Raw genomic sequence first — 144179 nt, forward strand, 5'->3', positions numbered from 1 at the left:
TTGCATGTTCTCCCCATGTTCGCGTGGGTTTCCTCCGGGTGCTCCGGTTTCCCCCACAGTCCAAAGACATGCACTAAAGGTGAATTGGGTTAGCTAAATTGTCCATAGTGTATGTGTGTAAATGAGAGTGTCTGTGTTTCCCAGTGATAGTTTGCAGCTGAAATTGCATCCGCTGCTAAAAATATGCTGGATAAGTTAGCGGTTCATTCCTCTGTGGCGACCCCTGATTAATAAAGGGACTAAGCCGAAAACAAAAATGAATGAATGAATAAAACACAATTCTTGAGGATTTTTGGGGACTACTTAATTGTTTTACGTTAAATCCATTTCGATTTGTAAAAACTAATAAGTTTATGTAATTTCTTCATGGTGTCTGAGCACAAATCGATTGTGTGGAACCCAGCATAAAATAACATTTAAAAAACGTGTTATCATGACTTTATTGATCATATTTTTGTTTACAGAGTACCAGATCATAAATAAAAGGATTAGGGCATTTTAGTATTTTAATATCATGCAAATATTCATAAATTACACTGTAAAATGTTCCACACAATCCCTTCATCTTGTTTCAACGCAAATTGATTAATTTAGTTTAATGGTTTTTACAGTTTTAAGTTGATTGAACATAAAAAATTAAGTTGCCCCACATAAACTCAGGAACTCTTAAGTTAACAGGGTATCTGTGGGGTCTTAAAATGTCTCGAAAGCTAATTTTTAGGCCTCAAAAAGTCTTAAATCTACTGAAATATGGTGTTGTAGATCTTAAATCTTAAAACAGGTCTTAATTTTCCTTTGTTCATGTACTGTATAGCTCCAATCTGGCTATTATCACCAATACAATCACCAACAATCCATATCAATAAAACATTTCATTTTAACATTATAATTACTTTCCTCACAGTAACTTTTGCTTAAAAGATATTTACAGCTGAGGAGACTGACCTGACCTATTTATTTTTCATTAATAAATTATTATTATTATTGTAAACTGAAGAAATTGACAACTATGTTTGGTTCTATATTTGGTAAGGGTTATATGGTTTGTGAATGGATTAAATTAATAAAACAATATTCAAACTAAATTATTATTATTTTATTATTAAATGTATTAAATTTTGATAATTTTTTGATAGGGTAAGGCAAGGCAAGGCAAGGCAAGGCAAGGCAAGTTTATTTATATAGCACATTTCATACACAGTGGCAATTCAAAGTGCTTTACATAAACAGGAATAAAAGAAACAATTATAAGAGAAATAAAAACAAACATAAAAATGGTAAGAATAAAAATAAAATAAAAGCTGATAAAATGTGTTATAAAAGAATTAAAAAGAAGAGAAAAACATAGTAGTCGGACGTAGCACAGTGCTCATTCAGTAAAGGCACAGCTAAACAGATGTGTTTTCAGTCTTGATTTGAATGTGCCTAATGTTGGAGCACATCTGATCATTTCTGGAAGCTGATTCCAGCAACGAGGGGCGTAGTAGCTGAAAGCCGATTCACCCTGCTTTGACTGAACTCTTGGGATTTCTAATCTATTTGATCCTAAAGATCTGAGTGATCTGTTAGGTTTGTATTCAGTGAGCATATCTGTAATGTATTGAGGTCCTAGGCCATTTAGTGATTTATAGACCAGTAATAATACTTTAAAATCTATTCTAAATGTGACTGGGAGCCAGTGTAAAGACCTGAGGACAGGTGTGATGTGCTCTGATTTCCTGGTTCTGGTCAGAATTCTGGCCGCAGCGTTCTGGATGAGCTGCAACTGTCTGACTGTCTTTTTGGGAAGGCCAGTGAGGAGGCCATTACAGTAATCCACCCTGCTGCTGATAAAAGCATGAACAAGTTTCTCTAAGTCTTCACTGGAAACAAAGCATCTAATTCTTGCAATGTTTTTGAGATGATAGTATGCTGATTTACTAACTGCTTTGATATGACTATTGAAACTCAGATCTGACTCCAGAGTCACACCAAGATTCTTGACCTTATGTTTTGTTGTTTGACCCTTAGAGCCAAGGTACGCATTCACCTTGAGAACCTCATCTCTGTTCCCAAACGCAATGACTTCAGTTTTCTCTTTGTTTAACTGAAGAAAGTTTTGGCACATCCAATTGTTAATTTCATCAATGCATTGGCAGAGGGTGTCAATGGGGCTGTAGTCATTAGGCAGTAAGGCTAGGTAGATCTGAGTGTCATCAGCATAGCTGTGGTAGGAGATTTGGTTCTTTCTCATTATTTGGCTCAGAGGGAGCATATAAAGGTTGAACAGGAGTGGTGCCAGAATCGAGCCTTGTGGGACTCCACATGTCATGGGTGTCCACCCTGACCTATGGTCACCTATACTGACATAGTAACCTCTTCCTTCAAGGTAAGATCTGAACCATTTGAGGACCGTCCCAGACAGCCCAACCCAGTTTTCCAGCCTATCCAGAAGTATGCTGTGATCGACAGTGTCAAATGCAGCACTGAGATCGAGCAGTACCAGCACTGTTAGTTTGCCTGAATCTGTATTTAGGCGGATGTCATTGATTATCTTTATAAGGGCGCTCTCTGTACTGTGATGTGGTCTGAAACCAGATTGATAATTGTCTAAACACCCCTTGAAGTTTAAGAACTTGTTAACCTGGTTAAAAACAACTTTTTCAATGATTTTGCCAATGAAAGGGAGATTTGAGATGGGCCTGTAATTGCTCAATATGGTGTTATCCAGGTTGCTCTTCTTCAAGAGGGGTTTAACAACTGCAGTTTTAAGTGAGTTAGGAAAAATCCCTGAGAGAAGTGAAGCATTTACCACTTTTAGAAGATCCATTTCTAAGCAGGTCAACACCGTTTTAAAGAATGATGTGGGGAGCGTGTCAAGACTGCAGGTTGATGTTTTCATAATTTGCACGATCTCTTCTAAGATTTTGCCATTAATTGCCATGAAATCGGACATAATGTCTGATTTCTTAAGTTGTGGTTGAGCTAGTCTGACGTCGACACAACTTGGCTGATTGGATGAGCTGATTGCCTTTCTGATATTATTGATCTTGTCAGTAAAGAAGTGAGCAAACTCATTACATTTGCTTTCAGAGAGTAGCTCACTGGGAATCCGACTGGGGGGGGTTGTGAGTTTCTCTATCGTTGCAAAGAGTTTACGAGCATTGTTTACGTTGCTGTTTATAAGGCTTGAAAAGAAAGTCTGCCTAGCAGTTTTTAGTTCCATATTAAAAGCACGAAGACTGTCTTTATAGATATTATAATGGACTACTAGTTTCGTCTTTCTCCACATACGCTCAGCTTTTCTGCACTGTCTTTTCGTCATTTTTAATTTTGGGGACTTAGTCCAAGATCCCCTTTGGCTGCTAGTTATATTCTTGGCTTTAACAGGAGCAATGTCATCTATGACATTCTTAACTTTAGAATTAAACAAATCAAGGGTAAGTGAAAATCTTTTTCTAACTGGGATATTCGAAAAAAAAAAAAATCCTTAGCATTCATAATGGTCTTAAAAATGTCTTAAAAAGTCTTAAATTTAACTTGATGAAACCTGCAGAAACCCTGAATAAGTAGTTTTAACAAGCAGAATTTTTGAGTGTGTAAACCTAACATACAATACAGTTTAAAAAGTCTGTGGTTATTTAAATAAGAAATGAATGCTTTTATTCAGCAAGTGTGTTAGCATTAAACTGATCTAAAGTGAAACTGAATCCATTTATACTTCTTTTTTAACACATCAAATAATCAAAAAAAAAAAAGTTCAATAAATATATTGAATTTCAACATGAAAATGCTGGGTTCCACACAATCCATTTGTGTTGAGACAACATGAAAGAATTAAGTTAACTTATACAAATTTAAGTGGATTGAACATAAAACAAACACAAAAAAAAATAACCACAAGAATTGTGTTGATTCTGCTCAAAAATAACTAGTTTGAACAAGGAGCAAAAGTCATTTTTGAGTGCATTTGATTATTGTTAACCATGTTTCCATTTAATTTTTAGCTTTTAATTTTAAGTCACTTTGATGTAATGCAAGTTAAAAGTCTTTGCATGGTTAATTTGATTCAACTTAACATTTTAAGAAATATACATTAATCTATTTATAAATTTTTGCTCAGTGTAGACTTTATCTGCCACTGTAAAAATGCTCCACACAATTTCTTCATGCTGTCGCAATGCAAATCGATTAAATTTACTTAAATATTTTACAAATTTGAGTGGATTGAACATAAAAAATTAAGTTGTCCCAAAAAAATCTCAAGAATTGTGTTGATTCATTTAAAAAAAAAAAACTAAGTTGAACAAGCAGCAAAAGTAATTTTTGAGTGCATTTGATTATTGTTAACCACGTTTCCACTTAATTTTTAAGTTGAAATTTTAAGCCAGATGTATTCCAAGTTAAATTGACTTGTAAGGTTAATTTGATTCAACTTAACAGTTAAAGAAATATACATTTATCTATTTATTAGATTTTGGTCAGTGTGGAAAAAAACCCCTCAAGAATTGTGTTGACCCAGCTCATTTTGAACAAGCAGCAACATTTTTTGAGGATGTAAACCTATAAATTACTGTTTAAAGGTTTGTAGCTATTAAATTAGGAAATTAATGCTTTTATTCAGCAAGTGTGTTAGCATTAAATTGATCTAAAGTGAAACTGAATGCATTTATACTTCCTTTCTAACACATCAAATAATCCTGAGGGAAAAAAAAATGTTTAATAAAAATATTGAATTTCAAAGTAAAAAATGCTGAGTTTCACACAATCCATTTGTGTTGGGACAACATGAAGGAATTAAGTTAACTTATACAAATTTAAGTGGATTGAACATAAAACAATTAAGTTGTCTTCAAAAAACTCAAGAATTGTGTTGTTTCAACTCATTTTAAATAAGGGTTAGGTTTTTTTGAGTGCATGTTTCCACTTAATTCAAAGTCAGTTGAATGTAATGCAAATTAAATGGACTTGTAAGATTAATTTGATTCAACTTAAAAATGTAAGAATGTTTAATTTTATTTATTTATTTATTTATTTATTTATTTATTTATTTATTTATTTATTTCAGTGTAACAAGACTTCATCTGCATAAATGTGCCTGTAAGTGAAGCATTGAACTGCTCTCCTGACTGCCGTCTGCTCCAGGTTTGTGTTTTGGGAGTTTGATGAGATCAGATCAGGACAGAGACGGTAAGGGACTTTCTGTTCTTCCGAATGACAGAAATCAAGTTTTCCAGACAGAAATCACACATAATCAGCTAAAGACACCTTGGGGTTTACAGTATGTGTTGAGGGGAATGTAGTCTGCCGTCTATCACAGGAAATGTGCAATTCTCTATTGATCATACAGTATATCTGAAGCTGAGAGAATCTTTACTATAGTCATCTGGACTGATGCTTTACTGGCAGATCATCTAAACTACATTTATCTGCCGTCAATTGAAGTGTTTCCAGGGGTCTCTAGCAGGGGGTCCGCTATCGTATCGCAGGGGTTCGCCAATTATTGTTTCATTTCAGAAGTCTTTTTGGGAACATTTTAAATATGCATTAAATGAAAATGCTGTATCACTGTAACGTTTAGAAGCTGAAGTTCTGCTAATTGCTTCGTTGTTTCATTCCACATAAACATATATATATATACAGTGCTCAGCATAACTGAGTACACCCCATTTTGATAATTAATATTTTTCTCAATTTCTCAGTGAATATAGGCAATGTATTTTGGTGCATTTAAACAAAACTGATTTAATAAAGAGATATATTTATTAAAATAATATTTTAGTCACCAAATATATTTAGAAATTGAGCGATAATACAATTAAATTCAAGCAAAATATTAAAAATAAATTACTGAAACTACAAAATTTCCACTAAATTTTTAAATGTTGTTGCTTTTCTTGATTTTTCCTCTTTTTTAAATTTGTATTTAATATTTTTCTATCACATAAATTTGGGTGTACTAGTTTCTGGACAGTTATCGTAAGTAATTTTGTTAAATAAGCTCCAGATTTGGCTTCAGTCCTGACTATTCCAATGTATATGCACAAGGTGTGAGGGGTGCACTTATGTATGCTGAGCACTGTATTTGCTAAATTTGTAAGCCTAAACAATGTCTGCAGAGCTATTTAACTTCACCAAAATGTTCATGTTTTTGTTTAAAGATTCATTTTGTTGTCGTAATTTTCATAAATTTTGAAGTATGTACTTATTTACTTTTAGTACATCCTGTTTTGTTTGATTGTTTGTTTGTTTTTGAGCAAAAAATGACAATTATTATACATTTTGACCATGATTCACTGAAGACACAGTAATAATAATAATAATAATAATAATACATTTATTTTAAATAGCGTATTTTCTGTGTTCAAAGGCGCTTTACGAGACGATAACAAAGTAAAAAAACACAATAGAACAGATAGCAAAAAGGAAATAATAACATCTACAGAACATAATGATTGTAACATTCACAAAATAAGTCAGTTATTATTATTAACATTACAATAATAATGTTTTTATCAGGCATATTTAAAGCAAAAATAAGTTGTTGACATATTTAAAGACTATAAATGTCAAAATACTCATCAATTGTCCTTTTAAATCTTTATATTTTGTCAAACTATATGCTTCAAACCACTATTCTTAACACATTAAACATTGAAAAATAAATTACAACCTACAAAATCTCACGTAAATCTTTCATTTATTTGCTTCACTTGATTTTTCCTCTTTTTAAAATTTGTATTTAAAATTTTCCCAACATATAAATTTGGGTGTACTAGTTTTTGGACCCTTATCATAAGTTATTTTGTTAGATAAGCTCAAGATTTGCTATTTAACTTCACCAAAATGTTCATGTTTTTGTTTAAAGATTCATTTTGTTGTAATTTTCATTAGTTTTGAAGTATGAACTTTTTTACTTTTAGTACATCCTGTTTTGTTTGATTGTTTGTTTGTTTTTGAGCAAAAAATGACAATTATTATACATTTTGACCATGATTCACTGAAGACACAGTAATAATAATAATAATAATAATAATAATAATAATACAATTATATTATATAGCATCTTTTCAGTGTTCTAAGACGCTTTACGAGATGATAACAAAGTAAAAAAACACAATAGAACAGATAGCAAAAAGGAAATAAAAACATCTCAAGAACATAATGATTGTAACATTCTCAAAATAAGTCAGTTATTATTATTAAGATTACAATAATAATGTTTTTATCAGGCCTATTTATTTATTTTGTTGTCGTAATTTTCATTAATTTTGAAGTATGTACTTATTTACTTGTGGTACATCCTGTTTTGTTTGATTGTTTGTTTTTGAGCAAAAATGACAATTATTATACATTTTGTCCATGATTCACTGTAGACACTCTCTAAAAATATATTTCAGTGTAACCATGTGCAAAAATTAAAGATAATAATAATAATACGTTTATTTTACGTAGCGCCTTTTCAGTGCTCAAAGACGCTTTACAAGTAACAAAGTAAAAAACAAAAACACATAGCAAAAAGGAAATAAAAACAACATCTCCAGAAATTAATGACTGTAACATTCACAAAATAAGTCAGTTATTATGATTAAAATTATAATAATAATGTTTTTATCAGGCATATTTAAAGCAAAACAAGTTGTTGACATATTCAAAGAATACAAATGTCAAAATACTCATTAATTGTCCTTTTAAATCTTCACTTTGGCACACTATATGCCTCAAACCTCTATTCTTCATTCATTTATAACCTGTTTAACAAATTATAATCTGTTTGAATCATTTTTAAATCTCTTGTTCACTTTTATCTTCTTGTTTCTTTTATTCTTGTTTATGTAAAGCACTTTGCATTACCATTGTGTATGGAATGTGCTATATAAATAACCTTGCCTTGCCTTAATTGCCACTATGGGCTTTATTCTTTTGTCAGGAAGATGTTTTTATTGATTTCAAATTTATTATAGCCTATTAATAAAATTACATTTGGTTCAATACCTAAACAATACCCGGCTGCTCGTCTTATACACAGCTGAAGTGAATGGAAACCTTATTTAAGTATAGGATTATTAAGAATAACTAAATATTATAGTCAGATTTTCAGGCAATCCTCAAATAAACAGGCATTTTAGTTTTGTTTTTATGTTGGTTTTGTGCTATTGTTTTAAAATAATGTAATTCTGATTAACATCTGAAAATAAGGAGATAGTTCCTTTCCAGAACGCTGACATAATATAAGGATGTTACTGGTAAATCTCATATTCTTAGTGCCTGACTTGTTGAACACCATTGCCACCTATTGGATACTAACAGAATTAACCTTCCTGAACCTGCTGCTTTACTTGGACACTCTTCTTTCCTTTTTTCTTTTTACTTCATGGCGGAAAATTCCCGTATACCACACAACATGCCGTCACATAAGTTTTCCTTCTGCTTTTTAGTTTCTGTTCCTAGTTCTTACATCCTCTGTGACACATTACAATACATTGGGGTAGATAAAAACTTCTACAAAGATCCAAAACCCAATACACAATGTATTCAAAATAATCATAATAACAATAATTGTTTTCGTTTTCAAATATCTAAAGGTATTTAAACAAAAGTGATTTTTTTTTCATAAGTTTGGCATTATGTTTTAGAATGATTTATAACAACAACCAACATTCAGAAAGCCATAAAACTTCATATGCGTGTATTAACAGACAAACTAACAAACAAACTATAAAACATGAATCACAGAGGAGTTCTGACTCATGGATTTGTCAGTGTTAAAACAGCCTAAATATATATACATTGATCTTTATATAACATTTAAGATACATTCAGACTGATTAATCTAAAGCAAAGTAACCCCCCAAAACTATAACTAATTCACATACAATAACATTTCTATTCAAATTTTCCCTCCATTCTCGTAATTTCTCATTTTTTTAATTGTAGTTCTATTACATTCGTTGTGGTTTACTCGTCTGGTTTTCTGTCTGTGAGCTCCCTCTGTTGCTTGGATAAAAGAATAACGGTATTACAAGACAGAAGAGTTCTCAATTCTGTGGAAAAAATAATTGGCAAAGCTCCTTCTTCCTATAGAATGGCGACATAAAGGATTTATCTGTATTTTTCTAATTGTGTTCAAATATTAACGTAAATTGTACATTAAAATACATTAGTCATATCAATATTGCAGTTTTGAGTCCTTTAATAAAGACTGAAAACAACAAAATGTTCACTTTTGTCATTTAACTTTTCTGTAGTAAGTTATTGTGTGATGTTATTCTGTGATAGCAAACAGTAGAAACTAAGCTTATATGCTAACTGAAATGCTCAAGTTTAATCAAATTAACTTCAATAAAACGGATTTAAAGAAATAATTCTTCTTAAAATAAAAATGACCACATTATGTACTCATCCTCCAGACATCCTCAGTGTGTACGACTTTCTTTTTTCAGACAAACACAAGTGGTAAAACGAAACCATATGTCGCCATGTCAACAAAAGGGGGAAAGCCACGGCCATTAGTGACGATCTCTCCCTCATTAGCATAGGACGTTAGTCTATGCTGACACACAGGCACGTGTAGCTCCGCCCTCTTTTGAAAAGCGCGTGATCTTATTTAGATTTAAAGTGACAGTCATCGAAATGGCGTAATTACCAAGACACACAACATCATAGGACGTTAATATTAGGTTAGATTTTGGTCAATGTAATTTTGATGTCCAATAACGACGTGAAATGACGTTGATATTTTGTTGATTTTAGGTTTTGTTGGAAAGTGACCAAAATCCAACATCGAGCCCATTGGAATTGGCATGTATTGAGGGGATGTGTCCCCATCAATATCCACCAATTACTGAAATGTCCCTACCAATAATTTAATCGACTTTAAAATAAAATAATGCTCCGTCTACACTTAGTAAACTACAAGTGCACAAAGTCAAGTTTTCTACGAGTTAATTCTATTAACCAAGATTAAATCGAAATTTGGTTTTGTTTTTGGCCTCAATAATTATGAAAAACAGTAATCGGGATAAATTTCTCTACATGCATACCTCCTCAAAGCCCGATTGCAGTAAAATCATGTAAACTGACCTTTGCGGCATGGGACCTGATTGTTATTTGTATTGTGTTATGTGTTTATTTTATATTATTAAGTATTTTATTCATGTTTTTTAAAAGTGCGAAACAGAATTTGTGCTGTTCAATGCACGGCTTTAGGGATAGTGTCCCCACCAATGTCAAGTGCTAATCTGCTCATTTGGTCAAGCCAACATCTTTAAGCAACATCATATTGGTGTCAAATACTGACATTTATTGGTCAGGTATGGCAAGCAAAATCCAACGACATATTGGTAACGCCCACACAACGTCAAGCTGTGACATTATTAGATGTTAATATTTAGTTATTTTTAAGTTGCATCGGAAAGTAACCAATATGGAACATCTGTCCAATGGATACTGACGTCAGTCTGACGTTGGATTCTTCTGACGTTAACCTGATTTTTAAAAATTTCCAAACAAAATGCAACATTCTACACTCTCAGAAATAAAGGTACAGGAGCTGTCACTGGGGCAGTACCTTTTCAAAAGATACATATTTGTACCCAAAGGGTCCACAGTGGTACCTTGAAGGTGCATATCAGTGTCCAAATGTACCTAAAAAGTACCTTTGAGGTACCATTGTGGACCCTTCAGGTACAAATATGTACCTTTTAAAAAGGTACTGCCCCAGTGACAGCTCCTGTGCCTTTATTTCTGAGAGTGTATGACGTTTGGGTACAAGGTCATTCTGATGTAGTATTGATGTCCTGTACCTGCTGGGTAGGATCAAAGCCTAAAAAGGGCAGTTTCACAGAGTTATAAGCATTATGTGTGTGGTGTTTTGTGCGGAAACTTCATCAACACCTTATGGGGACGGACACCAGAGACTTTTTTTTTACATTTTGCAAAAAGATATAAAAGAATGAAAATTTCACAGGAGGGCTAATAATTTTGTCTTCAACTGTATGTTGGCATGACTTTTCAATCATTTAATTTTTACAAGTGTGCTTGGCCCTTTGATAGGCCCAACTTGCGTCAACCCAACAGTAGTAAGTGTTTACAAATTTTCTTGTGACGTGATCAGAGACGAAATTGTCCCGAAAAGCTGCTCCGGCTGCTAAACATTTCATTGCTGAACCTCTGCGGGGGCCACCGGACACGTGTGGACCAGGGCAGGAAATTCCTGAACTTCTTCCCTCCAAAGATGTGTACGAGTGGATTCAGACAGCAATGGAAATACGCCAAAATATGAGTGACGCAATAGACAGTCTCTGATAGTGTCTGCCTCAATTCAACTACACCTAAAAACTCCAAGGAGTGAATGAAGAGGAAGATGTTATATGGCGCCCAGCAGATGAAGAATCCAATGACGATGCTCAGGATGAGGCATACGGCATGATGTCGGTTTCTGCTTCGGATGCGACGATGATGGATGGTAAAACCCATGCGAGCGTAGCAGAGCGCTATTACCAGGAATGGTAGCAAAAAAAAGAGGATTATCTGACTGAAATACCCAAACAAAATCCAAAACTCTGACCTAAAATAGGAAATACAATGAACTCCATCATATCTGTCCAGAGTTTCACTAAAGATCATTTCTGGCAGACTGAAACCCAAGGAGATCATCCAGACCACAGCAGATGAGACGTGTGCATAGCGTCTCCCGCGATTCCCCACGGATGAAGCAAACACCGGATGCTGGACTGCAATGTATCGATGAACAGTCATGACTGTGAGGAACAGCATGTAGCTGTAAAGGCCCAAAAAGATGAACCAACTGAACAGCCTACAGGCCGCAAACCCAAAAATCCAGCCCTGGATGTGATAGACCGTCCAGGGGATCAGTGTGAGAGTGAAAACAAGATCAGAGATGGTCAGATGAAGCAGCAAACAATCCGCAGAGCTGCTCAATCCCACTTTCTTCAAGACCAGCCAAAGCAAAAAGAGATTTCCTGGTAAACCTATGCAGACGATGAGACTGTAGCAAATGGCGTTGATCTTTCCAAACAGAGAGTTCTCCTCCTCTAACACTATCAAATGGTCATCGGAGGTCATATGATAATAATCATAACTGAAATTGAAGACCTCATATGATAAATCTTCATGCATCATGTCATCTGTACACTGTAAAAAAATGTTTTATTCAAAGTTGAGTAACACGTTGGATTATGTTTCATAAAATTAAAAAACTATTAAAAATGTCAAAATTCAAACTATTCAAATACAAAAATATCACATTTAAATCAACTTGTAAATATAAACAACGAAATCCAGTATCCAAGGCACTTGAAAAGTGAAAATAGATAGATGGATAGATAGATGGATGGATGGACGGATGGATGGATGAATATAAAACAATAGATAGATAGATAAGAGATGGATGGATGGATAAAAAAGATAGATAGATAGATAGATAGATAGATAGATAGATAGATAGATAGATAGATAGATAGATAGATAGATAGATAGATAGATAGATAGATAGATAGATAGATAGACGGATGGATGACCATAAAACGATGGATGGATGGATGGATGGATGGATGGATGGATGGATGGATGGATGGATGGACGGATTGATGACTAAAACGATAGATAGATAGATAGATAGATAGATAGATAGATAGATAGATAGATAGATAGATAGATAGATAGATAGATAGACGGATGGATGACCATAAAACGATGGATGGATGGATGGATGGATGGATGGATGGATGGATGGATGGATGGACAGATTGATGACTAAAACGATAGATAGATAGATAGATAGATAGATAGATAGATAGATAGATAGATAGATGGATGGATGGATGGATGGATGGATGGATGGATGGATGGATGGATGGATGGATGGATGGATGGATGGATGGATGGATGGAAGGATGGATGGATGAATGGAAAAAGATGGATGAATGGACGGACAGACGGATGGATGAATATAAAACGATAGATAGATAAGAGATGGATGGATGGATAAAAAACACAGACAGATAGATAGATAGATAGATAGATAGATAGATAGATAGATAGATAGATAGATAGATAGATAGATAGATAGATAGATAGATAGATAGATAGATAGATAGACAGATAGACAGATGGACAAACGGATGGCTAGATGAATATAAAGCAATAGATAAAAAGATGGATAGATGGATGGACAGATTGATGACTATAATGATAGATGGATGGATGGATGGATAGATAGATAGATAGATGGATAGATGGATGGATGGATGGATGGATGGATAAAAACACATAGATAGATGGATGGATCGATGGATGGATGGATGGACGGACAGACGGATGGATGGATGGACGGACGGACGGATGGATGAATATAAAACGATAGATAGATAAGAGATGGATGGATGGATAAGATGGATAAGCCAAGTCAGTGTCTGGAAATATTCTCAGTTTCTTTGGATTTACTGAATTTATGAAGTTTGGGTTCGAGTAAACTTTAAGGTTTGATTTGTTCAATGAAGTACTGATAACATTATTATCAAATTAAAAAAAAAAAAATGTCATTTTGAGTTTATATATTCCACGGATGTGTAATTATTTATTTATCAGAAATCAGTATCAGATTCAATACACAATTCTTCAATACAATGAATAATATTAATAAAACGATGACTGATAACAATACAATGAATAATCTTAATAAAACGATGACTGATAACAATACAATGAATAACCTTAATAAAAAACGATGACTGATAACAATACAATGAATAATCTTAATAAAACGATGACTGATAACAATACAATGAATAATCTTAATAAAACGATGACTGATAACAATACAATGAATAACCTTAATAAAAAACGATGACTGATAACAATACAATGAATAATCTTAATAAAACGATGACTGATAACAATACAATGAATAATCTTAATAAAACGATGACTGATAACAATACAATGAATAATCTTAATAAAACGATGACTGATAACAATACAATGAATAATCTTAAAACCAAAAAGTAACCAACCAGAGTAAAAGAAATGTTTATCATTACACAATTGTTAAATTATGAATATAATGCATGAATCATAGGAAACTTCATAAGAGTCAAAAGTGTTGTCTTTGATAGAAGAATAGAATAGAGCCTTTTATTGTCACTTATCTACAATGTACATTATATACATGTGCGATGAGATTAAGTAAAGATGAAATAATGTCATAAGTATTGTTGAACGAACTGATCATTAAAAGCCAAAGACAAGCAAGAAAGAATGATACCTCGGTTGTTGTGGTGAATTGTTCCTTCAAAAAGCGACGTCTGACAGAGAGGAATGAAGAAATCACACAGTACATGTTCTGCATGTTTCATACTTCACTTGACCTAAGCATGTCCAGCCCACTTATGACCACCAGCCTCATTAACACACTCATCTTCTCTAACAAACAATTCATCTATCATATTAATGCTAAATGTGTAGAAACAAACACATCTGGAGTCACATCTGCCCTTCGTGTATTTTAAAATCGGATTATTTACAGATAGATACATGTATACCAATATGGGAAAAAGTCAGAGAAACATTAAGTGAATTTCTCTCTTTATTAGCTATGAGTTTAAGTAAAAGGAGTATTTTTTTTAGTTTATAATAGTCTGATAACCACACTAAAACACAAAAATTTAAGGTAACTCAAACAATTTGCAGAAACCGATTGCAGCAAACCATTTAAGTTCAAAAACTACTCCTAATGAGTACTGTGAACTTACTCCATTTGAGTAAACGAAGCAATTTGAGCACAGTTAAACCCAGAGAGAACTCAAACCAACTGAGTACTGTAAAACCCAATGAGTTAAGGCAACTCAAACGGTTTGAGGAAACCGATTGCTACAAACCATTTGAGTTTAAAAAATGTATCTATTTGAGTACTGTGAACTTACTCCATTTAAGTTGAAGGTATTTAATTAACTTATTACCTTTAACACTAAGTTCAAATCTCAAATGAGTAGAATTAACCTTCAGTCAATTTTGAGTTAACTACACTCAGTTCATTTGATAAAGTTGACTGTTGGGTTTTACAGTGTACTGAATACTGTCATTTAGATGATTTCTTTTTAGAGCAAGACCCATCAAAACAAAGGCAGAGTACAGTACAGTACTGCACATTTCATTAATATTGAGTTAAATTCTAAAATCTGCTTCATGACTGTTCTATCAAAAGTCCCTTGGTTTAATTGTGTTCCATTTCAGAGAAACAAGAGTGTCACAATTGCTTTCACTACAAAATCCAAGCTGGTGTAAGAACGTTAAAGACATTTCTATTTTCATTTTCAGTGTCTGCACTCAAAAAACATTACATTTACTGTTTGTTGAAACTACTCATTTAAAATGAGCTGAAAAAACACAATTCTTGAGTTTTTTTCGGGACAACTTGAAAATAAAGCTGGAAAATAAACATTAAAAGAAAATATCTTGATATTAAAAAGGATCCTATCAATCCTACTGATGTCATAACAAATCCGCTTAAATAATGATGCCTAGTTGTCAGCAAGCATCAGTGTTTATTGAGATTGAAATAAGATAAAAAAGAATAAGAGATATTGTTATAGCAATACTTGTGACTGCTTTGGGAAATAACACTCGTCGTAGACGTCACTGGATGACTGATCGTGAAGAAACGTGTAGTCTGGCACATTTGTTACCTTCGACAAGTCAAGATTTATCAAGATTAAATTGCATAATCTGACATGGTGACTTTCATAACCGATAATAAAAATCTTGTGATCTTAATTGTTTTACCTTCAATCCACCTAAATTTGTAAACACTAATAAGGTAACTTAATTTCTTTATGTTGCCCCAATACAAATCGATTGTGTGGATCATTTTTTGTGAAAAACAGTGAAAAACAGTTTGGCGGTATTGGGATTACTGCTCTAAAATATGTTATTTTTAAATGTCAAGGTAAAAAACAAGAAGTTTTTCCCTTTTGAACACAATATATTTTATTATAGGAAAGATTTAAAATATTTTGGAGCAGGAAACATATCAGGCTAAATAATGAAAATAAATCATTGACTTCTGCTGTCTTCAATAGTTATAAAAACACTGATTTCTTTACTATTTAAAACAGCATCTTTGGATATCTTTACTGCAGAAGATACTGTTGTCCTAAAAAACAAACAAAAAATAAATGTAAAAAATCCTACACATACATCAGGAACGATAGAGCAGAAAATTTTTGTGGTTTTTAAAACCTCGACTTTTCCAAACCATGGTATACCTTGAAAACGCTTATCGTCCCATGCCTAGAGCCAATAAATACATTAATATATGTGTTTACAGTACTCAAACCATTTGTGTCAAAACTTTAAAAGTTTGCCGCAATCAGTTTCCTTAAAAAAGTTTGAGTTACCTTAACAGGATTTACAGTGTATAGATGCACTTTGCCTATGTATGAATTTGTCAAAATAACAAATGTTTTCATTTGTTGAGATTTAAATATCAAGGTTGTTATGTGACACTTTATTTTGATGGTCCATTTGTTGAATTTAAGTTGCTTTACATCTACATGCCAACTGATTCTCATTAGATTATAGGTAAGTAGTTAATAAGTAGGGCCAGACAGAATCTGTGGATATTTTTTGCTATTTCTGCTGAGAATTTTGTAAAAAATCTGCGGAATATGCGCAATTATTTTGGGAGTATCGTAACGGAAAACTTAATAGATGAAATAAACAAAATAATACATTTTTAACTTTTATTTAATATTTACAATGCAAATCCATCTAGATCCACTTATTTGCTAAACAAAGCAAGTCTCTTATATAACATATCTTTAGTTTACGATATATATATATATATATAATATGTCTTATATTACGAAATTAAAATTTAATTTAAAAACTGAATAAATATAAATGTACACACACATTTACACAAGTAAACAAATAAACTCAATGATGGGCTAAAATCTGTGGAAATCTGTGAATTTCAGCCTGCTTAGATTCCGTTTGGGCCTAGTTATAAGTAGGTTGGGGTTAGAGTTAATGTAAGTTGACATGTACTTTCATGTACTGTAAGTTTCTTATAGTCAGTTAAATGTCTGTTAAAGGAGCAGTATTAGCAGACATTAAGCAGACAGTCTACTAATACTCAAATGGACATCAAAATAAAGTGTTACCGGTTGTTATTTCACCAAATGTCAATTTCTTTACTTTTATGAAGTTAAACAATTTGTATTGTGTCTTAGAAAATGAAAATAAACACGTTATTTGTACGTTGTTATTTTACGCTCTTAATGACTACATTTTAATTAATTTTGTGAATTTACCATTTAGCAGAACAAAGCAAACACTGTTTTACTTAAACACAAAACTAAAAACTCTGTATGTGTATATAAAACATTTTCAATATACTGAATATATATACATATATACACACTTTTTCCACCTCTAAAGTGATTTTTTAAAATAAAACCTTATTACAACGTTATTGCTACATTATACAAACCATATTATTTTTCTCTAAGTAAAAAAAATATCATACACTACTCATTTAGCTGCTTATTTAAAATGAGCTGAAACAACACATTTCCTGAGGTTTTTTTTGAGAGGAGGGGGGGGGGGCAACTTAATTATGTTTATGTTGTAAAATCTAATAGCTAACTTAATTCCTTCATGTTGCCCCAACACAAATCAATTGTGTGCATACCAGCAGTCTAAATCTCTGTGGCATTAGTTTGTATCGCTCCACAGTTTCCTGTTTCATTCACACAGGAATGCTCCCTAAAGTCGCTGGGATCCGTCGGTCCTCTGTAAGACCTGGAGTGTCTGAGATCTGGAGAGCAAAACAACAAGCTGCACAACAGCTTTCTGTACTTCCCTCGGACGATATACAGTGCCGGGTTAATGCAGCAGTGAGAAAATGCCAGAATCCTGCAGACGATAAATGCAATATGCAGCTCATAATGCTTGCAGGCATCGAAATCATAGATGGACATCAAGACCACGATGATATGATAGGGACCCCAGCATATGAAGAAAGCTACAACAATACACAGCACCAATATCACAGTCCTGGATTTTTGCTTGGTCGACGTTGACATGAAGGTCAGGAGGATTTTAGCGTAACAAAAAACGATGACAGCGAATGGCACGAAGAACAGCAGAATGAGCTGCGCGTAATATCCAAACTTTTCATCAGTTGTGCTGATGCTTTGACAAGAATAGTTCTCTATGTGTATGTCTTGCACTTTTGCCGAGACCGAATCTCTCAGACAAGCAATCAAGCTGATGATCCAGGCGCCGATGCAGGCGCCTTTTGCGCATTTAAGCCTTCGACTCCTTGTTAGCCAATAGCTTCTCACCACCACCACAACAAATCGATCAAGGGTCATGGTGGTCAGAAGGATGAGACTTCCGTAGATGCCTACAAAATATGCCCCGGTCATGATTTTACACACAACGTCACCGAAAACCCAATGATGAAGGAACTCCGCGGACCAGAAAGGCAAGGTCAGGGTGAACAGAAGATCGAAAAGCGCCAGGCAGAACATGAAGAGATTGGTGGCCCGCTTCACATCTTCGTAGCAGGTCAATGCACCAATGAGGAAACCATTTCCAAGGATGCTAATGAAGAAGATGATGGCGTAGCAGACTCCGGTGGTCGTTTTATAGTCGTCAGCTTTACACATTGGGATTAATGGCTCTGTATCATAGTAGCTGTACTCTGTTGTATTAATGTTCCCAACATAGCTGGTGGTGACAGGTTCCATCTGCCATGAGCATAAATCCATTACAACATTCTGATTTCAAAATTGCTCATTTATTAAAAAAAGCCAAGTGGTGTGATGCATATACAGTATGTTTTGAAAGAAAAGCATGAATTGCTTACCTCTGTGTTGTCTGGGTTGACTTGTTGTTTGACTGCACTGTAGTGACAATAGATTTCTCACTTTAGTAATTCTGGTCATTTCCTTTTGCTAATGTGGCAGTTTCACAATGAATAAGTGAAGTGTTGCAGCATTTGTTTTCTGGGAAATCGCAGACCTTCTTATTTTCGTCTGCAGACCTTTTGTATTTAATTAAAAGTTAGTTTAGCAGATTTAAAATTTTGCACCTTTTCTTTAAACATTTTAAGAGCTAAGTCAAATTTATACCTTTTCATAATTTTTCTTTTGTGTGTGCTTTTGTGTGTGTGTGCAAATTAACACTTCAATGCACACAAAAAAAACATGGTTTATGAAAAGTAACACAAATATTAAACCTTAGCGTTTTTGCAAATTATTTTTTTTTTTTCATATATTTGGGGAAGGATGCAATTGCAGTATAATGCATGTTCAATTTATGTCCATGTCAATCGAAATACTGAAGACAAAAACATACAAAATATCAGAATATACGTGCAGTGGTATAAAAAGTGTCTGCCCCATACTGATTACTAGGGCCAGACAGAATCTGCGGACATCTTTTGCTATTTCTGCGGAGAATTTAGTAAAAATCTGCAGATTTATGTGGAATTATTTTGGGAGTATGGAAACAAAAAATTTTATATATGAAATAAAAAATTATATCTTTTTAACTTTTATTTAATGTTAACAATGCAAATACAATTAGATCCATGTATTTAGTATACAAAGCAAGTCTCTCATATAATATATTAAAAAACAGAAAATATACAAACTATATTGTAAATAAATCAAATGAACACTTTTATATTAGTCAAAAATACTACTGAAATTAATAAAAAACTGAGTAAATGTAAATTTACACACATTTACGCCCGCTTTTTATGCCCGCTTTGAAAGAGACAATACAGAACCCTACACCAGGAACACTTCCTCAACCGACCACTCACCTATCACACTCACCTCATCAGAAGTCTACACCGCACTGAGTCGGATCAATGTGCGTAAGGCTGCTGGACCAGACGGTATTCCTAGGCGCATCCTCAAGGCATGTGCAGAACAGCTCACTGGGGTATTCACAGACATTTTTTTAACCTGTCGCTTAACCTAGCAACTGTGCCAACATGCTTTAAAACCACCTCTATTGTGCCAGTGCCCAAACACTCCAGCCCAACATGCCTGAGTGACTACCGCCCTGTAGCACTCACACCTCATCATGAAGTGCTTCGAGCGGTTGGTCCTGGCACATCTGAAAGACTCTCTGCCATCCACACTGGACCCACATCAGTTTGCCTACCGTGGCAACAGGAGCACAGAAGATGCCGTCTCCATAGCACTGCACTCTGTCCTCACACACCTGGACAATAAAAACACTTATGCACGAATGCTGTTTGTTGACTTCAGCTCAGCATTCAACACTGTCATACCCTCTAAGTTACTGATCAAACTCATTAGTTAGATCAGGCCACATCTGCTCAACCACCGTCACACTTAACACTGGTGTACCACAGGGCTGCGTGCTGAGCCCCTTCCTCTACTCACTTTTTACCATCGACTGTAGGCCTGTGAACAGATCCAACACCATCATCAAATTTGCAGATGACACCACAGTGATTGGTCTAATCAGCAATAATGATGAGACTGCCTACAGGGAGGAGATACAGCATCTGGCCACTTGGTGCACCGACAATAATCTGCTCCTTAACACCAGCAAGACCAAGGAGCTCATTGTGGACTTCAGGAATGGACGAACAGGCTCGCATGATCCCATCCACATTAATGGGATGGCCGCTGAGCCTGTCTCATCCTTCAAGTTCCTGGGGACCCACATCTCAAAGGACCCTTCCTGGACCACCAACACCTCCAGCCTGGTCAAGAAGGCTCTCCAGCGCCTATTCTTCTTGAGGCAACTTAAGAAGAACCAGCTTTCATCAGCTGTCTTGGTGAACTTTTACCGCTGCACAATAGAAAGCATCCTGACCAACTGCGTCACAGTCTGGTATGGAAGCTGCTCTGTTGCTGAGCGTAAGGCACTGCAGCGGCTGGTGAAAACTGCCCAACACATCACAGGGACTACACTGCCAGACATTGAGGACATCCAGAAGAAACACTGTAGTAACAATGCAGTATTCTTAAGGACACCTCTCACCCTGCTCACAGACTGTTCTCTCTCCTGCCTTCCGGCAGGCGCTTCAGAGTCCCCCGGACAAAAACCAGCAGACTGAGGAACAGCTTTTTCCCCAGAGCTGTATCCCTTTTGAACTCTGCCCCTCACTGACTATTTTGCCCCCTCAATACACCCCCCACACTCCTCTTACTCATACTCCTCACAATCACTGCACTATTTAACATTTGCACATTTAAAGTTTGCACATATTCATTGCACTGATTCATTTATTTGAACTGGACATACCCACTGCACATGGACATTTGTAATTGTTTATCTATCTGCCACTCCTGATTATTAATAGCATCCTGTACATATATTCATTTATTGTAAATCTGTTCATAGCTAATACAGCGTGTATATAATGTTCATAGTACATCCATCTGTAAATATTACCATAGTTTTTCTATAACTGCACTTTATAACTTATACCTGTATCCTGCACTTGCTGCTATTGCACTGCTGGTTAGACCAAAACTGCATTTCATTGCCTTGTACTTGTACATGTGTAATGACAATAAAGTTGAATCTAATCTAATCTAATTTACACAAGTAAATAAGTAGACTCAATTATGGGCTAAATATCTGCAGAAATCTGTGCGTGGAGATTCCGTGTGGACCAACTGATTACTTTTTTTTGCATGTTTTTTCACACTTGATTTTCACACAATGATTTAGATCATCAAACAAATGGAAATATTAGTCAAAGATAACACAAGTAAACACATCATGCAGTTTTTAAATTGAGGTCTTTATCATTAGGAAAAACAAAATCCAAAACTACATACAGTTGCTCCTTGTGAAGAAATATTTGCCCCCTAAACTTAATAAATGGTTGAACCATCCTTAGCAGCAGCAACTACAATCAATTAAAGTCTGTTACAGCGCTGTGGGGGAATTTTCGACAACTCATCTTTGCAGAATTATTGTAATTTAGCAACACTTTCCAGGAGTAACCATCTTTTTAAGGTCACAATTGGATTCAATTCAGGGCTTTGACTAGGCCACTCCAAAGTCATCATTTTGTTTATCGTCATCCATTCAGATGTGGACTTGCTGGTTTTCTTTGGATCTTAGTCCTACTGCAAACCCAAGTTTGCTTCAGCTTGAGGTCACTAACGCCCCATTCACACAGGGCCTCAGCGTGGAACACTTCCCATTCACTTTGAATGGGTGACGTCAAGCATTGCCGAACTGATTTGTGGCTCCATTGGTGCTGTGTCAGTGGCATTGCTAGCTGCAGAGGTTGGGAATATGTCAACTTTACAAACATCAACAGAACATCAGCCAATCTGATCGCTTTATGCAAATACCCCAGCTCAGACAGTAACCAATTGCGTACTTATTTCATTGGTTGATTCTGCTTTGACGATCACGTCAGCCCCAACTTCAGACACGTCCACCGTCAAGTGTTGGCGCTGAAGCTCCATGTGAATGAGGCGTAACATATGGCTCTAAGTTGTTTTTCAGGATATTTCCATTTATCACTGCAATTCTTCCAGGTCCTGAAGCAGCAAAACAGCCACAGACCATCCTACTACCACAACCACATTTTACTGTCGTGTACTGTTGTTTTTCCAAAGTCTTCATTTTGTTTTCCTTCAGCCATTCAGAAGTAGACTTGTTGGTGTGCTTTGGATCTGAGTCCTACTGCAGAACCCAAGCTTGCTTCAGCTTGAGGTCATTACCAGATGACTGGATGTGGTTTTTCAGGATATTTCCATCACAGCATAATTCATGGTTCCGTTTATCACCACAATTCTTTCAGGTCCTGAAGCAACAAAATAGCCACAGAGCATCCCACTACCATAACCACATTTTACTGTTGTGTAATTATTTTTTTCTGAAATGCAGTGTTATAGTGTTACCACACATAATGGGTCACAAACCTTCCAAAAAGTTGGTCGGTCCACAGAGTATTTTTGTGGCAATGAAATTAAAAGAGTTCACCCAAAAATAAAAATTACCCTACTCACCCTCAAGGCATCCTCTTTTTCTATCAAGCAAACATAATCAGAGTAGCTGTAAATTTCGTCCTGGTTCTTCCATGTATAAGAGTGTTGACTAGTGATGATTTTTTGAAGCTTTCAAAAGTGTATAAATAGGGGATTAACTCATGTTTTATGAATCGAATTAAAGATTTTGTAACAAAAATACACACGGCATGCCGTGAGGGTGCATTAATAAATTAGGTGTTAATTTTCATTTTTGGGGGTCTATTCCTTTAAGAATGAAAATTAGTAATTAATTACACTTTTCTTAGCATCCAAAACTACATACAGTAAAAGTACATACAGTACTGTGTGAAAAAGTGTTTGCCCCTAAACTGGTTGGACCACCCTTAGCAGCAACAACTGCAATCAAACAAAGTCTGATAAAGCGCTGTGGAGGAATTTTTGTCTACTCATCTTTGCAGAATTATTGTAATTCAGCAAAACTTTCCAGGATGAACCATCTTTTTAAGGTCACACTCTCAATTAGATTCAGGTCAGGGCTTTGACTAGGCCATCTTCCTTTTGTTTTCGTTCAGCCAATCAGAAGTGGACTTGCTGGTGTGCTTTAGATCTTAGTCCTACTGCAGAACCCAAGTTTGCTTCAGCTTGAGGTCACCAACAGATGGCTGGATGTTGTTTTTTCAAGATATTTTCGTCACAGCAGAATTCATGATTCTGTTTATCACCGCAATTCTTCCAGGTCCTGAAACAGCAAAACAGCCACAGACCATCCCATTACTACAGCCACATTTTATGCCACACATAATGGGACACAAACCTTCCAAAAAGGTAAACTGTCTCAATCATCTCTGCAGAATTATTGTAATTCAGCAACACTGGAGGGTTTTTCAAGCATGGATCGCCTTTTAAAGGTCACACCACTGCATCTTAATTGGATTCAGATCAGGGCTTTGGTTAGGCCACTCCAAAGTCAAATTACACTTTCTACACTTTCTTTTCTCCAAAGATCAAATACACTTTTAACTGTGGTCTTACAAAACTAATTAATTCCCTTATTTTGAGAGAAGGGAGTGAAGTACATCATTGCATTGATTTAGTAAAATGAGTGAATGTGTGTAAATATTTACTAAGAGAAGAATCATTAATAAAATGTGCTGATGCATCACCAAGCCATGGAAAGTTCATTCAATTCAATTCACCTTTATTTGTATAGCGCTTTTACAATGTAGATTGTGTCAAAGCAGCTTCACACAAAAGGTCATAGTAAATTGGAACAGTGTAGTTCAGTTTTTAGTGTTTAAGTTCAGTTCAGTTTAGCTCAGTTCAGTGTGGTTTAAAAATCACTACTGAGAGTCCAAACACTGAAGAGCAAATCCAACGATGCGTAGCTCTACCGATCCCAAACCATATAAGCTAGAGGCGACAGCGAAGAGGGAAAAAAACTTCACTAATTGGCAAAGTGAAGAAAAAAAACCTTGTGAGAAACCAGACTCAGTTGGGCACGACCATTTTAATTTCTCCGCTGGCCAAACGTCTTGTGCAGAGCTGCAGTCTCAGCGGCGGAGGCTGGAAGCTGGCCTCAGCGAAGACTCATCTGTCCCTGGAGCGTCACAATAATCAGTCATGTTCTCCACTCCTCCATGACCACCACAGTAGCTGCTTAGGATACGGCCCAGTCCAGGATATGGAAACCTTTGGATCATCTTGTTGCTGGTCTTGGATCGAATCAGTGACTTTGCATAGTCTGAGGGCCTCAAGAAGAGTATCCCCAGGTGGAAATGGAGAATAAAGAGAATAATTAGCGTAGCTGCTGTTCATAGTATACATAAACAAGATGCAGAAACCTGTGTGGAAACCCGCTAAATGGTGCACTGACTGTATGCTTTACTAAACAGATAGGTCTTTAATCTAGTTTTGAATTGGGAGAGTGTGTCTGAGCCTCGGACGTTATCAGGAAGGCTATTCCAGAGTTTAGGAGCCATAAATGAGAAGGCTCGACCTTCTTTACTCGACTTTGCTATTCTAGGTACTACCAGAAGCCCTGAGTTTTGAGATCTTAAAGAGCGAGTTGGATTGTAGCAAGACAGAAGGTTGGTTAGATAAACAGGAGCTCGATTATTTAAAGCTTTATATGTAAGAAGCAATATTTTAAATTTAATACAAAACTTAACAGGCAGCCAGTGTAGGGAGGATAAAATTGGGGTGATGTGATCATATTTTCTAGACCTGGTAAGAACTCTGGCAGCTGCATTTTGTACTAATTGAAATTTGTTAATAGAGGATGCTGGGCAGCCAGCAAACAGTGCATTACAGTAGTCCACCCTAGAAGTCATAAAATCATGGGCTAGCTGAGACGGATAGCATACTTCGTAACTTAGCGATATTTCTCAGACGAAAGAAGGCAGTTTTTGTGACATGGGATATATGATTTTCAAAAAAAAAAAGTTACTGCATAGCCACCAGAATACAGTACAAATAACCCCATCCTCCCTCATGTCAAGGCTATAAATATTTAGGGCAAACCAGTGCTTAATTTGTGAATTGCGAGGTTCCGGAACAGATCAGGATAACTGATCTAGCATGTTACCTGAGGATGGAGAGGGCGTTGGATGGTGGAGGGGTGTCGTGGACGAAAGACAAAAGTGAAGAGCAGCGGGGTTGTCATGGACAAAAGTGAAGAGAGTTGTGGAGTCGCGGAAGAAAGTGAAAGTGAACAGTGGACGGCGGAGGAGGGCGGTTGAGGAGGAGGATTGGTAAAATCAGGTGCCGGATCAGATTTCAGAGGTGCCAGGTCCAGATCCGGCGTGTTCCGGCACAAATTAAGCCCTGGGGCAAACTCACACTATGTACAGTTGCCTTCAACTCTGTCAAAGCACACTTGTCCTCCCTCCCCCCTCCCCTGATGGCCTTTACTCACATTGCATCCAAGCCAGAGCACGCTTACATCATCAATAATGTTGGGGAGGTTACTTTGGAAATGTAATTGATAACAGATTACATATTACCCTATTTAAAATGCAATGCGTAGTGTACCTTTTCAATTACTTTTTAAAAGTAAAGTAACTGTAGCATCTGATTACTTTTTGATTACTTTTAAGTTTCTAATGGATATTTTCAACTAAAGCATTTTCAAGCATTTATACCAAGCAGGTGTGACCTTACAGTAGATCTTTGGATGTTGTTATGGGGTCTTTTGTGACCTCTTGGATGAGTTGTCATTGCTCACTTGGGGTAATTTTGGTCAGCAGGTCCACTCCTGTGAAGGTTCTCCACTGTTCCATATTGTAGATCAGGGTTTCCCAAACTTTTCAGCCCGTGACCCCCAAAATACTAATGCCAGTGACTCACGACCTCCAATATTCTCTGAGGTGGTTTTAGTAATATAATCATTGCACATAACGGCACACACACACTAATAGGCCCAAGTCTACTCATCATTTAATTTTGGAGAACGCCACTCTGAGACCATCTTTCATGCTACACTGTGGCCTGTATTTATTTTTAATGTACGTGAGAGACGTAAAGTCAAAGTTTAACCTTGTGCCATAAATTCAATGTGCTGCATCTGACACTATACTGTGTCTTTAATATACCGTAATCACTAAAGAGATTGCAAAGATAAAAATGAAAATGAAAATAATTAAAAGGCTGATGGCTTTTTATTTGCATGTTGTTTTTTAAAAATAATTATTATTAACATTAACAATGTTACTATTAACTACTATTTTGTCCTAGGTTATGGATAAAAATAGTCATTTTAATAGTTTAATAAAATAAATTATATTTTTAGAAATCACCAAGCGACCCCTCCTCATTGTTCCGACCCTCACTTTAGGAACCACTGTTGTAGATAATGGCTGTCCCTGTAGTTCGTTGCAGTCCCAAATCTTTAGAAATAGTTTTATAGATCAAATAGGTCTGGTAGATCAAAAAAAAAAATTCTCATTTGTTTTTTTCAATTTCTTTGGATCTTAGCATGACCTCTTGCTTTTGAGGATCTTTTGGTCTACTTTGTCAGGCAGGTTTTTATTAAGGTGACTAAATATATTTTATAGCTGTTTTTTCTCTATAACATTTTTCAAAATGTCTTATTTTGTTTTCAACAGAAGAAAGAATTTCATAAAAGTTTATGTAATGTAATATGTATTTCTATAGCGTATTTATTGTGAATGGCCATACACTCAGAGCGCTTCATAATCATGAGGGTGGTCTCTCCACGCCACCACCAGTGTTCTGCATCCACTTGGATGATGCGACTGCAGCCACAGGACAACGACACCAGTGCACGCACCACGCACCAGCTATTGGTGGAGTGAAGAGATAGTGATTCTGCCAATTCGGTGGATGGTGATGATTGGGAGGCCATGATCGTAGGGGCCGATTGAGGGACTTTGGCCAGGACACCGGGGTTACACCATTACTCTTTACGTGAAGTGCCATCAGATTTTTAAATGACCACAGAGAGTCACTACCTCAGTTTAACGTCTCATCCAAAAGACAGTGCTCACTGACAGTATAGTGTCCCCTTCACTTTTTACTGGGCATTAGGACTCACACAGACCGCAGGTTGAGTGCCCCCTGCTGGCCTCTCTAACACCACTTCCAACAGCAACCTAGTTTTTCCCATGTGGTCTCCCATCCAGGTACTGGCCAGGCTCAGCCCTGCTTAGCTTCAGTGAGTAACCAGTCTTGGGCTGCAGGGTGATATGACTGTGAGTTCAGATCCACATGAAAGCGAGTAAATGGTGAGGTTATTTTATATATTTTTGGATGAACAACACTTGAACAGTCGGCACACAAAGACAATTTATTTGCAATGCTGTTTCTAAAGTTAGAATAAGTTTCCTGAGCAAAGTTTCCAGCCATCTTTAGCTCTAACCCAGACACATTTGATCTTGTGCAATTAAAAAAAGTGAGACAGGAAATAACTAAAACTTATATCAGGCGACCACACTTCACAAGTTGAGCGTGTATGATTGAAAAGGTGTGAAAACTGTGGTGAACACATAAGATCTGTAAGAAGAAAAAGAAAGTACAAGTAATGCTGTTCACTCTCTGAAATAAAGGTACAGGAGCTGTCACTGGGGCAGTACCTTTTCAAAAGATACATATTTGTACCCAAATGTACCACCGTGGTACCTCAAAGGTGCATATCAGTGCCTAAACGTACCTAAAAAGAACCTTTACGGTACCATTATGAACCCTTCAGGTACAAATATGTACCTTTTGAAAAGGTACTGCCCCAGTGACAGCTCCTGTACCGTCATTTCTGAGAGTGTTAGGTAAAATGTCTTCTCCCTGACCCATCACTTCATTAACAGAAACCCCAGAAACATTCTTTAATGACTTAAGTAATGTATGTTTACAAAATAGTTTATGATAAGAATACTGAACAGTGTAAAATTATGATGAATAAGTTTGTAGCATAGCCCAAATGGATTTTACAGGATACTTTTCATTATTTATTATTTCATTTTAAGATAAATGTAGTATATTTTTCATTATTATAATAAAAGTAAAGGCATAATATGTAAGATGTGCTCATTAAAATATCCAAAAACCAACATTATTATATTTCTGTCTCATCCAAAATGTTTTAAATAATGTTCAAATCACGAGACATAAGCAATTTTACTAGTGTACGGAGCATGTGCTGTGTTTTAAAATAACATACTGGGAAATGGGACATTTATTTATGCAGACCATAAAGTGATGTTGAGTTGATGGTGTGTTGATAAAAGTAGTTAATGGAAAATGACAAAAACCAGAATGAGGCCAGCAAACAAGCTGATATTTTACATTGGATTTTGTTTTGCACCCACAGGCGCACAGGCACACACGCACACACATTATATTTGCATAGTTTTAAGACCACAGTAGGGTTAGCTGGTTAGTCTTTACAAAATGTGTTTGCCATGGTTGTAAGTGTTCTCACAGGATTTCTAAAAATATCTCAACAAGTTTTTCTTCATTTCTTTGTCTTCAGTTTACTGTTCATTATATATATATATATATATATATATATATATATATATATATATATATATATATATATATATATATATATATATATATATATATATATATTATTAAGGTAAATGTAGGTTTTTTTATTATAAATTATTAATTTATAATATGTAAGGTTGGTTAATGAAGATATCCAAAACCAATACTACTGTAAAACCCATAAAGTTAAGGTAACTCAAACCATTTGTGGAAACCGATTACAAAAATCCATTGAGGTTAAAAAAACGAACCGTAATGAGTACTGTGAACTTAATACATTTGAGTAAATGAAGCAATTAGAGCACAGTAAAACCCAATAAATAAATAAAAACTCAAACCAACTGAGAACTGTAAAACCCAAAAAGTCAAGGCAACTCAAACAATTTGAGTAAAAAAAACCAATCTATATGAGTACAGTGAACTTACTCCTTTTAAGTTGAAGTAATGAGGTATTTAGTTAAACTTTTTTTTCAAATGAGTAGAATTAACTTTCAGTAAATTTTGAGTTAACTAAACTCATTTTGTTTGATAAAGTTGACTGTTGGGTTTTACAGTGTACTGTATGTGTAAGAAACAATTTTTACTAGTGTACACGTGTGCTGTGTTTAAAAATTACATACTGTGCCTTTAATGACCAAAACCAGAATGAGGCCACAGCAAACATGCTAATATTTTACATTGGATTTAATTGGATCTCTTTCTTTGGATCTCTGCATTGTGTCTAGCTTTTGAGGACCTTTTGGTCTACCTCACTTTGTCAGGCAGGTCCTATTTAATTGATTTCTTGATTGTGAAACCTGTCAAGATCAATTAAATCAATCAAATTAATTAAAATTTTCTTCACAAAATGTGTCTCCCATGGCTGGAGGTGTTAGAAACTCACAGGATTTTATAAAATATCTCAACGGGTTTTTCTTCATGCTCATTTCTTAAGCCGCCTTTCCACTGAACACAACATTTGGACACGACTGTCGGAATACGCCCCCTTTTTGGCATTCGCACAGGATTTTCAGTTTTGTTGTGCAATGAAGTAGTACAAAAGCAAGAGCCTTTATTCTCTGTGCATTCACCATGGTTGAATGAATGAGTACTAGAAACTCATAGACCGCAAAAAAAATTGGGAGGGAATGTGGAGACAGCATAAAAAATAATATATTTTTTATTACTCATTTATGAATAGAAATGTTATTTTTAATATAGACCAGAGATCTGCCCGGGACTGTAATTTTAATCCTGCTTCAGCCAGGTTTTACCGAACCGACCGAATAAAAATAGTTTTAAAAATAATGAATAGAGCTACTTTTTCTCATCTCGCGTGCATGGACACTTGGACAGCACTGGAATACATTACACCCGGTCGGCTGGTCGCACACAATCTAGTCACAGGAGTTAGAAATGTTTTGCTCAAATCAGATCAGAATTTTCCTCATACGGAAATGATCAGAACTACCCGCAGCTCCCGGACTACTCTCCATTGGAAATGAATGACTTCTGGTCTGTTACTTGTCGTTTATCGTTTGCAGTGGAAAGGAGGCTTTTGTGTTCAGTTTACAGTTTATTATTTATTATTTCATTTTAAGCGATATATATATATATATATATATATATATATATATATATATATATATATATATATATATATATATAAAATGCATTTCTTTGGATCTCTGCATTATTTCTAGCTTTTGAGGATCTTTTGATCAACTTCACTTTGTCAGGAAGGTCCTATTTAATAGATATTTTGAATGCGAAACCTGATGTGGCAATAAAATTAAAAGAATAGTTTGCCCAAAATTTCAATTACCCAACACAGCTTCATTATGGATACGTAGCCAGAGGTACGTCTGGCTGCATTTCCTCTTTAAAGAGCCCCTATTATGGGTTTTTGAGAATGACCTCCCATGTAGTGTGTAACACAGCTATAAGTGAAGTAAAATATCCAGCTAAGGCTTAAATCTGAAAGTGGACAGTGTTTAAAACTATTGATTCATTTATAAATGAGTCGACTCATAGTGCTTTAAATGAATTGTCTTGATAATGAGTCTTTAGCCGTTTCGGCGTATCGTAGATACGAAACTTAAACTCAGCCCAATTGTTGCACGTGTAAACCTGGGAAAATTGAAACCTGCGGCCCCATCCTCAAACAGTAGCAAAGAAAAAGAGGAAGACAAACACTGTAGCAGATCCCGGTGGAATTAAGTCATGAAATCGGTGTGCTCAGCTGTATATTATTGGAAGTGTGAGGGGAAAGTTAGTGTTATTTTATCTCCCCAAAGATGAGGCTGTGAAGAGTCAGTGGTTGAGGTTTATTTTGGCAAAAATACCGCAGCATAATAGTCCTTGTGCTGTGTTCCCGTAATTTTTCTGATGAGTGCTTTAGCAATCTACAAGCTTACAACGGGGGATTCGTCAGCCATTTGTTAAAGGAAGGATCAGAAAAGACTATTGATGTATGGGACTTTGTCAGAGCTTGACATGAACTTTACAATGGACCTGTTTCTTCCTCAATTTCACAAGTTTAAGTAAGTGTGATTAAAATGGTTGCCTCTTCGTTTTCTCTAGCTTGGGTCTCAGCCTGTTGTTTGAGACCCTTAAAACCAAAATATGACCCTTTTAATGTATAATAGGGGCTCTTTAAAACAAATGCTACGGGGTGGTATGACGCCACCAACGGCTGGTTCCTTTTCATGGTACCGCTGGCCATTTACCTCCGTATGGAGGGCTTTTCTAGTGTTATCAGTTTGCTCAGTAGCTCACCACGTTTGTTTGTGGCCTTTGGACACAGAGTTGTGTTGAATGTGGAGATGGAGTTCGAGTCTGGCGAAGAACAGTTCCAGAAACCAGGTGCAACATAAAACAACAGGCTGAAAATGTGATGAAATCTCACACCCTTGATGGCTTTTCTTTTTCTAGATTGCTTTCAAAAATGCTATCAGTTGGGTTTAGAGAAGGGGGTAGGTGGGTCGTTGGCTGAAGTGTATATCGTGTCCTCTGCTGGACAAGAAGAGGATGTGTGAGAGAAATTTGAGATCTTCAAAAAGCTTAGCGGCCTTTGATGGATTTGCAAAAACAAAAACTGCGAGCTGACGTACCTCCAGTTACGTATTTCGCTGTCCCCAGAAATGTAGACCTATCTACAATGAGCCTGGGTTGAAAAAAACCCCATAAACTCAGCCTCAAGACATTCATGTATATGATTTTTCCAACACAGGCTCATTGTGAAAACGTAGCCCTGCGGACGTTTCTGGAGACAGCGAATTATGTAGGTGGAAGTACGTATGGCTGCATTTCATTTCTTTAAACGAACGCTACGGGGCGGTGTGACGCTGCTCCTTTTCGCGCTTACCTACGTTTGGACGGCATTCCGGCTGCAACCAGTTTGTCCCGTTGGTTGGTTGGATAAAATTGGTTGGGTTTAGGAAAGGGGGAGGGTGGGTCAGCCGATCATTTGCTCAGTCAGTCAGAAAGTCTGTCCAAAAGTGAGTCGACAGCGGCCTCTGGTGGGTTTACGTGAGAACAGCAGGCGCGAATAGCACTCGCGAGGGAAATTTGAGATCTCGAAAAGCGTACACGGCGACCTCTGGCGGATTCACGAAAATAAAAACTGCAGAAAAACATGCCGCCGGGACATATTTCGCGGTCTCCAGAAACGTGAGTGGAGGTACATTTTCAGAATGAGCCTGGGTTGTTATAGACGAACATGATCAGAGTAGCTGTAAATTTGATCCTGGCTCTTCCATGTAAAACAGTAATGAGTAGTGACCCTTTTTTTAAAGCTTCCAAATAAAGGAAGCTTCCATATAAATAAGGTATTAACGCATGTTTTATGAAGCAAATTAATGATTTTATAACAAAAATACACAGAGGATGCCTTGAGGGTGAATAAATTAGGGAGTCATTTTTGGGTGAGCTATACCTTTAAGAATGAAAAGTTTAGAGAAAAAACTTTTCTAAACTGTGTTCTCACCAAACTAATTAGTTCCCTTATTTTGAGCGAAGGGAGCAAAGTACAACATTGCATTGATTTAGTCAAATGAGCGAATGTGTGCAACAATTTTAAAAGTGAAATATAATTAATAAAATGTGCTGATACATCACCAAGCCATGGAAAGTTAGCACATAGCCACCAAAATACAGGCAATGTCAAGACTATGAACATGTTTATATGAAAAAATGTACTAAAGAGCTTAAAAATATGGAATTGCAACCCTAACATCAAAACATTTTTATTGTGGAGCACCTTTCCCCCCTTACAAAAAAAAAATAATAATGTAGACTATGCGTCCACCTGTAGACTATGCATCCACCTTTTGTATGCTTTCATAACGTTATCTGGATGGGGGAAACATATAGTAATTTATAATAAACATGTTTTTGAACCACATAGCTAAGTGTATAATGTGTACAACTCCTTGTTATTGAATGCAGAATACTGTAGCATAGTAAACTGATAAACTGTAATAAATACTGTAGCGTTAGTGTAAACTCGGCTGCATTGGGATGGTGTATAGTGTGGAAAACTGAAGCCTATTGGATAATTTGTTTAATTATTGTTTATTACTGTACCACAGCAACAATATAATTACTACAATTACTTAACTAATTATTTATAGTTTGAGGCGTCATGGTGGCGCAGTGAGTAGCATGATTGCCTCACAGTAAAAAGGTTGCTGGTTTGAGCCTCGGCTGGGTCAGTTGGCATTTCTTTGTGGAGTTTGCATGTTCTCCCCGTGTTGGCGTGGGTTTCCTCCAGGTGGTCCAAGTCCAAAGACATGCGGTACAGGTGTACTGGGAAGGCCAAATTGTACGTATGTGTATTTGTGTGAATGGGAGTGTATGGATGTTTCCCAGCGATGGGTTGCAGCTGGAAGGGCATCCGCTGTGTAAAACATGTGCTGGAGAAGTTGGTGGTTATTCCGCTGCTAAAATGAATGCATGAATGAATGATCTATAGTATGCTTCCAGTATTTACTATAGTATTTTTTCATTGCATAATAGCTTGCACAGTGTCTACCACCTCGATGACAGACAAGCATATTTTAGTTCAGTAGAAAACTCAGCCCTCTTCATGATATAAGGATCATGCCCAACATATGTGGTTATTTTCTATTTATATCTTCTTTGAAATTGTAACGTGGAGGCTGAGGCGGGGTTAGAATCCATGTGCAGAAGTTTATTTAAGGGGTTAGGCAGAGACATCAACGAGTAAACAAGCAGAGAGTCGGCAACATATAAGCAGTCCAATCCAATCAACAAACATAGGGGAAAATCCAGACGACGAAGTATAAGAGCAGGCAGAAGTTCAGTAACACAGCAATCAGTCCAAAAATGACCAAAAGGGCAAAGACAGAGAACGTACGTGAACGAGGCAGGCAGGGCCATACACAGAATAGCAGTCATGAAAGTCACTTGGAACAACGCTTGGTAAGGCAGGTAAACTGGCAATACTTCGCAAAGAAGCATGGCCTGACCACTCACTTAAATACAGCACAAACAGCAAGTGGGAGCAGAGCTGAGTCAGTATTCGGGCGAGGGCTCCTTCTGTTGGCGTGGTGTTACAGAAATGAGGTATACATCACAAAAATCTAGACTTTCCTCTATGTCTCCCATTTAGTTTTTTACTTCCTGCCCTCAATCTGAATTTTTCGCGTCACCAGAACCACGTGATTGCAAACAACCTATTATTTATGGCTTAAATGATATTACGGTGACAGAAGTAATGGCTTGTTTTTGCAGTGAGACGTTCATATGCATATTTCTAAAAACACAGAACCACATTGAAACAATAATGATAATAATCCACACAGTTTGTGTTTGAGGGAGGATTTATTTTGTTTTATTTTTGTAGCAAAATATAGAATTTTATACAAGTTTCTTTGTAATGACAAAAGTTATTTGAAACATTAGACAATCACACTGAATATACTTTCTATATTTTCATTTAATAAGATTCATATATTCATGCATTTATTTGTTCTTTATTTATAGCATGATGAATTAATGTATTTTATGTATTAAAGGGGTGGTCCAGAGTGTAATTTAAGGCTTGGTCGTGTTTATAAGATGCAAAACAATGTTTGCTCATGCTTCACTTGTAGAAAATCATGTCATTTTTTCATATATCTTACTTTGAATATTACCATGGTGGAGGTTGGTGAAGAAAAAAATTGGTGGAAGAAAAAAAACTGCAATAGGAAAATATATGTTTTTTTAAGTTTTTGCGTACATTCGCAAATGTTTTGCGGTCCCTCGCAAAACTGTTGTTTTGTCGGTAAAGGTGTCCGCAACTCTTTTGAAGCATCAAATCAACGGCATATTAGCAGTCACAACACGTGCAATTTTTCACGTCACAATAATTTATTATCCTTTATTAAAAAAAAGGCGAATATTGTGCATGTACGCGTTTGTATCTAAAAAAGTACATATCAATAAATTTTCTTTATCAGGTGGCAGTCTTTTACTTTTATTTCAAAGTGCAGATTGCATACATTTTATTAATATATATTTTTTAACTTTATATATATATATATATATATATATATATATATATATATATATATATATATATATATATATATATATATATATATATATATATATATATATATATATATATATATATATAGTTAAGAAATATATTTACTATTTTCCCAAGTGTATATCTACTGTAAGAAAATATCAGAATTCGGTATATACTTTCAGTATTATCTTTGCGATAATCTAATCCTGTTTATATGACATGAGCCTGCTCCCTAGCAGGTTTGATCTACCAGAACTGTTGCTATGACAACAAGTCTCAGATGAGTTTTGAAGAACTAAATGATCCTGGATCATGTCAAATCGTCAATATTCAAATCCAGCTAATTAAGTAATCCACGTACGAAGAACGGACCCCTGAAGCGTTTGTGATCTCAACAGCCTGGATGTTTGTTTTTTTGTAGTCCCCAAAGTTTGCTCTCTGTAACTTAGCTTTGCTAAGCTAACTATGTAAAAGCCAATGTCTCTCTTTGCATTGAACTTTGAGCGTCTTACATTCAGAGATGTTGTTTTGTTCACACAGCTACATAACACGTCAACTAAAGTTTAAAATATGATATCGTAGTGGACCACCCCTTTAATCTATCGTTTAACTCATTTTCTTGATATTAAATTTTGACAAAAGTTAAACAATTACATTTTAAATTATTATTTTTTATTATTCTATACACACACATTTCATAATTTGCAGCCTCAGTCATTGTTGAATTGAAGAAATGAAAAAGAAATGTAATATTAATGCAAATTAACTTATCAGAATTGTATACATCTTAAAATTTTTTGAATGGATTTTTACATGCATAATGCAATTAGTACGATTTAATGTAAAGCATATAATTAGTTCAGTTACAGAACAGATACTGTGCATTCACTGTGTTACACAAAATCGACATGCAATATTCAATCTTATATAACACCAAAAAAAATACTGCTTGACGTACATTTTAGACTCAATCAATAAACTGATTTAAAACAGCGTGCGTAACTTACAAAATTAAGTTAGAACATGATTAACTTAATTAAGAACAAGTTGAGAACTAAAAACATATGTTGATCGTGTGTTGACTAATTGATCATGTAATATTTACAGTGTGCTATTAGCTCACCCTGAAGTGGTTCCAATCCTTCACAAGTTTCTTTATTTTGTTGCACACAGATGAATGTTGAATAAGTCCTTTAACTATTGACTTCTATAGAAGGAAAAACAAATTCTATGGAAGTCTATGGTTACCCGTTTACAACAATAAAATCTCTTCTGTTGAGTTCAACAGAAGATACAAACTTACATATGAAGGATGCACCCACTTTAAATGTTATCACTGGATTTAATGGGTGTTATCAGTGGTTATCAGTTGATAGATATGGGCCAGTAGGAGGATTCTGCGCCTACTGGTAGGCTCAGAAGGCTGTTATCATCCATTTACGAGGTTAATCAGCTATACTAATAGAGTGGAGGAACTATGATGTCATCTTGTAGGCTAATCAGCTGCTAGCATAAAACTGGTTCCCTCGATAAAATTCCTAGGATTTTTCCATAGGCGTTTTGAAGATAGCAAATAATAAGCTCTGTGTTCAAACACTGTTCGTTACACTTACACGTTTTGTCCAGCCAGATAATCCTGACACATAAATACAACTTTGAGCACTTCTGGATCTTAAATGCAAACGCAAGAACTGAAAAGCTAACATTAGGCCATAAATGGACTACAGTGCCTTCAGGGCGCTCGCCTGTGACGTCAGCACCGCTCTGCTACAGACAACTTTTCAAGCTTATTTTTAGAAATATGGTCCATGACGAAGATTTACTCTCTCAGTTTATTATATTATAATCCACACTATATAATATAAACAAATAAATACGCACAAACACATCTGTTTAGATCTACGTGCCTTTTGGTAGTTTTTTATTTGGGAAATACATTTTGTTTTGCTTTACGGTTGTTTTGAAACTGTATGTGTAAATGTGCCTACATGGTATTATCATCAGACATATTTAAATAAGTGTATCTCTCGCCTGCATACAGCATGCTTACCTTAGTAACAGACAACAGAAATGAGGCGTGAGGAACAAGTCTATATGCCTGCAAATTCCATCATGGACACAGAACAACATTCAATACTCTTTTTTTTTTTGTCACGAAGTACAGCGAAAAGTAGCCCATACAGTCACATCTGCTATAATTTTAAGGAGAAGTGTAAATATTGCAGTTATGACAGAGTTATTATATATATATATATATATATATATATATATATATATATATATATATATATATATATATATATATATATATATATATATTAATATATTATATATACTGTATAATCTATTGATGACGTTAAAATGACAGTTAATAAGTCTGTGTTTTTTACACATTTATTTACGTTTGCATTATTGAGAGCAGGAAAGAGAAAGACTGCACTGGTAAGCAGTATCCTCATAATATGGTTTAATTAAAATAAATGATCAACAAATGAATCTGTCGTGACAGTCTTTACAAGTGAATCATTATCTACAAACAATATGAATTCCCAATTAGAAAAATGCTACAAACTATAAAATACTATTCATGAAAAATCACAGACAAATCCAAGCGCAAGCGGGCTGCGTTCTAGACCAGTTCAGCTCGATGATGTATGTCTCCGACACCACCTGTAGTCCTATTTAGCAACTTGATAGCAACAGTCTTTTTAAAGAAGCGTAACTGATTAAAGAAATCAAGAGTGTGATGTAACTGATGTGTTTTATGTCGTAGAATAAAACGTGAAAGTATCTTGAGTTTGTGTTAGCCACGAACCTTATTTAAGCGATTTAACCGAAATCCTATTAAAAAAACTCATTGACTTTGGGATGAGGGAACCGGAACTGCTAGAATGCTAACTCGCTTCCGGGTCTTTAAATACAAATTGACGTCATAGTTCCTCCACTCTACAGAGAAGACTCCAGATCCTGATCTATTTTTACATTACTGTGATGGTTTGGTTTAAGGTTGGGGTAGGGGTAGACGTTAATAAAACACAATTATTTGGAAATTTAATATATAATATAAATAATTCTCATCAACTTCCGGCCGCAGCCAAATGCGATCTACAGCTGATTAACCATGTGGATGGATGATAACAGCCTTCCGAGCCTACCAGTAGGTGCAGAAGGCCCCTACTGGCTCATATCTATCAGCTGATCACCACTAATGCCCATTCAATCCAGTGATAACATTCAAACCAGCTGAAGGATAAGTAAATGTCGACAGATTTCTCAGTTTTGGGTGAACTATCCCTTTATTTACTCACCCTCAAGTGGTTTCAATCCTTTAAGAGTTGAATTTTTCTGTTTAACACATTAAAGAAGATATTTTGAAAAATGTTAGAAACCTGTAATCATTGATATTCATAAAGCATGACATCCTGTTTGAGTTTCTATCTTCTGTCGAAAACAAAAGAAAATATGTTGAAAAATGTTAGAAGCTAGTATAGCTAATGTTAGTATAGTATTAAACAAATACTATGGAAGTCAATGGTTACAGGTTTCCAGCATTTTTCTAAATATTTTCTTTAACGGAAGAGTTTGTTGCAAGTGATGATTGAGAATGATGACCAAATTCAAAATTTTGTGTGGACTACCCCTTTAAGACCAGGAACGTCTAATACATGGATATTTCTTCGCCGTTGGAGTAAATAATCCTGCTGTTTCGATTTGGAGGCTCCACGTTGTTCCTACACAAAGTCCACAACATTTTCTTCAAGTGGTTTCTGAACTTTATCCCCATAAAAACGTAAACCACAGGATTGAGGCAGCAGTGTGAGAACGCCACCATCTGAGAGACGTACATCAAGTAGTCAATTGACTTACTGACCTCGCATTCGTTAAAAGGAGAGATCCCCCACGAAATCAGAGAGTCCAGAAATATGGCCACGTTAAACGGCCCCCATCCCAAGAAAAAAAACAGCACGATGAAGAAGATGAGGTGCACGGTCTTCTTGCGAGTGTGAGACGTCGGCCGAAGCAGCCGGGTCAGAATCACGGTGTAGCAGAAAGCGATGATCAGGAAAGCCACAATGAAGAAGCCATTCTGTAAGTACGTGCTCCAGAGCTTCCAATTAATTTGACCCTCGAAATCACAGAGCTTGATAACATCAGAGGCTTCGTTTTGGGAGTCAATAGGGTTTTTCACAACCGTTTTGAACGTGGCTTGCGGGACGGCAGCGCATAAACTGATGATCCAGACCACAATTGATATGGCGTAGCAGTGGATGCTATTTCTGGACATGACCACTGACATGGGGTGGACCACAGCCACGTATCGATGTATGGTTAAAACCGTCATGAATATAATGCTGCTGTAATATCCCGTGTAAAACACGTAGTTGACTGCTTTGCAAGCTTGATCTCCAAGGGTCCAGCCGTTGACATAGTAGTAGGCCCAGAACGGCAAACCGACAGTAAAAATCAGATCAGAGATGGCCAGATTCAGCAGGAATGTGTTGGTGAGGCATCGCAGATTTTCATACATCACGAGGACGCACAAAACCAGCGTGTTTCCCACACAGCTGAACACAACCACAATGATGAAAATGATCGGAGTGACGGTCGTCCCAAATTGGATGACATTCATCTTATTACAGGCTTCATCAAGGTAATCAGAGTATTCAGGAGTAATGTTTTCAAACTGATTTGTAGTCACTGATTGGAGATCCATCCTGATGCACAATGTGAAAAAAGAGATATTTAATTTGATAAAAATCCTGGAATGGTGTAAAATCAATTTCATGACAGATCCATATAGATGATTTCAAAAATTGCAAAAAATTGCTATATTTCTCTCTTTAACAACACTAAAAATATATATTTTTGCTGATTGTTCAATTTATTTTTTTAAAATGGGCCGAAACAACACAATTCTTGATGTTTTTTTTGGGAAAACGTAAATGTTTAATGGTCAATCAGCATAAAATTGTAAAATCCCTTGAGTTAACTTAATCGATTTGCGTTGGGACGGCATGAAGGAACTGTGTAAGCAGTGAATGTTGAGAAATAATTGTGTAAAATTACACAATTTCTTTAACATCCACTGTTAATGATCGTAAAACCCTCTAGGAACATTCCTTTATGCGTTATTCAAAATGGTAATCGTTAAAAATGTTACAAAATGTCCAAACATCAGGATTTTCAATTGCCAAAAAAATGTAAAAATAAATAAGGTAATAAATTAAACATTGTTTCTATTAAGACTGTAATAATCGACAAAAAATGTCTTTATTATTTGGATTTTTTTTTTGTTTGTTATTTTTACAGATTAATATCAACAGTATTCTGTTAACAAACTGTAAATTTGAGGAGTGTAAAGTCTTTACGGTGACTCACTTCACCTATTTCACTTCTATTTAATTTAACAAAAAGCCTGGAAGGATGTAAAATCAATTTCATGACAGATCCGTACACTGTCAGGGTACAATTTTGTTCCTAGAGGAAACAAAATATATAATTGTACCTTTAAAGGTCCCAAATTGGTCCTTAGGGTACAATTTTGTATCCAAATGGGCTATAAAGGTACAAATGTTCAGATTTAGATTTATTCTTGTAACTTTGTAGCACATTTGGGTATAAAATTGTACCCTACAGAACCAATTTGGCACCTTTAAAGGTACAATTATATATTTTGTTGCCTTATAGGAACAAAATTGAATACCCTCAGCTCATGATAAGATCAAGACACTATATAACACAAATTTAAATGTATTAATACTAAACATTAATATTAAAATACATAATTATAAAATATAAAGTTAATAAATTGATTGAATTAAATATTTAATAATCCTATTTTTTTCATGTTTTCAAATAAAATTTTTTCCTCGAAAATATTTATAATTTAATGTATAATTGAATGTAATTTTAATCATTAAAAACATAAATGCTGATATTTGCATAACTAATTGTTTAAGACACTAAATAAGAATCCTTTCACGATGGAATCCTGATGGAAATTAGTAATCCTTTCGAGTTTAAATTGAATGTAACCCTTTATTTGTTTTATTGTTAAAAGCTAACTGAAATTAAATGTTTCAATGAAATGATTTGCATTAATCAGATTTCATTTAAATGTAGATACTGTCACCCAATTGACAATTGAATACCCGAGACTTTGGTGAGCAAAATGAAGGCAAATGCAGATTCTGCTTGACTTGTGTATTCAGCATTAAACTCCACTGTGTTATAAGTGTGATTGTTTATGTTTTTATTGCAATAGGTTATCATTTAAAAAGTTAAACTACATTAGTCAATACGATTTAAAGCATAGGTCTCAAACTCGATGGAGGGCTGCAGCTCTGCACAGTTTTGCTCCAACCCTAATCAAACACATCTGATCCATCTAATTAAGGTGTTCAAGACTACTAGAGACTACTAAGCAGGTGTGAGTTGGAGATGGTTGGAGCTAAACTATGTAGAGCTGCGGCCTTCCAGGAATTGAGTTTGAGATCATTGATTTAAAGGATTTCTATTTAATCCGAAATATTATTATGATATTTTGTTTTTGTCCCTTCATGCTAAAAAGATTGGCCAACCCTGGTATATATAATTGCAAAAATTGCCAAAAATATAAGATATTTCTCTCTTTAACAATGTGGAGAAGTAATAATGGCGTTGATTGTAATCAGTATTGAGGAAAGGTACTTTTGAAAGTAATGCATTACAATATTGAGTTACTCCCCAAACTATAGTGTAAAAGTATAGGCTAAAGATGTTTTAAATACCCTGTTGAGTACTCAAGGAACTTCAAAACGTATTTTAAGTGCCTCAAAGCTCTTTCTCTCATAATGGGGTTTCTGAAGGGAACCACTGACAGTCTTTGCATTACTTGCAGGACCCTTTTTATAGTAATTGGGAACCATCAAGCGCTTATTTTCAATTCTGAGTTTCTGGAGTTTTCTTACACTGAGACCTCGGAGCACTTTGAAAGTTATTAGAGGAACTCAGATTCCAAAAAAGAGATCTGTAAACATATAAAATGGTTCCTGGTGGATCTCTCTTCTAAAAGCCAGAACTTAAGGAACCAAGAGGTTTTTGTGACTATTAAATAGGACAACTAGAGACCAGAACATGTGATGCATGTTTATTTTAATATTTACTCAGTTATTTGTGCTTCAGTACGACATTTGGTGTTTATTGAATACACAGGAATATCATTAATTATATGAAATGTAAAAAAAAAACAAAAGTAAAAACAGGTACAATACAATTGAGCCACAACTTAGGAAAAAAGACACAAAATTTTGCAAAGTTTGACAGTGTAGTTGCGTTACTTGGTTATTTAGTTACTTTTTATGTTATCTTTCAGTTACTTTTGCATTATTTTTTCTTACCTGGCTAAGGCTTGATCTCTTTCAGAACATGCAGGTTTTTTCCTTCTTTTTTAAATATTGGAGTTCTGCATTGAACAACACACTGGATGACAAAAACAAAATAATACGTCAAATAATATTAAATTAGGATAATGTTATCTTTTAAAAAGTTCCTGACCCCAGGGCTACATGCCATATATACAGATTAATGAACGTTTAAAGCAATGTATTTTCTTCTTTTTTACTTTTTGTCTTATTAGTTAATTAAAATCATTGAGACAATGCATTGAGACAGTCCCCTTTTTCATTTCTTAATGAGCATACTTCCATTGCAAAAAAGTAAGGCTCTGGCCTGCCATCTTCATTTGTGTCTATTTCTGCAAGGTGCAAATTCTCCCATTGAGTGTGTTTAAATTTAGCAAGTACATTTTTAAAAAGCAAGTTAATTCAATTTAAAACTAACTCGCATTACATTTTTTTTAAAAGTAACTCAAGTATTATTACTTGATTGTTTTAAGTAATGCATTACTTAACTCGTTACATATAAAGTAACGCTGTTTTGGAACTCGTGTTACTTGTAATGCGTTGCTAGGAACATTCCAGCATGTGTTATTCAAAATGTGGTTGTACATTCCAATTTTATAATGTACAAAAAAAAAAAAAAACAATGCACCAAATTTAATGTTGTTTCAATTGAAGATTATAATAGTCAACCCCAAAATAAAAATGTGCTTTATTATATGGAAGAAAAAAAAGATTTTATTATTTTTACCCATTAAAATCAACAGTGGCATTCTGGTAACAAACTGTAATTAAAATCTTCACAATGAAAACTGTTGTAAAAATGGTAGATGGTGTTCAAGAAATACAATGAAAAACATGTATGAGTATATTTCCATGATGATTTTTGTCCTCTATGCACCTATGAAACTGATGATTAAAAAATATTAAATTAACTGTGTTTCAGAAAACAAGTTCAAACAAGTTTTATTTCATTAAAATGTATTAAAGATCAGACAACTTTGAATTATTTGAACTGAATAAACGTGAAAATACTTTACAGAACTTAATAGAACATTGCAATAACGTTCAGAGAACATTCTATGTCACCAGGGTTAAAGCTATAGAGAAGCATAATGTTTATTAAGCAGAATGTCAGCAGAATATCTCAGTAAAGCACATGTTTTAGGTTTTGTCTCTTACCTTTAATGTTAATGGAAACAGGTAATCACAGGCTGAGCGAGGATTGAAACCTGCAAAAGATCCTCATCCTCATATACAAAACCCCCATGCTCATGTTCTATTTTTCTGTTCCAGATATTAATTTAAGGGCGGCACAATGGCTCAGTGGTTAGCACTGTCGCCTCGCAGCAAGAGAGCCACTGGTTTGAGTCCTGGCTGGGTCAGTTGGTATTTCTGTGTGGAGTTTGCATGTTCTCCCCGTGTTAGCGTGGGTTTCCTCTGAGTGCTCCGGTTTCCCCCACAGTCCAAAGACATGCTCTATAGGTGAACTGAATAAACTAAATTGGCCATAGTGTATGAGTGTGAATGAGTGTGTATGGATGTTTCCCAGTAGTGGGTTGCAGCTAGAGGAGCATCCGCTGTGTAAAATGTATGCTGGTTAAGTTGGCAGTTCATTCCGCTGTTGCAACCCCTGATGAATAAAGGGAGTAAGCTGAAGAAAAATGAATGATTGTAAAGAGTGTGTTTTCTACAGGTGGTTTGTTATGCCCACTCACCTGTGTGAGGCACACTCAGAATTAATAATATATAGGGGTTGTTCTGTGGTGAGGTGGAGGAGAGAAAATGGGTCTTGGTTTTATTCATAGGGGTTCAGGTAATCATGCAAAATAAGGGTTTTTAGTGGTTTGAATGATACCAGTGACTTCGCAGTCCGTGTGGGAATAGGTAGATCATTCCACCAGCGAGGAACAGTAAATGAAAAGGTTTTGGAAGGTGACTTATAGCCTTTCTGCGATGGTACCACAAGGTGGTGCTCACTCCGGAGCAGATGGAGGTAAGAGGGTGCAGTGCCAGTGGCTGTCCTGTAAGCAAGCATCAATGATACAAGTCTCAGTCGGTAACCTAATGTAATGCAGAGAGATAAAGAGAGGCATTATGGGCTCATTAAAGACCAGACGAGCTGCATTCTGGATCTTCTGTTGAGACTTAAGGGTGCAGGATGGGAGACCAGCTAGAAGAGCATTGCAATAGTCCATTCTTGAAATGACAAGAGCTTGGACTAAGAGTTATGTAGCATGATCTGTTGAGAAGGGTTTGATTTTTCTAATGTTGAAGAGTGCAAGTCTGCATGATGGAACTGTGTTAGCAATATGCTCTTTGAAGAACAGCTGATCATCCAGGATCACCCCTAGGTTCCTTACCGAACTACATGGGGTAATCGTAGATGACTGAGATGGATTGAGAAATTATGATGAATGTGTGGATTTGCAGTTAAGTTTTTTGCCAGATTAAGTTGTAGCTGAGGGTCTTTCATCCAAGCTGAGAGATCCTCCAGGCAGTGGGAGATCCTTGCAACTACCATAGGGTCATCTGGATGAAATGAAAGATAGAGCTGTGTGTCATCGGCATTACAATGATAAAAAAAAACATGTGATTGGATGATGGTCCCCAGGGATGTGATGTAATTAGAAAATAGAAAGGGACCAAGAACAGATTCCTGTGGTATCCCAGTGACCAGCTTAAAAGTTTTGGATACTTCTACTCTCCAGGCAACTCTGAATGATCTGTTGGTGAGGTGATGCCCATTGAGAAGAGGGTGGACAGTAGAATCTGGTGATTCACTGTATTAAAAGCAGCAAGACAGGTCCAGTAAAGGCAGAATGGATGATTTATAACCTGCTTTGGCAATCCGCATGGCTTCAGTGACTGAAAATAGTGCAGTCTCAGTGGAATGTCCACATTTAAAGCCTGATTGGTTTGCATCCAGCAGGTTATTGTGAGATAAAAATGTGGAAATTTGGTTAAAAGCAACTCTTTTCAGTGTTTTGGCAATTAAGGGAAGAAGAGAGACTGGACTGGAATTTTCAACCAAATGAGCTGTTGAGTGGTGTTTTTTGAGCTGGGGGTTACTCTGGCTTGCTTAAAACTCGTTGGGAATATTGGGAATGTGTGTTCGGGCTAGCACTAGGGCTGGGGAAATGTCCTGCAGGATGTGTGAATGGAATTGGGTTCAGAGGGCAGGTTGTAGGATGGGAAGAGAGGAGGAGTTTGGATACTTCTTCCCTCAAAAGGAGTGAGAAAGATGAGAGTGAATTTTTTTCAGAGGGTGTTGTTTGATGGAGATTTGGGATGGATGTGTTGGGAAACAGATTGCAGACTTGAGTATTTCAGTTCAAAAAGTCAGTCTTGTCACAGCATCGTCAGTCCTGTCACACAGGATATTACTAAATAAAAATGTACTAAGGAAATATTTATAAATAAACCTCTTTAGCTGTGTAGATTTTGTTAAAATCTCCCATCTAAAAGTAGTTATTTTACAACTGTGGGACATTCTACCAGAAACGTACATTTTCACTTATAAAAAATGAGACCTTTAAGCTTGTCCTCCTTAAAAAAAAACATACAAAAACAAGCATAAAATCAAACAATTCAATGATAGAACGCATCTTTGATCACTGTCAGTTTCTTCTCCCTCAAATGATGTCACTTCCGAGTCAGAGCCTTAACCGTGCAATGCACGCATTTTATTTTAAATTTAATGCAAACGTGACAGGACTGTCAGAAACATGTGGACAATTGCAAGTTTATTTATTATATATTTGTAGTATTTATTTGTTGAATCTATTCATAATTTCATGTTTTTAATCAATTGATGTGAATGATAACAACTTAATCTTTCTAAAGTTTTATTTTTTCCTAAATAACAGTATTTAGCATAACAAAACTGTTAAAGCTGTAGGATCAAATTGGCTGAGGACATAGACAATGACAGGGTTTGTACATTTGTAAAGTGTTTTTTATTATTAAAAAAAAACCTGAGAACAATAAATGACATATTCCTTTACAGAACAACTCACAGAAATCAACCATCAGTCCATTTTAGACATTTTTTGGGATGAAATACTTTTTATTCGCTGTATTTAGGCCTATGTTTTTAATTCAGGGACAGATAATGTACGTTTCTGGTAGAATGTCCCCTGTATTAGTGCCACACAGGTATTCTGTGATTTTGTTTAGTACAATTGGCTGAAAAGCCGCATATATTTCTTATTTAAATGATAAAACCTTGCAATCAATCAGGTACATGTGATCAATAATAAAATGGGTCACACTTTATTTTGATGGTCCGTTTGTTGAATTAAAGTTACATTGCATCTACATACCAACTAATTCTTATTATAGACTGTTAGGGTTAGTGTAAGTTGACATGTACTTGCAAAGTTTCTTATAGTCAGTTAAATGTCTGTTGAAGGAGCAGTATCAACAGATATTAAGCAGACAGTCTACTAATACTCAAATGGACCATCAAAATAAAGTGTTACTAGAAAATGCTGATTGTAACAAAGCAATTCATTAGGAAACCATTCTAACATACATTAACTTTTCTGTGACAGGGCCTGACATTTTAGGGGTGTAATGCATATAAGAATGTATTCTATGCTATCATAAAAACATTCTGAGATATCATGATACCTGTTTCTCATAGTGTCATACATCTCATACATATCCTCCATATGGCTCAAATTTCAGGTTTAAGAAAAAAATTAATTTCCCCCAATATTTTTATAGACCATTTCAATGTGGTGATGTCATTGGCCCATGAACATTTCCTGCTTGTTATCAAACTATTTCATAACTGTAATGAGAGGCAATTCATGAATCATAACTCAATGTTAAAACAGCTTTCGTAACAATCACTATGTTGCTTTTTTGGATTCTCGGAGGAAGCGATTAAGACAAAGTAAAACAGGAATTACGTTGACGCCATTGTTTTTGTTTACATCCCTCAAAATGGTCTATAAGTGGAAATGTACGTTTCTAGTAACTAAAATGTATGATTATAACGTATTGGAATTGATCTTATCGTCCTAGCCGTGTTTAAAATATATATTTTTTTCACAGTGACACTAAACACGTTACACCAAAACATTTGTTAACATCTGAAAAATGTTTGTGTTTTGACGCCGTCATTGCGAATTATCACATGACACTTGTTTTGTTTACATTACTTTTACCGCGCAACCAATCGTGACTACTACGTCAAAGTAAGTTCGGCTTCCGATTGGATTACTCTGCTGTCCGTCAATTTTAGTAACCGCCTCCTAACATGGCCGCAGGATTGAATCTACTGTAAATAATCAATGAGGAAGATCATCTTTCTGTATAAAGTATGTCTTTATTTACGTCTTTTCATCAGTTTTTACGTCTGTTGGTCTTTCATACATGTATGTGTCATTATAATAAAGCAAAAGGCAGAAATATGAGTAAAACGCCGAACGCTGTTGGGAAGTTGTAAACTTCAGCAGGTGCGTTTGTCTCCCGGGTCTCATTTAAATATTAAAGGTGAGGTTTATAGGTTATGTTTTATAATTGAGGTGTTTACAATATATTATTTAAGGTGTTTTGAATTTTGGGATGTACATTTCCTCAAAATTGAAAACAAAAGTAAAACCTGAGTACTTTAATAGGTCACATGTAAGGTTTCATAAGTTAATGTATTTACTAACAAGAACTAATAATGAACAGCATTTATGAATCAATGATCAATACGTACTGATTCATAATTAACATCCAAATTCACGTTTAACATCAGTTAATGCACCTTGGGTTAGCATGAACTAACAATGCACAGCTGTATTTTCATTAACTAACATGAACATATGCTGTGATAAATGTATTGTTCATTGTTTGCTCGTGTTAGAAAATGCCTTAACCAATACAACCTTATTGTAAAGTGTTACCTTATTCCAACGTTACCTTCAGTCAAATTTCATCAAACAGCACACGTTTATAAGAGCATAGTTCTGTATTTTATATATTATGGAAAAAAGGTTTGGTCAAACTTGTAAATTGTAAAAATATGGCCTTTTATGACATCTTAAAACAGCACAAACAGTTTAAGATTTACTGCTTTATTGTTGTCTTTATTGTTTTAGTGTAACCTTGTTTTTTTTTTTTTGCTTTATTTTACAGGCATTATGTTAACTTTATGAACCATCCACACTAACACATTCAGATCACAATGAGTACAGTCGGAGAAAACCAGCTTCAGAGGATCATCAGAGATCTGCATGGTAAAATCCCACATGCATAATGTATTTTTGCTTGTTTGTGTCTCTTGAAACTGTTTTAAAAGGATAGTTCACTCTGAAATGATAATTCGGTCAACATTTACTAGTTTCAGTCCTTTAGGAGTTTATTTCTTCTGTTGCACACAAAGGATGATATTTTTGAAGAAACCTGTAACTATTGACTTGTTTTTCCTACTATGGAAGTCAATGGTTACAGGTAGGGGTGTTTGGTTCTGGGTTTTTTGGAGTCGTCTCCGATTCTCGACTCCTAATTTTGGAGTTGGTGGAATCGACTCCGGAATCAACTCCATTTACTTTCACTTAAAATTGCAAAAATTAAACATGCTGTATCATATCACGCTTTATACACGCAGTTCTCCTCTGGCCAGACAAAATCAGCAGTTTAAATAATCTGCAATCAAAATAAAATAGAAATAAAAAATAAAATAAAACTGTCTAGTTTAAATAATTTAGAAAATTACATTGTAATCTTGGAGACAGAAAGATAAAACATCCATTTATTATCGAAATATTTAATGAAAAGATGTAGTAGTTCATTAACAAATAAAAAAAAAAAAAACACCCCAATTGAGACCAAACAACATTTAAATAAAAATAATAAATATCTTCTCAATATAAATGTTTGATACTTGAATACAGAGTACCGAGTGAACTAAATAATCCGAGGTAGCGGACGGTCTAAGGTTGTTAATTTCTGTATTTTTTTTAAAGGCAACAGACGCTCCAACTGATCAATAAACAAAATAGCTGTATTTTCAATTTGGTTTAATGACCAATTAAATATTAAACCCCCTGCAGAAAACGTTTAACTCAAATAATTCAAAACAAACCTAAAATAATGAATAAATAAAAGCAGCGTGATACACTGTGACTCAAAGCATCTCATGTTGCTCTCATTCTCATAAATGTGATTTTTGTAAAGTGTACTTTTAAATAGCCTATTATTTTAATTTTAAATATCACTGTTTGTTTTGTGCAATTTGTTCATTGTAATGAAATAAGAGTGTGTTAATGGGACGACATTCGCCGGAAGAAAAGGAGTGAGTCACACCTGTTTTTGAACAACATTGGCTATTTAAAAATCCTTTTTGAAACGAATTTTATTTGTTATAAACTGTATTTTAATTTTAATGTATGTAATTTGTAGTTATCTACAAAATAAACAAGAACAATAGCCTAAATATTTAGAGGTGAAATTAAGTGTGTCCGAAAAAAACAAACAACAAAACAAAAAAAAATCAGGACAATAAATAAATATTGGATACTGTTGTCATTATGATTAGTGTTTTTTAAGTAATCAATTAATTAATTTGTGAAATAGGCATAGGTTAAAATTTTTACATGTAGCAGCAATCAATAACATGACATGGTAATTTTATCTGCAGTGCTTATGTAAGACGATGATCTGCTCCAAATTTACACACATTTGCTGTATTTGATTTTTAACACAGCAAACTTGATTTTGCAGGCAGATCATCTTAAAAACCAAATTTCAGAAAGCTGTATTTAATATCCCGCAGCACTATTTATAGGAGCCTAGAGTACTCGTGGTTGTGAAATTCAAAAGCAAAACATAAAACATGTGAAAATGCATTCAAAGCGGGTTCTTTCGATGTTCATCTTGCTTAAGAATGAGCATTATCACTGTAGCATGTATCCGCTTCATTCAGAAGGGTTTAAAAAAACATACTCTACTAAGGGAGTCGATTCCTGTCCTGGAGTCGATTTCGGTACTAGGTCCATTGAGAGTCGAGGAATCAACTCTTTTGGAGTTGAATCCCCATCCCAAGTTACAGGTTTATTCAGAATATCTTCTTTACTGTTCACCAACAGAATAAAGAAACAAATGTTTGGAACCACTTGAGAGTGAGAAAATAGTGTGTACATTTTCATTTTGGATGAACTTTCCCTTACTAAGTGTATTCTAGGGACACTACAATGTGTCCACAAATACTCATTATTATAAATGTTATTTATAACAGCACAGAAAATATAATAATTATGACAATTATATAAAAATATAATGTTTTTCAAGCATGTTACTGTAGCTCCATGCGAAGGTTTTCTTGTACTAATGATATTTGAAAACTTCTCCACTGTAGTTGATCTGCTCATATTAATGTTTCTCATAACTGTGAACTAAACTTTAAGCTATCATGGAAAAAATGGTGAAAAACAGCTGAAATCATCAATCTTGTCATTTTTAGGAGGTTGCACAAATAAGTCCATATGTGTCCATATGTTTTTTCAGATGCAGTTTCTGAGCTGAGCAAGGAGCATTGTGACACCGAAGAGCCCATCACCGATGACAGCTCCAGCCTTCACAAGTTCTGTTTTAAACTGGAGTACCTGCTGCAAGTATGGCTCAATTTTTTGTCTTTATGGATTTTAGCAGCTTTTAACATGTACTACAGAAATCAAAAACCAAGCATACAAAAACTTTTTTAAAATAAAAACAATATAAACAAAAAAAATATATACAGTTGAAATGAGAATTATTGGCCCCCTTTGATTTTTTTTTTTTCTTTTTAAAATATTTTTCAAATGATTTTTAACAGAGCAAGGAAATTTTCACAGTATGTCTGATAATATTTTTTCTTCTGCAGAAAGTCTTTGTTTTATTTCGACGACAATAAAAGCTGTTCTTAATATTTTAAAAGCCATTTTCAATTTCAAAATTAGCCCCTTTAAGCTATATATTTTTTCAATAGTCCACAGAACAAACCATCATTATACATTAACTTGCCTAAATACAATATACCTGCCTAGTTAACCTAATTAAAAGTGTTTAAAAGTGTCTTGAAAAAATCTAGTAAATATTATCTACTATCATCATGGCAAAGATAAAATAAATCAGTAATTAGAGATAAGTTATTAAAACTATTATGTTTAGAAATGTGTTGACAAAATCTTCTCTCCGTTGAACAGAAATCAGGGAAAAATAATAAACAGGGGGGCTAATAATTCTGACTTCAACTGTATATCAAAATGAATTGCCTGCATTGCTAAGAACTTAGTTTGGACATCTTTAAAGTTTATTTTCTCAATGTTTAGATTGCTTTGAACCCTCAGATTACAGATTTTCAAAAAGATGATATGTATTTTTGACCATATTTTGTCCTATCCTACAAAAAAAGTAGAAAAAAACAAAAATAGATTATTGAAATATATTGCTAAAACACTAGTATTTCTACTTAAAGATTTTATATTTAATTTGGTGTGTTTCTTGGTTTTTCTTTGGAACTATTTGCCAAACCAGTAGCCATTAATACTTAACATGCTATTGTTTTTTTTTTCTTGAGCATTTTATTTTACTACAATATTTAGTTGTTACAAATGGTTTAATTTCTTTTTGTTTTGTGTTATCATGACATTCTATGGTGACCTACTGTAAGATATCTACAGTCAAGCTAAAATCATGTTTAGAGTGATTTCTATTTTTTATTATTATTATTATTATTATTATTATTATTAACCTGCTGACCGTTGTGTCTAGTTTGACCAGAAAGAGAGGACCACATTTCTGGGCAGCAGGAAAGACTACTGGGATTATTTCTGTGACTGCTTGGCCAAGATTAAAGGAGCTAATGACGGCATTCGCTTTGTCAAATCAATCCCTGAGGTAATCCACCACACGAGTCCTAACATCTGCTGGAAGCGCGTCTCTCCAACCTGTGCATGTGTGGCTCCAGACAACCTTCTCATTTCTCTTTCGCAGTTTCATTTCACTGCTTTTCTGACATTTTACGTACGTCTTTTTTGTTTGTGCGCACCTCTGTGGAGGGTTTCGAGCAGGAAGCAGTGACGCTCAGCCTCAGGTTGGTCTTGTGTTGTAGGTGTTTGATTAGCAGCACTACTACTTAAAATATTCTTTTCTTGCTTAATATTTTTGTTTTCCAATGCAAATATAAATTTTTTTAAATCAGGATGCATACTTGAAAAGGAAAATGACTAAAGATATTAAAGCCTTGTTTTCTAATTTTCTTTTTTTTTAAAAGAATGAATTTTATTCTTAAATCAAAAACAAAACCCTGCTTGTTCTGTGCATTTTTTTCATAAAGAATCACTCAGTGTGCCATTTTGCCATTTTAAAATCATGCATCTTGATTTAAGAATGTTTGGATATTTATACTACAAAACAAGGCAGAAATACTGAGTCGGAGTTGTTTTTTTGCAATGAGTTGAGGGTCTCGCAAACATTAATATATGGTTCTTGACCAAATAATTGTACAATACAGTAGATTTTATTTCTTTTTTGTGCTTTTATTGCGGTTTACTAAGGCAATTTTTTTGTTTGTTTTTTAGAGAGACAAACCTCTAGGCTAATTTAAGGATCTAGGCTGTTCAACTTATTCCACATTGGTTGTCCTACTGACATGAAACCTTAAATCATAAGGCATGTTAAGGAAATATGTGCTGTTACAATGTTTCACGCTGTTCATTAGAAACACTATAGAAACTATTTGGTGACATTGGAGAAATCTACAGAAATTGTTTATTTTTTATTTGGTAACATATTGTTAGGTAAAGCTAACCAGTAGTACTGTATATCAATGTTTATATCAGTTTTCTTTCTGAGCAAAACAATAATTTTGCTCATAATAATTTAAGAATAAGAACTTAGTATATATTTTAGCGTGAGCACTTACATTAAATCTTTACATATATATAATTTATAAGCCCCCCCCTTTGAATTTTTTTCTCTTTTTTTAAATATTTCCCAAATGATGTTTAACAGAGCAAAGAAATTTTCAGTTTGTCTGATAATATTTTTTCTTCTGGAGAAAGTGTTTTTTTGTTTTATTTCGACTAGAATTAAAGCAGTTTTAAAAAATTTTAAACACCATTTTATATACAAATTTATAAGCCCCTTGGGGCAATTTTTTTTCTGATAGTCTACAGAACAAACCATCGTTATACAATAACTTGCCTAATTACCCTAACCTGCCTAGTTAACCTAATTAACCTAGTTAAGCCTTTAAATGTCACTTTAAGCTGTATAGAAGGGTCTTGAAAAATATCTAGTCAAATATTATTTACTGTCATCATGGCAAAGATAAAATAAATCAGTTATTAGAAATGAGTTATTAAAACTATTATGTTTAGAAATGTGTTGAAAAAATCTTCTCTCCGTTAAACAGAAAACGGGGAAAAACATATATAGTTGAAGTCAGAATTATTAGCCCCCTGTTTATTTTTTCCCCAATTTCTGTTTAACAGAGAATATTTTTTCCAACATATTTCTAATCATAATAGTTTTAATAACTCATTTCTAATAACCGATTTATTTTATCTTTGCCATGATGACAGTAAATACTATTTGACTAGATATTTTTCAAGACTCTTCTATACAGCTTAAAGTGACATTTAAAGGCTAAACTAGGCAGGTTAGGATAATTAGGCAAGTTATTGTATAACGATGGTTTGTTCTGTAGACTATCGGGAAAAAAATATTGCTTAAGGGGACTAATAATTTTGACCTTAAAATGGTTTTTAAAAAATTAAAAACAGTTTTTATTCTAGTTGAAATAAAACAAATAAGACTTTCTGCAGAAGAAAAAACATTATAGAAAACACTTGGAAAAATTCCTTGCTCTGTTGAACATCATTTGGGAAATATTTATAAAAAATATATATAATAATTCAAAGGGGGGCTAATAATTCTGACTTTAACCGTATATGTGTGTATATATATATATATATATATATATATATATATATATATATATATATATATATATATAGATAGATAGATAGATAGATAGATAGATAGATAGATAGATAGATAGATAGATAGATATATATATATATATATATATATATATATATATATATATATATATATATATATATATATATATATATATATATATATATATATAGATAGATATATATAGATATATATAGATATAGATATATATAGATATAGATATACATGTACACTACCGGTCAAAAGTTTGGGGTCAGTAGGATTTTTAAATGTTTTAAAATAAGCTTCTCCTCCTCAGCAAGGCTGCATTTATTTAATCAAAAATACAGTACAAATAGTAAAATTGTGAAATGTTATTGCACTATAAAATAACTGTTCAAAAGTATTTATACTTTAACTTAATACTGTATTCCAGTGATTTTAAAAATGAATTTTCAGTTTCATTACTCCAGTCTTTAGAGTCACATGATTCTTCAGAAATTACTGTAATATTAATTATTATTGTTATTAATATTATTGTTATTAATAGTAATAGTAATAAAAGCAATAATGGATGACTAATCTAACTAAACAACTTGAAATAACAGTCCAAAATTTAGTAGCCCATATTTATTTGTTGGGGAAAAATATAAACTAAAATAGAACAAACAGCAAAACTCCAGAGAAACTAAAATTAAATAAAATCTTGTTGAAATTTTGTAGCTTGTAATATATTTTTGCAATATTTCGCATGCATTAACATTATTATTATTATCTTTCTATTTCTAAAGATGTTCGGTGTCTTAAATATTATTTTAATAAATATATCTATTTAATAAATCTATTCTAATGGACAAAAACTATAGTGCATATACTCTCTGGGAAAATGATAAAAATATTCGTTTTCAAAAAATATACACAGTGCTCAGCATAAATGAGTAACCCCCCCCCCTCCCCCCTTTGAAAATTTATATTTTCATCCAATTCTCAGAGAATATAGGCAATACATTTTGGTGCGTTTAAACAAAATAGTTTTATTAGTACCTATATTAAAGTAAGATTTTGGTTACCTAACATCTTTAGGAATAGAAAGATAAAGCAAATAGTTTATTGCAAAAGTCTACAAAGTTTCAACTAAATAAAAAAAATTGTAGATTGTTTTTCTTGATATTTATTTAATCTTTGTCCCCAACATATTAATTTGCGTGTTCAAATGTTTGCACTGTAATCTTTTTGTTAGATTAGTTCCAGTTTTGGCTTTGGTTATGACTAATCTAATGTATATGCACACAAATACAGTATTATCATAAAGCATTCTATAATAAATATACATTTAAAAGAGAGATCTGTGAGGGGTTTTCTCATTAATGCTGAGCAACAGATATCGCTTATGCAGAGTAATGATTATTAGCATTATTTAACCCACACTTCTGATGTTTTATTTTCACAAAACATGACCTGCATTTAATGTGTTTTTTATATGAAATTTATTCTAAGGCAGACACCAAAATCCCACATCTTTACTTTGACCCATATATAAATCTCTTCAGAATTCCTTTGCCATTGAAATGCAGCTTTTCCGTGAGTCTTGAATCCAGAATAAATCCAGAAATCCCGCATCAGCTGTAGTGTAGGGTTTCCATCTGTTGTCCTTATGCTCTTTGGTCGCCCACTGTAATCCTCCATCTGCTCTCCCGTCAGTACTGTACCCAAGACGACCATTGTTTGTGTTTAGAATGGCATATTACCATACCACTCAATGCAATATTCTCCAGTATGCAGTGTGTGCGCGCTACACTCTGTACAATATACAGATTACTGGTACACATGGAATGTATTAGTATATTGGCCAAAATGTGCAGCGTACAGCAGATAATGTATCCATCTATGCAGTGAACTCAGCTTGACCTTCCATTTTTAGTATGCTGAATCAGCATGCAGTAACATTTAACATGACCTTTTTTGACATTGATCGGACTGAGAATTTGTTTTATTATTATAATTGCTAAAAAGACAAACAAAACTCTTATGTTGCATGGGAATAATTTAAAAAATTGTCATATCATGGGACAAAATTATTTTTCTTTTATGCCAAAGATCATTAGATTATTAAGTACATTTAATGTTCATGTAATATTTAATATAGTAATATTTGCTTTAGTATTTACTTATTAAAGCTCTTTATGATCCTAAAGATCATGATGCATGAAGATATTTTGTAATGTGCATTGTTAAGAACTTCATTTGGACAATTTTTTTCAATGTTTAGATTTCAGTATGCTGTTTAACGTGACCTTTTTTGACATTGATCAGACTGAGAAATGTTTTATTATTATTATTATTATTATTATTGCTAAAAATAAATAAAAGGTCCACAAATGTAGTTGTTGCATGTGAATATTTTTGAAAATGGCCATTGTCTGGGTCAACATTATAGATTTTTATTTTATGTCAAAGATAATTAGCGGATTAAATTTTATAAGTAATAAAGTAATATTTACTTTAATATGTACTATAGATGGGCATAGATTAATATTTTTAATCTAGATTAATCTCACAGTAATCTTGGAATTAATATAGATTAATCGAGATTGAAATGGCTCATTTGAATTCTGCCGAAGGCATTCAGAATATGCGTGCTTCCCAAATAATTACTAAATATAAGTCTTTGAAAATGGGTTTCTCAAGCTAGCTGGTGCATTAGACCAGGGGCTCATCTCTGGTTTCCAAAATGCATCACAAACTGCTTGAGAAACTGTTCTACTATGATGATTGGTGATGAAAATAAATGATAGTATAGGATGTACTTGTGTTTACTAACTGTTTATTTAGTTAAGCATGAATGATGAACTGTAGGCCTACATAGCCTACATAGGCTAATGCAGCACGTCCACGCCGATAACGGCCCACCACTAATATTTACCTATTAATTGCCATTTTGACAAAAAAAATCTTTCTGATTCATGATCATGATCCATGAAGATATTTTGTAAATGTCCTTCTGTAAATATATCAATAATTTACATTTACATTTAGTCATTTAGCAGACGCTTTTATCCAAAGCGACTTACAAATGAGGACAAGGAAGCAATTTACACAACTATAAGAGCAGCAGTGAACAAGTGCTATAGACAAGTTTCAGGTGTGTAACGTCTAAGAAGCAAAGCATTAGAAATGTTTTTTATTTATTTATTTTTTTTTTTGAGAGAGAGAGAGAGAGAGAGAGAGAGAGTACAGTTAGTGGTATAGCCAGAGAGGCAGTTACAGATTAGGAAATTATTAATTAATAATTAATTTGGACAAATGTATGAGAGATTTTTCTCAGTGTTTAGACTTCTAGTCTGCCGAATCAGGAGGCGGTAACATTTAACATAACCTTTTTTTAGACATTGATTAGACTGAGAAATGTTTTTTCTAAAGATCATGATTCATGAAGATGTTAATTAAAAATGTCCATTTGTATATCAAAACTTATTTTTGATTAATAATGTGCATTGCTAAGAACATAATTCGGACAAATTCATGGGAGATTTTTCATGTTTAGATTTGCCGAATCAGCAGGGAGTAACATTTAGCATGACCTTTTTTAGTCTAGTCTTCTAGTCTTATGTTGGAAGGGAAAATATTTAAAAATGGCCTTTGTATGTGTCAAAATTATAGATTTTTCTTTTATACCAAAGATCAAAGAATATTAAATGAATTTAATATTGAATAAAGCTATATTTACTTTAATAATTTATTTATTGCCATTTTGGCAATAAAGCTCTTCCTGATTCGGATTCTAACTGTAAATATATCAAAACTTAATTTTTGATTTGTAATGTGCATTGTTAAGAACTTAATTTGGACTAATTTATATATTTTTTGCACTCTCAGATTCCACAGATTTTCAAATATTTGTGTTTCGGTTAAATATTGTTCTTCTGTGGAGGTTTAGCCACACTGTTACATAATGAAGAGGCATTCCTCAACCTGTGATTTGACAGAGTGGCTTCACTATAAGTGATTTTTTTACATTATGAGTTCTGAAACATAAAGAATGTTTTTATAAAATAGTCACCTTTTATTTGCAATTAATTTCAATCCCTTTAAAGAGCACCTATTATGCAAAAATCACTTTTATATGTTGTTTAACCACAGTTGTTTAACCACAGCGAGTTGATTATGGCAAAAATGATTTAATTCTGCTTTTTTTTATAATCACACTTCATAAAAACATTCTGCAGAAACACTTTGATCAACATTCTCCATTTATACGTGGCATCAGAGGGGGGAAGCCTCGACTCTCCCACATTAACATAGACAGTCCTGAGTGAGAAGCAGCCATTCACCAATAGAGTTTCCACACCGCACCTGCCTAAAATAATGTAAGCAACTAAGAGGCATTAGTCCCGTGTTAAATCTGCCTCTATGCTGACACATAGGTGTTAGTAGCTCCGCCTTCTTTTGAAAAGAGCTCAATATCATTTAAATTTAAAGTCACAGTTACAAAAACGGTACGATTTGGATCAAAGCCTAAAAGAGGCTTTTTTTAAAGAGTTATACAAAATTATTTGTGTGGTATTTTGCGCTGAAACTTCACATATTTATTCCAGGGAAATTAGAGACTTATTTACTTGTTAAAAGGGGCAGAAGTAGGTAATCTGCACATTTAAAATAAGAAAACTGCTTCCTTTGAAAACTCAAATGATTGTCAGGATTTGTTACTCTTAAATAACAGTTATTAAAACATTTCAGCATTTACTGTAAAAATTGATTTAAATCTATTCCTATGTAATTATTTATAATGACATTTACAAATGACTTGAGTGAAAATACTTTCCACACCATTTAATTGAACAAGTTCACATGTTGTGTTGCTGTTGTTGCTTAAACATTATCATAAGGATCTTGTGGGTTATGCAATCAACAAAATGATAAGCTGCAGGTTTGTGCAGAAACGTGGGTTAATTATCTTTAGCTGACCTGAATGCATTTCATTCTCAGTTCTCAGCATTTAAATCTTCTCGATTACAATTGTTTTCACTCTTATTCTTTAGCTGAAGACTTCGTTAGGGAAAGGACGGGCTTTCATCCGTTACTGTCTGGTGCATCAAAGGCTTGCAGACACTCTTCAGCAATGTCTCATAAACCTCAAAATCACAAGGTAATGTGTTCGCCAAAAATATGAATGTTGACACTTGTGCATTTAATAAGGATGCATTGATGAAACTGCAATTTTATCAACGTATGATTCGGGTCTACAATAATTAGCAATGAAGATTGAAAGTAGCAGTATGACAGTGTAATGTAGATAATATAATTACACCATGTGAAGGAAGTATAGCTCAGAATCAAACCCATAAACAACTATTTCAGCAGAAAGCACAACCACATTCCACTTGCACAAGTTTGGCTTCAAATTTGCATAAAAAAGCATGTGGGAAAAGAGAAGTCTAGGATTTGTGCTTCAGCAAGTTGTATGCAATATATAATAAAACAAACCCTGACACATCATGGCCAATTGAGCATAATATGTGTAAAATCAAAATGAGTAAGCCTATAACTTCTGCTTTATTGCTTTAGTGCACACTTTGATATACAAATGTGTAATCAATAATGCTGCTATTTTGCGTATCAATTGTTTTTACAGTGCTTGATGTGAAAGTGTTGATTCTGACTTTTCCACACAATAAATTTCTCTTCCTCTAACTGCTTTCATTTCTCCTAAAATATACACTTCCTGTCCTAAAGCAGCATGCTTGCATGAATTGTCAGTGATTTATTATTTTTTTTTTTTATTGCAATACTGACTACAGGTCAAGTTAAATTGATCTGCAATAATGCTACGGCTTTTTGTTTTCTTGTCTTCATGCATGTTAAAGGGATAGTAAAGGGATATAATTTACTCATCTTTCTCTTGATCCAAATTTCTTTCTTCTTTTGAACACAAAACAAGATACTGCAAAAAAAAAAAAAAACATCTGTTGACTTTCATAGTATGTTCTGATCCTACTATTAATGTCAATAGTTGCTGGTTTCCAACATTCTTCAGAATATCTTGTTTTGTGTTCAACAGAATTAAGAAGTTCATATAAGTTTTGTATCACTTGAGGAAATGCTGAGGAAATTTGAATGTTGCTGTCAACTGTCCCTTTAAGATGCTTTGATACAGTCCACATTGTAAAAGCGCGATGACCTGACTTAAATTCAGTGATCTATACACAGTCTACACTCACCGGTCACTTTATTAGGTACACCTTACTAGTACCAGGTTGGACCCCCTTTTGCCTTCAGAGCTGCCTTAATCCTTCATGGCACAGATTCAACAAGGTACTGAAAAAATTCCTTATAGATTCTGGTCCATATCGACATGATAGCATCATTTAAAACTCTGTGTGTGATCCCTGTTGATCAGCAGTTTCTGAAATACTCAGACCAGCCCGTCTGGCACCAACAGTCATGCCACGTTCAAAGTCACTTAAATCACCTTTCTTCTCCATTCTGATGCTCGGTTTGAACTGCAGAAAATTGTCTTGAGCATGTCTACTGTACTTGCCTAAATGCATTAAGTTTCTGCAATGTGATTGGCTGATTAGAAATTTGCGTTAACAAGCAGTTGGAAAGGTGTACCTAATAAAGTGGCCAGTGAGTGTATATATGTCTTACAAATAGCCATTCTGTAAATTTCCGTCTTGTTAATGAGGGATCAGTGATTTTTGTTTATCATTCACAGTGAGTGGTATTATGAACGCAGTCCATTCCTGAAGTCCCATCTGAATATTGATATCATCAACCACCTGTATGAACTCAATGAGGTTCAGTTTGATGTAGCATCCCGAGGTTACGACCTGGACTCTCAGTGGCCCACGTTTGCAAGGTAAATCATGGGATTCAGGCCAATTATATCACAAAAGTAAAAGTTGACAGGTCTAACCAGTTGAGTTTTGCAGATTTCTCAAATTGCTGAACAATGTTTTTAAAACGCATTTGTTCATATGTTTCTAAAACATAAAAAAAAAATTAAGTAAAAAAAATAGAGTTAATAATAATAATATTAATAATCCCTTACATTTATACAGCGCTTTTCTAGACACTCAAAGTGTTTTTACTCATTGGGGTGAATCTCCTCATCCACCACCATTGTGTAGGATCCACCTTGATGATGCAATGGTAGCCATATTGCACCAGACCGCACACCACACACCAGCTAATTGGTGGAGAGGAGACAAGAGTGATGAAGCCAAATATGATATGGGGATGGTTAGGAGGCCATGATGGACAGAGGCCAATGGGCAAATTTGGGCAAAAAACAGAGGCCAGGGTTAATCCGAAAGACGGTGCTCACTGAGCAGTATAGAGTCCCAGTCATTATACTGGGGCATTAGGACCCACACAGACCGCAGGTTGAGTACCCCCCGTTGACCTCACTAACACCACTTCCGGCAGCAACCTAGCTTGCTCATCTGGTCTCCCATCCAGGTACTGACCAGGCGCAGCCCTGCTTAGCTTCAGTGGGCGATCATGTAAGAGTTAGCTGCCAGCATTACAACATATCTAGCTAAATTTTTTAAGTTCTTCAATCATTAAAAAAATTCACAAATGTCTTAAGTGGCACAACTGTTTTTATCATTTATGATAATAATATTAGCAATAAAGGTTTATTGAGAAGCAAAAAAACCCCAAAACATTCATTACTATATTTAAATAGACTAGGATGCTGATAACCTATTTAAGTAAATTACTAAAACAAATGATTCTTTAACATAGAAACAAAAGCTTATAATACGTACTTATGTACTTAATAATATAATAAGTATTTTTTTTATCAAAAAAAGTGCATGTTAGTGTATGTAGTTAATTACCAAATTAACCACTAAGTAAATCAAATGACTTTCTTAATAGTAGTGTTTTGCCCATACAGAAGGACTCTGGGATCAGCTGTCTCGCCCCATGTCTGGAAACCACCCAGTCGCTGCTCTAGTGTCAACAGTTTGGTCAGCAGTTACACACAGGTTTGGAAACATTAAAAATACTGTTAGTATTTATAGGTCTATAGCCTATCTATTTATAGGTTTATAGGTAATACTGTTAGGTTTATAGGTCTGCCCATCAGTAATTGCAATTTAAAAAAAAAAAAAAGAAAGAAATCTTTAACTTATTTTATAAAGTACAATCACATTATGTGAAACAACATCCTGAATGTTAATTTTTCTTTGTTTTTACTACCCAGTCAAGTTTTATATTTAATATTGCACTATAGTTATGATGTAGTATCCCTCTGTACCAGCAATAGGCCAGTGCAACCATATTGTTTTATTTTTATTTTTTTGTTGGCCTTTCTTTTACAACATGGCAACAATCACGATACAAAAAGTTTACTTAATCCAATGCATACACATAATTTCTGCTTATTCATTTAAACGTGTTTACCCCTCATGCAGCAAGTTCAGGACATCCTTCCTGGCCAAGATTTTGGTTCCAGTCTTCTAGGTGATCTAGGAGAGCTAGGCGAGCTGACATGTAGCACTTCCGAGGACCTGCGTATTGAGCTTGACCAATCAGAGTTAAAACAACAACAGCTCCAGGAGAAAATCCAACAGCTCACCGATGAAGCAGCTGATCTAAGGGCTGTTGTCAAAGACCTGCAGGAACAGCTCTTGGCTAAAGGTCCCGAACAAGAGAAAGGAGGAGAACAGCAGCAGGAGGTGGTGAAAGCTGTCAGAGAGTGCACTGACCGCCTCAGTACCACCACACAGGGGCTGGTGGCTCTTAGCACTTCAGAACGCAACCTCGAAGCCAAGCTGAGTGTTGCAGAGAACCGGAATATGGAGCTGCTGGCAAAACTTGATGGAGCTTTAAGTGAAAAAGGACAGCAGGCTGCAAACTACTGTGATTCAGCTTGGAAGATCCAAGAACTGCTGACCAAGCTTAAGGAGGCAGAGGAGGAAAGGATTGAGGCTAAGCGAGAAGGAGAAGACAGGGCTAGAATTGCTGAGAGACTTGCTCAGGAGCTGAGGCTTCAGGAGGGGAAAATTAAAGAGATGGAGGGCAATCTAGACAAGTGTAGAATCTCAGCTGATAAAGAACGAACAACTTCGGTGCAACAGGCTGATGAGCTGCAGATGACCATCAACCGCCTACAGGGAGCGTTATCTCTGAAAGAAAGAGAAACAGGAAATCTACGGACTCAGCTTCAGGATGTGCAGAAAGCACTGGAGGCCCAGGACGGTCAAATGGAGGAGCACATGAAAAAGATCCAAGAGGAGATGCAATGTAAAAGTGTACTTGAAGAGCAGCTGAATGCAAAGATGAATGAGTTGTCTGTTAGTACCCAAAGGATCCGGCAACTGGAGAACCACAACCAGCAGTTGATTGTGGAGAGTCAGAGCTTCCAAGCACAAGCCAAAAAACTGGAAGAGTATAAGAACCAGTGCACAAGTCTAATGGAGATCAATGCCAAGCTGATCCAGACTGTGAAAAGAAACGAGGAGAGCTACAAGGAGTTGGCACAAATCAAGACCTCTCTAGAGAAAGAACTGAAAGCCTCACAGGCATTAGAAGGTCAACTGAAAACCAGACTTGAGTCAGCTGGACTGACATTGGAGAACCAAAATCTTGAGGAGTGCATAGAGAATGGCCAGATGGACAATGAAGAAGATGTGTTGGAAAAACTCAATAAGAGTACTACAGTCCCACAGGAGAACAAGAGGACAACTTCTGAACTCTTACAAGAAGCCAATGAATGTTCAAAGACTGATCATGTAGAATCTACTTCCAGGTTGGCTCTGGCTGAGGCCCAACTTGAACTCAACATGAAGGAGGTTTCCAGACTTCAGGATGAGGTCCTGGAGCTCCGGGCACAGCTATTGGTGATCTCAGAGGAGAGGATGAAGATCCAGGCTCTGCAGGAAGTGACCGAAGCCTCCAGAGAAGATCTCCGGGCTCAGACTGAGCAACTGAAATCCCAAGTGGAGGAGTTAAACAGGAGGCATGTTGAGGAGCTGCTACGTTGCCATGAAAGAGAGGAGACTTTGGGAAAAGAGAGAGATATGGAGGCCAAGATGCGTGCCGAAATTCAAACAAGCATGACTTCAATGAAGGAAGAGTGTCATGCTTTAAAGAAGCACAACAGCACACTTGCACTTGAGAATGGAGAGGCTCATGAAGCCTTGCACAGGGCCAACACGGAGACGGCAGAGCTTGGGGTTCATGTTTGTATGCTAACAGGGCAGAATGAGGAAGCTAAGCTACGATGGGAGGAACTATCAAGCAAACTGCAGGAGCTGCAGATGGAGTCGCAGGAAGAGGTTAAAACTCTAAGTAATTCGATAGAAAGCTTGAGGAAAGATAACGCAGGTCTCAAAGAGCAGGTAAAGCAGATGGAAGGACTCCAAGAAGCCTTGCAGAAGTTGCAGGAGAAACTGGAACAGGCAGAGGATGAAGCCAGAAGTCTCCAGGAGATCCGGCAGAGGGAAGTGGACACACTAAGGTCACAGTTGAGCGATGAGGCCACACACCATCAAAGTCAAGTCCAGGTAATTACTCTAAACGTTGCTAATAGGAGTTGGCTTTGTTCTATTTTGTTTAAAGATTGTGAATATGTGATTATACATGTGTTTCTAAAGGGTATGAATGAGGATATGGATGCACTGAGGAAAAGGCTGGACAATGAAGTTGAAAAAGTTTCAAGTCTTGAGACCAAAGTATTGGAGCTTGAGGTAAGCCCGTATGCATTACTTGAGAAATTCTGTCATCATTTACTTACCCTTCACTTGATCCAAACCTGTTTGACTTTCTTCTGTTGAACACAAAAGAAGATATATTTTGATGTTTAACCTATAACCATTGACTTTCATAATTCTATAGATGGCAATAGTTACCAGTTGTCAGCTTGCTTCAAAATGTCTTATTTTGTGTTCAACAGAATAAAGAAACTCATAAAGGTTTGGAATAGGGATGGCCGCATAATCAAAAGCTGTGATTATGATGCATGTCTTAACCGCCGAATACGGCCCTGTGATTAGTTGTAAATGTCCTATGAAGGCCAGAGGGCGCTCTCGTGCAGAAACTCCAAATACGCCACGAAGTAGAAACTGCCATTGGAAATCCATACAGTGGTGACTAAATGGGAGATTTAACAACTTTCACTGATTCAACGTGACTAAATCATCACACTACTACAACATTTTCTCACTGGAGGATTTATTTTCAACACTCCACTGAAGTTGTGAAGTGAGTTTGGAGAAAAATCATAGTGATCGTATTTGGTATTTTTCACATGCTGTCAGATGCAGCAGCATTTACAACACATCTGAAGTTAACTAAGAATCTACGGAAACAGCTATCATTATAACAGAATGATTGTCTCGATTTCACAATCGTTCTGATTTTTTGTAGCTAAATAGTGAACAACGGCTCTGTGTTCCATCTGAGAGCATGTGCTGGACAGTTGCTAGAGCTGGCTTTATTGACATAATGTGCATTTTGTAGGGATATTTTGCAGTTTTAACCATAATAATGACCAGTCTGTCAGATGAAGAAGGGCCGGAGTCAGAGATTCAAATAAATAAAGTATACTGAAGAATTGCAGTTTCATCAGCGGAAGCCAGCTTCAACACTCGCAATGAGTTCCTAGGCCACTCTGCTTACAATCACAAATCAATAACAATTATACTCTCTACACAAGACCAGAAGGGTGTGATTCAGGTAACAGGTTCTGATTGGTTAAAACAAAGATAGCCAATTCTAAATATGTACATCAATGCGGCGTCGTATCTGAATCTAGATAGGGATGGCGACAGGAGGCTTGGGTCAAGTTGCCCATAGACAATTAAGAGCGAGTATCAGACCTGTAGAACTGACCCATCGAATGCATATGCGCAAGCAAGAGACAATCTGTTATAAAACCCAAGGTTGTTTTTTCGGACTCTCAGCTGTCTTATCAAACTAGTTAAAAACTAGTATAAACAGCATTCAGACTGTTATGTTTTTCTTGAATAAAAAGGAAAAATAACTTTAAACTGAATATACACATAATAGCAATAATATCAAAATCACTTTAGACACTCATAATTATACAACTGGGAAACAGTTGTTTTCAATCATCAAGCGCTTCAGTTCCACTTGAGGTCTCCATGACCTCTGACCTAGTTTGGTGGCTCCTGAAAATAGAGTTAAAATAGACAGACAAAGAGAGGAGCAAAGACACCGAACATTAATACATCAAGCAGTATGTTAACTTACTCATTAATTAAAATCATGTCAAAGTTAAATACGTATTAAAATAATTATATTAATAAAGTAATGAGAAAAAGGATAAACATTGATCCATGCTGGGACGGATTGGAAGCCAGAAATCCGAATCCATAACTTCTGATTAATTGCACAGCCCTAGTTTGGAAGCACTTAAGAGTGAGTAAATTTACATTTTTGAGTGAACTATCCCTTTAAATTAAGTCAATCATAAACTATTGAATTGAAGAGATTGATTTAGTCTTTGTAACCGTACAGCCTACTGAAATAGGACATTAATGAACAATGGGCTGTTGCACACCACTGTGCATTTTTTCAATTGTTTTTTTATGAAAATATGCCCTCTATGAATGTCTTCTTACATCTCTTCATCTCAAGCCTGAGCACAATATCTAGTAAAAGAGGTTCAACTTTTAAAATGGCGAGTCTGTGTTTACAGTACATTCTTAAATGGAAAGTTCATCCAAAAAAGAAAGTGGTTAAGTGGTTGTTGACTATTATGAACTTGTATCTTCCGAAGCATTTTGGAAACCAGCAGCTATTGAATTTCGAAGCAGGAACAAAAAGTAAACAGTATTGCAGTCAATGGCTATTTTTTCCCCCAACATTATTCAGTATAACAGAAGAAAGAAACTCCAACAGGTTTGGGAGAAATGGTCAATGATGGCATTTTTTATTATTTTGGAGTGAACTATCCCTTTAAAGATGCAATTAAACAAAAGTAGCAACGCATCTTCAGTATTTTGATGTACATTCTGATGTAACAGACTTGATACGAAGACAGATTTGTTGACTATATCCATTTTCGAGGACCAGCTTAGATTTTTGTTTAAAAGTAACCAAATCAAGGCATGTGCGTTTATCATACTGTAAAATCCAAAGTAGATGTACTGACCCAAGAAAGCTTAGTTCAAAAAAAAAAAAAAGGAACTGAAACCAACACCATGGACAGAATGTTTATATTTGCTTTCTGTACCATCCTCCCCCTTTAATGCAGAGAATAATTAGAAGAGCTTTAGAGCTTTAGTGCAGTATTAAAATTGTTTGTCACTGTTGTTTTTTTCAGTGACGAGGGACTGGTACTGACTGGAATATCCAGTCTGCTTGCATTGCAGAAGCAAATGCACATGTTCAACAATTCATATTTACAGTGGGGGAAATGCTTTTTCTTGGGAATATTATTTCTAATGGAGCTGTTGGACATGGAATTCAACCAAATTTTGGTAAAGTCTAAAAAGGAATGTCCTGAACTGCTGAAATGTGTTTAATACTATATATAAAGGCTTTTCTGGTGATAGCAGCTTAAAGACGCCTCTCATATGGAGAATGAAGTCACATGTATTGCTCAGCTGTGAGTTTTTCACAGACTTCAACAAGTGTAAAAATCTTGATGTTTTGGTGGATTTCATCTATCAAATCTGAGCTTTATTTTGTATTTTCCATTGAATTCGAGTCAGGTGATTGGCTGAGCCATTCTACAGCTTGATTTTTATTTATTTTTTCTCTGAATGTCACGGTCAGTAGGTGGGGAAAAGGAGCAAGGACTCAATTGAAGGGAAAATGAGTTTTATTTATAACAAAATAAGATAAATGCAAAACAGTAAAATAAACTACCCCGAGGGGGAAAACACTAGCAAAACAAATCAACAAACAAACAAACTTGACTGGGCAGGCTGGTAGGGATTAGGGCTGGAACACGCGACAGGACAAGGAAAGAATCGATGACGAACTGGCACAGGACAGCAGACATGAGGAGAATATAAGCAGAATTAAATTAATAAACAAACAGGCGAACATGATAAACTAATAATGGGTTAACAAGGAGGGTGGGATTAGACAATAGACGGGAGAGCACATGACACAAAGAGACAACACAAGCCATGTGCTCACATAAAATGAGACTAGAACACGCAGCCAATGAGAGAATTCATTAACCGCATGTTCATATGACAAGACAAGCACAACACTGGAGCACACAACAAAAGCACGCGGCCACAATGTAAACACAGAGCCACGTGCTTAGAAAACACCAACATAGGCGCAATACACGAGCACATGATAGATGAAAACACCTTACCGTGCGCTCACACATATGCAACGCCACACATATGCAAAACCAACTAGACTGAGACACTGAGAATGAAACAGCGTGAACAACACACAAACACGAGTACGAGAGCGCGCGTCCCAGGCACGCACAGTCTGCGCATGCCCATGACGATACCCATACAGAAACACACAATGACAGAAAACGAGTGCTCGACCCGAGAAAACTCAAGCCGAGCACCACATACAGGACAAAACAGAGCTAGTGTCCGGATTCTGCCTCCAAAAACAACAATTAACAAGACTGGAGTGGCAGAACCCTGACACTAAAAGCATTTGAGAGTCTTCTTGGCTGTGTTTTGGATCAGTAGCCATCCAAAAATGCAAATTAATTTTATACGCAAAACTGGATTATCGTATAAAACATGAGCGAATGAAGCAGCGTTTCCATCCAAAAAAAAAATAAATAAAAAATCGTCACTTCCTGATTAACTTGTGCCAAATATTAACAGTAAAAACAGAATTTTCTGCAGTAGGAGAAGCTGCGTGAATCTTCTCTACATTTAATAAATGACTTGAGACGCAGTGAACGCACAGTGGCATTTGAAGGCGTGAGACACACAGCACAGACGCTCTTGATTCTGGAGGTCATTAATAATATAACAGCATTAATACTGAAATGGTTAAGGCGTTTTAGAATGGCCAAAACAACATTTTAGATGTTTTACAATGCGGTCAGCCTGCTGATTTGTCCATTCACATGCATTTTTATCATCACATGATCTCATAACAAAATCACATGACCTTTTTTTTAATGCGCTTACTGGAATTTGTTTGGTAAAAGTGTTTCCATTGTAGTTTATGCGCATCTTCTTTTATCGAATAATAAGTTTATCCTACTCAGTTATGCGCATACGTTTTTAATGCGCATTTTCAACATTTTTGCGCATCTTGGTGTTTTCATCAACTGTTTTTTTTTATGCTCATATCCAAAATGCACATAAAAGTAGGTGGATGGAAAGTAGCTACTGTTTTGCTGAAATCTCCACCCTGGTGTCATCTTCATCATCCTGCTTATGTAGATGTTGGACTGAATCAGCTAAAGCCTAGTTCACAATACAGGATTTAAAGCCTGATTTGAGCCCTATTTGGAAGTTAACGAGCTCGCCGACAGATCGGGCCATGATTGGAAAAAATCTGTGGGTGCTCAGCAGTCTTTATTCAATTCAATTCAATTCAATTCACCTTTATTTGTATAGCGCTTATACAATGTAGATTGTGCCAAAGCAGCTTCACATAAAAGGTCACAGTAAATAGGAACAGTGTAGTTCAGTTTGTAGTGTTTAAGTTCAGTTCAGTTTAGCTCAGTTCAGTGTGGTTTAATAATCACTACTGAGAGTCCAAATACTGAAGAACAAATCCAACGATGCGCAGCTCTATAGATCCCGAAACATGCAAGCCAGTGGCGACAGCGGAGAGGGAAAAAAACTTCACTAAAGGCGGAAGTGAAGAAAAAAAACCTTGAGAGAAACCAGACTCAGTTGGGCACGACCATTTTAATTTCTTTATGTGTGAACTACTGAACGACGCATCAAAGAGGCTCGCTAAAGCGTCGTTGACACCTCGCAGACGGAAATCCAATATCTAGCATGCTGAATATTCCAGAGCAGTCGCTTGGCTCGACTCCACGTGCGGTCAGATGTAGTGACGAGCTGCAGCCAATGAGAGAGCATATCAGCATGAGCTGAATGGCCGTGTGCTCAGGAGTTTAACAGAAACGTCTGTGATTGGCCAGAATGGGCATCGATGCACTCACTTCTTTCTGTGTTAACACGGACACGAGAGTAGGCTATATTAACAGAGGAACTAGAATTCTGTAACTGGTCATGTCATATTTAAATTCAAAACTTCTATTGAGATATTCAAATTAAGCTTTGAATGTCTGTCATCATATTTTATGACACCATTACCCTGAAAATATTATCTATTTTGGTAGTACAGATTATAATAAATATGTAGTTAAGATACTAAAACATGCAAAGGTCTGGGCCTCACTTTCATTTTCACTTTCAAACAGGAGCTATTTACAGAATATGCTGTTTTGAAAGATACATGTGAAGTAAATTTGTGGTTTGCTATCAGACAGTTGTGTTTATGTTAGCAGGAAGTTGCTATGCAAAAAAATGCATGCATATTTAAAGTCACAGCGAAAAGTAGCAGACATGCATGCAGTCATTTTGACCAATATGGTAATTAAATAAAAAAAATAACAATGTTAGAAAGAAATACACAGATATTTATAAAAAGTCAGGGTGTTATAGAGTTATTATAGAGTCAGTTTTATGTCAAAGAGTTAGTAAATTACAAAACTTTAGAACTCTCTGTGTATCTCTCTACTTGAACCTTGCAGATGAGCGATTGATCCGCTCAACTGACTGACGATGTTTTTAAATGCTCCCTTGAAAGCTTGAAATGCTGTCAGTGATGTAATCAGCACACAAGCAGCCAATAGTGTTCAGCTTTTTCTGAAGACTCCTTCCTCAATTTCATTTGCTGTGGTTTGGTAGCTTGACTGAGCTGTTGGGGAACGAGTTGTTGTCAGATCATGTAGTGTGTGACCCCCCTCTTGTGGATCATTTACATAGTGTCGCGTAGTGTGAACACCACTGCGATTAAAAAGACAAAAAATCAAGTCATGTAGTGTGAACCGCACAGCGATCTGCCGATGTTTAAAATCCTGTAGTGTGAACTAGGCTTAATATTCATTTACACTGAGGAAGAGCAGAGGGTTGCTGAAGAACTACTGAGAGATTTCAGCTGCTGTCTGGGCTTTCACTGCCTTTCTACACCTCCCTTCCTTCATGTATTCAACACTTTTTTTTCCTGTGTCATTTCATTTGATTACAAATACCTTCATTTGTGAACTAATTAGATTTGTTTTCTTTTCATATGTCCATTTCCTTTGTTGTTACCAACATCTAGTGAACATTTCAAGTCAGCAGCACCTTTAGAATTATGTTTTCTGAGAGAAATGGTGACGTGTTGAATACTTTTTCCACTGCCTGAACTAATTTAAAATGTGAGAATTCTTGTGCTCTTTTCATGCTTGCACGTTTGTGGGTCTGTGGCACGTGGAAGAGAAAAAAAACAGAATTTGGTCATTTTTTTTAAACTCTGTGGCCTAAATGATTGGAGAAGTCTGACATACCATAATGTATTTTGCAACAGAAGTCTGTAATTTCACAGGAAAGTCCATTTTTTTATCTCACAGTTTGATTATAGTTTGATGTATTTACAAAAAGATCTGTTGCATGCCTTTACAAAATGTTTGAACATTAAATGCAAGCATTGTGTGTTTGAGTTCTCATTATGATTATTTTAAAATGCTGTTATTGATGTTAACTACTTGGCTTGCAACATGAAGTTCAGTCCTACAGTGATGTTTTTGGACCAGATTTAAAAAAAATCTTAAAACATTAAAGCATATTTTTTGTTTTTGCCAGTCTCTCAACAGCGAACACAGTCAGATGATCGAAAAGAACACTGCTCTCATTGGTGACTCAGAAACCATAATTTATCAGAAAGAGGAACAGATTAAAAACCTCAGCATGGACTTGTCGAGGTAGGAGATTTCTGTACTGCTTTTCAGGTAGTTCATACGTTTATGATTTAAACAAAGCAATCAACACTTTCACAATCCGCCAGTCGCTTTGAACACTTTCTGACCTGACTCTTGTTATTAACAGGGCCGAGAAGGAACTGGCTCTTGCTCAGCAGTCCTGTCAAGAACTTTGTGTGAATTTAAGCAGAAGTGCAATGGAGAAGCAAGCCGTTGAACTAAAGATGTCTGCTGAACTAGATGACCTTTACCGTACCAAAAAAAACCTGGAGGAGAGGCTCATTGAGCTCATAAGGTGACTTGTGCAGTTATATATAAAAGGCCAGCGTATACTTCAAACGAAATCGAAAAAAGAACTGAAATGGCTTCATTTCAAACAAAATTCAGCCAAAATGATGTTATTTTGTAATCATTTCGGCAGCTCGAAACAGCTCACAAAGTGAACTTTTCGGGGATTTGTGGTTTGACTCTAAAACAACTTTGAGCTAACATTGGTTTGTTGCATTGAAGCAATTGGTGGGTGTGTTCTGGAACTCCGCCTACTTTGGCGTGCATTTACTTCCGCTCTTAATTAGTTTTTTATTCTACGGCGTTCAGACAGGAGAACGACAACAACATCAACACGGACAAACTTTAGGCTACATCTACACTAATCCAGATAAATTTGAAAATGACACTTTTGTCTAAAAACCCTCCATGCCCACACTATTGTTTTTAATTATTTCCATCATCCACATTAAAACGACTGAAAATGCTTTCTTTCGTTCACTGTGCATGTAAACAGGCATAAAACGCTTTAACTGTGTCCGCCGGTTCCAACCTCTGAATGAGCTATTTTTGCCTCTGAATGAGCGAGTTTGAGCTGTTTGTAGCATTCAGAAAAAACAAAACGCCCGCAAAGAAACTTGACACAGTGGAACATAACTTACTGCCAGCTAGTGTTTCGGAAGTTATTGCATAGCAACACAAACAGCACGCAGAATAGTATAAATACACGACTATGCGCAAGGCAGGTACCGTGGGTCACCTCAAGCACTCGACGCAGAAGTATAAATCAGCCTTTACAATGTCGTCCAACATGTTAGCTGGATTGGTCACATGACTCAAATGTATCATCGTTTTCGAAAGTTTTCACAGTTCATTTTCGGCATTTCCAATTTATTCACTTTGGACTGCATTTACGAAAAGATACATTTTTGCTTACTAAAAATGCCGTCTCAGTTTGGAAGGAAGTGACAGAGCTAGTTTTTATAGAGCAGAGCAGATATTTATGGAACCTTTTTTTCCTCCCACAGCCGCTATTAATGTTGTATTTAGGAGTAGACCACCACACATAAGCAACGTGACACATCTACAACTCCACCTCTTGCAGCACTGGTGCGTCTAAATGTAAACCGTATTCCGTCACGCAGCCTTTTAGAATTTCCTTTTTCTCTTAAACAAAAAATGAAAAAGTTTGTTCTTTTATGTTCTTTCACAAAATGAATAAATAAAAGTGCCCCAGTAAAATTCAACTGTGCCCCAGTAAAAGCTAGATACGATTTACTTTATGCAAATTAATTAATTTAGACTTATAATCCCAGAATAAAGACGTTAGGGGTTATTCGTATCTGGCGTCTTTTGCACGCGCAGTAACCATGTTATTCTCTATGTGCAACAGAAACAATGCTGCAAACAAATTGACGCATGCACACAGAAAACCGTTCCCGCCCGCCTCACACGCACTGTTCCTGCTCTCGGTTTGAAGCCCGGTTGTTTACATGCACGGGTCAGTTGGCGTTTCTGTGTGGAGTTTGCATGATTTCCCCATGTTGGCGTGGGTTTCCTCCGGGTGCTCCGGTTTCCCCCTCAAGTCCAAAGACATGCGATATAGGGGAATTTGGTAAGCTAAAATGTCCGTAGTATATGCGTGTGAATGAGTGTGTATGGATGTTTCCAAGTGATGGGTTGCAGCCGGAAGGGCATCCTCTGCGTAAAACATATGCTGGATAAGTTGACGGTTCATTCCGCTGTGGCGACCCCAGATTAATAAAGGGACTAAGCTGAAAAGAGAATTAATGAATGAATAAATTGTTATATTTATTGAAAATAAATAAATATATTTAAATGTTCATTCATTCATTTTCTTGTTGGCTTAGTCCCTTTATTAATCTGGGGTCGCCACAGCGGAATGAACCGTCAACTTATCCAGCATATGTTTTACGCAGCGGATGCCCTTCCAGCCACAACCCATCACTGGGAAACCCATACACACTTATTCACACACATACATACACTATGGACAATTTAGCTTACCAAAATCACCTGTACGACATGTCTTTGGACTGTGGAGGAAACCAGAGCACCAGGAGGAAACCCACTCAAACGCAGGGAGAACATGCAAACTCCACACAGAAACACCAGCTGACCCAGCCGAGGCTTGAACCAGCGACCTTCTTGCTGTGAGGCGACAGCACTACCTACTACACCACTGCGTCGCCATATTTAAGTGTATTTATATATATATATATATATATATATATATATATATATATATATATATATATATATATATATATATATATATATATATATATATATATATAAAATTTATATCTTTAAATATATAAAAATATTTAAAATGTATACAAAGTCAACCACATAGCGTATAATTCTCGGGGGAGGGGCGGGGTGTGTTTTTGGGGGGTTTCGCCCAGGGTGCCATTTAAACTAGAACTGCCACTGATGAACCGTAATGTAGCAGGGCACTGCTTGCATCTTCTACAGATGGGGTCAACAGAGGAATACATCCTTGCCAGCTTGGCCTTGGAAAAATGAAGTCTGAGTACCACTTTAAATTGAATATGAAGTTTGTTCTTCCATTTCATTTGAGGTATACCAGAGCCTTAATTGATAGTTTTCAGTCACATAACCTGTGTGGAGACCTGCCAGGCAAAAAAAACAAAACAATGGACCGTAATGGCAGCTACACTGGGATCTCCATTAAAATGCAGCACAAACGGTCATTTTCCATCAGTTTCTAGAGAACATATTAATCATTCATCATAGTAATCATTTATAAAAGAAAACTGAAAATTCTGTCATCATTTACTCACCCTTAATGTGTTCCAAACCTGTTTGACTTTCTTTATTCTGTTGAACACAAAAGATTTTTTTTTTTAAATTTTTTATTGAACATTTTGATTTTGAACAAAGCCGAGATCCACCCAACAAAATATTTATAATAAAACTAAAATTAAAAACATTAATATTGTAATAATAAGTACAAAATTAGGATTGAAACATAAATGATACAGTCTCTCTCATATTTGACCAAAATTGTACAGTTTTTTTACTGACACCATTTATTTTGGCTGTGGTGTATTCCAGACTAATAATATCTAGTAGATAAAGCCTCCAGGATAGTTTCAGGATTGTTTTAAAAGTAGATATTTTGAAAAATGTTGTAAACCTGTAACCATTGACTTCCATAGTTTTTGTTTATCCTACAATAATCAATGATTGCAGATTTTCAGCTTTTTTTCTCCTAAATATTTTCTCTAGTGTTGAACAGAATAAAAAACATAAATGGTTGGAGCCACTTGTGCGTGCGTAAATAAGTAAATTAGCATTTTGGGTCAACTAACCCTTTAATATATTCTATACATTCTCCATCAAATAATGGTATAATCATGTATTGTATACTGTATGCATTTTTTTCAAGCTACAAATATTTGGATCGCATATCAACAGACCAAAACAGACATATGATTATAAACTAAATTGCGGGCACGCGAGATCCATATACTGCACCTACACCCATTTTTAAAACCATTTAAAACACTCATGTTCCTGTCAGAGAGGCGTTCCACTGAATGTGTGATGACTTGTGAAAACTGTCAATGTGGTTTTGCTCATGTTTTTCTAACACATCAGACATTATGTTCTCAGGAAACCAAAGAAATGCATTTGAAAGAGCTTTACAATGTGAAACTGTTGCAAGCTGCCGTTCATAGACCTCTGGCTCCCCCTGTAGGGAGAAAGATGCGTTGTGGCAGAAGTCTGATGCACTGGAGTTTGAGCAGAAACGAAGAGCTGAGGAGCAGACAGACAGAGACGTCACACACTGCCAGAGCTGCAAGAGCCAGTTCAGCTGGATGATGCGCAGATACAACTGCAGGTCAGGGGGAAACTTTTAGGGGAAATTGTAGTTTTTCTTTAGACATCTGCTGTAAATCTCATTTTTCTAGCAATTGGTTTAGTTAAATTAAATGTAATAGGTAGTAAATTTTATTACTGCAAGCACACTTAAAGAGCCCTCATTTTGCATTATAAAAGATCAGATTTTGGTTTTGGGGGTCTCCAACAACAGGCTGATGTGCGTGCTAGGTCAAAACACTTTCATTGTCTTATAATGTACATTTATTTTTACTTAATTATCCCAGCAACTCCCATATGATTCGTTCAGCGATTAATTTGTTCACAAACCCCTCGAAGCTAATCTGCGCTGATTGGTCCGATGACCCAGTCTGTTGTGATTGGTTGATTGGTTCTGCGACTGGAGAGAAATGCCCACCACGGCTATGTGTAACAGATGTGTAACTACACGGCTAAGTAGCACACAAAGTATGTGTGAGCCCAATGCAGGACTGCAATAAAGCAATGCAGTTACACACCAGCATATTACTCTACTCTTAAGAGTAACCCTAAGTAATAACAAAGACACACATTCAGTATTAATCCACACAGTGGCAAAAGTTGAACTATTTTGAACATTGACCGTGCCGCGTGTGTGTAGGAACAGCTGATGGTGGCCATATCAAAGCCAAACAGGAGAGGATCGCGAGTTCAGAAACGCATTTTAAATCGGTAAAGGAAGAAGCACGCTTTGCGTTTTCAACATGATTTTGTATGCAATATTTACATTTACATTTAGTCATTTAGAAGACGCTTTTATCCAAAGCGACTTACAAATGAGGACAAGGAAGCAATTTACACAACTATAAGAGCAGCAGTGAGCAAGTGCTATAGACAAGTTTCAGGTGTGTAAAGTCTAAGAAGCAAAGCATTAGTAAAAAAAATTTTTTTTTTTTTTTTTTTTTGGAGAGAGAGAGGGCACAGTTAGTGGTATAGCCAGAGAGGCAGTTGCAGATTAGGAAGGTAAGTGGAGACTAAACAGTTGCGTTTTTAGTCGTTTCTTGAAGACAGCAAGTGACTCTGCTGTTCTGATGTAGTTAGGGAGTTCATTCCACCAACTGGGCAGATTGAATGTGAGAGTTCGGGAAAGTGATTTCTTCCCTCTTTGAGATGGAACAACGAGGCGACGTTCATTCACAGAACGCAAGTTTCTGGAGGGCACATATATCTGCAGAAGTGAGAGAAGATATGAAGGAGCCAAGCTAGAGGTCACTTTGTAAGCAAACATCAGAGCTTTGTATTTGATGCGAGCAGCAACTGGCAGCCAGTGCAAACGGGTGAGTAGCGGAGTGACATGTGCTCTTTTGGGTTCATCAAAGACCACTCGTGCTGCTGCGTTCTGAAGCAGCTGAAGAGGTTTGATAGAACTAGCTGGTAGCCCGGCTAGCAGAGAGTTGCAATAGTCCAGTTTGGACAGAACAAGAGCTTGAACAATAAGTTGAGCTGTATGTTCAGATAGGAAGGGTCGGACCTTTCTGATGTTGTAGAGTGCGAATCTGCAAGATCGAGCAGTTCTAGAAATGTGGTCAGAGAAGTTCAGTTGGTCATCAATCATTACTCCAAGGCTTTTTACCATTTTGGATGCAGTGATGGTTGCTCCGTCCATCTGGATTGAAAAGTTATGGTGAAGAGTCGGGTTGGCAGAAACTTCAAGCATTTCCGTTTTCGTGAGGTTAAGCTGGAGATGATGATCTTTCATCCAGTGTGAAATGTCTGACAGGCAGGCTGAAATGCGAGCTGGAACCGAGGGATCATCAGGGTGAAAAGAGAGGTATAGCTGGGTGTCATCAGCATAGCAGTGGTAGGAAAAACCATGTTTCTGGATGACTGTATGTGTAATATGTGAACAGCCCTATACAGATTTAACCTGAGAAATACAGTACAAGCACTGATCTATAATAGATAAATGATTACAAGCTGTGCAGCGCGATTAAAACTTATAACACGCAATTAAACACATATTTTGCAAAACTACACAAAACGAGGCAACAATTTTAATGACACTTACATGTTATGATCCATAAGAAGAAGAAACTGGTCCATTTGAACTGCAACAGTTACTGATAAAGTCTCTGTCAAAGTCTGACAAAGTCCCATACACAATAGTCTCTGCTGCTCCTTTCTCTAATAATAAACGGCTGACGAATCCTATGCTGCAGTGTAGGTTATTGTATTAGTCATCAGAAAAATGACAGGAGCAAACACAGCACACGGTTGGCAGTATTGTGGTGTTGTTGTGAAAATGAACTTTAACCTTTTATTCCCTGCAGCCAAATCTCCATCTGTCAGTGATCGTCATCTTCACGTCTAAAGATCTAGTGTCTGAATGGAAAGGCGCGTTCACATTTTACTGGATCTGGAACTACATATTTTGGTGATGTACCAAATCGACGTTGACTCGTTCAAGCAAAAGATCCGAACCCAACTCGATTCATTCGACTTTGAGTCGACTATTTCGTTAAAGAATCAATTGTTTTAAACACGGTGGACTTTTAGATTTAAACCTCAGCTGGATGTTTTCATTCATTTAGAGCTGTGTTAAGGGGATTGTACACCAGAAGCGCTGCTCGGCGACACACAGCATAGCGCCATGCATTTCAGAATTCTAAACATAGGTTTCTATCAGGGTACACACACCGGTGCCGCAAGTCAAAGGTTGTTTGCGGCGCCCAGCCACGACTCAGGACAAAGTTCTGCTGCGCCACAGACCATCATCTGAATACTTTCATTAAAACTTAACATGCGGATGTGCTCGTCTGGTGTGCGATACTTTCAACTGTCATGTGCGCACCGTGTCATGGCGCCGAGCGGAGCATCCGGTGTGCAACTCGCTTTACACACTGCATGGAAGGTCATTTTCAAAAACCTATAATAGGGGCTCTTTAAATTCAGCTTACACTGACCAAAGTGCAAAACAAATCATACAAAGTAAGAATAAAATACAATAAACTATAAAATAAAATGTTTAATTATTCATATTTTTTGAATAAAACAAATCAATACTGAATGAAATCAATCAGAAAGGTATGTGGACCTATTTTAAGACCACAATAAAATTGTCTTCTGATTTTGGTTTAAAAACACACCAGACAAATAGCAGCATTACATTAAGTAATTATTAACTTAACATTTATTATACTTTATCTCACAGGATAGTTTCCCCAAAACTGAAAACTGAACATTGTCATAATTTACTCACTTTTCACTTGAGTTTCTTTCTTCTGTTGAAGACAAAAGAAGATATTTCGACAGGGTGTCCGCAGGGTATTAAAAGTTGATAAATCAATTATGAGAAAATTAAAGCCCTTAAAAGGTATTAAAAAGTCTTAATACTGCTTTTACGAGGTCTTAAACTTTCTTCAAGTGTTGTCCAAGTTTTTGTTTGTGTTTGACTCCAAAAAAGCATAAATGTATTGATTTTCCTCCATTGGTTCGGGCCGGGTGCATCCCGCCAAGCTCTTCTGTCCAGGTGATGTCAAGTAATTTGCGACAAACGCGGGAAGGTGGAAGGTGGGCTCTCCACATGTAGCAAAACCATAGAGCAGGGTTATTCAATTAGTGGCCCGCAAGGCAATTTGTTCAGCCCTCCAAATAGTGAGACCAAGACATCAAAAATAAATTTAGTTCAGTCGAAAAATGGGCGCTATAGTTATGAAGTGACGTGCGTCTGTTCAATACAGCACAAGCTGCAGTTGAAGGCTGCGCAGAGCGAGAGTCACCTGACATTAAGCGAGTGGCGCGAGCAGCCAAAAACATTTGGATGCTTAAGCTTAAAGGCTTCTCAATGCTGTGTTTCTGCTGCACAGAAAGAAACTGCTGCAACTAAACAAAGTTATGCCACCTTTGCGCTAGTTTAAAGTTCCAAGCTTATATTACATATCGCGTCTTTTCCGTGCGCACGTTCGTTATTTTCAATATTAGAATGTATGCCAATATGAGTGCGCAAGCAGAGAGATGCGCTCGCGCCTTTCAGACACACCAAGTAGAAAACCTCTCACGCTGTAGCGATGAGAGTTGTGTGTGGCTTCCAGTGCAATATAAACAAAAGATATGTCAGACGAATTATTACAAATTATTCAAATGATCTTGTATGTATGAACACAGATGATAACAACAGTTAATTTAAATACTTATCTAATATAAAGCTTAAATTTTACATTAGACATGATAACCGTAAAACCACGATTATTCTTCAGACTATATAATCGTACAACCAAAATCTATAATTGTTGCATCCCATAATTGTACTGCAGTTTAAAACACAACATATGAATGTGTCTGAATGTAGAAGAAGCCTACTTGAGCAATGCACTGCTTTTGTTGTGCTTTGAAATACAACATTTAAATGTTTGTAAAAAAAAAAAAAAAAAAAAAGCCTATTTTACAAATCACTGATATTATGTTGTTTCAAAATACAATATATTAACATTTTAATGTAGAAAAATACAACGTGGGTGTCTTAAAGAGCAAAAATACAACATATGGGCTCTTATATGCTGTTGTGTCATCACTCCTATTGCAAGTCATATCTCTCCGGCCCCTCGTTTGGGATGCTTTTCATGAACTGGCCCCATGACAAACTAATTGAATAGAGCAAAACAGACGGCAAAATGGGATAATGCAAGTTTGCATACTCCTAGTTGGAGAAAAACGAGTTTGAACAGCGGCTGAAACCTGTCGCTGAAAACAACCCCGTAATTTATTCTTTCAAGCTTTGTTTTTTCCGAGCTTATCTAAGTTCTGTTGCATGGTTGTGCTCCATTGATTCATTTAACTACAACTGTTTATTAGCAACTGTTTATCAAGTTAAAGGTTTGATACTGATTAGAACTTGAAGTGGTGACGAGGTCTTGAAAGATCTTTTAAAAAGTCTTAAAAGGGTATTGAAATTTCCTTCAGGATTCCTGCATATACCCTGTTTGAAAAATGTTGGACCTGTAACCGTTGGAAGTGCTATCAACTATGCAAGTATTAAGTACTCTAAGTACTATGGAAGTTAATGGTTACAGGTTTTTAGCTTTCTTTAAAATATCTTCTTTAGTGTTCAACAAAATAAAGAAGCTAATAAAGGGTTGGAACCACTTAAGTGTGCATAAATAGTAAGTAAATTAGCATTTTTGGGTAAACTATCCCTTTAATATATTCTATACATTCTCCATCAAATAATGAAATGCAGTTAAGTTAAACAACTTATTTTTAGCTAACCAAAACATCCATGTATATAGGCATTGTATACAAATACAATATATATATATAGGCATTATTACAAGTTATGCCAAGTTCAGACTGCATGATTTTCAAAGTAGTCATGTCACAGATGTTTTCATACTGCATGACAATCTGGGGCAGCGTTTTATGTTGCTGCTGTTTACACTGCAAGATGGATCGCGACAGGGTGTTTCACACTGCATGACTTTACAATAGGAAGAATCGCCGACAACTTTGTCCAAACTACGTCTCACAACAAAACACACGCAAGAAGTGACATGGAAACAACACACGGTAGTATTTCTTAGTATTTTACATAGTATTTCTTTCATCATTAACTACATAATGAGAAAGAAGCCTTCAGTGGGTTAGAAAATGTTCTTATTTTCCTCACCTGGGTTTGAAGGAAATTAGCAATTTCTCTCCGACTTTTTCTTTTTTGACCCGGTTGTGATATTGCTCAAATAACACATCAAACAGACACGGGTGCTGTTGCCAAATTTACACTACTTTTTCCTTCATTTCTAGGGTTCAAATAAACTGAAAACGAGCACTTTTAACTTCTCCCCCAACCTCCCGCTGACCACCAGACACCCATACTTTTTAATATGAAGTCAGTTTTTTAAAATGGTAAACAGGAACGTAAAATTTAAGACAGGAAGTAAATATCTGAACATCCTTAAATTTATATACAAATGCAAAATGAAGAAGTTAAGTCTTGTTTTCTAAGAAACTGAACAAAGTGAACAGAGTTTATGCTTAAGACAAATTCCAGCATATGGTCAGTCGGTATAAAACTTAAGTTTCCCTCTGATTTATCAATCATTATATTTTTATTAAATATGTATTACTGTGACTCAAAGCTGATTTTCAGCATCATTACTCCACACGTCACGTGATCTAATGTGCCAATTTGCTGCTCAATATACATCTTAATAATTCTGATGTCTAAATGTACATCGTTTATATGCATGGTGTTTGAATTAAAATAAAAATTAATTTCTAAGAAAAAATACTGATTAATAAAAACTATAACAATTGTGTGTATGTGTTTGTATATTTTTGGCAGGTTTTGTGGGCGTCCGTTTTGCTACAACTGCTGCAGTTTTGGTGGTAAGGATCGCTGTTGTAAGAGCTGCTTCACTCACAGTGAGCGACACCAACAGGTGGATCAGGGCAGTCCTTCACGCTCAACCTACAGCCCGATATCAAGCCCTAATCAAACCAGCACTCCAGGAGTCCCATGTGAGTGCTGAACTATCAAACAGGCACACTGCAGAGGCAGTTTGATGTGGGTTTTATGCTGACTGGTAAATCAAACAAATGTCATAACACTAGAATTACAGAAGCATTAATTTTGACCTTATAAAAAATTTAATTTAATACATTTGTTAAAACAAAATCAAAAAACGATAGTACCCTAACTTTTTTAAATGTGTGTATTTCATTCTGAAAGTGATGTTTTATTAAAATTGCAAAACACAAAATGAGTATTTCTACGTTGAATAGCTATAATAGTCAAATTGAGTGCATGCAATTCAGTGTCTGCTACTTTTTCCTGTTCCTTTGAATATGCATGCCTCATTTGTGTGTGCACCTTCTAGGCTATATTACAGAGAAGATAGTATTTTTTGTTAATGACTTCATGAAATGTAACGACAGACATTCCAAGTGTAATATTTTAAAATCTCAGATTCAAATGTAAATATGACATGACAAATTCATTCCTGTAGTTATTTAAACAGTCAGGGCCATTGAGGCTATTATAGTAGTTATCAAATTCTGTTTTTTTTTTCACATTCAGTTTCCTTTAGCAAGCAATGTTGCAGTTTCTTTAATAAATCTGTAGTTACAAAAGCAGCAATTTGAAAGGAAGGAAGTTATTCTCTGTATTAGTAAGCACCATTTGCTTGAACTCAAATGCCTTAATTGTAGTCCTGAGATTTGGGGGGGGATAAACATATAACAATACCACAAATTTAAGTACTGTAATTCTCGTCCAAGCAGGTGTGACCTGGTTCTGTTGCATTAATAGTCTGTGTTACTGATACACATGTGATGTCTTCCTAAAATAAACAATAAAGGTGCAGTATGTAAGTTTGACACCCAGTGGTTGAACTAGATATTGCACTCCTGGATCAAAACACACGCAAGCATAGGTTGCCAGATTGAGGACCAACCGGAGCCAGCCTGACTATCGAGCCTAGAGGCTGATTTAACCCTTTAACTGCCCCACCTAGAAAAAAATATTTTCCATTCTTAACTTCTAATGTCGCTAGTTATTACACTCAATGCATTTTTTTCCAACACATGGCATAATTTTTTTTTAATTATTATTTTTTCAGGGTTTTTACCTTTATTGGATAGGAAAGTAGAGAGTATTGACGGGAAATCATGGGGAGCAGAGAGAGGGAAAGGATCGGCATAGGACCACGAGGCGGGAATCGAACTCGGGTCGCCGTGAGCATCGTAGTGCATGTGTTGACGCGCTAACCATCTAAAATATTAACCTCTACCAAATGGTTGATATGTCGGTTTATTGTAAAAGCACCACAATTAATACATATACTATGAAAATTAGAAAATATGAAGTGTAAGACCAATTTATTTAAAAATATATTCAAAATAAAACATTTTTGAAAACTAAATCACCTTTTTTTTTTTTAAGTACGTCATAAAATATTTCAGATTCACATTTTTTTTTATTAAATCAAATAATTATTATTATTGTTACCTTTGAAGTTATATGAAACTTGGTTGTGGGGAAAATGAGAGGAAAAACTAAATAAACAAAAATAATTAAAAAAAAATAAAAAAAATTTGATAGAAACAGAAAAGGACAATGAATAGAACAAAAGAGGAAATAAAGAAGTATGTAAATAACGAATTATAATGTGGGGAAGTATTAATAAGATTAATATGAAAAACTTTTAGTTTTTTCCTTTTAATTTATTCATTTTTAATTAGATTTGATATTAAAGACATTTAATATTAAAGACATTTAAAAAAAATTGAAGTCATTATTTAAAACAGTAAAAACATGGTCAACCATTTGATAGAGCAGGCAGTCAAAGGGTTAAGGCTGATTTAAACTGTGTTGTAAATAAAGGCAACAGCACGCGATAGAAGGAATATTTACCACATTAAAAGTTTTTGTGGAGTTTTTGTTCTAACCAACACCTTGAATTGATATATTAGAAACGGCTTCTATTTCTTGCATCTGAACAACAGAAAACTGACAGTGATCACCTAGGTACTCCTCATGTGCTTTATTCAGTGTTAAATACTAATAATGTGAGTTTGAATGCCATTTTACACGACATTTATTGCCATACTACTGAAAGCAGCAGCAGATAGATCACCTCAGATCCTTAAAATAAAAACTCAAAACCATTACATATCAGTGATTCAGCATCTACATTTAATAATGTTAAAAAGGTTGATATGTAATATGTATTAATTAAATTATAAACCTTACCATTTCGTGAGTGAGTGCATATTCTGTGCTTCTGAAAGGCTGTATTTAAATGTTTCTGTCATGTTTCATCTGGTGCAAAGAGCCAAATTACTTATCACTCGAAATCTCATCACGTATCGTGTTGTTAGGACACAGGGTTACAATCTAACTGGCTCACCTATCTAATGTTTACTTTTGTAATATTTATATTATTTGCTACTTAGTAACCTCATGTGGAACTCTGAATCTGCGTCTCATTTCGGAATCTGCTACTATCCGCCGGAGGTTGCATTTCAGTCATGGACAGATGCTTTGAGAGCCTTTCTGAATGAATGAATATATGAAACACGCTGTTTTCCCTCAAGGCAACCCAGGGTGCTGAATTATAATTGGCTAAAGTGGCATTAGGCGGATTAAAAGAAGCAAAACAAAGACAGCCTTCTGGCACATTACACACATTTTCAAAGTACAATATCTGACTTCAGCATTGTTTTTCAGATAAACAAGTATATTCACTTAGCATGTTTCTTAAATATCTGCAAACATATTATGGTATTTTATGCTTTAGAGCAGTGGTAGGGAACCTATGGCTCGAGAACCGCATGTGGCTCTTTGACCAAAAATATGAGGCTCTACAGCTGTCTCCCTTCAATAATATTTTACAGTTTTAAAAAATGGCAAGAAATCCGTTTCCTATTGAAAATATATGGAATAAAATCACTGTCATTAATATTTTGTGCGTAAATAAAATTCACGCATCCGTAATTATAAAATCGTAAAGGAAAACGGAGCGTATTCGTAATTTTACGAGGCTACAATTTCAAAATCTGCGATTAGAACAGACACAGATACGACATTTTGTTTTTCTGTTTGTTTATGACTGATAAATTTACGATGGGTGTACTTTACAAACACGAATTACAGTTTCACCACGGACACGAAGTCCTGATTACGAGTACGAATCAAACAGCGAGACTTCACTGTCAAAATTACGTCACCGCTTCCACAGGCATTAATAAACAAGCGAGAGTCATCGATCACAACGGCGCGCCTGCTGGACGTTCGAGCTTACACACACCGTCTCAGATAAGATTTCTGTTATTCCCTCTTTGAGAAATGTCCGTCATGAGCTGTAATAAAGGTTGAGACTTAATGAGGTCCTATTTCGCTGTGTTTCTTGGAAATTTTACTGAATCAAAATGAAGAACGGGCCGAGGATAGAGAGCTAACATAATGTCAGTTAACGTTACAGGCAGCGAGCGCAGAGTCTCTCAGTGAATCACTTAACTATAACATGACATATGTTGATTAAGTCACCTATTTTAACTGTTTAAATAACTCTCAAATACTCTAAGATTACCAGAGAACACAAATTAAATTAGACAGATTTATCCAGTATAGGTTGATAAAACAAAGAAAAGTTTTACTCTTATCGATTAATTAACTTTAAATAAACCAGAATAATCAAAATATAATGTGGTAATTAAACAATCACCAATATAGAACAAACACACACGGAAAGAGAGAAACACCGAATAGTATACGGCTAAATGGTAATATAAATGTTTATGGTAATAGTTTATTAATTATAGTAATACAATATAATGTAACTAATAGTTTAATCAAGTAATATAACAAACAGATAATAACAAATAACATAACAAACATATATATCAATAGTTACTAATACCTTACTTTGTACAAATGTAAAGATAATATATATATATATATATATATATATATATATATATATATATATATATATATATATATATATATATATATATATATATATATATATATATATATATATATATATATATCTGATCATATCATCTCCTCTCCATACATCAATGAGGGGCTTAATTATTCAGCTTTCAGATGACATACAGGTCTGTTTCAGATGATTGCCCCTCATGTCTGGTTTTGTGGTCCGGGGTCACATATTTAACATTTATTTATTTTGATTCATAGTCTCATAAATGTTTAACGTTACAAACTTCTGGTGAGCACAAACCCTCAAATATTTAAACTGCCTTTTGCTGATATCTTCATTACATAATAGATCAATATTCGATCTGGCTTTAAAAAAGGTGACTTAATCAACATATGTCATGTTATAGTTCAGTGATTCACTGAGAGACTCTGCGCTCGCTGCCTGTAATGTTAACTGACATTATGTTAGCTCTCTATCCTCGGCCCGTTCCTAATTTTGATTCAGTAAAATGTCCAAGAAACACAGCGAAATAGAACCTCATTGAGTCTCAACCTTTATTACAGCTCATGACGGACATTTCTCAAAGAGGGAATAACAGAAATCTTATCTGAGACGGTGTGTGTAAGCTCGAACGTCCAGCAGGCGCGCCGTTGTGATCGATGACTCTCGCTTGTTTATTAATGCCTGTGGAAGCGGTGACGTAATTTTGACAGTGAAGTCTCGCTGTTTGATTCGTACTCGTTATCAGGACTTCGTGTCTGTGAAGAAACTGTAATTCGTGTTTGTAAAGTACACCCATCGTAAATGTATCAGTCATAAACAAACAGAAAAACAAAATGTCGTATCTGTGTCTGTTCTAATTGCAGATTTTGAAATTGTACCCTCGTAAAATTACGAATACGCTCCGTTTTCCTTTACGATTTTATAATTACGGATGCGTGAATTTTATTTACGCACAAAATATTAATGACAGTGATTTTATTCCATAAAAATATAATAACAATTTTACTTCTAATTTTTTATTATTATTTTTACTGCAAAATGAATAAGAACTACTTTTACAATGAAAGGGCATTTTAATCAATGAACATGTTGAATCGCGACACCAATAAAAGGTAAACAACTTACGTTTTTATAGTAACCTTGCGCGCGTAAATTCAAACAACATTCATGAGTGGCGATGATGGCGAAAAGAAAAAAAATCTATAAATTGACCTTATTCATTTATGGACTTGCTCAGCATGTACATATACATACCTCAATGGCTCATTAAAAATGGATTTGCCAAAAAGCTCAGAAATGGCTCTTTGCTGAAAAAAGGTTCCCTATTCCTGCTTTAAAAGAGTCAAAAGCTTAAATACTGTACAGCACCTTTAACAAACCTAATCAGCAAGACGTTTTGTTGTTGTTGTTGTTGTTGTCGTCTAAATACCTAAGGAATGAGTTGGGGCGGGATCAGCGGTGCATTTGTATGTAAAGAGACACACAAGAATGTTTTCGCATGTTTTCTGCTTCCAAACTTCACACACATGTTCTAAGCACACCTGACATTTTGACAGTATTACATTTTGGGAAAAGTTTTTGCATTTTTTTTAATGCAAAATGCAAATTAATGCAAATTTCCTGCATTTGTGCTCAGCATAATTGAGTACAGCCCATTTTGAAAATGAATATTTTTCTCCATTTCTCAGTGAATATAGGCAATGTATTTTGGTGCATTTAAACAAAACAGATTTAATAAAGAGATATATTTATTAAAATAATATTTTAGTCACCAAACATATTTAGAAATTGAAAGATAAATCAATTTAACTCAAGCAAAATATTGAAAAAAAATCTACTAAAACTACAAAATTTCAACTGAAATTTTTTTTGCTTCTCTTGATTTTTTCCTCATTTTAAATATTTTATAAATATAAATATTTTTCTATAACATACATTTCGGTGTACTAGTTTTTATACCGTTATCGTAAAATATTTTGTTAGATAAGCTCCAGATTTGGCTTCAGTACTGACTAATCTAATGGATATGCACAGATATAATATTGTATAGCTTCATATTAAAAATATAAATTTAAAAAAGAGATTTGTGAGGGGTGTATTTATGTATGCTGGTATGCTGAGCACTGTATTCCTATGTGTAATGTGTCTGTTGTCTTTAAAGGGATACTAAAGTCCCCTCGACCCGACGACATGGCGTATGACATCATCACAGAAGATGAAGTGAACCGCGTTCATGACAGCGACTCGTCATCCTACACCACTGCGCTTTCACCAGAGACACAACAGCTGTGAGACTCACACACACACTCACATACACACACCTGTCTTGTTAAACACAGCACGCTGAATTCATGCTAAAGTAACAGACAAAATTAAATTAGCTCCTGCTGAGCTAAACTCCGTTTCATTATTGGATTTATTTGAATTCATCAGAGCAAATTTGACGTGAACACATGGTGCCTGTCAGTGTATCTCAAGACGCTGTGCTCAGAAATGTTTTACAAAAAGCGCAGGGTGGCACAAGGTGCAAGTGATGCGATATTATGAAGATGATGTAATAATGAATCTATTAGATATAGGGAAACAATATGTTATGACAAGCACTTTAAGATACATAATATAGCCACAATAAGCACCTTTACCATGATATGACGGTAAATAAAATAGTTGTCTTGACCCAATTTTTACTATAAAAAGAAATTTGCATCTCTTCTGATTGGTTTACAGCTTTTGGACCTGACAGTGAAATATTCAATGGCTCGAGAGCCGCTTGTATCTCAATGTATAAACATGAAAGTGAATCTAGTTGGCTTTGTTTAGCCAACTGGTTCTCTGATTCTTTTTTCTGTAATTAAATTTGTCTGTGTGACGAGGAATAAAATGTAAGCACATGCATGTCTGCAGAAGCAGCAGTGATGTCACCAGCACAGAAGATTCAGACGAGCTGATTGGCTCTGTTCAGGATGCAGAGATCTGCCTGCTGAAATCTGGAGAAAGGACGTGAGTGAGACAGACATTGCTAATGATGGGTCCTGATGCCCTTCTGATTTTTCTATCCAACTCAATTCAAGTATATTTGTATAGCGCTTTTCACAATAATTATCAAAGGTGCACCTTTTACATTAAAATCAAATGTCCTTCCATCCGCAAACCAGTACTGGGAAACATCAACACACTCTCATTCTCACACATACACCACGGCCAATTTAGCTCATTTAGTTCACCTATAGCGCATGTCTTTTGACTGTGGGAGAAACCGGAGCACCCGGAGGAAACCCACGCCAACACGGGGAGAACATGCAAACTCCACACAGAAACTCCAACTGACCCAGCTAAAACAACACAATTTTTGAGATTCTTTTGGACGACTTTATTGTTTTATATTCAATCCAATTAAATTTATGAAAAACAATTAGGTCAACTCAATCAATTTGTGTTGGGACAACCATGAACAAATTGTGTGGAACCCTGCATTATCTACAGTGCAGAAGGAGTTTTGATTTTAGTAAATTTTTTGCTTTTAATTAATTTATATATGTTTTGCTTTTGTTTATACTGTAGGTATGTATGTGGCAAGAAATATAATTAATGTAAATTTTTTTTATATATATATATATATATATATATATATATATATATATATATATATATATATATATATATATATATATATATGTGTGTGTGTGTGTGTGTGTGTGTGTGTGTGCGCGTGCGTGCGCGTGCGCGTGTGCGTGTGTGTGTGTGTGTGTATGTGTGTGTATGTACGTATGTATGTACGTGTATATATATATATATATATGTGTGTATGTATATATATATATATGTATGTGTATGTGTGTATATATATATATATATATATATATATATATATATATATATATATATATATATATATATATATATGTATATGTATATGTATTTATTTTACGGAGAGCAGATTTTTTTTCAACACATTTCTAATCATAATAGTTTTAATAACTCATTTCTAATAACTGATTTATTTTATCTTTGCCATGATGACAGTCAATAATATTTGACTAGAAATTTTTCAAGACACTTTTATACAGTTTAAAGTGACATTGAAAGGCTTACTGAAATATTATTTTTATGTATTAAAGTTATAAAGTATAAAGCATTTCTTCATCATAGTAGTATTTCTTATTATTCAAGATTTTTTAATCATAAATAAGACTATACAACAAATACTTTACAACTTCTATTACTTTACATATATTTTAAATAATAATAACATAACATCTCTTTTTAAATAATACAATTACCATTATGCTGATATTACGTTTATAATGTGTGTTTCTCATGCAAATAACCAATGTCAGTATTCCCATGAACACCAGTGTTGACATTAGTGTTTTTCACAGGCTGTCTGTGCCATTCAGTGTGGATGACGTGATGCAATTTGGCAGTAAATCCAGAGAGCTGTTCATCAAGTCCAGCTGTTACAGTGTAATTCTCATAAGCGCTGCACATCCGGGCCCTTCAATCGGCTGGACCTTCTCCTCTGAACCCAAGAGCATCGCCTTCAGCGTGGTCTACAGAGAGACCACAGATACGCCTCTAGAACAGGCCAAGGTAACATTCAGCCTTTGACATAAATATGCTTTATTCAGTATAACTCTTGTGTGCTGTTCATGATGTTTTCATCCACTCTGGGGTGATTTCTTAATTTGGCCACAATTTTTCAGTCTCATACTTTTTAAAAAATATTTCCTGTGTTGCAAGGACATTTTTCCATAATATGTCTTGTTATATATTTGGTTCTTCTGGATAAAGTCTTATTTCCTTTTCTATTCTTTTTTTGGCTGGAATAAAACAATTGTTAATACATATTTAAGGCTAATATTATTAACCCCTTACAAAAATTGTGATTTTTTTTTTTTTATTTATTTATTTATTTTTTAATTAATTAATTTTTTTTTTGGGGGGTGGGGGGGGGGTTGGGTTGGGGGGGGATTGGCTACAGATCAAACTACCATTGTTCAATACTGTATCCTAATTAACCTAACTTGCCAAGTTATCCTAATGAACTAAGTCTTGCACTTAAAACTGAATTCTAGTATACTGTAAAATAACTAGTAAATTATTATGTACTGTCATCATGGCAAAGACAAAGTAAATCAGTTATTAAAACAATTTTGTTTAATAATGTGTTAAACATCACTTGGGAAATATTTGATAGAGAATTAAAATATCACAGGAGGCTGCAAATTTAGCTTTTAACTGTTTATTATGAGAGAATTAGGGGCCATTCACACAGAATGTGTTTTTCTTCTCCAATGCAAGTTTTCTATTGTTTTTTTTATGTAAGCATGTGGTGTAGAGACGTGACCATTACACTTGCATCATTTAAAGCGCCGTGCACATGAGTGCTGCATTTTTTTGATGCCGTGTCAAGTTTCACTCGTAGTACAGCTCATCACTGTTTGGTCCAAAAGCTGTAAACCAATCAGAAGAGATGCGAATTTCTTTTTATAGTAAAAATTGGGTCAAGACAACTATTTTATATACCGTTATATCATGGTAAAGGTGCTTATTGTGGCTATATTATGTATCTTGAAGTGCTTGTCATAACATATTGTTTCCCTATATCTAATAGATTCATTATTACATCATGTTCATAATATCGCATCACTTGCACCTTGTGCCACCCTGCGCTTTTTGTAAAACATTTCTGAGCACAGCGTCTTGCGTTTTTAGAAGCAAAGTCAGTTAGGAAAAAGTCAAGTGCAGTTTAGAAAAAGAAACTTTTGACTTTTTGATAACTTTCGTTATTTTATGGTGTCCTGGTCATTGATATTTGTGGTAATTTTCAGCCCTTTTTCAGATGAATGAACCCTCAAAGCAGGTTGATGTTTTTCAGGTTCTGATTCCTCTGACCAGATGTAGATCTCACAAGGAAACAATTCAGGGTCAGCTAAAGGTCAGAAACCCTGGACAATACACACTTATCTTCGACAACTCCTTCTCCAGGTTTGTACTTCCCTCCATAAGATCTTTGATTGTTTTCGTTTAAACCAACAATGCAAACTGTTTCCTGTGTATTTTTTCTTTCTTGAAGTTTTGCTTATAAATGACAACATCCCAGTTTCATGAAAGTAATCCATTCTTTGTATGGGACTACACATTTGATTGACTTTTTGACATGATCCAGTGTAGTTTTGTTGTTGTCATAGCAACATATCTGTAATCTTAAACCTGTTCGACCTGCAGCTTATTTCATTTAAACAATTCAATTCAATTCAATTCACCTTTATTTGTATAGCGCTTATACAATGTAGATTGTGTCAAAGCAGCTTCACATAAAAGGTCATAGTAAATAGGAACAGTGTAGTTCAGTTTGTAGTGTTTAAGTTCAGTTTAGTTTAGCTCAGTTCAGTGTGGTTTAATAATCACTACTGAGAGTCCAAATATTGAAGGGCAAATCCAACGATGCGCAGCTCTACAGATCCTGAACCATGCAAGCTTGTGGCGACAGCGGAGAGGGAAAAAAACTTCACTAAATGGCGAAAGTGAAGAAAAAAAAAACCTTGAGAGAAACCAGACTCAGTTGGGCACCACCATTTTAATTTCTCCGCTGGCCAAACGTTTTGTGCAGAGCTGCAGTCTCAGGATTGGATTGTCATTTCAAACAGAGGTGATACTGAAAGTACTGTATTCAATTGCGGGAAATAACAATATTATAAAATCGTTATCAACTAAATTTAAAATGTCATATAATCTTTAAAATAAAAGTACAAAATCTCTTATTCCAACATAATAATCAAGGATCTTTGTTGCCGTATCATGGCTGCAGCAGGTGCAAGAAAATAGCAACTTTTTATTTTTCCATCATGACGTGATTACAGAAGAGTCGAGTTTTTAATAGGAAAATGATCTAAACTCTTTGGTCATTTTTGAGCGAGATGGTAATGGTTTAATCAGATTTAATGATCTACGCTAAACTAAGCTAAAAGTGCTCCCCGTAGACCCAGAGATCAGCTAAATGATTTAAAAAAAAAAGTTTTTCTTTTAAGGTCCTATGATTTACTTTGAAATGTGCATTTTTGTGCGATGTTTGATATAATCTCAACTGGAAAAAAAAAAAATTCTAATGCTTTGCTTTTTAGACTTTACACACCTGAAACTTGTCTATAGCAGTGTTTCCCAACCCTGTTCCTGGAGGCACACCAACAGTTCATGTTTTGGATGTCTCCCTCATCTGACCCATTAACTTCAGGTTTTGGAGTCTCTTCTAATGTTCTGATGAGTTGTTTCAGGTGTGTTTGATTAGGGAGATGATGAAAATGTGTACTGTTGACGTGCCTTCAGGAACAGGGTTGGGAAACTCTGCATTAGAAGAGACTCCAAAACCTGAAGTTAATGGGTCAGATGAGGGAGACATCCAAAACATGAACTGTTGGTGTGCCTCCAGGAACAGGGTTGGGAAACACTGGTCTATAGCACTTGTTCACTGCTGCTCTTATAGTTGTGTAAATTGCTTCCTTGTCCTCATTTGTAAGTCGCTTTGGATAAAAGCGTCTGCTAAATGGCTAAATGTAAATGTAAATGAAACACAAAGGCAGGGCAGGACATAGAGTAGCTCCTCCCCTTAAAAAAAAGCCAATAGCATTTTGTTTTTCTCACAGCTCTGCCAGTGAAAGTGCTTGAACTCAAGCTCATCAAATGAAAAGCAAACGAGAAGCATCTTGACGGGGTGGGGCATGTCATATACTAAAGAGCAGCTGATTGGTCAGAAAGTTTAATGCAAGTTTAGATGTTTATATCTTCTTAATGCAAATTGATATGCTTAAGACTAACATACTGATACTAGCATTTAAACATTTTATTGAGATTTTGCAGGAACTGCTGTGTTCTCTGTCCGTTGAATACATTGGTGATGGTCCCTTTAACGCATTTTGTTGAATTTATGTTACATTGAATCTACATGCCAACTAATTCTCATTAGATTATAAGTATTCTGTTAGGTTGGGGTTAGGGTTAGTGTAAGTTGATGTACTTGCAAAGTTTCTTATTGTCAGTTAGATGTCTGTTGAAGGAGCAGTATCAACAGAAATGAAGCAGACAGTCTACTAATACTCAAATGAGAAGTAATTGGCATGTGCTGTAGTTGCAATACAACTTTTAGTCATCAAATTGTGCAATAGGCACCATCAAAATAAAGTCTTACCCATTGGTGGCCTGTTTTATTGTTGTCACATAGTTTTTATGTCTAACTTTGTATTGTACAGCACTTTGAAGCTGCTGTGTAGCCTGTAATGTGCTATGTAAATAAATACACAAACAAAAACCATTTTTTAAGAGGTTTGTGTTATCAGGACCCCAAAATGTCATCATAGAAATTAACAGCCAATAAGATGTTTTCCATTTTTAGCAGATAACAGTTTTATGTAAACGTATCTCAAGGTTTGTTGTTGTTTCTGTTTACAGGTTTGTCTCGAAGAAGGTCCAGTACAAGCTGAGCATAGAGATGCCAGAGGTCTGCAACGGAAGTGACTGCTCTTCATAGGAAAACAAGTCACACACATACTCGCACTTCTGTCTTTACCAGGTCACAGGACTGCTGGTCCAGGGTTACGGCTGCTTATAAGCCAAATATGCAATGCTGCTTTCAGTGAATAGTGTGGTGAATCTCACTAAATCTGAACAGATCTGGGTCCCAGAATCAAATTAAATAAGTGATACTTTATTATGCATTAATATATAAAACAAATTATTTTAATAAAATGTTTTTTAATTGTATTGCATTAAATAAATTGCGCAATATTAAGGAACAGAGCTGCACGAATCTGGCTGAAATGAGAATCACAATTTTGTTCGCTTGAAATAAAGATCATGATTTTTTAGATGTAAAATAAAGGTTATGAGTAGGCAATTATTATTGTTATTTCTCAAACATATGGTAAATCAGTAATAATATTAGGCCTATGTGTAGGTCTACTGTTGGTTAAAATGCTAAATTCTGTAAAGACTGAATGGTGGACTTAAATAGACTTTGAATTTATCCTGGTCATTAATACACATTAAAGTGATGACATTAGAATACAACTATTCATAATTCTGAAATTGAATTCTTATGTTTGAAACATACGCTTGCAATATGTCATTGAGCACATTAATAGACCTTTTCACTGATAAAATGAGACATTTGTCATTATCAGATTCACTCTTGCATTATATTCATCATTATATTTAGAGTAGTTACACTGACACTGTTACACTGTTAAACTGACAATGTTTATTTTCATGCACAACTCTCTGTGTTCGCTATGAAAGAAAAACATATCAAATGCTTGTCATAATCATAACTCTAAAATGCGATAATGTCATTTAAATGATGCGCATGCTTTTGGTCTCACTTTCACTGCTGAGTGTGGATCATGTCATGGCTGCCTTCACTTTTAGAAAGAAAAAAAAAAACATACATGCAAATCATACTTTCCGCATGGCTCCCAAACGATCGCTCTATGCAACAAACTGAACATCATTTAATTTTTGTTTATTTTATCGGGGCTGTGAATACACTACATTACATTTAGACAGAAAAGACAGTATGCTGACTATTTCAACACCATTTGGAACTAAACGATCAGTCAGAGCGAGAAACTGAACATTATTTACAACATCATTACTTTTAATCCTCCGTCTCAACTTTATATGATCTCAGTATTGTCTTTGTAACGAAAATAGTTGGATGAACTATCCCTTTAAAACAGAAGTGCCCAAAATCTGTCCTGGAGGGCCAGTGTCCTGCAGACTTTAGCTCTAACTTGCTTCAACACACCTGCCTGGAAGTTTCTAGTGTGCTAGTTAGAGCTTTCAGTTGTATTTGATTAGGGTTGGAGCTAAACTCTCTAGGACACCGGCCCTCTAGGACCCAGTTTGGGCACCCCTGCTTTAAAATATTGTCCTGTTACTCTAATGTAAAAAATAATAATAATTACTTTAAATACCAAATAATCTAAACATCATGCTTGTATTTATTGTAGCACATTTATTTAATACTAAATACATTTTTAAAAATAAATGATCAAATTTAGGCAAGAAAAGTGCATATTTTATAATTCACATCTAAATACACACATTTTTAATAATCCAAAGCTTCATTTATCCATGCTAATTTGATTTTGGGATATAATATGACCAGGACAGGTCGTGAGATTCACACCGTGTGTAATTCCAAAGCCACATTCCTCCTTTTTAGTGATTCATGAATGATTTTAACATACTCTTGAAAAAATCTATAATAATACCAAGCATATGCATTAATAAAACTGAAAGGGAATAGATGGCTGAAAACTCTGAAATGAAACTGAGAGAGCTGTGTGGTTACTAGTTAAAATAGCGGTTTTGATAGCAGATAATGCACTACGCCAGAGCTTTATTACTGTTTACTGGTTATTGATGAATTTAGTGAATGTAGATTTGGAAATGCTTAAATGATATCAGGTTACTCACATACAGGGACGTCAGACTGTTTTCTTTAACATTTTTTATATATAACATCTGTCTTATAAATAGAAGAATATGCTAAAATGCAATTTCAGTTTTTAACCTTTCAGTCTACACTACCTGAAGTCTTGTCGTTGATCACAGTGGTAAGAGCAACAAATAATAGCTTGACTTCTAGTTGATCTTTTGTAAAAGTGGCAGAAGGTAGATTTTTCTGATGAATCATCTGTTGAACTGCATCCCAATCATCACAAATACTGCAGAAGACTTATTGGAACCTGCATGGACCCAAGATTCACATAGAAATCAGTCAAGTTTAGTTTAGGAAAAAATCATGGTTTGGGGTTACATTCAGTATGGGGGTGTGAGAGAGATCTGCAGAGTGGATGGCAACATCAACAGCCTGAGGTATCAAGACATTTGTACTGCCCATTACATTACAAACCACAGGAGAGGGCAAACTCTTCAGCAGGATAGCGCTCCTTCTCATACTTCAGCCTCCACATCAAAGTTCCTGAAAGCAAAGAAGTTCAAGGTGCTCTGGGATTGTCCAGCCCAGTCACCAGACATGAACATTATTGAGCATGTCTGGGGTAAGATGGAGGAGGCATTGAAGATGAATCCAAAGAATCTTGATGAACTCTTGGAGTCTTGCAAGAATGCTTTCTTTGCCATTCCAGATGACTTTATTAATAAGTTATTTGAGTCATTGCAGAGACGTATGGATGCAGTCCTCCAAGCTTAAGAGAGTCATACACAATATTCATTCTTTCTCCACTGCAGCATGACTTTATATTCTATACTGTACATTATTTCTGTTAGGTGACAAGACTTTTGTCTAAGCAAAGTCAGACCTTACTGTCCTAATTAAACAAATTAAAAATCAAGCATGATCATATTTTATTTTGGAAAAATAAGCATAATCTAGAGGCCTTTGCCTTTCATAAAAGCCACTTCTGATACCAAATGATCAACTAGAAGTCGAGTTATTATTTGTTGCTCTTAAAACTTGTTTAGGCAACAAGACTTTTGTCAGGTAGTGTAATCTAATATAATAAATAATCTAAATATAATATATTTTCTTGGGAAATTGCATAGTGCATATTTAATCTTTTGGGCATCAGGGTTTGAAAGCTTTATAAGTCAGCTGTATGACTTTTTTTTTAACATAAAATCTGTATTCTGAAAGCATGAGCACATGGTAATAAGAAGAAACTCCATTTCCTCTTAAAAAGAAAAAATGCATTTTCATTCAGCTGATGCTAGGAAAAAATGTTTTATGAGCAATAACTCGCTGACTGTTTTCTAGCATGATTGAGGCTTTCTGTCAGTCACACTGTGCAATAACAGAAAACTCCAGCTTGCAGAATGGAGACATATTATATAGTTAATGACACTTTTTTTTTTAAATCTCTACATTTTTGATAATGAGCACTGACTCTTCACTGTTGCACTTTTTTGCGAGTGTGTTGACGGCGTTTGATCAGAGAACTGTAAGCATAGCGGAGTGACTAGCAGACATTTTTTTATATGTAGTTACTGTATGGAGCGGAGATGTTACAGTAGTAGTATACTGTATTATAGCTGGATTGAACTGAAGGTGTTGAATTAAAACTGCCTAATGGGGTGACTTTACTTTCGACTATTTTTTTCTCCGCTCTGTGTGTTTGTGTGTGTTTGTAAATGTTTTTCTTAATCTCACAATTCCTGTTTTCTGAAATAATCTATTAATAATCACATAAAAAGTCAAACTCTTTTAAATAATGGACATTTATTTGGTAGGTGGGGTCTTAAAATGTCTTAAATTTCAGTGGCTAAATCTTAGGCCTTAAAATGTCTTAAATTCACTCAAATATTGTGATAAATCAGTATAAACAGGTTTTAATTTTTTCCTATGTCCATTTAAAGCTAGCCAAATCGAGCCAACACTCATCCAATCACCAACAATCCAATAAAACCTTTACCAAAAGTTTTATTTATCAATTTTATTTAATTTTATCTTACTTACAATGACATTTACTTGTATTCATAGCTACCTCGTGAGGATACTGACCTGAGGTGTATTTCCAAAAACCATCGTTAGCCAACTAACGTCGCAAGTTCCCTTGTTACAAACATAGTTCGTTGATTTGGTATTTCCCAAATCCATCGTTTCAACGAACATTCGCAAACTACGTCGCAAACTTGTATGCTTGCAACTACACCTCTGGAGCTGTAGTTAAAAACCTAGTTCCTGGCTGTGTTCTATTCCCAGGTATCCCCCTTATACCCTATTCGTTTAGAACATTCTAACATTCTAGCATTAAAGTCATCTCTCTTAGGTGTAATTTGCTTTCAAACTATTTTTACAGGTCAGTTTTAGCGATCTTCATGTTTACAATTGTGCTTCCTTTCGAAGTGCACTTTGAAAACATTGATGTCATTTTGAACACAGCCGTGGCTCATGACAAAAACTATAGGAGACCTGTTATTTAAAAGCAGAATTTATGTTACGTCTCCAAAGCTTGTGATGAAACAAAAAACATAGCATACGCTAATGCTTTTAATGTACAGTAGGTTATTTATTTAAGTATCTGTTCTGTATATAACATGGGCCTGTTGGTTAGAACATTTCTGCAGTGGTTTACATGTATCAAATTGCAAAAGTAGTAACTAATAATAATAATCATCATCATTAATATTATTTTTAATTATTATTAAAGTAATAACGTAATTAAAGTAATTAAATTTCATTTCTTAATAAATAGCCGCATTATTTATTTATTTATATCATTTATATATGATATTAGTATACATGTTAGCTTTTGTAAGTGATTTTATGTTTTAGAAAAGACTATGGAATATTCTCAATAATATTTGTAAAGTAAACATAGACCTTCCATTTACATATATTTCAATTAATATGGAAAACGAGTGCATGTTTTTACCAAAACTAATATTGGATTCTTTTTTTTTATGTGTGTGTGTGTGTGTGTGTGCGCGTGTAAAACAATATAATCTGCACAAAGAAATGATGGGGTTCTTCTCTAAAGAAGTTGTTACTCCACCCCGTTTAGAGCATCATCATATATGTTTTACGATATAACTAACATGGTTCAAACGACAGATCTGCGACAAACTACAGGTTTTGGGAAACACTCCATCGTTCTTTTCTCAAACGATGCATCATACTATGATAGTTCATCTCAGAGTTACGTCATTGTTTGGGAAACACACCCCTGGACAGACTGATGTGGATACATTATAGTTTATTTTAGATTTTGTTGTTGTTTTGACACATTTTTTGAAATAATGTGGCTAAGAAACAACTAAATTATATTTTTTGGGGGGTGGGACAATTACAAAAATTTTGCATTAGAAAACACTCCTTAGCATTTAGTCCTGTAATAGTCTGAAATTTTATTCATAATAGTCTTGTAAAGGTCTTAAAAGTCTTCAATTTGACTTGGTGAAACCTGTAGAAAGCCTGTATGACAAATGAATTTGATATATATATATTTATATTGCACCTCCAAAATGTTACACAATTTTTATTTGTATTTATCAAGTTTTTATTATCATTATAGAGTGTAATATTTTGAAACAGCTTTTGTTTTTATATATTTAAATGTTTAGATCTATTAAATATCTATAAGTAATTTGACACGTCAAATATTTATAGATTTATTTACTTTATGTGTGAATTGACTATTTTTAATTCGTTTCTCTTATTTAAAATAGTATTTAAAGTTTATTTTGATTTAAATTTAGTATTTAAAGATTTTATATTGGTTGCCAAGTTAATATTTTCTGCATACGTGTGTTAATTATTATAAATGTATAACTTTATTAAACTTCATTTTATGTTATCCACTCTGATGTTTTATTATGATTTGCATATATTTGCATCACAATTATAATATTTATGCATATTTTTGAATTATCTTTGCTTTTATATTTGATTTTTTGTATTTTGGCTGTGCTTTGTGCTACATTTTCCTCGCTCTTAGTCTTCTTTCCTTTCTTCTTTCTTTCTTTCTTTCTTTATTTCTTTCTTTCTCTTTCTTCTTCTTTCGTCTTCATTTTATTTTCTTCTTTCTTTCTTCTTGTTTTTCTTTACCTTCTTATTATTTTCTTTCTTTTTTTCTTTTTTTTTTCTTCTTTTTCTTCTTTCTTTTTTTTTTTCTTTTTTCTCTTTTTTTTTTTTTTCTTTCTTTTTTTTTTTTTTTTCTTTTTTTTTTGTTTTTTTTTTTCTTTTTTTTCTTTTTTTTTTTTTTTTTTTCAGTGCCTTCCTTAATTCTTCTTATTCTTTCTTTCTTTCTTTTCTTTCTTTCTTTCGTGCCTTCACTTCATTCTTTATTCTTTCTTTCTTTTCGTGCCTTTTTCTTTCTTTCTTTCTTTCTTCTTTCTTTCGTGCCTTCCTTCATCTTTATTTCTTCTTTCTTTCGCTGCCTTTTTTCTTTCTTTCTTTCTTTCTTTCTTTCTTTCTTCGTGCCTTCCTTCATCTTTATTTCTTCTTTCTTTCTTTCTTTCTTTCTTTCTTTCTTCTTTCTTTCTTTCTTTCTTTTTTTCTTTCTTTCTTTATCTATTCTTCTTTCTTCTTTCCTTTCTTTCTTTCTTTCTTTCTTTTTACCTCCTTTCTTTCTTTCTCTCCTTCAATTTATTTCAGTATTATATTGTAATTATTGTTCAGTTAATTTTAATATTAATTATAGTATAAAAGACTTCCCTCTTTTAGTTAGTTGCCATGGCAACGTTTGTCATTTACAATTTTCCTCAAACACCTAATTCATTTTATTTGGGTTTTTTCTTTCAATAGTTTTAATAAAAATAGTAACTCCAGTTAACAATAGATTCTTAACAATGTGGAACACAACCATCTCTATAAATAATGTCATATATGTATATATATATATATATATATATATATATATATAAATATTAACCTCAGTCCAACGGCACTCCTTTACTATAGGAGAATAACCCTCTCTCGCATGACCTTGGCATCAGCTGCAGTAGTGTGTGTGCGTGCGTGCTGTGCGTTGTCTCTCTCACTGTGATCGTCTCTTTCTCCATGCGTTCTGTATTGATTATTCTCTGCTTCAGATGGCGTTTAGATGCAGAGGCTGAGCGTCCAGTCCATCTGATCACAGTAGAGTCCAGAGCTCTTCTCAAGGTTAATGAAGCCATTGAGAATCACATTCACATCCCTCCAGCGGCCGCACCCCATCATCATCAACATTTATCACACATACAGACACAGAGAGAGAGAGACACACACATGTGAGTTGAATATCAATGTGGACCGCTCTCTCTCTCTCTCTCACACACACACACACACACAAACACACACACAGAGAGCATCCTGAATCACATATTCAGTATTTGTGGGAACAAATTTGAGAATCTGTCTTAGTTTCTGTGATTCAGTGGCTGTGTTCATAGAACATTTTCTCTGTACTACTCATGTATTAATATATATATATATATATATATATATATATATATATATATATATATATATATATATATATATATATATATTTTTTTTTTTTTTTTTTAGCAAATGGACATTTCAGGAAGTGGCCTGTCAGGCTATTTAATGCATGCCTACGGAGAATTTGCATTTGATTTCATTGACCTTCAGCGCGAATGTTTAGATAAAATACTGTCAGGTTTTCTGAAAACAACAAGGTTAAATGCTAAATTCTTATGTAAGGATTAGGTTGGCAGTTTAATTTAGGTTTCTAAACTTTCTAAAGTGCATTTTTATAGCATGGATCAAGGTTAAATCATGCAGATATTATCTGTTAATATCAGTCTGCCATTGTTTCAGTACAGTTTCAGTCTTTATTTATGTAGTCAAAATTTCAGTGAAAGGTAATTAACTTTTTAATGTAAAGCTAAAATAAAATACAATATTAAACAAGTAACTTAAATTACCACCGTAGGCAGTTCATTTAATCCAATTTACATTACTAGTCCATTTCAACCTTGATTATAAACTAGCGTTGTCACTATACCAACAATTCAGGCCACAATACTATACCAGCTGAAGTATCACGATACCAAGTAGTATTGCAATAATAATAATAATTCCTTACATTTATACAGCGCTTTCTGGACACTCAAATCGCTTTACACATTGGGAGGAATCTCCTCATCCACCACTAGTGTGCAGCATTTAACTGGATGACGCAACGGTAGCCATATTGTGCCAGACTGCACACCATACACCAGCTGATTGGTGAAAAGGAGACAGAGTGATGAAGCCAATTATGATATGGGGAGGGTTAGGAGGCCATGATGGATAGAGGCCGATTTGGGCAGATTTGGCCAGGATGCCGGGGTTAAACCCCTGCTCTTTTTCGAAGGACATCCTGCGATTTTTAACGACCACAGAGAGTCAGAACCTCGGTTTAACGTCTCATCCGAACTCATAACTCAAATCTACGAAATAAATCAAATTGTCAGAAATACTATATTTTATATGTCATAATACTTAAATTCAATTCCCTTATTACTGAAAAAATATTATTTGTACAGACTTTCTCTGCTTTTTTATATTTACTGTGACTCTCTTTTGTTGTTATTGCAATAATAATAATAATAAAATAAATAAATAATTGATCATGCCATATGATCTGTCAAGACTGCAGCAAACTATAACCCGTATGCAGACAGTTAAAATGAAAGTAAATTAAAGTGGTCTATGGATTATTTGCAGGCACAAATGTTTGAGCATTTTAGTGATTTTTCCACATGCAACATATTGTAGAATGGTTAATGAAGATACTACTATTTACAAACTACAGTGGCACCACCAGTATTTTGGAGCCATATTATCACCAAAGTACTGGTAAACCGCACAAGCCTAATATAAACTACCTATATAATCTAAACTATATATAGTGTAGTACTAAATAGTATGACATATCTATATATATATATATATATATATATATATATATATATATATATATATATATATATATATATATATATATATATATATATATATATATATATATATACACACACACACACACATACAACAGTTCTGTCTGGTTCTTGAATCTGATTGGCTGACAGCCGTGTTATATTCTGCATATCAGAACTCTTACAGCCTATTCACCCTTGTGTATTACTCCGCCCTCATAGAGTGACAGCAGATCAATAAACTCGCTAGAGTTTGACAAATATTGCAGCTTTTGGACAACATGTACTTTTGAGGCTTTTTATGCAAGCATCCTGTTGTTTAGATTGCAACTATGCAGTTTATTTATAAGGATAATGCCTATTTTAAATATTAAATATAATATAAAATATAAATTTCTGAGCTACAGCGCGTCGGCATCCATCAGCCTGTCATTGAGCAGAGCAAAGACGGTTGACGTTTGTGGCGACAGAGACCGCATAAGCCCTTAGAGGAGAAAAGATCTGCATACTTTCAAACTACAGCTGATCAACACATTATAAAATCGGTGAGTGACATTTTAAGTCGATCTCTCTCTTTTTTATGTTGCAGTGCTGTATTTACACCAAGTAATTGTAGTTTATTGAGTATGAGGTGGGACTCGCATATCAGGAATGTGTGTATTTTGTGTTGGCCACTTTTTGTATAACCCTGAGTTATTGAGTTACTTGGTTGGCCATGTGATTTATTCTGAGTCTCCTGTTTTTCTTACTGCAGACTAGTTCAGTAAACAGAAAGAAAGAAGAAATGGCCGCATGTGTTTAGCGTTTTTTTTCATCACAAACATAACAGTAATCTGGTAGTGATTGCGCTGTTTTTTCTAGGTTAATTGTTGTAATCTCCCAATTGCAACAGAGCAGTACTGGGAAATCTCTGTATACTGATGGCATTTCAATGGAGTTCAGCCTTATAATCTTAAAATGTCAGCAAAATCACCTGTTTTGTCATCACTTTAGACATTACACTAGAGAATCACTCAAGTAAGTGACGTTTGTGAAGCAGCAACGGTTTCTGCTGTTCTGACGTCAGCTGCAGATGTGAATGAATGGCGGAAGAAAGTAGTTCCTCTTACAAAAGGATTTTTAAGACTCTCCATGTTTGATTTCCTTTTTATACACACGATTATGCCGTTGAACTGTTGTATAAACGCAATATCACACAAGTAGCAGTGCGATATGGCTGTATATTGTCACTGGTTTGACACTAACGCACGCCTCCCACTAGTTCCGATATACAGCCACATTGCACTGCTACTCGTGTGATATTGCTTATATATTATATAAACTATTTAAAGTCTAACTTTTTAAAAAAAAAACTTTAAAAAGTTCAAATAACAAGAACATGTAATTATGAATTCTTCATCAAGTACTTTTTGTTAACATGAAATAAGCAACTTTAATTATCATTACATTATTTGACTACTTTTTAATCAAAGTTGAATGGCTATTGTTGAATAAACATCAATATTATTAATATCACATACTGATATTTTTTTAAATGTTTCAATGTTAATGTAAAAATTATTTGTTGGTTTTTATTCATTGAAATAAAGCTAAAACAAAATCCAAGTATTAAATTATTATCAACATTCCTTTGGTGGCTGACTTGAAAATACTAAAGCTGACTCTCCTAAACGTAGTCTTTAAACTACTAAAAACAAACTCTTTTGTTAAGGTTTGCAAAAATATTATGCATAAATAGTGTTTATCAGGTAACAAAAAAGGGCGTCTCCCGTGTTGGCGGGGTTTCCTCCGGGTGCTCCGGTTTCCCCTACAGTCCAAGAAATGCACTCTAGGTGAATTGGGTAGGCTAAATTGTCCGTAGTGTATGTGTGTGAATGGGTGGGAATGAATGTTTCCCAGTGATGGGTTGCAGCTGGAAGGGCATCCGCTGCATAAAACATATGCTGGATAAGTTGACGGTTTCATCCTGCTGTGGTGACCTCAGATTAATAAACGAGACTAAGCTGAAAGAAAATGAGTGAATGAGTTAATAAAAAGTATATTAAAATATATATATAGTTAATCACAAATCAAGGTGGAATTACTGTTGAAAAGGAGATTTGAATCTGATTTGATAAAAATATTAATTTAGATAATTTTACGTATTTTCATAAGAATTTTAGTGTTGATTTATTTGACATAGATTAATAGAAATAAGTGCAAATAAAATAAAACATGAATATTGAATGAAAAACTTGACTGGTGCCTGAAATAAGTTTAGCTTTACTACTAAAATCACAAATAAACGTAAAAGTGCCTATTTTTATTTGATTATTAGCTCTAATGAAAAGAACTTGAGTGACGCGGTGGCGCAGTAGGTAGTGCTGTCACCTCACAGCAAGAAGGTGGAGTTTGCATGTTCTCCCCGTGTTCACGTGGGTTTCCCCCACAAGTCCAAAGACATGCGGTACTGATGAATTGAGTAAGCTAAATTTGTCCGTAGTGTATGTGTGTGAATGAGTGTTTATGGGTTTTAATATTATTAATACCAATATATTTTTCACAGTATTTCTGATAATATTTTTTCTTATGGGGGAAAGTCTTATTTGTTTTATTTCGGCTCAGAATAAAAGCAGTTTTTTAATTTTAAAGCCATTTTAAGGTCAATATTATTAGCCCCTTTTAAACTATATATTTTTTTTGATAGTCTACAGAACAAACCACTGTTATACAATAACTTGCCTAATTACCCTAACCTGACTAGTTAACCTAATTAACCTAGTTAAGCCTTTAAATGTCACTTTAAGCTGTATAGAAGTGTCTTAAAAATATCTAGTCAAATATTATTTACTGTCATCATGGCAAAGATAAAATAAATCAGTTATTAGAAATCAGTTATTAAAACTATCATGTTTAGAAATGTGTTGAAAAAATCCTCTCTTCGTTAAACAGAAACTGGGGAAAATATATATATATAGTATATATAGTCCCTTATTTATCAGGGATTCCCACGGCGGAATGAACTGCCAATTTATCCAGCATATGTTTTACACAGCTGATACCCTTCCAGCTGCAACCCAGTACTGGGAAACACCCATACACTCTCACATCCATCCACACACACACACTCATACACTACAGCCAGTTTAGCTTACCCAATTCCCCAACTGTATTGACCTTATTCTTCAATGCGGAAGTGCGCTCATTTTTGCGATTGTTTTACAACTTCCGATTCAGCTGTCTATGGGAGAAATGACTGGGAATAATAAACGGCAGAAAACAGTCAAACTACTTACTCTACAAACAACTGTTTGCATGACAATACAGACAAAGTAGAGTAGTATAAAAAGAAAACATCAGTTTGCAACATCGAGCAGCAAAACGAGCTGTTTTTTTAACGTCTAAAAATGAATGGAAGTGAATGAGACCGGAAGTCTCGAGCCAAATGATTTCAAATGGCTGCGCCCACTCGTACGCGGAGACTAAGGTGAATAGCGCATGCGTTTGACTGTGGGGGGTGGAATATTAATAATATTCCTATATAAAGAGTTCGGATGCAAAAACCTCTAAACCTCTTTTGAATTTCCTTCAAAAATGAGCATTGATTTTCAGTTTCCTGTGTGTAGATTCAGTAATTTCAGGTTATGGCCAAATAATACTCTCTTTTAAAGGTCTTTAAAGTGAAGTAACTCAACATAAACATGGAGTCCACATGCACGTTTTTGATGGAAATTTCAGACAGCCTTAGAGTTTTTTGCATCTGACCTCTTCATATGGTTAAAAATTTGTATATAATTTAACATAAAGTACTTTACTACAGTAGTAGTATTAGAATAATGTGTGTAGACGAACACTAGTGTCAGTGTCACACATTACAAGCATCAATGCAAGTGTAACTCATGACTGGATTCATTCTGATTCCTGAAAATGCATTTATAAAAGCTGTCAAACGCTGCAGAAACACAGCATTAAAGGGAGTACATAACATTTATGTCTAAAAGCTGACTCTATCTCTGAAGCTATCCAGAGAACTACTTTAGAATAATTCTAATCAGTTCACATTATTTAAAGCCTAGTTTCCGTATCGTGATTCAACTTAATCTCTTCATTTAAAAGTTCTCACCACAGTCGCCTCTTGAGTATAATGTGTTGCGCTTTTAGCAATGTGGTATAGGCTAAACTATGCTAATTTTCTTCAGAAACTCTGTCTTTTTATTAACTATCATTCGTCATGCGTACTTTCAAACACTATAAACAGTGTGCTTAATAACCTCTGCTACAGGACAGGTGATGAGCAATATTATTCATAAGATGTAAATGAGGGGCACAATGACGCGCGGCCTCTGGAATCTGTTTATATTCAGTGTGTGAATTGTATTAGCATAATGAACACCCAGCGAGCGCTTTTATTCTCCCGAGCACAGTGAGTACACTTATTGAGATTCTCTCCTGCTAATATGACAGTCTTGAAAATCGATATCAAAGTGTATGTTTGAGTGTGAAAGAGCTGGAGGCTATCAGACGCAATTGTGGGCCGTTTTTTCCCAGTTGACGTCAAGTAGCTACATGTTCTTCGCACTGAGAAAAATGATTCATTGGATTTAATAAATTTTTGAAGGTAAGTGGCTGCAAACAATTTATATGGAGTGTGAATTTAAACAAACAATTTAAGTTGAACATTTCTAAATTGAATATGTTTGTTTACATTCAGCCCATACAAATTGTTTGCAACCGCTTACCTTAAAAAAAAAGTAAATCCAATGAATAATTTTTTTCAGTATGAATAAAAGATACATCAGATAGAGACTTTACCATAAAATAGATATCTGCATTTATTAATTATTATTATTATTCAATTTTCAGTTATCCTGCTTTGTTTTTTAATATACACTCACCGGCCACTTTATTAGGCACACCTTAGTAGTACCGGGTTGGACCCCTTTTTGCCTTCAGAACTGCTTTAATCCTTTGTGGCATCGATTCAACAAGGTACTGGAAATATTCCTCAGAGATTTTGGTTCGTATTGACATGATAGCATCATAAAGTTGTCGGCTGCACATGCATGATGCGAATATCCCGTTCCACCACATCCCAAAGGTGCATGGCACGTTATCCTGCTGGAAGTAGCCATCAGAAGATGGGTACACTGTGGTCATAAAGGGATAGACATGGTCAGCAACTATACTCAGGTAGGCTGTGGCGTTGACATTATGCTCAATTGGTACTAATGGGCCCAAAGTGTGGCAAGAAAATATCCCCCACACCATTACACCAGCCTGAACCATTGATACAAGGCAGGATGGATCCATGCTTTCATGTTATTGACGCCAAATTCTGACCCTACCATCTGAATGTCACTGCAGAAATCGAGAGCCCATGTGAATTGTAGCCTCAGTTTCCTGTTCTTAGCTGACAGGAGTGGCAGCCAGTGTGGTCTTCTGCTGCTGTAGCCCATCCGCCTCAAAGTTGGACGTGTTGTGTGTTCAAAAATGCTCCTCTGCATATCTTGGTTATAACGAGTGGTTATTTGAATAACTGTTGCCTTTCTATAAGCTGGAGCCAGTCTGGCCATTCTCCTCTGACCTCTGGCATCAACCAGGCATTTGCGCCAACAGAACTGTATTTTTTTTTTTCGGAACATTCTCTGTAAGCCCTAGTGATGGTTGAGAGTGAAAATCCCAGTAGATCAGCAGTTTCTGAAATACTCAGACCCGTCTGGCACAAACAACCCACATTCAGTCACTTAAATCACCTTTCTTCCCCATTCTGATACTCTGTTTGAACTGAAGCAGATCGTCTTGACCATGTCTACATGCCTAAATGCAGTGAGTTGTTGCTATGTGATTGGCTGGTTAGAAATTTGGCTTAACAAGCAGTTGAACAAGCGTACCTAATAAAGTGGCTTGTGAGTGTACACATTTTGCTAAAGGTCCTTTGAATGTGGATATTTTCTAATAAAATTAGTAGAGTTTTTATTCTCTGCCCTTTTAATAGTGTGTTTATATGTAGTTTCCATTTTTTCAACATTTTTTTCATGATTTTAAAATAAGAAATCATAATATTGACTAAGCTGACAGCATTGAATAGGTTTTGTTGTGGTAGCATGGTCATGGCTTTTTTTTTTTTGGCATCTTCTGTTCCTGTGATCCATCATGTCTCCTGCCGAGACATCCGGAGTTTTTAATGGGTGTTTCAGAGATGTCATGTCATATTTCTGTTGTAATGACGGATTGACTAATCACATGAGGAAAAACATTTTCAAGTTCACTCTGAGAAACCTACTGTTGATTTGCACCAAAAAGTCTAAAATTACACGTTTTATATTACTCTTGTTAAATGAGACCGAATATTAAATTGTCTCCCGTTTAAAAATAATAGGAAATATTCATTCATTAATTGATTGATTCATTTTTGAGCTTGTTTTTCTGCTTTTCATTCTTGGCTCATTTAGCTTTCCAATTGATAGCCTTTTTATCTGTTGTTTCCATGACAACATGCCCTAGCTCAAAACCTCTCAATAAAATGTCTAAATCTGAGCAGTGTTTGAGAGACAGCTCTTTAGTCCATCTGTGTTACAGTAGCAGGGAGCCGACTGTATGAATCAGAAAATATTATTATTGGAATAATCTTGATAATAATAGCTAGGGTTACCTAAAAATACCCATTACCAGCCAATAATATAAAAAGTATTAATGTGCAACTCATCCCATGATGCATCGTAAATCCATAGCATGTTAAAACCCACTATGAACCTCTTAGCAACAACATAACGCCCCTTTGAGAACACGCAAATGCTTAACGATTCATTCAAACCCTCTCAGAACATTGTAACAACAACATGGCAACACCTAGCGATGAAAACAAACAACGTCATAGCAAAAACCTCTAAGAACATCTTAACAACCCCATACAAACACCAAAGCAACCAGAAAAATACTATAGCAATGGCTTAACAATGTGTTAAAAACCCTCTTAGAACATCTTAACAACAACATGACAACACCCTGGCAATGAAAACAAGCAACTGCACAGCAAAAAACACCAAGAACACCTCAGCTATCACATCAGAAAATATTATTTGAATAATATTGATAATAATAGCTAGCGTTACTTTAAATAAACCCATTACCAGCTGATAATATTAAATATTTATGTTCAATATTTATGTGCAACTCATCCCATGATGCATCTCAAATCCATAGCATGTTAAAACCCACTCAGAACATTTTAGCAACAACATAACGCCCCTTTGATAACGCAAATGCTTAACGATTCATTCAAACCCTCTCAGAACATTGTAACAACAACATGGCAACACCTAGCAATGAAAACAAGCACTTACATAGCAAAAACCTCAAGAAACACCATAGCAACCCCATACAAACACAATTGAAACCAGAAAAACTCAATAGCAATGCCTTAACAATGTGTTAAAACCCTTGTAGAATATCTTAGCAACAACATGACAACACCATGGCGATGAAAACAAGTAACTACAGTACATAGTTAAAAACACCAATAACACCTTAGCAATCACACCCTCACCCTAGCAACCATTAAACACTCATAAATGCTTAATAATACTTTAAACCCCCCTCATAACACTGTAGCAAAAACATGCCAACACCTGGAGATGAAAACAAGCAACTACATAGCAAAAACCATCAGTAACATCTTAGCATCACATACTGTACAAACACCCCAGCAACTATTAAACCCTAGCAAATGCTTAACAATGTGTTAAAATCCTCTCAGAACATTGTAACATCAACATGACAACACCCTGACATAGAAAACAAGGAACTACATAGCAAAAACCTTTAAGAACACCTTAGCAACCCCATACAAACACAATCAAAATCAGAAAAACTCAATAGCAATGCCTTAACAATGTGTTAAAACCCTTGTAGGATATCCTAACAACAACATGACAACACCCTGATGATGAAAACAAGCAACTACACAGCAAAAACCAACAACATATTAGTAATCACAACACCCTAGAAAACATTAAACCCTCGCAAATGCTTAACAATATGTTAAAATCCCCTCAGAACACTGTAGCAACAACATGGCAACACCTGAAAATGAAAACAAGCAACTACAAAGCCCCCTACAACCATAAAACACTGACAATGGTTTAACAATGCATTTAAACCCTCTCCGAACATTGTAGTAACAGCATGACAACACTTGATGATAGAAACAATCAACTACTGTACTTAGCAAAAACCTCTAAGAACACCTCAGCAACCCAATACAAACACTATAGCAACTAAAAAAACTCTATAGCAAATGCTTAACAACATGTTAAAACCCTATTAGAATATCTTAGCAACAACATGACAACACCCTGGAAATGAAAATAAGCAACTACAGTAGATAGTTAAAAACACAAATAACAGCTTAGCAATCACACACCCTCACCCTAGCAACCATTAAACCTTCATAAATGCTAAACAGTACATTAAAACCCCTTCATAACATTGTAGCAACAACATGCCAACACCTGGAGATGAAAACAAGCAACTACATAGCAAAACCATCAAACATCTTAGCAACACATACTGTACAATCACCCCAGCAACTATTAAACCCTAGCAAATGCTTAACAATGTGTTAAAACCCTCTCAGAACATTGTAACATCAACATGACAACACCCTGACATAGAAAACAAGGAACTACATAGCAAAAACCTTTAAGAACACCTTAGCAACCCCATACAAACACAATCAAAATCAGAAAAACTCAATAGCAATGCCTTAACAATGTGTTAAAACCCATGTAGGATATCCTAACAACAACATGACAACACCCTGATGATGAAAACAAGCAACTACACAGCAAAAACCAACAACATATTAGTAATCACAACACCCTAGAAAACATTCAACCCTCGCAAATGCTTAACAATATGTTAAAATCCCCTCAGAACACTGTAGCAACAACATGGCAACACCTGAAAATGAAAACAAGCAACTACAAAGCACCCTACAACCATAAAACACTGACAATGGTTTAACAATGCATTTAAACCCTCTCCGAACATTGTAGTAACAGCATGACAACACTTGATGATAGAAACAATCAACTATTGTACTTAGCAAAAACCTCTAAGAACACCTCAGCAACCCAATACAAACACTATAGCAACTAGAAAAACTCTATAGCAAATGCTTAACAACATGTTAAAACCCTATTAGAATATCTTAGCAACAACATGACAACACCCTGGAAATGAAAATAAGCAACTACAGTAGATAGTTAAAAACACAATAACAGCTTAGCAATCACACACCCTCACCCTAGCAACCATTAAACCTTCATAAATGCTAAACAGTACATTAAAACCCCTTCATAACATTGTAGCAACAACATGCCAACACCTGGAGATGAAAAAAGCAACTACAGAGCAAAAACCATCAGAAACATCTTAGCAACATATACTGTACAAACACCCCAGCAACTATTAAACCCTAGCAAATGCTTAACAATGTGTTAACTTTCTCAGAACATTGTAGCATCTACATGACAACACCCTGACATAGAAAACAAGCAACTACATAGCAAAAACCTGTAAGAACACCTTAGCAACCCCATACAAACACAATTGAAATCTGAAAAACTCAATAGCAATGCCTTAACAATGTGTTAAAACCCTTGTAGGATATCCTAAAAACAACATGACAACACCCTGATGATGAAAACAAGCAACTACATAGCAAAAACCTCTAAGAACACCTTAGCAATCACATACAAACACAATTAAAACCAGAAAAACTCTAACAATAGCTTAACAATATGTTAAAACCCTTGTAGAATATCCTAACAACAATATGACATAGAAAGCAAGCAACTACATTGCAAAAACACCAAGAACACCTTAGAAACCATGTAGTTGGTATAAACCCACTCAGATCACCTAGCAATACCATGACATCCTAGCAGCCAGAAACCCCTTAGTGATGGCAAATAAATGAGTGAAAATGAACTCAGAACATTTGAAAACATCTCAGAAAATATACTGCTTAAAAAAGGAAACGCTTAAACAACACAATGTGACTTGACGGCCTCTATTTTAACGATCTAGGCACAAAGTCTAAAGCACATGGCACAATAGTATTCAGGGAGTGTCCGAATCTACTTAGCTATTTGAAAGATGGAAAAATGCGATCTATGCCGCGACGCATGGTCTAACAGGGTTGTGCTTATTCTCTTAATGAGTTATGGGTAGGGCCAGACAAAATCTGCAGACATTTTTTGCTAATTCTGCCGAGAATTTTTTGTAAAAAATCTGTGGATGTATGAGAAATTATTTTAGTAGTATCGTAACTAAAAACAGAATGTATTCAATTAAAAGATAATACCTTTTTAACTTTTAATGTTTACAATGCAAATCTAATTAGATCCACTTGTTTGGTTAACAAAGCAAGTCTCTAATATAATACCTCTACTAAAAGACAGACAATATTACTTTGCAAACTGTATTGTAAATAAATAATAAATTTTAATATTACTATTATTATATCACAATAATATTAGTGAAATTAATTTAAAAACTGAATAAATATAAATTTACACAAGTAAATACATAGACTCGATGAGCTAGAAATCAGCGGATTTCTGCATGCGCAGATTCTGTGTGGGCCTAGTTATGTGTGTGTTTTGAGCAACGTGCAATAAACCAATCAGAGTCTCATCTCCCATTTCCTTTAAGATTCAGTTGTGTCAGACATAGTGCATTTGCATTTCCATTTACATGGCGACTTTGTAGGTGGAAAAACTAAACATTGTTTAAATTGAAAACATTGAAAATCATTAAACAGACCATCTGCAGCGCGAGGATAAAGAACAAGCCTCGTCCATTCAGCCTCTTTAATTTCTCCTTACTTTAATTTTACGCTCTACTTTACTACTTCACATTCGTAGATAAGGAAACGGTGATGTACGCACTCTACTGAAGACATCCATCAGCCTACATATTTGATTTAGTTTGTTAAGCACAAAGATTTGTTTCAAAACTATTTCTAAATTCAGTTCTAATTTCCAGTAAATTAATAAATGAACAATAATAAAGAAGTGTGGTCAGACAACTCAGTTATATCCAAACACTCGTCCTGTTCTTATGCTTCATATGGTGATGCAGACTTCTCCAAAACCGACAGGTGGACAAATCTAAAGTTTTTTTTATTAAAACAAATATAAATATGTATATAATAAATGATACTGCTAATAATAATAACATTATACAAATGTAAATTGTCATGAATAAACTGAAAAAAGCCCCCAAATATTAAAGGGCACCTATGGTAAAAAATCTACTTTTCAAGCTGTTTGGACAGACATATGTGCATGTATGGTGTATAGACTCTCATTTTGTGGTGATATAAGCACACCCAGTGCTTTTTTTTTCAATTTAACAACATAAAAAACGGTGGACCAATTGGAGCGGTTTTCAAACCGACCGCAACTTTACGTAGGAGAGCGGTCCCCCCGCCCACCAATATTGATTGACAGGCGCGTCATCATATCCTCAGTTTGTTGATTCACGTCCGCCATTTTCAGCGTGAGTCGAAGCAATATCACTAAAAGAACACCCTAGCTCTATTTTTAGATGCAAGGCTCATTGGGCTCAACACAAGATCAATATTCTCCACATTATCGCTCTAATCGGAATTATTGGTTGTATCTTTAGGTAGGTTTGCAAACATGTGTACTTCTCATTGAGTCTACCTTATACTTCAGCCGTTTGCATTTCTCGCGATCCCAGAAGCTCCCTGTGATCTTAACTAGCATGCGTTTTAGAATTCTAAACATAGGTTTCTATCAGGGTACACTCAAGTCGACGGCTGAGCGCCGCGGACTGCTGCAGAAACCTATGTTTAGAATTCAAAAATGCGTGGCGCGACGATTCGGGACACTTCATGTTTCTGCCGCGCCACAGAGAGTGTCTGGTGTGCCGTGTCGCGGCGCATCCGGTGCCTCAGTCAAAGTTAATTCAGTGTGCGTGGTTATTAGTTTCTGTGTACAAGCTCGGCACTTGAAACTAGAACACAGTTGGCTGTTAAACTGTACAAAGACACAAATGATTTTGTACTCTCTGCTTGGTCTGTGTCAGAGCTGTACATGTACGGCTGAAAGCGGATCCTCTCCTGCTCCTTTCAGTCTGCCCGTCTGTGTTGCAAACACGGAGCGGGTGAGCTCATGGCCCCGCCCCCTTGTTACGTTGGGCAGGAAGCCGAAACTAGTCTACATGTGAAGCAACACACCCCTAAATCAGCAAACGGTGGACACGCCCCCAACATGACACTTTTTAACACATCATAATAAAAAAATCTGAATTGTGTTTTAAACTGAACCTAAACTGGCACACTCAGAAGAAGCATAATATTAATATTAAATCATAAAAAAGAGGTAAACTATGGGCCCTTTAAGAAAGCATGGAGGCAGTGGTTTTTATATTTATGTAGAAAATAATAATTTTTGTAACATATTAATCCTTTAATTTTTTCACATGTAAAGATATTTGTGTAATGCTGTACATCCTGTGTATTAATCAATGTGTAAGTGTTTTAAACCTGCATAGGCGCAGAACTAACGCGCTATTTCAGTTTTAAAAAAATAGCAAAGCACCAATAATGCGCCTTAACACACCTCTATTTTAGACCAGCACACCCATGAGTCCACAAAGGCTGCATTTACACTGCAGATCTTGATGATCAATTCCGATTTTGTGACTGTATCCGATTTGTTTGATGACCTGCTAACATCATCATCTGCTAACATCGACTCGTATCCGATCGTCTGCATTTACACAGCACACGGCAAAGGCGAAATGACCAGGAAAAAAAAAGAGCGGGCGCTGACTGACAGCTGATAACTAAAGAGCGCTCTTTTCTCCTTTTCTCTATTCCTTTATGTAATCTGTTCGCAGCTTTTGACAAGCTGTTTTACTATAGTTTATGACAGAAAGGTTCTCATTTGTCCATCTTCTTTTGATATATAGGCTTTTTTAAACCTTTAGGCATCTTAATGTAATGTCCATGGCGGCATTTATGTACGTGATGTATGCACTAGTTTTAGATGGTTACAGTTTATAATGGTTACGTGGCGGACATCGCGTTCTCTCACTCTCGTTAACATACTTAAATACCTGTGCTATATGACAATATAGTCCTCGTGTATGAGATTTAAGGTTTGGGACTCTGCTGAAGTCTGTTCTGAAATGATAGCGTCAGTCGTACGAAATTGTACGATTTTAAAAAGGAGGCGTGGCACCTAACCCCACCCCTAAACCCAATCGCCATTGGGGGATGAGCAAATCGTACTAAATTGTACGAATTAGATCGTACGAATTCATACGAATTGGCCACTAAAGCAAAGTTACGAATTGCCGTGAGATTGTGTTGGTAAATCAGAATCCATGTGATTTGTTCCTGCTTACACTTACATGGATCATATCGTGCCACATGGGAGAAAAAAATCAGAATTGAGTCACTTGAACAGTGCAGTGTAAATGCAGCCTAAGTGGCATAAATAGTTTTGCTATTAAAACAGTGTGGTGAAAAACGTGAAAATTAGGGTTGCGCTGGTCTGAAAATAGCAACAAATTGCGCCAAACACATCTTGTGCCTTATTGCGCCTTGTATATGATACTGCCCTATGTGTTCCCTTTATTCTTTTGAGCAGTACATATAGAAACAAGCTATATCATTGCAAACTACTTTTAGTGTTGATTACTATGATTTATTAGCTTACAATCGAAGAGATTCAGTCATAGCATACAGTATATGAGCCAGACAATAACACAGAGAGACTGTTGAGTGTCCGCGGCTGAAGACAGAGCGATAAATTAGATTTGCTCACACACTGAGGTTGCGGCCCACCGCATGTACTGCCATGTAGCAGGTTATTCAGACACATCCGCGTGACAGTACGCATGATATCATGTGTCACTTCACAGGCGAGATGTTCTCACAGGCCAGAAGGACTCGGTTTACTTGGAATTTTAATCAGGCCATGCGTAGGCTGCCATACTTACGGATCCTTCAGACGCCCGTGATTACGACCATCACTGAGAGCTTTTTTTTTTCTTTTTTTCCCAAGCGCAGAATAAATGGCTCTGTAATTACAATATATCGCTGCAGGCTCTGGGACGGACATGCTCTCCAGCACAGGTTTCCATGGATACTCCGTCTGTTCTGGAACCTTTCTAATGCGAGTCATTGACTTCCATTAGACAGCCGAGAGTCAGCCAGCGAGAGCATGCTGCAGCTGCTGCTCCCAGTGTACATAACTGGACATCCAAACATACATCACCGCCTTTAATTTAGCGGCAATCATGAAACTAATCTTGATCTATGCAGCCTGTGTTAAATAGCTAATTGAATGGCATTTTTTAAATGGAAGTACAGTTGAAGTCAGAATTATTAGCCGTCCTGAATTATTAGCCCCTCTGTATATTTTTCCCCAGAAAAAGATTTTTTTCAACACATTTCTAAACATAATAGTTTTAGTAACTCATCTCTAATAACTGATTTCTTTCATTTTTTTCCATGATGACAGTAAATAATATTTGACTAGATATTTTTCAAGACACTAGTATTCATTTAAAGTGACATTTAAAGGTTATTAGGCAATTTAAGGTAATTAGTAGGCCCAGACAGAATCTGCGCGTGCAGAAATCCACAGATTTCCGCAGATTTTTAGCCTATAATTAAGTCTATGTATTTACTTGTGTAAATGTGAGTAAATTTATATTTATTCAATTATATATTTATTATTATTTTAAATTAATTTAATTAATATAATTGTGATATAATAATAGTAATATTAAAATTTTATATGATTTATTTACAATACAGTTTGAAAAGTAATGTTTTCTGTCTTTTAGTAGAGATGTTATATTAGAGACTTGCTTTGTTTACCAAATATGTGGATCTAATTGCCTTTGCATTATAAACATTAAATAAAAGTTAAACAGGTATTGTTTTTAATTTAATATATTACGTTTTTAGTTATAATACTAACTAAAATCATTCCAAATAAATCCACAGATTTTTTACAAAATTCTCTTCAGAATTAGCCAAAATTTTCCGCAGATTTTGTCTAACCTTAGTAATTAGTCATTGTTTAACGATGGTTCTGTAGACAATCGAAAAAAATATATTGCTTAAGAGGGGTAATAATATTGACAATAAAATGGTTTATAAAAATAAAAACTGCTTTTATTCTAGCTGAAATAAAACAAATAAGACTTTCTCCAGAAGAAAAAATATTATACTGTGAAATACTGTGAAAATTTTCTTGCTCTGTTAAACATCATTTGGGAAATATTCGAGACAAATTCAGAGGAGGATGAATAATTTTGACTTCATCTGTACACTACCTGACAAAAGTTTTGCCACCTATCCAAGTTTTAGGAACAACAAATAATAACTTGACTTCTAGTTGATCATTTGGTGTCAGAAGTGGCTTATATGAAAGGCAAAGGCCTCTAGATTACGCTTATATTACCAAAATAAAATATGATCATGCATTGATTTTTAATGATTTAATTAGGACAGTACACTGTAAAAAAATGGCCGTGATTTCAACGGTAAAAAGCTGTAAAAATGCTACAGTACAAATCCGTAACCTGCTTAAATGGAGGACTGCATCCATACATCTCTGCAATGACTCAAATCACTTATTAATAAAGTCATCTGGAATGGCAAAGAAAGCGTTCTTGTAGGACTCCCATTGAAGAATTTGCCCTCTCCTGTGGTTTGCAGATCTTTTGCACACCCCCATACTGAAAGTAACCCACAAACCATGATTTTTCCTTCACCAAACTTGACTGATTTCTAAGAGTATCTTGGGTCCATGTGGGCTCCAATAGATCTTCTGCAGTATTTGTGATGATTGGGATGCAGTTCAACAGATGATTCATGGGTAAAAATCTACCTTCTGCCACTTTTCCAAATGATCAACCACAAGTCAAGTTATTATTTCTTACTCTAACAACTGGGATCGACGACAAGACCTTTGTTGGGTAGTGTAGATCTTTATAGGTCAATGCTGAAGTTATTATTTGAGATGCGACATTGCATTGTTAATTAATCTAATGGAATGTTAATAGAGCTTCTTATTTTCTAAAATAATAACTTGTTTGTTTTAGTCTTGTTGGAATTAGTGTGTGTCTGAATGGGCTGTGTTTAGAATAGCATACAATGTGTTCTGTATGTATGCTGCGAGGAGTTTATGCATGCAATATTTAATGTCCTGCTGTGGTGTTTTTTTCCTGATTTTATGTTGTATGTTGTTGAAACTTAGCAGCTGGACATGTTTGAGGTAAATAATGCATGCTTAAAGGCAATGTGTTCACTGCAAAAAAAAATGTTTTTCTTGATTAGAATTTTTGTCTTTTTTCTACTCCAAATATCTAAATATACATACAGTTGAAGTCAGAATTATTAGCCCCCGTTTAAATGTTTTTTTTTTCTTTTTTAAATATTTCCCAAATGATATTTAACAGAGCAGGGAAATTTTCACTGTATGTCTGATAATATTTTTTCTTCTGGAGAAAGTCTTATTTGTTTTATTTCAGCTAGAATAAAAGCAGTTTTTAATAATAAAAAAAACAATTATGGTCAAAATTATTAGCCCCTTTAAGCTATATTTTCAATAGTCTACAGAACAAACCATCGTTATACAATTACTTGCCTAATTACCTTAACCTGTCTAGCTAACCTAATTAACCTAGTTAAGCCTTTAAATGTCACTTTAAGCTGTATAGAAGTGTCTTGAAAAATATCTAGTCAAATATTATTTACTGTCATCATGGCAAAGATAAAATAAATCAGTTATTAGAAATGAGTTATTAAAACTATTATGTTTAGAAATGTGTTAAAAAAAAATTGGGGGGAAAAATAAACAGGGGGGCTAATAATTCTGACTTCAACTGTATATATATATATATATATGTGTGTGTGTGTGTGTGTGTGTGTGTGTGTGTGTGTGTGTGTGTGTGTGTGTGTGTGTGTGTGTGTGTGTGTGTGTGTGTGTGTGTGTGTGTGTGTGTGTGTGTATAAATCTTAAATTATTCATTTTCTAGAGAAAAATAAATATTGTTTTTGGAAATAATGAGTAAATATTAAGGAGGCTTTTCCTACTAAATACTACTATTTACGGTAAATTACTGTAATATTTTCTTTTCACATGGCATTGCATATTGCATACTACTTCACAAATATTTTCCAATCATGATTTTTCACCAGTAAACAAAAGTGGTGATGGTAAACACTAGTACTCCATTTTGAACATTGAAATACTACTATTTACTGTAAATTACTGTTGTATTGTTTTTCACGTGGTGTTGAATATTTCATATTACTTCACAAACCGTTTCCAATCATAATTTTTCATCAGTAAATAAATGTGGTGATGGTGAGCACTAGCCCTTCATTCTGAACATTAAGTGCTACTGTTTACGGTAAATTACTGTAGTATTGTTTTTCATATAGGGTTGCATATTGCATACTTCTTCACCAACAATTTCCAGTCATAATTTTTTACCAGTAAATAAATGTGGTAATGGTGAACACTAGTACTCCATTCTGAACATTTAAATACTACTATTTACTGTAAATTACTGTGGTATTGTTTTTCACATGGCATTGCATATTGCATATTCCTTCACAAACCGTTTCCAATCATAATTTTTCACCAGTAAATAAATGTGGTGATGGTGAACACTAGTACTCCATTCTGAACATTTTAAATAATACTATTTACAGTAAATTACTGTAGTATTGTTTTTCACATAGGGTTGCACATTTCACACTACCTCACAAACAGTGACTAATCATAATTTTTCACCAGTAAATAAAAGTGATGGTGAACACTTGTACTCCATTGTGAACATTTAAATACTACTATTTACGGTAAATTGCTGTAGTGTTGTTTTTCACATGGGGTTGCGTATTGCGTATTACTACACAAATAATTTTCAATTGTAATTTTTTAACATTAAGTAAATGTGATGGTGAGCACTAGTCATTTATTCTGAACACTGTAAATACTACTATTTACAGTAAACTACTGTAGTATTGTGTTTTACATTAGGTTGCATATTGCATACAAATTCTGAAAGTTTCCAATCATGATCTTTCACCTGTAAATAAATATGGTGATGGGAAACACTACTCCATTCTGAACATTTAAATACTACTGTTTACAGTAAATTACTGTAGTATTTTTTTCACATGGCATTGCATATTGCATACCACTTCACAAATAATTTCCAATCATGATTTTTTACTAGTAAATAAAAGTGCCGATGGTGAACACTAGTGCTCCATTCTGAACACCTAAATAGTACTATTAACGGTAAATTACTGTAATATTGTTTTTCACATGGCATTGCATATTTCATACTCCTTCACAAATTTCCAATCATGGTTTTTCATCAGTAAATAAATGTGGTTATGGTAAACACTAGTGCTCCATTCTGAACATTTAAATACTTCTGTTTACGGTAAATTACTGTAGTATTGTTTTTCACGTAGGGTTGCATATTTCAAACAACTTCACAAATAGTTTCCAATCATGATTTTTCACCAGTAAAAATGTGGTGATGTAAACACTAGTACTCCATTCTGAACATTTAAATACTACTATTTACAGTAAATTACTGTAATATTTTCTTTTCACATTGGGGTTCCCTATTGCATACTACTTCACAAATAGTTTCCACTCATAATTTTTCACCAGTAAAAATGTAGTGATGGTGAACACTAGTACTCCATTCTGAACATTTTAATGAGTCTAACTTTGAGGTTTCGCCTCTGCACTCCTACATTCAATTAGTATAACAGGTGCAGCTCTCTCCACCTGCTCTCACTAGAGTTAAAATACCTAATTGAGAAATTACCGTAGACATTAACCCTGTTAATTACTGGGATTTAAACCTTGCAGATGCAACAGACGTTATAATCATTTCATTTGTCAGACATACTGACTTAAGAGGAGAGCCGTTTTACTTTTTCCCCAGCACAGTCACCAGTTTTTAATGTGCTTTGATGCAGTAGATATTGCTTTTTTAATGTTTGATTGTGATTACAGGAGCTTACCAACTCGTCGGAGAAATGTGGAGGTGGATGTGCTCTGGCTCTCTCAAAGGCTTTCATTTTTATCTGTGCTGAGGATTGAAATCCAAAAGAGGATCATAGAGAAAGCGTGTAAAGTGGGTCATATTGGTAAGTCAGATCTCAAGAAAGCGAGCAGAGAATTTAAGAAATTAGACACAGCTTTTTTTGGTTTAATTATATTTCTTATAGGGCTGCATAAAAAAAAATGCAATATGCGATATTGTTAGTTCTTTATTATTAGTTCTGTTTTTAAACCATTTATTTATGTATTGGTATCAAAATAAACAGGTAAGTGATATTTTTGTCAAATCTAATCCTAATTCAGACTAGAAAACTTTGTCAAGGTGCATACATTTGGTCTTTAAAACACCATGGGCCCACTCTGCGCAATAAGGCACAAGACGTGTTTGGCGCGATTTGTTGCTATGTTCAGACCAGCACAACAGTAATTTTCATGTTTTGCGTCACGCTGTTTAAATAGCAAATCCATTTGTGGCACTTTGTGGACTCATGGACATGCTGGTCTAAAATAGTGGTGTGTTATGGCGCGTTGTTGGTGTGTTGCTATTTAGAGAAACTGAAATAGACCACGCTGTTGACCAACTAAAAGCTGGTCTAAAGTCCAGCGCAGAGCGCATTAGTTATGCAGGTCCAAATGCTTACACATTGCTTAATACACACAGGATGTATAGCAATACATAAATATATTTACATATGAAAATAATAAAGGATTAAAATGTTACAAAAATTATTATTTTCTATGTAAATTTAAAATCCACAGCCTCCATGCCTTCTTAATATTTCGTTTTTTTTTTTTTTCAGTTTATTCATTACAATTTACATTTGTATAATGTTATTATTAGTAGCAGTATTATTTATTATAAACATATTTATATTTGTTTTAATAAAAACAATTTTAGATTTGTCCACCTGTCGGTTTTGATGACGTCTGCATCACCATATGAAGCATAAGAACAGGATGTGTGTTTGGATATAACTGAGTTGTCTGACCGCACTTCGTTATTATTGTTCATTTATTAATTTACTGGAAATTAGAACTGAATTTAGGAATAGTTTTGAAAGTTTTTGTGCTTAACAAACAAAGTCAAATATGTAGGCTAATGGATGTCTTCAGTGGAGTGTACTTATCCTGTTTCCTTATCCATGAAAGTAAAGGAGTAAAGAGTAAAAGTAAAGTAAACAGAAAGTAAAGAGGCTGAATGGAGGAGGCTCGCTCTTTTATTCTCGCGCCACAGATGGTCTGTTTAACTGTTTTCTCACTAGTGAAGCGTTCAATTTTTCCACTTCCAAAGTCCGGCATGTAAATAGCAAATGCGCCACTGAATCTTAAAGGGAATGGGAGATGAGACTCTGGTTGGCTTAAAACACACTCATAACTCATTAAGAGAATAAGCACAACCAGCAGTTCCGTGTTATATTAAGTTGCCTTAACTACTATGTACTTACATAAAAAATAAGTAGTACAATATACTTATTGTGTTCATATTGTATTACACAACAATTAAGGTGGTATTGAGGTGGGATATGGGTCAGGTTAAGGTGCTTACGGGTAGATCTAAGGGTGGGTTAAAGCAGGGGACAGGGGTTCCCAAATCTTTCAGCTCACAACCCCCAGAAAAACAATTCCAGTAACTCGTGAGTCGTTATCCAGGGGGAGGTGTTAATAAATGTTGAAAAAAAAGGTGTTGCTTGCAATGGTGCACACACATATGCCTATATAAACATGGACATATTGACAGCACAAAAACTGCAGTTTAACCATAGAATTCGTAACAGTAATTTATTCATTTCTATAATTTGAACATTCACACAAAGAGAAGGCAAAATGTTTTGGAGAAAAAGAAAATACCTTCTTAGTTTAATTTTGGAGACCGCCACACTGAAATCATCCTGCATGTTCAGTCGTGAACTGTTTTTATTTTTAATGTCAGAAAGTTTAACATAGTGCCGTATAATCAGTCTGCAATAAATAGAGCTCACAATCTAATGTTGCTTCAGTTCAGTAACTTAGTTCAGTAAGGTTGTAGGAGTTTTGTTAATAATAAAACAAATTATTTTATAGAGTGTTCCAGTTAAAAGTTGATTCATTTCATCAAGTAGTTTTTAATCAAGAAAGATTTGTTGGCTTAATCAATGATATTGCTAAAAATTACTTGACATTAAATATCTGAAAAAAATGATTAATTGGATTTTTTGAAGGTAAGTGGTTGCAAACAATTTATAGAGTGAGTAAAAGGGCTCGCAAAATCACTCTGGACCCCTCACACCCAGCACACTACCTGTTCGAACTGTTACCGTCTGGTCGGCGCTTCAGAGCACCAAGCACAAAAACAGCCAGACACAGGAAAAGTTTCTTTCCTCAGGCTGTCTACCTTATGAACAGTTAAATATTCCCCTACTGTGCAATAAATATGTGCAATACTTTCTCATACGCACTTGTACACAGCACCTTATATCAATATACAATGCAATACTTTCTACATTCGCACTTGTACACAGCACCTTATAACCTGTATATTTATAACAATCTGTACATACAACTCAACATCCAGGTTTCTTGACTAACCACATCTGTTTAATGTTTATCTTTTTTTATTATTATTAGTTTATTTTTTCAGATTTATTTTGTGTGGTCACTTGTCACTTTATGTACACTGGAAGCTTCTGTAGCCAAAACAAATTCCTTGTGTGTGTGAAGCACACTTGGCAATAAAACTGATTCTGATTCTGATTCTGATATGGACTAAATTTTAACAAATTAAATGTAATAATGTAAACTTAATACGTTTCTTAAAATTCAGCCCAAGTCAATTGCTTGCCAGCACTTACCTTCAGAAAAATTGAGTAAATCCAATTAATCATTTTTTCAGTGTAATAGTGAACTCTTGCCTTAGCACCTGTCACTGAAGAATATACAGTTAGTCAGAATTATTAGCGCCCCCCTGTTAATTTTTTCCCCAATTTTCTGTTTAATGGAAAGAGGATTTTTTTCAGCACATTTCTAAACATAATAGTTTTAATAACTCATCTCTAATAACTGATTTCTTTTATCTTTGCAATGATGACAGTAAATAATATTTGACTGGATTTTTTTAAGACACTTCTATACAGCTTAAAGTGACATTTAAAGGCTTAACTAGGTTAATTAGGTTAACTAGGCAGGTTAGGGTAATTAGGCAAGTTATTGTATAATGATGGTTTGTTATGTAGACTATCAAGAAAAAATATAGCTTAAAGGGGCTAATAATTTGAAGCTTAAAATGGTTTTTAAAAACTTAAAAACTGCTTTTATTCTAGCCGAAATAAAACAGATAAGACTTTCTGCAGAAGAAAAAATATTATCAGACATACTGTAAAAATTTCCTTGCTCTGTTAAACATAATTTGGGAAATATTTAAAAAAAAGAAAAAATTCAAAGGGGGGCTAATAATTCTGACCAACTGTGAAGTAAAGGCACTGCAGGGATTGCTCTGGGAATCTGACGGGACGGAGAGCATGTTTTGGATGAAGCGTCTGAATCTCTTCACAGTTTGTCAGTTTTGAGACTCCTCACACCGATCGACTCCTCGGCGCTGCTCTCCGCCAGTCATCATTACTGGATGTCTGAATGTGACGCCGAGGACAAAAGAGTTTGTGCAGCCGAGAACAGCGTGTCCTCTTTTACGCTGATTTTCAGTCATGTCTCCGTTTTCAGTTTTGACATGTCATTCAGGAACATTATGTTCACGTTTTACCACCACAGACCTCTTGTTCATTTTTTCCCAAACACTTATGGTCATTCAGGGTCATTTCTGTTGATGTGGGTTAGAAAGTAACTATCTGGCAACCGTTCACGACACCCTAGTAACCAAAATGCAACACCTCAGTGCCTTGTCTTGTACAGACAAGAAACTCATTTTATTTGATACATCAAGAATCAATTTCTTTTGCAACATGTCAAGAGAAGATGGCTTTTCGAATGTTGCAGAGCTTATTTTTTACTGTTACTTGTTCTTTAGATGTTTTTGCTGATAAAATTGATAATTTATTTAGTCAAAAAATGAAACTAAAAGATATCGTAAATATATTTATATATTATAATGATTATTAATTATTAAAATATATGTAAAAAACTATTGTCCAAGTACTAGAAATAAATGGGTAAAATCATATAAATAACAGATTTTTTTTTTAAATAACAACAAAGTAAATATAAATGAATAAATGTGTAAACAAAAAAGGTATATATGTACAGTTGAAGTCAGAATTATTAAACCCTGTTTGATTTTCTTTTTTTTCTTTAAAAAATTTTTCCCAAATGATGTTTAACAGAGCAAGAAAATTTTCAATATTTTTTCTTCTGGAGAAAGTCTTATTTGTTTTATTTCGGCTAGAATAAAAGCAGGTTTTAGTAAAAAAAAAAAGCCATTTTAAGGTCAAAATTATTAGCCCCTTTAAGCTATATTTTTTTCGACTGTCTACAGAACAAACCATCGTTATACAATAACTTGCCTAATTACCCTAACCTGCCTAGTTAACCTATTTAACCTAGTTAAGCCTTTAAATGTCACATTAAGCTGTATAGAAGTGTCTTGAAAAATATCCAGTCAAATATTATTTACTGTCATCATGACAAAGATAAAATAAATCAGTTATTAGAAATGAGTTATTAAAAATATTATGATTAGAAATGTGATGAAAAAATCTCTTTGTTAAACAGAAAATGGGGAAAAGATAAACGGGAGGCTAATAATTCTGACCTCAACTGTATATACCTACTCTATATATATAAAAAAAATGAAAATTGTCATCATTTACTCAATCTTTAATTGTTCCATACCGGTTTGTCTTTTTTATTCTGTTGAACACAAAAGACGATATTTCGAAAAAAAGCTGGAAACCTGTAATCATTGACTTTTTTGGAAGTCAATAGTTACAGGTAATGGATGTTTAGTATATATATATATATATATATATATATATATATATATATATATATATATATATATAGCTAATGGCTAATGAATCAAAGAAACTGACTTTCGTAGTTTCTTTGCCTACTTTTAAAATTTGGATTGGGTGGGTAATAGTACACCACCATTTTTTAGGACTACACCACTGATATATATATATATATATATATATATATATATATATATATATATATATATATATATATATATATATATATATATATATATATATATATATATATATATATACCCACTGGCCACTTTAGTAGCAATTATAATAAGCCAATCATATGTCAACAACTCAATGCATATTTAGGCATGTAGATATGGTCAAGACAATCTGCTGCAGTTCAAACCGAGCATTAGATTGGGGAAGAAAGGTGATTTAAGTGACTTTGAACATGGCATGGTTGTTGGTGCCAGACGGGCTGGTCTGAGTATTTCAGAAACTGCTGATCTACTGGGATTTTCCAGCACAACGTGTCCAACCTTGAGGTAGATTGGCTACAGCAGCAGAAGACCACTAAAATTGGACAATAGTAGATTGGTAAAACGTTGCCTGGTCTGATGAGTCTTGATTTCTGCTGCATCATTCGGATAGTAGAATCAGAATTTGGCATCAACAACATGAAAGCATGGATCCATCCTGCCTTGTATCAACGGTTCAGGCTGGTGGTGGTAGTGTAATGATGGGGGATATATACAACGCCTGCATCATCAATACTCTGCTGTAAGGGAATGAGACATGGACCAGCTACGCATGGAGAATGGAAGAATCCCAAAGGATGTCCTCTACAGAGAACTCTCATCCAGGAAGAGAACCACAGGGTGCCCGATTCTGCGATTTAAAGATGTTGTGAAAAGAGACATGAAAGCCCTCGACAAACACACAGTCCTTTGAAAAGAACATGATGTGTGCGTCGGTGGACCAGCGAATTCGTCGAAAGGTGCGGAACAACGACAGCCAGGGAGCCACCTATCGATGCCTCACCCGTGTTGGCCACTTTAGCCAGTGACGACACTGTCTCAGACAATCAGTCATGCCTCAAGATAAGAATTAGGATACATCATCCATAGTCAACACTGACCAACAGAAGCCTACGAAGGCAAAAAGGGGGCCCAACCTGGTACAAGGTGTGCCTAAAGCCTGGTTTATACTTTTGTGTCGAGTAATTGGCATGACTCACGGCGCCTGCCTTGCACATAGCCGTGCATTTATACTTCTGCATGCTGTTTGTGTTGCTCTGCAATAACACTTCCGAAACACTAGCTGGCAGTAGGTTTTTATGTTTCTCTGTGTCGAGTTTTTTCGGTGGTGTTTTGTTTTTTCTGAACACTACCTTAATGTAGAAGTAGCTTAAACTCGCTTAAACACAAAACAAAAGTTTCCATCTGGAACTCCTTCACGGGACTCCACACTTGACTTGTAAACATTCACTCCAACGAGTTACCATGGCTCTTGACACCACCCACATGCGTCAGCGCTACCAAGAGGACCAATCACAGTGCTTGCGATATATATATATATATATATATATATATATATATATATATATATATATATATATATATATATATATATATATATATATATATATATATATATATAATTATTTTTTTTTTAAGAAAATATGTCTTAATAACAATGTTTTTATTGTTGCGATACTAAAAAGGCAAAGCTTTCGATTTACAGGTCGATCTATGTTCCTACTCTCACCTATGGTCATAAGCTTTGGGTCATGACCGAAAGGACAAGATCTCGGATACAAGAGGCCAAAATGAGCTTCCTTCGTAGGGTGGCAGGGCGCACTCTTATAGATAGGGTGAGAAGCTCTGACACCTAGGAGGAACTCGGAGTAGAGCTGCTGCTCCTCCACATCGAGAGAAGTCAGCTGAGGTGGCTCGGGCATCTGTTTCAGATGCCTCCTGGACGCCTACCTAGGAAGGTGTTCCAGGCAATGCCTCGAGATCCCCCCGGAGCAGCTGAAGGAAGTGTCTGGGGATAGGCAAGTCTGGGGTTCTCTCCTAAGACTGCTGCCCCCACGACCCGTTCCTGGAAAAGTGGCAGAAAATGAATGAATGAATGAATGAATGAATGAATGAATGAATGAATGAATGAATGATACTAAAAAAGCTCTTACAAAAAAAATACTTTTTTATTTTAAAACTTTTAAAAATGTCATCAGTACAGTTCTCAAAATAAAATGAAGAATAGAAGTAATATATATATATATATATATATATATATATATATATATATATATATAATTGCTGCCATGTATCTGTTCATAATATACAGAACTTTTTGTTTTGCATTAAATATTAAAAGATGCCATGTTTTCAGACATGTCTATAAAACATATAATCAAACAGCAGACACACTGTATATAGTAGTTAATTTAACCTATCAGTGTGTGTTGTGTAGTTGTTCTCATCTGCATGAAGCTCTTTGAGTTTTCATTTGATGAATCGATGACCTGGTCGTAGTTTCCATGGAAATTGTAACCATGAGACATTTGTGATCTGTTGCTGAGACACAGAAGCAGGTGAAACAAGAAGAAAACTCTAAAGATGCACTCCACAAACAGATGCACTCTGAAATGACAAATATCTGAGTTTGAGGACAATACAGGCTGACAGAATAAGGCTGGAATGTGTGTGTAATTACTGCCATGTGTCTTGCATCAAACATGCACCAGAACAAGAGCTAACAGACTGAAATAGATGTCCAGTAATTTACTCAAATAAATAATTTTTTTTATACAGCTCTGCACTATATACAGTAGTAGGTCTTCTGAAATCGTGCCATAGTGATTTGTTAACATTAAATATGAAGTAATTTAACTTGCTATTAAGTTGTTAAGTGCAATATTTCTCTTTTGTGTTTTAGGGAAGTAAAAAAAAACCCAAACAGATTTGAAACAAAATGAGGGTGAGTAAATTATGATAATACTGTATTATCACAACTATTCCTTTCAGAGAGATTGAAAAATGCTTACTAGGACATTTGTTTTGAAAGATAGTAATGTAATGCTTTATTAAAGAACTCACACTAATGAAAAACAAAGAATAAAACGAAATAAACAATATTCATAATGTCATGATTTAAAAATAAAATGCTATTTATTAACAGTGTTGCAAATGGAGGACGTGCAGACAGGGTTAGTTCCAAATGCAGCTTTATTTTAGAATGGTCAGGCGGGCAGGCGTCGAAAACCAGAATATACACACATCGGCCACTTTATTAGGTACAACATTACACCACCACCAGCAGCCTGCACCGTTGATACAAGGTAGGATGGATCCATGCTTTCATGATGTTGATGCCAAATTCTGACCCTACCATCTGAATGTCGCAGCAGAAATCGAGACTCATCAGACCAGGCAACGTTTTACTAATCTACTATTGTCCAATTGTGGTGAGCCTGTGCAAATTGTAACCTCAGATTCCTGTTCTTAGCTGACAGGAGTGGCACCCGGTGTGGTTTTCTGCTGCTGTAGCCCATCTGCCTTAAGGTTGGACGTGTTGTGCGTTCAGAGATGCTCTTCTGCAGACCTCGGTTGTAACGAGTGGTTATTTGAGTAACTGTTGTCTTTCTATCAGCTGGAACCAGTCTGGCCATTCTGGTCATTCATCAACAAGGCATTTGCACCCACAGAACTGCCGCTCACTGGATATTTTCTCTTTTTCGGACCATTCTCTGTAAACCCTAGAGATGGTTGTGCGTGAAAATCCCAGTAGATCAGCAGTTTCTGAAATACTCAGACCAACCCGTCGGACACCAACAACAATGCCGCATTCAAAGTCATTTAAATCACCTTTCTTCCCCATTCTGATGCTCGGTTTGAACAGCAGCAGATCGTCTTTACCATGTCTACAAGCCTAAATGCATTGAGTTGCTGCCATGTGATAGAATTAGGGTGATTAGATTTATTAGAAATTTGCGCTAACGAGCAGTTGGACAGATGTACCTAATAAAGTGGCCGGTGAGTGTACAGCGTAGTAAAGAATCCAAGAGCTTAATTCAAAGACAGGCAAAAGTTCAGGGCAGGTGGCAAAGAATAAAAAACACGATAAACAGTCCAAAGGTCAAAAACACAGGAAAACATGAAACAAGGAAAACGCTTTGAATTGAATGCAACAGCTAGACAATACTCAGCAATGTGTATGTGAAAGTAAATGGTTTAAATAGTCCAGGTAATCAATGATGAGTTTCAGCTGCGAGTGTGTGTCCAAATGACTGTCAACTCAGCTGTGGCAGGAGTGATTGGTGCAATTATTTCTAGAATTTGTAGTTCGGCTGGAATATAGGAAGTGATCTCCAGTGGAGGTAACACCGCTGGCAATCATAACAGTCTATATTTTGAACATTGTACTCTTCTATTCAAGTGACACTGAAGACTAAAGTATAATGATGCTAAAATCAGTTTTGAATTAAAATGTCATTTTAAGTGAACATATTCTAATAGAAAACAGTTAATACAATAATATGATGCTTTTTAACAGCATTTTTGAGCGTAAGATGTACTGAGTAGTTGTGTATTTGTGTAATACATGTTTTTTCCAATTATTCATTCTGTTGGAGTGACTCTCAGAATCCTTTTTAATTGGCCAATTTGTAGCAAATCTGTGAAAATGCCATACAAAAGACTACTTCCATATTCATTTGTTTGTCCTTACAGTCTAATACCTTGCATAAAATGAAAGGTTTTTTTTTCAGCATTAGAAATAATAAATATTTGGATTATAGGATTGCTAATTTGTGAATATGTCAATATAATAGCTTGAAAATGTTGTGAAGTGAGTTCTAATCTCCTGTTAATGAATATCTGCATGTCAAATATAAGAGCATTTCTTTAAATATTGTAACTATTTTAGCCTTGTTAATCATATCATATTCATCATGGAGTGTAATACTATATTATAATGTATTAAAGTACATTACTAGAATAGAAACATTCATTCATTCATTTTCATTCAGCTTTGTCCCTTTATTTATCAGGGGTCGACACAGTGGAATGAACCGCCAACTTATCCGGCATATGTTTTACGCGGTGGATGCCCTTCCAGCTGCAACCCAGTATTGGGAAGCACCCATTTACTCTCTCATTCACACAAATACTCACACACTACGGCTAATTTAGTTTATTCAATTCACCTATAGCGCATGTCTTCATCATCACAAATACTGCAGAAGACCTATTAGAAGCCACATGGACCCAAGATTTTGAAATCAGTCAAGTTTGGTGAAGGAAAAATCATGGTTTGGGGTTACATTCAGTATGGGGGTGTGCGAGAGATCTGCAGAGTGGATGGCAACATCAACAGCCTGAGGTATCAAGACATTTGTGCTGCCCATTACATTACAAACCACAGGAGAGGGCAAATTCTTCAACAGGATAGCGCTCCTTCTCATACTTCAGCCTCAGCATCAAAGTTCCTGAAAGCAAAGAAGGTCAAGGTGCTCCGGGATTGTCCAGCCCAGTCACCAGACATGCACATTATTGAGCATGTCTGGGGTAAGATGGAGGAGGCATTAAAGATGAATCCAAAGAATCTTAATGAACTCTGGGAGTCCTGCAAGAACGCTTTCTTTGTCATTCCAGATGACTTTATTAATAAGTGATTTGAGTCATTGCAGAGATGTATGGAGTAGTGTAGTGAATCATGACATAAAAACTAAGGTATGTGCTGATTTTTTCTTTTTCCCTATGTTGTTGCACCCATACATTCTACATATAAACATTACATTAACCTAATACATTGTTGGTTTACTCCAGTTGAATGGATGCAGTATAGCATGACTCCAGGAAAACGCTGGATTAAACGGAAGGAAGCCCTGAGGTTGCCATCAGGTCATATCCTGGAAGGAGCTGTCTGTTTTCTGTCACGGTATACTGTACATCAATAATGCATACATCTCTAAGCAGACAATCTGTGCTGGCTGACATGCATTTTGCTGCTGACACTCTATAGACACACTATTACCCGCACTGTCTGAACACTGACAAGCTGCTTTATTCCAGCAAATAGACTAGATGATTTTATGGCGCATTGCATCGTCAATGCATTTTCCAATCGAGCAATTGTCTCTGTCTCGCCTCCCCCTCCGTCTTTCTCTCTCATGCTCAGGAAATGACAGGGTACATGCAAAACGCCCACTTGACTCCAAACTCTTCCCAGCAACACTGTACATCACACTGTTTTTTTTGGCATGAGGCGATGAACGATGTTTTTTATCAGTGATAATCTCGAAAAGCCCGTCATGGAACTTATTGGAGTGCAGTGTGACCATAAGAAACTTTAATGAACGCTGCTGTTAATTCAGATGTTATGTGGAGGAGGATGTGTAATAAACAATGTGAGGATGAATATGAGAAACATATGTGCGCATAGAGTCTGTTAAAGGAACACTCCACTTTTTTTGTTTGGAAACAAGCTCATTTTACTAGTCCCTTAGAGTTAAACAACTGAGTTTTAACATTTTTTAATCCATTCAGCCGATCTCTGGATCTGGTGAAAGCACTTTTGGCTTAGCTTAGCATTGATTATTGAATCAAATTAGACCAAAGACTGTAGAATACACAATGTCACTCGTATAGTTTTGAATGGGGAAAGGTGTACCAGTCAGTATGGCAAATCAAGCCCCGCCTTCTATTACAGGAGCCAATCATCAATCAGTATAGACTGACGATTCTCTGGGAAAGGGGCTCAGACCAGACATGAGTTTCTGTATATTTTCTGTGATTCCAAAGTTTAGACATTAAACTAAAGAGACAGTTGTTGTTAAATTTTATTGGTTATTCCTAATATGAAATTTAATCGTAGCTTGGCTAGCAATTTTGGAGAATTTGACGTTTCCCCATTTAAGCAGAATGCCTGAGCATGCTGCCTGAGAGGTGTGTCAAAGATGGCCGCAGAGTGAATTGACTTGCCTTAAAGGGCACCTATTTTACCCCTTTTTCAAGATTTAAGATAAGTCTTTTGTGTCTCCAGATTGTGTCTGTAAAGTTTCAGCTCAAAACACCCATTAGATTATTTATTATACCTTTCAGAATATTGGATTTTCTGCTCTGAACCCAATGTAGCTGTTTTTGTTGACTGTGCCTTTAATGCTGGTTCTCCCCGCCAACCGTTCCCACGCGCCTGTTAGTGTGTGACTGAGGCTGTCTCTCAATATGCGTTCTTCAGCGGTCTTGCGTTCTCGTGTAAAGTCATCATCAGCTGCCACAGTTCAGTCTCAATACTCAAGACCGCGAGAACGGTGGACGCGTGAAACTTTCCGGATGTGTTCTTGATATTGAGAACGCATGGGTGCAGACTTGAGCGCCGAACTAGAAATCCCAGAAGTCATTGCGACTGGAGGTGGAAAGCGCAGCATCTTATATAGATTTATAATTTATTTATAACTTATTTATCTCAGGAGTTTCCCTAAATGAAACAGTGAATATAAACATTACCAGGAAAATCTTAATAAAGGAATAAACACATTAAGGGTGTTTGTTTGCTGAAATTCGTATTAAATCTGTTTTATTTATATTGTGCAAAGTAAATTTTAAATGTTTTGGCATAGTATATATATTTTAAAAAGGGGAAGAACAATAAATCGCTGTCTGAACGCTGTAATGTTTAAATAATTTTCCATTAAAAACACGTGAATGTCATGTGACCATCAGGAAGAACGCAGCATCTCATTCCTCACAGGAGGCGTTCTCTGTTCTCATGGTCTCCCGAGTATGTTCTTCCGAGGTGACCTGGCAAGACCGGTCTCCACAAGAATGCAAGTCCGTTCTCTGCGTTCTTGGAATTGAGAAACAGCCTCAGTCTCTGCCTCGGCTATGTCAGATAAACAGCACAGTAACAGACCTGAAAGAAGCAGATCTCACATAACGTTTGTGAGAAATACTACAGTAAGAACTTTACCAATGAGTAATATTTGATGTATTTGTTGTGGAATTTCAATGATCAGTTACACACAGTGTCGTTACAAAGTTCACGCACGCACACACACACACACACAGTGTGCGCTGTCACAACATATGTGACAGGATGCACATTAATATCCACTGCTATATGGATACCTGTTATGTTAATGTACAAAATAAACCTGATTTAATGTCCACAAACCGGGATTGAAGCGCCTTCTATTATAATTGTTCTGACACATGGATGGTGTAATTCATTACAAACATGCACAGTTTTAGAAATGTTTTAAACTTGTAAAACTTTTGATCACATTTGATGATGATTGATGATCACAATGAGCTGAACAGATCTTTTAATCCCGGTTGCTTTACGCATGTCCTGTCTTGTTGATATGATTATATGCGTTACTACGGAGACATGTTAATACACGGCTGTCGATCAAATCAGTGGGCGGAGAAACAACACTCCTACGTCACGTTGCGGTCGGCCTCAAAATGAGAGGGATTTGGATCCCTTTTTACCATCAAGAAATTAAAAAAGAGACTTATTGGCTTTACATCACACCAATATGACTGTGGACACACTATACCTACACACAGTTCTGTCTAAACAGCTTACAAAAGAGGATTTTTATCATAGGTGCCTTTTAAAGGGACATTGATTAGACCATCAACTAATCTCGCTCAAATTAAAAAAAATATATATATATATCATTGCACCTGCTGCAGCCATGGTATGGCAACTAAGTTCCTTGATCATTACGCCAGAATGAGAGTATAGTTCCTAGCTATTTTGACCTTGAAAATAGCATTTTCGGTACATGATGTAACTACAGAGGAGTCAAACTTTACATTTTAAATTCTCTTTTTTACATTTTTTGAGTGTGATGCTAATGGTCATTAAACTCAATATGCTTTAAATATGTTGTTTTCAGGCCAAATTCGGCAAACTTACAACCAAAATTTTTTGCTTATAACCAAACTACACAGTTAAAAGCAAAAAAAAATATTTTTTTGCATTTCTCCTGACCGCTAGATGGCACTGTGCCAAAACTTTGCAGGTAATATCAGGTAATGGTTGACAAATCTTGTACCAATCTTGGTCTGAAAGTACAAAAGTGTTGCAGAGATATAGGCCCAAAACCAAGGCTAAATCACAGTTTTACCCCTTAGCACCTTAGAATTGGTGTACCAATTCTCTTTAGCTTGAAGGCGTAGGTCTAAGGGGAAGGGGCTAGATAGCTTTTGAAATGGAGATTTTTAAGGACCACACTCAAAACCAAGGGGTAAGAAAATTTTCCAGAATACACCATCTACAGCGGCAGCATGGCTGCGCACGGAAGTAATGCACAAACTAGTAATTTTTGTCATTATAATGAATTTTTATTCCAAACAAGCACACGTTTTAATACATTCATAACTGCGTTCATGTTTTACCATCATGCTTTAAAAAAAAGCTAAAATAAAAACCTCTGAATTTCGCTATCTATAATCCATAATAATAACTCCTGTACAGCAGTCTCGCAACATTCTGACACTCGATGACACTTGAAAACCCTGTCAGAAAAGTCTAATGGCTAGGAATGACCCTTTTAGTGTCTGGTATAATGTTAATGTAATTTTTTGTATAGATGAATATGGCCATGGTGTAAATGCACTGTATAGTTATGATCTTATTGCCACATTATATCATCATGATAACATAATATATGACTTCACTGATTTCCTAAAGATAAATACCAAAAAATAAAGCAACTGGAATAGCTACAGCAGTCTCCGTCATCAATCTCATATGAAGCAAGAGATCATGATGACATATGATGACGTGTGCAGGTGTTGTAGTGGTGTCCAATTTTTTGGGGGTACATTTTGAAGCCCTTCCCCTTTACTCTCTGTATCAAGGGCCAAGAGGAAGGGGTAGAGGTACAAACATAGAATTGGGCTCAAATTTACCCCTTAGCCCATCCCTTTACCCCTTCATGTGAAGTGGCAGCGATATCCCAACTCTCTTAAGCTTGGAGGTGTTTGGGGTAAGAGGATGGGCTCTATAGCCCTTTAAAAATATATGTATATAATTTCAGCACCACAATACAAATGGAAGGGTGAGAGAGTTTTCCCTGAATACACAAGCTACAGCAACAACATGAAGGAAAGTAGTTTGACCGTTTTCTGCCCTTAATTTTTCCTAATCATTTCTCCCATAGGCAGCTGAATCGGAAGTTCTAAAAACAATAACCAGTTCCAATAACAAGTGCTCTTCTGCGTTGTAGGATAAAGTCAGTAAAATAGAATTGGGATTGGGCCATAGCTTCATTTCTACTTTGGTTAAGTGTATTTGTGCAAGACTCATTTGGAAGCATTAGCCTCCTCCAGTGGAGTCCTTAGACTTTTCGTCTTCATGGTCTAATCCGATTCAATGATCTTTGCTAAGCTAAGCTAAAATGCTATAGTATAGTCATGAGCACGTACTATTGTATACTATTGTACTATTTCTAATAATTTATCCCATATGCAACTGAATCGAAAGTTCTAAAACAAGCACAAAAACAAGTGTGTTGCAGAATAAAGTCAGTAAAATAGAAATGGGACTTGGCCATCAAGTCCTTCAAGAGGTTAATAATGTGGAATCTCATATTTGCTATGAGAATGGACTCAAGTAATCCCACAGGAATTCAGGCTTTTGGTCTTTTTGGCTAATGGTCTAATCTGATTCAATGATCCGAGCCCCTCCCCTGGAGAATCGTCAGTCTATAGCGATTGATGATTCACTCCTGTACTAGAAGGCGGGGCCTCATTCGCCATACTTACTGGTACCCTTTTCCCTATTCAAAACCATACGAATGACACGTCTTGTGTATTATATATTCTCTGGTCTAATCCGATTCAATGATCTATGCTAAGCTACGCTAAATATGCTTCTGCAAGACCCAAAGATCGGCTTAATGGATTTAAAAAAATGGTAAAACTCAATTGTTAAACCCTAAGGGACTTGCAAACATATTTTCTTATTAGATTATTTAACTGTTTAAGTATAGTCATGAACAAATTTGTTTTTATGGTAGGTAGGTTGAGCTTTTTCTGCCGTTAATTATTCCTAGTCATTTCTCCTATAGGTCTCTGAATCGGAAGTTCTAAAAACATCGAAAAAACTAGTGCTCTTCTGCGTCGTAGAATTAGATCAGTAAAATAGAATTGGGATTGGGCCATAGCCTCATGTCTACTTTGGTCAAATGCATTTGTTCAAGACTCATTTGGAAGCATTAGCCTCCTCCAGAGGAGTCCTTCAAGAGGTTAATAATGTGGAATCTCATATTTGTTATGAGAATGGACTCAATTAATCCCACATGAATTCAGGCTTTTGATAAACATGAACCCGAAGTCACATGTGACTAAAACTTGTATCCAGACGGTAAGCTGGAAATCTGACCTTGATTATCCTCACTGAGACATCGATGTGGAGCTCCGCCAGACCGCGGCATCATGGGACTTCACCACCAGCTGCTTTACTTTTTTGGCTTCTTTTGTAAATAGTTGTTCGCATGAGAACAGCTGTTTTGCATGGCTGGTGTTTTTTGAGGTACACAATATCTGTGGACCATTGCATTTCAGAGGTCTTGTAGAGAAAACGTTCAGACTGTGTGAATATCGCTGTATGGAATTATATGGAGAAGGCTTTCAGAGTCTGGTAATCATCTCAGCTGGATGCCATTGAAAACTCTTACAATTACAATACTCTTCCCACACAAAACATCTTACAAGTATTTTCTTCATGAAAAGGCCGAACATGTGCACGTAATGTTCTGAGGAAATGACAGAAATGCCTTTGCAATTTATTTTAAGCAATGTGACATTTCCGGCTGAAGAAAGACAATCAATGAGAGACAAATCTGGAGCTGGATTTTATTTGTCACAAATTGATTGCATGGTGAAAATGTCTCTTAATGACAGAGGTTTGGTGGGGAGGCTTTACAAAATAAAAGCAATTGATGAGCTGATTCATATTGGAGCCCAGTGGCTCTCATTGTAACATTGAGATAATTTGAACTTTTTTTGTCTTTTGTCTCCCACAGGATAGCAAAACTTACCTTCGTTTGGAAGGATATGAGGGTGAGTAAATTTTTTTACATAAGTAAATACAGATTTTTATTTTTGGTTGAGCGTATTTAAGTTTATTAATTTGTTTTCTGTGATTCCTGCAATGTTATTTTGGAAAAATATCTGAATATATGCTATTAAAAAGTAAAGAAAGGGTTAGTTTTTAGATAATATTAAAATAATAATATTAAATTATACAATTCTTTTTATTAAATCATGTTTTGAATGATTTATGCATGTTTATACTTATCAAATTGATATGAAATATTAAAAAAGTAAATCATTCCCTCCAGACACAGGACGTCATATTGACATTGTACCCCAACATCGTGGGGACGTTAGATTTTGTTTATAAATGAAAATCGGGTTGACATCAGAACCCAACGTCAGGCCGACGTTATTGTCCAATATAAAATCAACCTAAAATCAACCAAATATCAACGTCTAATCATGTTCTACCTTGACGTTGTGTGGATGTTACCACTATGACGTCTATCACACGTTGGATTTTGGTCACTTTCCAACACAACCTAAAATCAACCAAATATCAACGTAATTTGACGTCGTTATTGGATTTCAAAGTAAAGTTGTTCTTAGACGCTGGCTAGACGTTGAATTTTGGTCACCTGACGTCATGACCTAAATCTAACCTAATACGTCTTTTGATGTTGTGTGCCTGCTTAAAATATAAAATTATAAAAAATGTGTGTGTTTTTAAGTGAATTTTAGTTCAAATGTAAATAAAAGCTGAGAAATACATTGTACCACAATGATGACATTGTCATACAGTTTTATCCTTTGGAAGAAGCCTGTGTCAATTCTGGTAAAAAAATAAAAATAAATAAAATAAAAAAATTGTTGGTTGAATAAAAGTAACTTTAAGTCAGAATTTGCCAGAGGGATGATTAATTTTGGACTTGACTGGACACTAATAGACAAAAGTCCTGTCACCTGTCCAAGTTTTTGGAATAACAAAAAATAATTTGACTTATAGTTGATCATTTGGTATCAGAAGTAACTTATATGAAAGGCAAAGACCTCTAGATTACGCCTATTTTACCAAAATAAAATATGATCATGCCTTGATTATTAATTATTTAATTAGGACAGTAAGGTCTGACTTTGCTTAGACAAAAGTCACTTAATAGAAATAATGTGCAGTATAGAATATAAAGTCATGCTGCAGTGAAAAAATAATGAATATTGTGTATGACTCCCATGAGCTTGGAGGACTGCATCCATACATCTCTGCAATGACTCAAATCACTTATTAATAAAGTCATCTGGAATGGCAAAGAAAGCTTTCTTGCAGGACTCCCAGAGTTCACCAAGATTCTTTGGATTCATCTTCAATGCCTCCTCCTTCATCTTACCCCAGACATTTTCAATAATGTTTATGTTTGGTGACTGGGCTGGACAATACTGGAGCAACTTGACCTTTGTTTTCAGGAACTTTGATGTGGAGGCTGAAGTATGAGAAGGAGCGCTATCCTGCTGAAGAATTTGCCCTCTCTTGTGGTTCGTAATGTAATGGGCAGCACAAATGTCTTGATACCTCAGGCTGTTGATGTTGCCATCCACTCTGCAGATCTCTCTCACACCCCCATACTGAATGTAACCCCAAACCATGATTTTTCCTCCACCAAACTTGACTGATTTCTGTGAAAATCTTGGGTCTATGCTGGTTCCAATTGGTATTCTGTAGTGTTTGTGATGATTGGGATGCAGTTCAACAGATGATTCATCAGAAAAATTTACCTGACTTTAATTGACTAGAAGTGAATTTATTATTTGTTGCTCTTACAACTGGTATCGATGACAAGATTTTTGTCAGGTCGTGGACATATTGTAATATTCAAATTTAAACCATTATTTCTTTTTTCATTACGAGTCTCTCTTCATATAAAAGTCTCTCTCCATTGTTCTCTCACATAAAAATGAATCACACACCCCTACTGACACTATTGTGACATGAAGCGATTTGCTCTTTAAAGCACAGAAAACACAATGACACGAGTCAGTCATCGGCCTATGAGTGTCACTCATTTCAGGCACGCTGTAATTACAGCAGAAAAGCTTTTCTCACAGCTATACTTCCACACATCAGTCGACTCGCACTGCCACACAGCCCGTCAGAGACAAATAAAACAAAATGAAACAGACAAATTGCTGTGAGCCTGAACTGCACTGGGCACGAGGGAGGCTTTGCGATGATGTGTTTTAGGCTCTGTTCCAAACTCTCAACGTCTACACAAGCAGCTCCTTCTAGGGCAACACTCTTTTTTACTCATCCTTTAAACAGAAAGGTTTAATAAAGAGCAGTTATTTTAAATCTTAACATAAAAATGTCTTTATTAGCATTTTAAATAAAGAATTTTGCAGAGATGCCACAGAAATCCATGTTAGGTTCCCCTGAGAACCTTTTGATGAACAGTTCTCCAAAGAATCATTTGTTGTTGTTTGTGAAGAACAATTTAAAAATCTAACTCTAGAACTTTTTTTGCTATTAAAAATAAAGGTTCATCAATGTTTCCTGTTACGCACCGTCTAGGGATGGTGCACAACATGAAAGACAAGACAATCGAAAGTGAAATCAAAGATTTATTGGGGTGTGAATTCGGGAGCTGACAAGGCCAAAATAACAAACAAAAATTCCTTTATGTTAAATCTTTAACTTACCTGATCAAAAATAAAAGAAAAGAAAGTACAATTCACTAACTACCTAACACAAAAAAAACAGAGGTCAAAAAGGTTTTACAAAGAAAATGGCGTCAAACTCTTTACTATCCCAATATATGTACTATTTACAAACTATTTACAAAACAGGCAATCATATTTAAAGACAATCCAAAAATCAATGTCAGCAGGCAACAAAGGTCAAACAAGCCAGTGGAACAAAGTATCATAAACAAAACAAACACTAACACAAAAAGTACTCACAAATCTCAATAGAATCTCAGTAGTCACACAAAACAAAAAGTACTCAATCTCAAATCTCAATATTCAGACTTAACACATACAACTCTGGCCTATACCACATACAAAAGTATCAACAAACACAAAGCAAGTGACCAAAAACAAGATGGCTGCCAAGGAAGTAGTGTCATGGCTTTTTAAAACACTGTAGGCCAATCAGGAACAAGCAAGCTGGAAGTGGCCAATAGATGTGTTCTAACAGATGAGACAAGACCAACATAGGGTTGTAACATTCCTTAAAGAATTGTTAACGTGTGCGCCGATAGCCTAGTGGTACTGTGCGCTGACATATAACACTGACATGCTCAAAGTGACCTGAGTTCAATTCCTGATTCGAGGTCCTTTGCCAATCCTTCCCCTCTCTCTGTTCCCAATGCTTTCCTGTCTGAAATC

At 35.4% G+C, this 144179-nt stretch overlaps 4 protein-coding genes across 5 annotated transcripts; 1 reads left to right on the top strand and 3 right to left on the bottom strand.

Annotated features, from left to right (window-relative positions):
* Positions 1-10704: 10704 nt before the first annotated feature.
* On the bottom strand, positions 10705-15409 carry xcr1b.3 (chemokine (C motif) receptor 1b, duplicate 3). The gene is made up of 2 exons (XM_056468224.1): positions 14267-15409; positions 10705-12135 (listed from the first exon to the last, which is right to left on the bottom strand). Exons 1-2 carry the CDS (start codon positions 14348-14350, stop codon positions 11092-11094), a joined length of 1128 nt encoding a protein of 375 aa, XP_056324199.1. The 5' UTR covers positions 14351-15409; the 3' UTR covers positions 10705-11091.
* Positions 15410-17484: 2075 nt separating this feature from the next.
* On the bottom strand, positions 17485-18900 carry xcr1b.2 (chemokine (C motif) receptor 1b, duplicate 2). The gene is made up of 2 exons (XM_056468236.1): positions 18878-18900; positions 17485-18758 (listed from the first exon to the last, which is right to left on the bottom strand). The coding sequence occupies exon 2, from the start codon at positions 18756-18758 to the stop codon at positions 17703-17705; it is 1056 nt and encodes a 351-aa protein (XP_056324211.1). The 5' UTR covers positions 18878-18900; the 3' UTR covers positions 17485-17702.
* Positions 18901-37881: 18981 nt separating this feature from the next.
* Positions 37882-42994, bottom strand: xcr1b.1 (chemokine (C motif) receptor 1b, duplicate 1). Its single transcript, XM_056468257.1, has 2 exons — positions 42918-42994; positions 37882-40253 (listed from the first exon to the last, which is right to left on the bottom strand). The coding sequence occupies exon 2, from the start codon at positions 40250-40252 to the stop codon at positions 39197-39199; it is 1056 nt and encodes a 351-aa protein (XP_056324232.1). The 5' UTR covers position 40253; positions 42918-42994; the 3' UTR covers positions 37882-39196.
* Positions 42995-48176: 5182 nt separating this feature from the next.
* Positions 48177-99422, top strand: fyco1b (FYVE and coiled-coil domain autophagy adaptor 1b). Of its 2 annotated transcripts, none has more exons than XM_056445273.1 (18): positions 48177-48247; positions 49053-49153; positions 51423-51529; positions 52668-52793; positions 59900-60006; positions 61576-61719; positions 62764-62854; positions 63284-65377; positions 65468-65560; positions 72644-72762; positions 72887-73054; positions 76775-76918; positions 83213-83388; positions 89482-89608; positions 90225-90320; positions 91700-91910; positions 93199-93308; positions 95766-99422. In XM_056445273.1, the coding sequence occupies exons 2-18, from the start codon at positions 49102-49104 to the stop codon at positions 95842-95844; spliced, it is 4044 nt and encodes a 1347-aa protein (XP_056301248.1). In that variant the 5' UTR covers positions 48177-48247; positions 49053-49101; the 3' UTR covers positions 95845-99422. The 2 variants fall into 2 exon arrangements, with proteins under 2 accessions (XP_056301248.1, XP_056301256.1); XM_056445281.1 differs by having other exon boundaries at positions 48188-48422.
* The last annotated feature ends 44757 nt before the right edge of the window (positions 99423-144179 follow it).

The sequence above is a fragment of the Danio aesculapii genome, chromosome 2, assembly GCF_903798145.1.
Source record: "Danio aesculapii chromosome 2, fDanAes4.1, whole genome shotgun sequence".
NCBI classification, from domain to species: domain Eukaryota; kingdom Metazoa; phylum Chordata; class Actinopteri; order Cypriniformes; family Danionidae; genus Danio; species Danio aesculapii.

Excerpts from the sequence above, each read along its gene's own strand:
- xcr1b.2 (XM_056468236.1), bottom strand. The coding sequence starts at position 18,758 with ATGGAACCTGTCACCACCAGCTATGTTGGGAACATTAATACAACAGAG.
- xcr1b.1 (XM_056468257.1), bottom strand. The coding sequence starts at position 40,252 with ATGGATCTCCAATCAGTGACTACAAATCAGTTTGAAAACATTACTCCT.
- xcr1b.3 (XM_056468224.1), bottom strand. The coding sequence starts at position 14,350 with ATGCAGAACATGTACTGTGTGATTTCTTCATTCCTCTCTGTCAGACGT. Across the intron at positions 12,136-14,266 it reads AATTCACCACAACAACCGAG|TGTACAGATGACATGATGCA; the intron begins GTATCATTCTTT and ends ATTTTTTTACAG.
- fyco1b (XM_056445273.1), top strand. The coding sequence starts at position 49,102 with ATGAGTACAGTCGGAGAAAACCAGCTTCAGAGGATCATCAGAGATCTG. Across the intron at positions 62,855-63,283 it reads TGGTCAGCAGTTACACACAG|CAAGTTCAGGACATCCTTCC; the intron begins GTTTGGAAACAT and ends CCCCTCATGCAG. Across the intron at positions 65,378-65,467 it reads ACCATCAAAGTCAAGTCCAG|GGTATGAATGAGGATATGGA; the intron begins GTAATTACTCTA and ends GTGTTTCTAAAG.